This window comes from Triturus cristatus, chromosome 7 (assembly GCF_964204655.1).
Source record: "Triturus cristatus chromosome 7, aTriCri1.1, whole genome shotgun sequence".
Taxonomy (NCBI): Eukaryota; Metazoa; Chordata; class Amphibia; order Caudata; family Salamandridae; genus Triturus; species Triturus cristatus.
The window spans coordinates 342,395,280-342,539,458 of NC_140590.1; positions in this window are offsets into that span (position 1 = coordinate 342,395,280).

Sequence of the window (144,179 nt, forward strand, 5' to 3'; positions counted from 1 at the left end):
CCTCACTGAACTTTCAGGACAGTGGCAGAACAATCACTGTGTGGAGGTCGCGGGCCAGGCGGCAAATGGTCCCGGAATCACGACCTCGCCTGTGCTCAGCCTGCAGTGCTGCAGCCAGCCCTAGCAGGCCGGAGTGAGGTGCTGCCTAGAAGTGCCACCCATCTGCGGCTTCCCGGACACACAAACATTAGGACTCCTCTGTGACCGGGCAGCAGCCAAGTGAAGTAGGTATCATGTCGATATTTCTGGTCCTGGTGCTCCATTTCACTGATGCTGCATTATTGCCCTCTATGATGCCCAGTACCTGTTTATTGCCCTTGCTGGTGCCATATTATTGTCGTGTCTGGTTACCCTCACAAACTCCTCGCCATTGTTCTCTTTTAGGCCTTATCAGCCCCTTTGATGACAACGATGCTAGTATTGCCCTCTCTATTGTCTCTAATTAATGCCTCCTCTTATGTCTCATTATTGTCCCCTCTGATGCGTTGTTATTGTCAGCTCTACTCGCTATTAATGCTTCCTTTGATGCCTTCTTATTGCCCCCTCCGATGTTGTTATTGCCCTGTCTTAGGTTGTATTATTTCCTCCTCTGACGCCCTGTTATTGCCCCTCCCCTGCTCCGGTTCTCTGCCCTGTCCCTGGTATGTTTATTTTGAGGCCTCTGGGCAGGCATTTCAATGATGGGGGATGGGGGTGGGGCAAGAGAGCAGTAAGGAGTTTTTAAGGTTGTTAATGATGGTGGGGCAGTTAGTTGTTGCAATGAATGAAATACATTTTGAATGAAATGAAAAAAATTAGAGGAACCACAGTACTATGGAATAAGGGTGGGCGTAGTGGGCGTAGTGGGGCTACGTGAAGCAGCACGTAGTGTGCCCAAATCTACGCACACTACGCGCTTCGCGTAGCCCCACTACGTGCCACCCACCTCCCGCCCGCCCTCCTTTTAAATAATATCAGCAATGTAAAATAAATTAAAGTAAAGAGACTTACCTTAAGCGCGGCGTCTCCGGGGCTCCCTCTTCTTCGTTTCTAATTTCTTCTGACAAATGCGCATGCGCGGACGCCCGCGCATGCGCATTTCTCGCAAGAAATGCGCATGCGCGGGTGTCCGCGCATGCGCATTTGCCAGAAGAAATTAGAAACGAGAAAGAGGGAGCCCCGGAGACGCCGCGCTTAAGGTAAGTCGCTTTACTTTAATTTATTTTTCATTGCTGATAATATTTAAAAGGAGGGCTGGCGGGTGGTGGGTGGCGGGTGGCAGGCAGCTACGCTTCGCCCTCGGCGTGTGCGTAGCGCTGCCCTGCTTCGCCTACTTCGGAAAGTGCGAAGCAGGCAGCGCTACGTACACTACGTGGGCGAAGCGTAGTGCTACGCCCGGGGTTACTATGGAACCTGATGCACAACAGCTTTAGAAATCCAAAACTCTCCTATGGTGGAATTGGTGATCTAATCTAGGTGTTTCAATACATGGATGATGATTTGATATTTTGTCCCATACACGCTTTCTTTCTAACAACTCTTGTAAAATGTTATTAAAAGTGTCACACATGAGAAACGTAAATACCACTAATAAGTAGTAGACTAAACTTTACAAAAAGAGAGTATGTGGTGAATTGGAAATAATTGAGGTTCTTATAAAATGGGTCTCTTTTTCGAAAACTAGTCACATCTAAGCTAGACTTCAATAAATCATATTTGGTAAAGAATATATGTTGAGGTTTAACTTTTGCAGTGTGTGAACAAGTTGATTGAGGTTCACAAAAGGAGGTCTTAGGCTTGTACCCGACATAGCTCGTTATACTTTCCAGGAATGCATCCAAGCAAGACAAGCTTTCGCTTCAGATAGCACAACCTGCGGCTGTCTGTCACTTCAAAAGAGGGAGTGTGGCCCCTGTTGTTTAAACGACAGTAAGGACTCTGTAGAAATTAGGCTTAAAGTCAATTAAACTGGGCGTGGGGCGTCTCTCGATAAAATGCGCAAATTATTTTGCCTTTAGTAGCTCACAACAACTTTCACTGACCAGAAGTAGCTCCTACTACAGAAAAGGTTGGAGACCCCTGCTCTAGGATATCTGCACACTTGTTTAAAGCGCCGAGAGTGTCAGTGCCTCGTGATGTTTCATAATTCTATTGATTGAGTGTTACATTGCGTGGGAACTGACTATGGTTTTTAAATATGAGTTTTTAAGCACCTGAATTATGTGACAGGTTGGATACTCTAATACGCTTGTTAGGTGGCATGAGATACAGTGTGCTGTTGATCATGGTACACTATAGATGAAGTAGTTGATGTATGATTTCTTTCCACAGACAAAATACTACGCAACAAAAGTGCTATTTGAAGGGACAAAAAGTGTATACGATATACATCCCTACGACGTGGTGGGAGCTGGTATGTGGGCCCTTAGCTCCTACTAGGTAAATATTATGAAACGGAATACAGGACTAGTGGCTAACTTTGAGCTACTCGTCCGTGGTTTATAATTTTAACCGGTACTGAAGAGAGCCTGTAGGTGGGATATATTCCTTCTAAACAAATCTTTTTCTTTGTGTGCCTGTCAGTCACTCTTTTTTGATGTTAGTTGTCCAGGGAGGTGATCGCTGACCTCGGTTGCCCTGACGAATTTGCCACAAATGAATTGGCAATGAAACATGTTGGCCATCACTAAAGTGGTCTACAACATGCTGTGTTTTTAACCTGGTGCAGACTCACAGTTCGGAATAAAGGTGACCAGTATTTGTGAGTCTAATCCATTTTTAAATGGAGACCTCTTGAGTCTCATTTCTTCCACGGGGGACAAAAATGTCTCTTCACTTCCTCTTTTACTGGACACATCACTTTTCTTTTTCTTTGAGAAAGTTATCAATGATGATACAAATGTGGGCAAGCTGGTGAGAACCTACCAGTAGCTCTGGTGGTGGTGCGCACGTAAGATACTTTCTCTTTTCTCTACACTTTTCTAGCATATATACACTTGAAACCGGGGGTTATGTGTTGATATGAGTGTACTGACCGACCACTTCTCTCCTTTTTCTTTAGTTTTAAAAAAAATTAGTAGGCACATAGGATTGGGCTATAGTATGCTATAAAATAGTTGGCTGAGGATTTCGATAAAAATATCTTCCCTCATTTCAATCCTGTTTGGTGCTGTAGCTGCTCTGAGTAGGCCTCATCCTGGCCTCCTGTCCTCTGAGGTTGGAATGCCTGTCACACACACTGCACCATCTAAGGGGGCCAAGGGCATGTTCCGCCTCCCCTTACCCAAACCCCACCCTCCTCCAGACCCTCTGGTTCAGGACTGTGGTAGGAGCTCAGAGCACACATCTTCTTGGCCTCCTGCCCCCTGAGGTGGAAGCGTTCCTCACACAGGTGTCTGTCCCCTCTCAGTACCAGGGCAGTAGCTGGCTGGAGCTCTGAGTAGGCCCCTTCCTGGGCCCTCCTTCCCTCTGGCGGGTCCGGCCCTCACACAAAGCCGCAACGGACGAGAGCCGAAGTCAGGTGCCCACCCCCTCAGTGCACCGCGCTCCAGCCTCGAAGGCCCGTCTGCGCCACGGCTTAAAATACGCATTACTTGAGCGCCGACCAAAAGGGGGTGAGGGAGAAGGCCAGGGTGCTAGGTCGCCAGCCTCCCCTGACCATGGGGATGTCTAGGCGCGTTGGCTCCGAAGCCTTCACGCGTCCCCAAGTGCACCTGGCTGCTGTGGTACTGCTCTGCGTGGGACCGAGGCGCATTCAGAGGTGGACTCCGTCCTTTTACAATGCAACCGCCGCTTGTTCCGAGGACTCCGGTTAAAACACTCACATAGTAAGAGCAAAAAGATTCACCTAAGTGCCATTCAAGCAAAATATTTGCATATGGTATGGTGTACGGCAAAGAGTGCTGTACTGAGCATTCTATGAAGCAGGTGTGACTGCAACGTACATAGCATAACTCGGCTGTGAGAGTACCTTCTCAAAGCGGAATCCCTATATAGGTGTCCAGCGGACAGGTATTTTCATACATAAAGTGTCTGGTGTAGTGGGTGCACAAAGACCGTGCTAACGTCCATTCCGAGGCAGCACTTTGGATTAGAAAATGTCAGAAAAAGACATTCCCAACAAAAGCTATTACTTCCTTTTTAGATCGATTTCACAGGGGAACAAATGAAGAAAAGGAGTGGAAAGAGAGGGTAAGAGGCAGTTCTTGGAGACAAGTCACAGTTTTCAGCAAGTGAGGAGCTAGACAGAGACAGAAAAACAGGAGAGAGGTTATGACGTACTTCAAGCTGGGGGCGCAGGCAGGCTCGGACCTTCTCTTTTGAGCTTGCCGTTCAGCAGCAGTTTGCCGCTCATCAAGCAGGACTTGCAGACAAACACCACTGTGGGGGGCTGTCATTGACCTTACGCTCGGTTCTTTACAGCGTAAGATAGGTGGCGCAGCAGGCGTCATGATGTCATGATAGGGTTTTGGTGCTGCTGGCATAAAATATATAATGAAGAGGCCTGCTCACGAAATTAAAAGATCCATACATTCTAGTGTCACGGCAAGAGCTGGGACAGCGTTACTAAAAAGCATGGCACCCTCACCACGGCACCAGGACGGTGGGCCGGGTGATCCGGGGGGTGGGGGAGCAAGTGCCCCTCCGTGCCCCCCCCCTACGGACGCCCATGGCTGGTGTTGCTGCGCTTGTAGGTCTGTAAAGCTTTTACACACGTGCAAACTCATAAATCATGCAAAGACAGCCATACTGAAGTGACCTGAGATACTGCTGCAACCCTCGAATACGTCATGTCCTCTCTTTGTTTATAATATATCCCTTGCTAGTAACCCTATGGGACTCACACTCTAGAACATGGGTACTCACAAACGTTCTCCCGGGGGCCAAATTTACAGTGTGGTTTGTGGCCGTGGGTCGCACCGGTGGGGGCGGAGTCAGTGGGGGAGTGGGGCGGGGCTAGAGCAAAAAAAACTGTGACCATGAGGCTGAACACAGGCCCCTGCAGCCGACGCCTTCGTCCACTGAGCCACCAGACCCGGCATACACACATCTCTCTCTCTCTCTCTGTCTCTCTCTCTCTCTCTCTCTCTCTCTCTCTCTCTCTCTCTCTCTCTCTCTCTCTCTCTCTCTCTCTCTCTCTCTCTCTCTCTCTGTCTCTCTCTCTTTCTCTCTGTCTCCCTCCCTCTCTCTCTCTGTCTTTCTCTCTGACTCCCTCCCTCTCTCTCTTTCTCTCTCGCTGTCTCTCTCTATCTCACTCACTCTATCTGTCTCCCTCTCTTTCTCTTTCTCTCTCTCTGTCTCCCTCCCTCTCTCTCTTTCGCTCTCTCTCTCTCTGTCTCCCTCTCTCTCTCTGTCTCACTCCCTCTCTCTCTCTGTCTCCCTCCCTCTCTCTCCCTCTGTCTCCCTCCCTCGGTCTGTCTCTCTCCCTCTGTCTCCCTCTGTCTGTCTCCCTCTCCCTCCCTCTGTCTCTTCCTGACTCCCTCCCTCTCTGTCTCCCTCTCTCTCTGTCTCCCTCTCTGTCTCCCTCCCTCTGTCTGTCTCCCTCTCTCTGTCTCCCTCCCTGTGTCTTCCTCCCTCTGTCTCCCTCTCTCTCTGTCTCCCTCTCTCTGCCTCCCTCTGTCTCCCTCTCTCTCTGTCTCAATCCCTCTCCCTCCCTCTATCTCCCTCCCTCTACCTCCCTCTCCCTCACTCTCCCTCTCTCTCCCTCTCCATCTCCCTCTCCATCTCTCTGCCTCTATCTGTCTGTCCAAGTCTCCGCCTCTATCTTTCTCTTTCTGTCCTGGTCTGTCTGTCCCGGACTCTGTCTGTCCGGGTCTCTGTCTCCCTTCCTCTGTCTTTCTCTCCGTCTCTCTGTCTCTGTCTGTCTGCCCCTGTCCCTCTCTCTGCCTCTATCTGTCTCTGTCTGTCCCTATCTCTGTCTGTCTCTATCTCTGTCTGTCTCTGCCTCTATTTGTCTCTGTCTGTATCTGCCTCTATCTGTCTCTGCCTCTATCTGTCTCTGCCTCTATCTGTCCCTGCCTCTATCTGTCCCTGTCTCTCTATCTGTTCCTGTCTCTCTCTCTGTCTCTTTCTCTCTGTCTCTGTCTCTATCGCTGTCTGTCTCTGTCTGTCTCTACCTCTATCTGTCTCTGCCTCTATCAGTCTGTCCCTGCCTCTATCTAGCTCTGTCTGCCCCAGTCTCTATCTGCCCCTGTCTCTATCTGTCTCTGTTTCTATCTGTCTCTGCCTCTGTCTATATCTCTATCTGTCTCTGTCTGTTTCTGTCTCTATCTGTCTCTGTGCCTCGGGCAGTGCACACGTACTGTGTCTAAACGTCCCCGTCACCAGCCCAGAGACAGCCCCCCCACTCCCCCTCTCCCTGTGTAATGAATTTGCTGCTTAGTGGGGTTTGTGTCCCACCACTGGGCCTGGGGTCACATCGGTCGCTGGCTTTAATTCTGACTCTCATCCCCCCGAGCTGTCAGATCAAAGTTCCCCTTTGGCATCAGTCACCCGTCCGAGTAGGTATGCATGCATCAATTACCTATACCGCCAACCTGGCGGCGAGCATTTGTGTGCTGTGCTGCGAGAGCGGAGACCAGGCCTGAGCTCCCTGGCCTTGGCTCAACCCTCTGACTACAGGCTGGCGGGAAACATCACGTCATAGGCTCTTAACACACACCTCACTTGGCTCTCACTCCCTACTGCCCTCTGTCACCCTCTGTCACCTCACCCGGCTCTCACTACCTGCTACCCTCTGCCACCTCACGCGGTTCTTACTCCCTGCACCCCTCTGTCACCTCACCCGGCTCTCACTCCCTGCTGCCCTCTGCCACCTCCCCCAGCTCTCACTCCCTGCTGCCCTCTGTCACCTCACCCGGCTCTCACTCCCTGCTGCCCTCTGCCACCTCCCCCAGCTCTCACTCCCTGCTGCCCTCTGTCACCCATTGCCACCTCCCCCAGCTCTCACTCCCTGCTGCCCTCTGTCACCTCACCCGGCTCTCACTCCCTGCTGCCCTCTGTCACCCATTGCCACCTCACCCGGCTCTCACTCCCTGCTGCCCTCTGTCACCTCACCCGGCTCTCACTCCCTGCTGCCCTCTGTCACCCATTGCCACCTCACCCGGCTCTCACTCCCTGCTGCCCTCTGTCACCTCACCCGGCTCTCACTCCCTGCTGCCCTCTGTCACCCATTGCCACCTCACCCGGCTCTCAGTCCCTTCTGCGCTCTGTCACCTCACCCGGCTCTCACCCGGCTCCCACTCCCTGCTGCCCTCTGTCACCCATTGCCACCTCACCCGGCTCTCACTCCCTGCTGCCCTCCGTAACCTCACCCGGATCTCACACCCTGCTGTCCTCTGTCACCTCTAACCCCCACCTTCACCCCCCCCTGTGTGTGGTAGCCCGGGATGAGACAGCTTCCCGGGCACACACACAGCAGCACCCCAGTACTTCACAGGTCTTTAAAAGACCATTTACTTGTTAATGAGGTTTTGTTGTATTTCACCTCTTCTTAGCGCCCCTGCATCTCCACTCTGACTATCGCTGGAAAAATTAGCCTCCCCCCCTGAAATTGTTAGTAGCCCCTCCCGAAAAGTGGCTCCAGTTGCGCCTCTGAGGTGCTCCCAAGTGAAAACATTACAACAAACAAATTATGGACAGAATGCTGACAATGCATACATTCTCCCCCAGTCAAGAGATCTGGGTTAAATCCATCGTTCTTTTGCCCACTACACCACCCCAGTTTAGACATGGCCATATGCAAATCAGTCTTGACCCTGTGCCTCATGGGAACAGTCCAGCCCGAACTGCCAAGCCATGTCTTCCCTGGACCGGAATCAAGCATCCTAGGACCGGTTTCTGGCTATCAGCCGTCATCAGCCAGGATAGCTTGACTCCAGTGGCGTAGTGAGCACGGGTCCCACGTCTGGGAATACCCATCCCACTTAGGGCGAAAAGCGTTACAACAAACAAATGATGGACGGAATGCTGACAATGCATACATTCTCCCCCAGTCAAGAGATCTGGGTTAAATCCATCGTTCTTTTGCCCACTACACCACCCCAGTTTAGACATGGCCATATGCAAATCAGTCTTGACCCTGTGCCTCATGGGAACAGTCCAGCCCGAACTGCCAAGACATGTCTTCCCTGGACCGGAATCAAGCATCCTAGGACCGGTTTCTGGCTATCAGCCGTCATCAGCCAGGATAGCTTGACTCCAGTGGCGTAGTGAGCACGGGTCCCACGTCTGGGAATACCCATCCCACTTAGGGCGAAAAGCGTTACAACAAACAAATGATGGACGGAATGCTGACAATGCATACATTCTCCCCCAGTCAAGAGATCTGGGTTAAATCCATCGTTCTTTTGCCCACTACACCACCCCAGTTTAGACATGGCCATATGCAAATCAGTCTTGACCCTGTGCCTCATGGGAACAGTCCAGCCCGAACTGCCAAGCCATGTCTTCCCTGGACCGGAATCAAGCATCCTAGGACCGGTTTCTGGCTATCAGCCGTCATCAGCCAGGATAGCTTGACTCCAGTGGCGTAGTGAGCACGGGTCCCACGTCTGGGAATACCCATCCCACTTAGGGCAAAAAGCGTTACAACAAACAAATGATGGACGGAATGCTGACAATGCATACATTCTCCCCCAGTCAAGAGATCTGGGTTAAATCCATCGTTCTTTTGCCCACTACACCACCCCAGTTTAGACATGGCCATATGCAAATCAGTCTTGACCCTGTGCCTCATGGGAACAGTCCAGCCCGAACTGCCAAGCCATGTCTTCCCTGGACCGGAATCAAGCATCCTAGGACCGGTTTCTGGCTATCAGCCGTCATCAGCCAGGATAGCTTGACTCCAGTGGCGTAGTGAGCATGGGTCCCACGTCTGGGAATACCCATCCCACTTAGGGCAAAAAGCGTTACAACAAACAAATGATGAACGGAATGCTGACAATGCATACATTCTCCCCCAGTCAAGAGATCTGGGTTAAATCCATTGTTCTTTTGCCCACTACAACACCCCAGTTTAGACATGGCCATATGCAAATCAGTCTTGACCCTGTGCCTCATGGGAACAGTCCAGCCCGAACTGCCAAGCCATGTCTTCCCTGGACCGGAATCAAGCATCCTAGGACCGGTTTCTGGCTATCAGCCGTCATCAGCCAGGATAGCTTGACTCCAGTGGCGTAGTGAGCACGGGTCCCACGTCTGGGAATACCCATCCCACTTAGGGCAAAAAGCGTTACAACAAACAAATGATGGATGGAATGCTGACAATGCATACATTCTCCCCCAGTCAAGAGATCTGGGTTAAATCCATCGTTCTTTTGCCCACTACACCACCCCAGTTTAGACATGGCCATATGCAAATCAGTCTTGACCCTGAGATCTGTGTTAAATCCATCGTTCTTTTTCCCACTACGCCACTGGAGTCAAGCTATCCTGGCTGATGACGGCTGATAGCCAGAAACCGGTCCTAGGATGCTTGATTCCGGTCCAGGGAAGACATGGCTTGGCAGTTCGGGCTGGACTGTTCCTATGAGGCACAGGGTCAAGACTGATTTGCATATGGCCATGTCTAAACTGGGGTGGCGTAGTGGGCAAAAGAACGATGGATTTAACCCAGATCTGTTGACTGGGGGAGAATGTCTGCATTGTCAGCATTCCGTCCATCAATTGTTTGTTGTAACGCTTTTCGCCCTAAGTGGGATGGGTATTCCCAGACGTGGGACCCGTGCTCACTACGCCACTGGAGTCAAGCTATCCTGGCTGATGACGGCTGATAGCCAGAAACCGGTCCTAGGATGCTTGATTCCGGTCCAGGGAAGACATGGCTTGGCAGTTCGGGCTGGACTGTTCCCATGAGGCACAGGGTCAAGACTGATTTGCATATGGCCATGTCTAAACTGGGGTGGCGTAGTGGGCAAAAGAACGATGGATTTAACCCAGATCTGTTGACTGGGGTAGAATGTCTGCATTGTCAGCATTCCGTCCATCAATTGTTTGTTGTAACGCCCAAGTGAAAACAAGCATTGAAAATGCAATTTGTGTCGCCTTTGATTAAGTTAAAGCCATTTGCTTTGCTAATAGTATTGTATAGCAAAGCAAATGGCTTTAACTTAATGAACGGCGAGACCTATTGCATTTTTAATGCCAGCTCACTGACAGTGGACAGGCACACTTATCTAAATGCTAAAGGTGTTTACATCTAACTAATGTTCAGAGATAGTTACGTGTGTTTTCAATACTGTAAGCATCAACTCTGTAATATTACTGTAAATAATGTCTGTGACAGCGTCACATTTCGCATATGTCAGGTCCTGTTTTGCTACAAAATAAAAAAATGTATGGCTATTGCATGAATCATACACAAAATATTGTTCTGAAAAAATGTCTGTAATAGACTCTTAAACAGCACCCACAATAAAATAAATTAAAGGAAAACGGCAATTAAAACAATCTGTTCGAGGTCATTAGGGAAAGACTCTGTGTAGAACAGAGCTGGCAGTATCAACAAGCCCCTTGAAAGGCTGGGACCCTGGGTAACAGCCCACACCTTGAAACGCCTCTGCCTGTGGGACACCAACGTTAGGGTCTGGTAACAGTGTCTGAGGTTAATAGACACAACAGTAATTTAAGAACACAGCAAGCCGCAGATGAGGTACACTGAAGGTTCAAATGAGTTGCACTGCGGAGACACTAAACTCAGTCACAAGTACACGAGGGACACCAACATTGAACACATGACAAATGAGTGGCATATGAAGAACACACATGGGAAAGCACACGATTTAGTTACACTGAGCCAAAGAAGCAAGATTCACAGATGCATACAAAGGAAGGAGTTTAGAACGGGAGTAATTGTGAAACACGAGAAAGTACACATATCACGATCGTTGAATTTATTAATGGCGGGCGCCGAGGAAACCAGATAATCATCAAGGGGCAATAAGGACCACAGCGTAAAGTCAAATTGAGAAGCATGTGACAGTAAATTGAAAAATACTAAATGTATTGAGAAGTTCTGAATGCAGAAATAAGTTACATCAGACCAATGTCCTATTCAAACGTGTAAAGTGTGCTCCCTTTCAGCATTTGTAGGCCGTCACTCTACCCCCTCTTAACGTTAGCCTCTTTCCATCCCCTCTCCTCGTAAGTGCACAACTGTACCACAATGCTGCCTTCTCCTACCTTAAAGCAGCCGGGCATCCTGTGTCCTGCGCTCGAAGGGTGGCCCTAAGACAGCCCCTACAAACAAAACAGCCACAAATAAGAGTAGAGAGGATAAACAAATGCCCGAGGACTGCAGCAGACAGATGGCAAAGCCATCGAGGGCGGGCGTGTTATCTCTCTGGTTTATTAGGTCTCGTCTGAGACAGCGCTTTAGCGCTGCTCTGGCGAGACTTATAGTAAGCGAGTTTTGGAAGTGCAAACAGTGCTTTTCAGGCCTCCAAATACAGTGCATGTGCCCTGGGCGCGCGCACCATTTGGCAGCCTGAAAAGCACTGCCTGATCTCTTTCGCTTTGATGTCCTCAGTGAGCCGCGCGGCCACTGAGGACATCAAAGTGCACACCATTTGCCACCCCCTTCTTGCTTGTTTTAAATCTGATTTGAGTACAGCGAGGTGAGGCGATGTATCGTTGAGTTGAACATTTTTATAGAACATATTTGGTGAAGCACAGAAGAGTTCACGAGTACACACTCGTCCCACTTCTCTACATCTCTCTTCCTCTTTCACACACGTGCCCGTGTTCACAGATACTGCACTACTACAAAGTTTGCATGAACCCCATGGTTGGCAGTCCCTTAGAGCAGTTTAATTTGCGCATAATGTCCCACCAGAACTCTTTTACAAAGCCCGTTCTTTCCAAAAGATGTTCAAAGCCGCTTTTTTATGTAGTCTTGCTTCTGCGAAGACGCGTATTGATCCTCTTGCGTGCTTTCGAGAGTTTCCGCATGTAGGTATATGCTTGTGTGATGGTGTGACTGTGTGTGCGCGCGCCTGTGATTTGCCTGGTTGCCTTATCATAAACACGGACCGCGCAGAGCCCCGCACGCCGCTCCCACACTGACATTGCACTCCAAGATTTATGGCTTATCTAAAGTTACAATAAACACAGACCTACCGTTTCTGATTCCCTGCCGTCCTCTGTCATGCAAACGATAACACGAAAAACGTTACTCAGCCAAACATGTAAGCCACACTGCTATGCACACAACTTCCCCACAAAAGAGTTGTGAATCGATTAATGCAAGCTGGAAGAGGGCCGTTTTATACTGAAGTCGCCCAGAAGCCGAAACCGCAAGAACCCACATTTAATGGAATAAATAAATAAATAAATTCCTTAGTGGAAACCGCACAACTCAAGGACATGTGTGAAATTCACACTTTGAAAAATGTGCCGCTTTTGCTACTCATGTTTTAAGGCATCCGACTACCAGTCTCTCTCTTCCAGTCTCGGACCACAGCAATGCCAGAAACGGGTAGGTCACTAGGCAAAAGGGCGAGTTTCTCGACAGGCCCGTACCTTTGAGAGGTTGATGGGGTGGACGGAGTCAGTCATTCCAGGCACATGAGATGGGAAGGAATCTGCCAGCACTGGTCGAGGCCTGGCGGTCTGACATCAAAGCGCTCCCCATGCAGTAGCTGCTTCTAAAACAGCAGGACAGCAGATTTTAAATGCATCGGTGGGATACAAGCCAGCTCTTCCATTCCCCTACAACCACAAATCCGAAGATTCCCCATGTCACGAGTGAGTAGTTTATACAGGCCCAGGTGTTTCGTTCGATTCTGGTACCTGGAGAATGACTTATTTTTTTTACACTTACCCCTCTGTTGTAGACAGCCATTGGCTATACCGCATTAAATACAATTATGAGCAAGATGGTTCTTCGCCTTCACACGTGGCAAAAGAAGCATAGTACGCTCAGAAATACGTAGAAATAAATAAGTAAACAATAAAAAGTACCGACATCCAAACAGGATTTTCTCCCAGGAATGCCGAAAGCGAAAGAGGATCGCGCTGGAGCTTGTCTTTATGGGGCCATGTGTTTCAAACACATGGCCCCATAAAGATAAGAAACCTTTTGCGACGCACGGAAAACAGGCGAGCCCAGTGGCCCGTCTGAAAAAGCCCAAAGTACACGACATAACAAGCATTTGCAATGCAATAGGTCTCGCATTTGCTAGAGTTTGAGCTATTGGCATTATAAATGACAATGCCTTTTATTAATGTGTTTTGAAAACCTGCAAGCGTAGCGTAAGCACACACTTTGTACTTCTAGTCATTGTTTATGAGAAGCAAGGGTGGCAGTAACTGCGCCTCTTTTACTGCCAGCCTTGCTTCTCGTAAGCAAGGACTATAAGCCCAAAGTGCGCGTTAACGCACCGCTTGCAGGTTTTCAAAACAAATAAAAGGCATTGTCATTTACAATGCTAATAGCTCAAACTCTTGAAAATGCGAGACCTATTGCATTGCAAATGCTTGTGTAGAAATGTCACGGCATCCCATAGCCTGCAGCTGTGCGTTGGAGTGCCAACCGTCGCGCAAGAAATGAAAAGAGAGACTTAAGATACATAATTCTGTTGCGTCTATTTAAAAGCAAACAAAATGATGGTCCAATCCAAAAAAAGAGAGGCAGAGGCATTCCGGAGCAGGAGGTGATCGCAGTCTGCATTCTTCCCCTCATTAGCAGATGGGACGGGCCAGGCGATATCTGCGCTGGGCAGGGGATTGAGAAGCCAGGTGAATCTTGGTAGCCAGGTCTGCTGTGCCTCGCGCCACTTTGCTGGGGAATGGAGCATTGTTACGCTGAGAGGCGGAGGAAGGAGTTAGCCGCTAGAGATTAGTTAATCAAAATTGCATTTAGCGAGCGACTGATACAAATGTTTTAAAACCCAAGCCGTGTTGAAAGAAAGGCCTTTGTTAAACTGAAACATAAGAAGCTGTCAACAAGCGTTACGGGCGCCTTATGAAAAAATAAATACATTAAAAGCCACGGCGATAGCGAGTGACTGTTACATATTTATAACAAGCAGCTGTGTCTCTGAGAGAGACAGAGGAAAGGGTCTGCTCGGGGAGGGAGACAGACAGGAGGGGAAACAAATAGTGCTTATCCAGTAATTAAAGGCCGTAGTCTAACGCCGTAACAGATCAAATCCCGGTGGGCGGGGCCAAAAGTGGACAGGGCGGCAACAAGGAGGGACTAAGAAGCCTCCTTTACAATAAGAAGCCTGCGTTTAGCCTAACCTATGACGCGAGCCAATGGGAAGAGGGGGCGGGGCTTCAAGTACCCTTCCTCTACCGTATTGATTTCAAGAAGCTCTCGAATGCTGAGAGCAGCGCATGTGCGCTGCTATCGCCAGCCGACACCCAATAAGTTCAAGGAGAACTATACCAATGGCCCGATTTATGTGCAGTTACTGTGGTTCTTCTTGGACATCATTTCACAAGACTGAACCACACGAATCGTCCAATCCACGAGAAATGCCCGAAATCGGCTTGTTTCTCGTGTTCAACGCACCATTTGGGCAGATGATTTTGTAACCCAATTTAGCACAGCTCGTGAGAACAAAAGGATTTCCCCTGTTTCTTGTTTGTAAGTAGTTGGTTACTGGCATACTTTAACCAGCACCACTCATCACAGGGGAGCTCGACTGGAATCACCCGGCCCCCATAGAGCAGAGTCTCTCGGAGTCCCCGCTGCTGCAACCGGCGATGTTTGCTGACACTCTTTTAAAAAAAACAAAAAACACAGGTACGATGTCTGCAAGGTCCTCGGGCCGCCAAGAAAGGCTTGCCGGGCCTCTGGCGCCCACGGGCTTTACTATGAGTACCCGTGCTCTAGAATATAGCTACTTGCATTCCTCTGCACCATCACCAATTCTGCTATAGGTCCCCTCTCCCTCCCCCATTTCACTGTATGTTCTGTTATGAGTATTTGTAGAGCGCATAATCATTTGGAGGGTATCATGGCACTGTCCAGGTGAGAACATAGCCACGCGTGGGCTGGTGGGTGGGTGGGTGGGTGGGTGGGAGGGAGGGGGGGGGCTAGATGAACAGCCAGCTCTTCAGCTTCTTGCGGAACTCGAGCAACGAGGAAGAGGCTCTGATGGGAAGCAGAAGGTTGTTTCACGCTTTAGGAGTAATGTAGGAGAAGCCCCATCCTCCAGCTCTAGCTCTGTGTATGCCTGGGGCTTGTGCAAGTAGGTGTAGGGCCAGGTGCACAATGTCCATTGGGCTGAAAGGGCTTCAGCCCTGCCCCTCCCCCCGTTGTGTGTGTCAGCCTGGGCTGAGACAGCTTCCCAGGCACACACACAGCCGCACCAGAGTACTTCACAGGTCTTTAACACCATTTACTTTCTAACGTGGCTTTGTTGTTTTTCACCCCTTCTTAGAGCCCCTGCATCTCCACTCTGACTATCGCTGGAAGAATTAGCCCACCCCCGAAATTTTTAGTAGCCCCCCCGAAATGTGGCTCTTGTTGCGCCTCTGTGTACGGCTGTGGGGAAGTGTCTGGAAGGTTTTCAAAAGGAGATGCAGCTTTTCAGGTAGGAAGGGCCTGTGTTGTGTAGTGCTTTGAAGGTGAGGTGTACATCATGTTTTCTCTATAATATATCCTCCCCTCCCCTTTACTTTATCCCTGCTCCAGAAAACATCTACTCCTGTCTTTCTAAATTACCCGATCTAGAATAAATCCCCTCCTGTAGATCTATTACACATCCTCCTTCTCTCTCGATCATTGTAAAGTATGTACTCCCTTGTCTCTCTACATCTGCACTGCTGAAGAATATATCTCTGTAACTGATCTATACCATTCCAAGTCAAGAATATATATCCTTCTTCTGTATCTACATCACCCCTGCTCTGGAATATATCCCCTCGCGTCCCTAAAGATCATCCATGCTCTCCAAAAGGCAGCATCCCATTACTACTATCCTCTGTCACTCCACTCTGAAATATATCTACACGTGTCAACATGCACCACACCCACGATACAATACATCCCTCGTTGTTTTACAACATCCTCCTGCTCTGGAGTGTTCCCCTCTTGTAGCTCTATATCACCCCTGCTCTGGAATATATCTCCTCCTTCGCTCAGGCTCTAGGACACATCTGTCCTTCCTCTTTATATCACTTCTGTTCTAGAATATATCCCCCCTTTTGCTCCGTGTTACTTTAGTGCAAACATATATCTCCTAATTGTGCAATTTAATACCTCCGCTCTAGAATAGATCTCCCTTCACTTGTGTGTCAGCCCTTTCTAAAATGTATCCCTTTGTATCGCTACTTCGCCCTCACAGAATATATCCTTTCCTGTTGCGTGACATCACTCATGTGAGACTATATCCTCTCCTTTTAGTCTACATCACCACTGCACTGGCATATATCACTTCTTGTCGCTCATTATCGCCTCTGCTTTAGAATCTACCACTAACATGACCCCTGTGGTATATAATGCGTCTCCACCTTCTCTACAATATATCCGCTCACTATCACTCCCCACCATGCAATATACCACTGCTAGCACTTTTTTATTGTACCACCCTAGAACGGGAATATATCCTTTCTGTTCCTCAATCATACGTCACATCCCTTTAGAATATACTGCCTCCCGTTCCTCGAGAATATATAAGACGTTCCAGAAAATACCCATTAACCTCACCGTTCCACTAAAATGAATTACTCCCACTCTACAACATTCTCGCCCTATAAAATATGTATCTTATTGTCTCCATCCACCATCGCTGCCCACTGTTGGATATGTCTCCACTGCCACTCCCTGATACATCACCCTTACACCAGAAAATATCCCCTTCTGGTCGGCTGTGATAAATCATTCCACTCTAGAACACAACATGTCCTCTCCACTAACTCGATGATATATTTCCCATACTCTAGAATCTCCTGCTTGCTACACATCACTGCGCTCTCTAGAATTAAAAGTTAGATGACTTTGGTTATAACGTTGGTTATGATATTGCGGCCCAGCTCCAGATTCGTTATCTTTTATCATCCTGGGAAGCACACATTTGTCCCATGATGTCACACTGGCGTTGAGTCGCACTGATCAAATGTGAATGGTGCTGCCCTGTCCATACAAGATATTTCAAGGTACAGAAAGACTCAAATCTCCCTGGCATTTGCAGAGGGAACAGAGTATCCATCACCCCAACATTGTGAGGGAACATACATTTTGTATTCTAACACATACTGGGCCATATGTACGAAAGGATTTAGCATTTCTAAACGGACAGAATCGCAATTTTGTTCTGTTAAAATATGCTAAGTTGTCTTTCCATGCTTACAAAGGCAGATAGGGAATCGCAAATAGAGATTTCCTATTTGCAATTTCCTAAGCATGTGAACAAAGCATTTCCTAACTGCAAAATGGACATTTAGGAAATGCTATTACCACCGAATCCAATTCGATGGTAACCATGTGCAATTTTTAAAAATGCACCCAAAATGCATTTTTTAAAGTGCCATGTAGCACACACATGCCCCTAGCGCAATTGTGAGGTTTACATGTGCACCACTTTTTGGGGGGTGAATCAAAGGGTGCCTTAGGCCCATATGCACCCTTGGATTTGCATTTCAAAATTGGCAATTTCCTACAATGAAATTGCAAATTTGCAAATGCAAAACCATTCATACCTATGGGTGCAACGGAACGAATAGTTTCGCATTTCCTAATAGTGATTCATTCCTACTGTGTAGTCTGTACTATTTAGGAAATGCAAAAATGGGATTTCGGACCTATGGCCCAATGTCCCCTCCGCTGATTCTTTTTAATTTTCCAGCAATGCCTAACACAATGTATGCGGATGGACGTTACATAGCTCAGAAAAGCAAATCGTCATCACGGATCTACCAAACCAGGCCTCTGTCCTAGCATCTGTATCTAGGTAAAAACGATTGCAAATGTGAGCAGAGATGCCTTGCGCATTTCCTGTAAACGAAATCATCGTATTAAAGCATTAGTCGCAGTTCACCATCTGGTTGAAAGCGCACTGCCGCCCTCTAGAGGACATCGAATTGCTTTGTATTGCTTGACTTATAACACTGATGCAAGTGACAATCCTTTGTTTAGCGAGTTATGTCCTTGGAAGGTCATTCATAAGCCGTCTGTCCATGCAAGTATTCATCAGCATGAAGAATAGAATGACATACAGAACAACGTCCTCGCTCTTTTGAACATCTACCGTCTTGGCACATTGCCTATCATGCCAACAGTGAGAGTGACAACTGTCCCTTTTGTTGTAACCAGTGTGTTCTCTGTAGCTTCGGCACAGATCGCTTCCATAATCCTCGTTAAAATATCAGCAGAACGCAAGGGGTTGCCAGCCAAAGCAACCTTACAACTTTTGGGCCTCGTTTATTTTTAGTCAAGGCGAGACCCTTCCACCATAACAGAAATGAGGAACAGGCTGAGAGAGATGCTGAGTGTGACTAAACCAGGGCACTGGGTCACCCCTCACTGACAGGAAGACAGCATTGCACATACGGCTCCACTCTCCTACCCCCATCACATTCAGGTTTTAGGGCCCTTTAAAGCATGGAGTCGGCACTCATGGAAAAGACAGATTCCATCAAAATCACGTTGGACGCTGGCCATAATGCCGCACTAATTTTATTAGACCTCTCAGCAGCACTTGGGCCGATCTCGCACGAGATCCTTTTACACTGGCTCACCCACAGTGGGGTGGAGGAGAAGACCTTGGCCTGGCTGAGTCCCTTTCTAGAGGTCAGGGAACAGGCAGTAAGGCTAAAACCTTATTTTTCAGAAGAAAAAAAAGTATGTAGTATATATATATATATATATATATATATATATATATATATATTATATATATATATATATTTATATATTATCGACTGGCGGTCGCCAGTAGATAGTCATAGATAGGACCTAGTTTCCATAGGAAAAGCGTTTTTTCTTTTCCCAATAACTTTGGCGCCGGTTGACGAATCTTTACGAAATTTTCAAAACTCTGGTCAGCTCCTATCCGGGGTGATTCGCCAAGCGGGGGCCGAGAAAAAAGGGGGTCCAAAAACGCGTTTTCTCCATGTTATTTTTCATAGGAAACTTTAGACACGACTACAGCCCGAACTGCTCAACGGGAATACACCAAATTTGGCAAAAAGGTAGCCCTTGGTTCAGAAAGAGCCCTTTTTGTTAAATGATGTAAATCCGTTCAGTAGTTGCTGAGAAATTTAAAAAAGAAAAAGTTTTGATATCTGGACGGGGCCTAACCCCCCAAGCACGAGCTTGGCTCTAATTGGCTGCCAACACTTCAAACCAGGAAGTGTTGGCAGCCATCTTGTGCCTCGCATTGAGCAGCCCATACAATTACCACTCATCGAGTCGCCTTGCAAAGTAAGCTGTGCCTCAGTGAGGTATCTCTCTTCTTAAAAATATGCTTTACATTTTATTAATGTAGCTAGCACGCCGCAAGTGCTGCCAGTCAGTGACCTAGTTAGGGGACGGCGGTCTGCCCAGGCGGCACTATTTTGGGGGCAGCGGTGGCTGCGCAGCACTGGTAGCCCGTGGCAGCACTGCACACGTGTATGAAGTGCAAGCGCACCTGCTTTCAAATGCTGCAAGCACCGTGCGCTGAATGCCGAGAAGCCCTATGAAGAAGCCGTGGTTTCCAGGCCAGCCTGGAGAGTCCGTGCTGGAGATAGGACTGGAGCGTTGACTGCTGCTCCCTGTAACAGTCCGGTGAGAGACAAGTCGGGGCTGTCCGGTCTGCAGGCGGACGGCAGGCCTTTCCCCGCGGCCTCATGTTTAACTTTGGAGGCATTCGAGTAAGTTATAAATCCAATATATTTTCAATAAGGTCCTGTCCCCGAAGGTGTGCACTTGTTATTTGAATGCAGAGAGGTCTAATGAGTGGCACAGCAATCTCTCTTTATACCCCAGCCTTACCCTCTGATCCCACGCAATTAAACAGTCAATTTCCGCGTGCGAAGGAAGAGAACGCACATTAAAAACAGGGGATATCAAAGCTGGGAGCTCTGACGAAGGCAGCAGGGGAGCTGCCGCCACTAAACGTTTAATAAAAGATAACAAAGCGTAGGACCGTAAAATATAACTTTAATTCAGTGCTCCCATGAGAAGCTTGCAGCACCTAAGTAATATACTGGGCCTGTCACAGCAGCTGACTGCCGTGGAAAACGCTGAGTCTGAGCCATGGGCCACCATGGAAGAGTGAGGCAGCGAGGGCGAGCGATCAGTGGTCGTTAAGGGATGAGGGAGGTGAAGCGGACATAGAAGAGTGAGGTAAAGCTGCCAAGGAGGAGTGAGTTGAAGCCACCATGGAGGAGTAAGGTGAGGCTGCCATACAGGAGTGAGGTGAGGCCGCCATGGAGGAGTGAGGTGAGACCGCCATGGAAGTGTGAGGCCACAAGGGCGAGTGAGCTGTGGCTGTTATGGAGGAGTTAGGTGACAATACGGTGGAAGAGGGAGGCATGGCAGTCATGGAAGAGTGAGGTGAGGCTGTGATGACAGTGAGGGAAGACCGGCATGGAGGAGTGAGATGAGGCCTCCATAGAGAAGTGAGGTGAGGCCGCCATGGACGAGTGAGATGAGGTTGCCATGCAGGAGTAAGGTGAGACTGCCATGCAGAAGTAAGGTGAGCCTGCCATAAAATAGTAAGGTGAGGCCGCCACACAGTCTGATTTTGTCAAATGGCCAACTAGGCGCAATTCAGCCCCCAAGTTTTATATATCACTTATGCTTTCTGCCAAGGTAGCTTACAAGGGTACAGGGGTCATTAATTCCCTATACAAAAAAGATAACATACACATAACTTAAATGCTCGCTGCTAAAAGCTGTGTATAATTTGAAGGACAATGGTTTCAATACCAGCAGGGTTAACAAGCCTTTCATCTTTCCTAGGTTTATAAAATCAGTAATACTTTTAAATAGGGGACATTAACTTTAATTGTATCTAAAATGTCCTATGTGAATCATAATTACAAATTTGCATAATTTTTTACATCTAAAAGCAGCTAGATTTTTGTTCTTGTAACTTAGACAACATGCTTTTAATTTTCTTGTATTCCTGTAAAATAAAATGCGGACATTCGAGACTTCAAGTCCCATGATAACCCCAGGCCCCGCCTTACTGTTCACCACTTGTTATTGTGCTCTTCAGCGGAGTGGCAGCTGAGCAGAATGTGCTGGAAAGTTGTCAAGGAAAAGTTTACAAAGGCCGGTCAGCGGTATGATAGGGGTTCACACGCACCAATTCAACTGACATGGTTATGTAAGCCCCGCGCTGGCAATTTCTGTTTCATAGCACTATCCACATTGCATGCGCTCAAATGAGCGTTGCATTCCTGATTGCCTGCATTGGTTGAAATATTGCTTGGTGCCTTAATGGAAAAACAACAATTGATGGACAGAATGCAGAACAATGTCATACATTCACCCCAGTACAGAGATCTGGGCCTAAATCCATCGTTTTTTTGCTCACCATGCCATTCCAGTTTGGACCCAGCCATATGCAAATCAGTCTTGACCCTGTGCCCAATGGGAACAGTCCAGCCCGAACTGCCAAGCCAGGTCCTCCCTGGACTGGAACCAAGCATCTCAGGACTGGTTTCGGTGTTTCACCCCTCTTCAGGCAGGATAGCTTGATTCCAGTGGCATGGAGAGCACGGGACTCACGTCTGAGCATACCCGTCCCACTCGGGGTGACAAATGCAAAAAGAACTAGTGATGGACAGAATGCAGAACAATGTCATACATTCACCCCAGTACAGAGATCTGGGCCTAAATCCATCGTTTTTTTGCTCACATGCCATTCCAGTTTGGACCCAGCCATATGCAAATCAGTCTTGACCCTGTGCCCAATGGGAACAGTACAGCCTGAACTGCCAGGCCAGAACAATGTCATATATTCACCCCGGTCCAGGGAAGACATGGCTTGCAGTTCGGGCTGGACTGTTCCCATGAGGCACAGGGTCAGACTGATTTGCATATGGCCATGTCTGAACTGGGGTGGTGGAGTGAGCTAAAGAATGATGATGGATTAAACCCAGATCAGTTGCCTGGGGGTGAGTGTTTGATTTGCTCAAGCGCTCCGTCCATCATCCCCTTTGGTATCGCTTTGTTCGCCATAAGTTGGCAGGGTATGCCCAGACGTGGGTCCCTTGCTCACTTTACCACTGGATTCAAGATAGCCTGGCTGACGAGGGTTATGAACCCGAAACCGGTCCCAGGATGCTTGTTTCCGGTCCAGGGAAGAAATGGCTTGGCAGTTCGGGCTGGACTGTTCCCATGAGGCACAGGGTCAGACTGATTTGCATATGGCCATGTCTGAACTAGGGTGGTGGAGTGAGCTAAAGAATGATGATGGATTAAACCCAGATCAGTTGACTGGGGGTGAGTGTTTGATTTGCTCAAGCGCTCCGTCCATCATCCCCTTTGGTATCGCTTTGGTGCCTTAATGGAGCATAATACAGTCACGTGAGTGGGCTCTCCTCTGGACAATTATTGCCTATACTTGTAGTCTTTGTTCATCTGGTACAGTCATAGCGAGTGGGCTCAGCTAGTGACAGCTTTTGTTTAAGCTTGGAGATTGATATCATTGTACATGTCAGTGCGAGTGGGTTTGCCATAGGTAGGTAAATCCAGAGACTGTGCACATAAAAAATTAAGAGGCTAAACATTATGCAATGTTTCAGAAAAAAATGTGTGTTATTGAATAGATAAAAACCACGAAATCCAACAAAACTATATTGTGAACCGGTGCTTTACAGCGCGGGTGGGATGTCTGAGGAAGGGGCGCCGAAAAGACCGACACGGGACAAGGGGTGGGTGCGGGGCGCAGCTGGAGGCACGCACCTCAATGGAAACAATCAGGAATTAACCTGCAAATGTAACAACCATTGAATGGGGAGAAAAAATAATAATTTTTTTCACCAATTAAAAATGTCAGTGTGCTTTGTTTTCGCCGTAACCTGCGAAAGGGAACAGCGTTTAATGTTAACCCCTCCCCCTCCCCTCAATCTTCCGTCCGGTAATTAGTAGTCACCACTTTCACCAAAAACCTAGACTTATTACCCCAAACCACTGTAGGGGCCATGTTAGTAAAGCGCTTCGAACGCAGGCGTTCAGGCTCATGCAAATACCCCACCACAACACCTTACTTATGTGTCTGCTTGATTTATTATGCCCGCTGGATCCTTTATAGGAAACGTCCTTTTAAATAAAACCGAAAGTAAAACAATGTGCTTGTTTTGGCACGTATTAAATGCCCCAAAAGCACCAGGTCTACTTGCGGCTGTTTTTGGTGGGTATTGGGGACCCACCCGCCCATGTCCATTTGATTAGTTTCACCAACTGGAAATTACACATACAAACGTTTTTTTATGGGATACCGCACCGGGCTTCTTGTTCTTGGAGCATATTAGAGTATTTAAGTAACATTTCTCTGTTTTGTTTTTTGTGGTAGCTGTTAGGTTATATTGAATTTCCACCTGAGGTCGTTTTCCGTCGCTTTTGCACGAGTGTTAACAGAATCACACCTGCACTAACGATTTCATCCATTATTTGTCCGCTTTCACTTTACCTATAACGATAGCAACTGGAATTATGGAGCAGTATGTAAGTAAATTATTTTATAAGAAAAAACACATTTTGGCATAATACGGCCCATTTGGTTATAGTACTATTTCATTATTTTGTCATTTTTACACATAGCAACACTATCTAAGTAAATATGTCACCTTTGTAGTACCGGTTTAACACCCAAATGCGGCAATGGACAACTGAGGGATGATCAGTCAACCAATTTAAAGGGCCTATACTGTACAGGAAAACACACAAGATGATGGACGGAATGTTGCACATTGGCAAAACATTCACCCCCAGTCACAGATCTGGGTTTAATCCATCGTTATTTTGCTCACCACGCCACCCCAGTTCAGACATGGCCATAAGCAAATCAGTCTTGATCCTGTGCCTCATGGGAACAGTCCAGCCCAAACTGCCAAGCCATGGCTTCCCTGGACTGGAATCAAGCATCCTAGGACCGGTGCATTTGTCATCCCGAGTGGGACGGCTATGCCTAGACGTAGGTCCCGTGCTCTCCATGCCACTGGAATCAAGCTATCCTGGCTGAAGAGGTGTGAAACCCCGAAACTGGTCCTAGGATGCTTGTTTCCAGTCTAGGGAGGACCTGGCTTGGCAGTTCAGGCTGGACTGTTCCCATGAGGCACAGGGTCAAGACTGATTTGCATATGGCTGGGTTCAAACTGGAATGGCATGGTGAGCAAAAAACGATGGTTTTAGGCCCAGATCTCTGTACTGGGGTGAATGTATGACATTGTTCTGCATGCTGTCCATCAACTGTTGTTTTTGCACATACTGTACAGGAGCACGTTTCCATGCTTTTAGTAACTTTTGATCCGTTTTGGCTAGAAACTGAATTTTTTGGTAGCATCTTCAAATTGTGCTGCACATGATGGATTGTGTGGCAAATGCGGTAAATCTGTAACTGTGGGAAATGCAGCAGAATCACTTAATTCCAGTTTCTCTGCCTATCACTGATTTTGCAACCCAGTGTCTTTGGGATTTTTTGTATAATTGCATATCACACTAATTAAAGACCTGGCTGTGTTTATAACCGTTGCCAATATCTTATGTATTATATGGTTGTGTTATTATTGTTCTAGTAATAGTTTATAGGGTCAAAACTGAACTTGCCTTCAAAATAGCCTCCTCGTCTTTATTATTTTTTTAAATGAATTCACTTCTATGAGAATAGTTGTTTTTAACTTAAGTTTAATATGAAGGTAGCATGATGGAAAGTGACATTAGCACTGCGGATAGGCACATTGTCTTTAGGGCATGAAAGTTGCATTATATTAGCAGATGGTGCAAAGGAGAGTAAACATCCAGTGGAATGAAGCCGTGAGGGTGTTAAATATAGAGCAGCTATAAAGCGGAGTATAGTGCATGGATCTGAAGGCGCTTAGTATACAGAGGGGCAGTGCGAGTGCTGAGATCGGAGCAGGGCAGGAGGGTCTGAGACTGGACCAGGGGGCGAAGAAGGCTCATATTGAGGAGGGACAGTGAAGAATTAAGTGTGGAGCTGAGCTAAGCTGTGAGGGGCTCAGTATGCAGCCGGACAGTGAGAAGGCAGTGAGGGCTCTGCGGCTGGACCAGGAGCGAGAAATGCTCAAACTGCACAGCAGGAAAGTGGGGAGGGGGCTAAAAATGGCACAGGGCAGTGACTGGGCTGAGTATGGGGCAGGTCAGTGAGACGCAGAGCCTGGACCAGGGGAGCAAGAAGAGCTTAGACTCAAGAGGGGCAGTAGTGAGGTTCTGAATGTGGAGTTCAGTTGTAAGGGGTGAGTGTGCAGCAGGGCAGAGAGCAGTGCTTAATTTGTGCCGGTGCTTTCCGGTGCTTAGCACCGGCACTTATTTTTCAGGGCCGGGTCTATTAAGGTTTGCTCCCCTGGGCCCAGTAATTATTAAAAATAAATGCAAACGTACCCGTCCTGTTCGTCCTGTTCTCATTCGGTTCAGATTCCTGCCTGGTTTGTTTCCAGAGAACGGCCCACCCATGTCCAGGCATGATGACTGCATCACGTTAGTGATTTCAGCAGTTGACGCATGCCTTTCACCAAAAGGTGTCCTTCTGCTCATTGCATTTGAATAATTGCGGGCGGCTGAGGGCGGGCTCATGGGTGAGGTGGGGGGCAGGGCAGGCTGGGAAAGTTCGAGACATGCTGCTGAGGTCCGTTGGACGGGGAACTCCGACTTTTGTGCAACTGTCCAGAGGCCTGCACTGAGGAGGAATTTAAATGTTGCAGTTAGAACATTTTAAGAATGAAAGCATCGAATCCCTGATGCTGCACAGATTATTAATTCCTTATCCAGGAATTGAATTCGAGGAGCTGCAGGCACAAAAGATGAGTCTCCCTCCTTTCCTGCGCCTGCCTTTTTAGGTCTTGCCTGGCGAAAAGCAGCGCATGCGTTGCTCTTGTCAGAGAGACTTTTTGAAATCGATTCTCGCCGTGGGCTCATGCACGCACCTGCATGGACAAAGATGCCTGCTCTCGCCATCTGTCCATAGCAGACAGCATGCGCGAGTCCGTGGGACAGTGGACAGTCCCACGCCATTTTGTTGTCATAGCTCGGGTCTTCCCGTCGCACACGTGCGCCCGCATGGCGGTGTGCTTTTAAATAGCGTGGCCTTAGCGCGATCGCTTTCACTTTCGCACAGCAGTGCTTGTTAGTTTAACGTTTCCTTTGTATTTAACATACATTGTGTAGTTTTACTGTTTCAAATGTTTTTGATGGACTTATATTTTTTGCGACTTACGCCTGACCCCGCCACCCCCTCCAATACATGGGTGCTCTGCTTCTTTTGGTTTTCTTCATCTTTATTACTGTGCAAAGTTTAGTTTACTAAAAGGCTAGCTTTACGAAATCACAGTTTTGTTCCCCAAGTCATTTAATAGAGAAACACAAGTTTACTAATTGTATTCATAAATTATATATACTGCGAAAGTATATTACAGAGCATTTGTTAATGCAGGTGATACTATTTCACAGGATTTGCTATATATAGCCTAACAGTTTCACGCCTTTTAGCCAGTAAAACAGGATGAAAGACTGAGTCACCTGTACCGGGATACAAACTGGTGACCTAGTATTTACAAAAGAATCTCTGCAACAGGAGCTTAACCGACTTAGCTGCCGCAATTACATGCATCCCTTGGGTAATACACCTGTTGGTTGCAACCACTGTTTTTCTACGCTTTCTAAAATAAACACACTTAATTGAAGGAAACACATGCACGCATTGACACAGATCTGCAGTAAAGGAACACAGCACAATAGAATTTTATCTTTAAATGTCTTTAGAAATACCGAAATCGGTGGTGCGTTTTTAATTGCTCTCAGAAGGATAAAGGGCAAAAGACAGCCTTGCCCATCAACCCGATGATGTGAAGCCTCCACCATTATCTTTGTAGCAGGTGCACAAATCTACTGAGCTGTCCTGTTGCAGGTTTAAAAAAAAATCTGGGAAACGCAACAGGAGTCCTCGAAAAACTGGAGCTGCGGCTCTTCCAGCGGACGCCTCTTGTCTCAGTGGGCACAGACCTACAATGGAAATATAAGTGAATAAAAAACAAAAACACGGCTGAACCCCCTGTTGCTCGGCAGTGGTGGAAGGGGCTGGCATCGCAGCCTGCGTGAGCGGGTGCGTGTCATACTGTGTGTGGGCGAGCCCAATGCGGCACAGGGGAATCTTGCACCAAGGCTGCTCTGCTAACGGGCTGGCCTTGGTGACAACTTTGAGTGGCAGCTTTTGTAGGAGCGGCACGGAGAGGAGCCTGTCATTTACGCGCGTGTGTGCCACTGATGTCATCCCTGAAAGGCAGCCGGCCTTCAGAATAAAAGCCTATCTCTGTCACGTGGGGGCTTTTGATAGCAGGGAGGGTGCTTGTTCTGGCAGTCAGGCTTGGAAGGAAGGCTCATAATTAGGAAATTGCCTAGTTATCTTGAGTTTGTGTCATCCTATGCTGTTGAGTGCCTTCTTACCCCCTATGGAATAGTTATCGATTATGGAACGCTGTTCTGCAGCAATCATAATAGTAATAACGTATGTTTTGTGTGCTGCTGGTTTGCACAAAACATTGTTGTAATTTTTTATATAAATTATGTGAACAATTGCTTTATTGTTACTGGGTTCTGTTGAAAGGCGGAGCTGGCTGACTCGGGATTTGAACTACTTGATTATTGCGTACAGAAAGGTGATATTTCATCAAGCTCGCTTCGATGGCAGAGCTCCCATTGGCCAGATTTGGGGCGCGTGAAACAGTGCTTAATTTGTGCCGGTGGTTTCCGGTGCTTGGCACCGGCACTTAATTGTCCACTCTGGGATTTATGGCAGTCTGCCAAATGATGGCACTGTTTGTCAGATTTAGAGATGAGCACAACAACAACGGTTGTTTATTACTTCAAAATACATTAAAAATTCCAAATATATGCCGCCCAAGCCATTCTTATAGCTTTGGGCCCTGGAATAGTCTGAAATGTCACACTTATAGGAATGTGATGTTTAGTAGTTGTGTTGGTACTGTCGTTGGCAGCACTGGCAGGGGCAATGGGTAGTGCGATCTGCAGTAGCCTCCTAACGAGGGCCCTGGCACTTATTGTTTTACAAACTAAGCACTGGCATGAATGGGGAGTCAATGGGGGATGTGAGGTGGTCGCCAAAGGATAACTAACCAATATGGGCAATGCTAGAAGTATAGTTGAGCTGCAACTCATTGTTAAAGCATGTCAGTCTAATTAGTTCAATGAAAACAAAGACTACAACAACCAGAATGCATCTGGGGCCTAACACAGGGCCCGGCAACCCTTGGTGAGCCTGGGTGCCCCAACCCATCATGGGGTCCCTATTCACTCCAAAGCCTATGAGTATGTGTGAGATATTGATGACTCAGAGGCCCCTTATCACAATTTGCAGGGCGGCCACATCAAGTTGCGTTACGCCACTGAAATACATAAGGCTGACACACAAAAGCCAATGCCTTTTATTTATATGTTTTGAAAAGCTGCAAGCGTGCGTAAAAACACACTTTGTACTTCTAGTCCTTGTTTACGAGACGCAAGGCTGGCAGTAAAAGATGTGCAGTTATTGCCAGCCTTGCATCTGGTAAGCAAGGACTATAAGTACAAAGTGTGCCCTCGAGAAACAGAAATAAAATGCATTGTCATTTGCAAAGCCAATAGCTCAAACTCCGCAAATGCGAGACCTATTGCATTGCAAATGCTTTTTTTTCATGGTGTACTAAAGAGCAGTTATTGAAGCGTACTAGTGTCTGCCACTGCAAGTCCCAAAAACTGAAGTTTTAATCCAATTGGTTATGGAAGTCGGAACAGTTAAGAACTGGTGCGCCACAAGCATGAGTATTTCTAAATATGAGTGCGCCAAAGCGAATTTCTTTACCCATACACTTTGCTTGTATACGCAAGCCCTGCCTCGTTGAATTTCCCAGAAAAACATGTGAAAACTGGTACCTTTGCCCACAGCCTTACCTGTAAATCAGCTGTTTAGACCGTCATGTCCTCCCAGCAAAGCTATCAACTGCCCAATAATAAACTAGCGCTGCTTTTTCCAAGAGCTATCAATAGGCCCCTCCTGCTGTGTGTCCTCAAAATACGCTTTCTTCAGAAGGTGAGGGCAGCCAGAGTGCAGAAAAGACACCCTTCGATTTCGAGATGTATTCAAATCTATTTGTGCTACGGTAATCCAATCACAAAACATAGTCACAAATAAAGCAGACCTTTTATATGTTTAAAAGAAGTAATGCATGAGGAAATAAGAAGCAATTTCGAAAAAAAGCCCAAAGCCTACCTTGTTAATGCATTAACCCCCAACCCCTCAAAAAACAGCATTAATGACTGTCAAGTGCGTTTCTGAGCTAGTATGGCCGTGTGACCATTTCTGCTCTACAGTTGCAATGTGGGCCGTGAATTCACATTCTGCATGTCATCTGCTATATCTCAAGTGCTTTGAGTCCCAGACATGTTAACCCAAATTCTGATCCCAAAGCATTAGAATCATTATAGTCACAGTCTACTAATGCCTATTCTGCAGGAAACCTCTACTTAGTGGAGTGAACGGTTTTATTTATTTATTTATTTATTTGAAATCTACACGAGGGTCTAGGGAAGATTTAGCAACTTTACAATGGTTGCAACGTTTTACCTTTTTCTACATTTGCATAGAAATCATGCATACATTTGCCACTGTGCAAAAAAAATCTTGGAAAAACTTAAACCTTCAAAGATAAAGTCTCCATATATTTTGTATCTTGGATGGGTTCGATTAGTGTGGCAGTTATATCACAGTATGGTGAAAATTAGCTTGCAGTGCACAAAAAAATCTGCTCATCTACAAAGGCATAGTTAAACCAGGAACATTTGGAAACTTCACTAAGGAATAAAAGTCCAAAGCAATGCTTAAAAAAATCTTTACACATCCCTAAATCCCACCAGCCAATAGATGCATCCATGTTTGTCCAAAATGCACACCGTGAGTGTGCTGCAGCCAAACGCTTATTCATGTGTTAGCAAACCAATAACTACAATGATCATGTATATGTTGCTTGTTGATGCTTTATGAGTATTCCCACAGTTCTCAGCTATTTCGAATCTAAGGTATTTCTTTTTTCCCTATGTATACATTCTGTCCCTTTCCAAGAATCCATTGTCGCCAGGAAATAAGGTGAAGAGCTTGAGTAAGGGATTACAACAATGTTCTCTTTATAAGTGGTAGTTCTTGTGCTCCTGATCGGCTGTTCAAAAGTGTTAGCCAAAATTAATCTTTTTCAGTTTCTTCATATTTTTTTTTTTAAAGGTGGTGACATTTCTTCTGTACTACCCACAAACTGCATAATATCATTATGAATGTTGGCCCTACAGATTCACACCCTTCAATCTAGTGATTGTGTGCCTTTAGATTTTAATAGGTTTGTTGTGTCCACAGATGTTAAGTTGGAAGGAATGTAGAAGGGCAAAATTAAAAGCATAGTGAAAATCATGGTAGTTTCATACTCTTCTCATATCGTAATAGCTATCAGATCCTGGAATAAAGAGGAATTGAGCAACAACCCTATATGGGGCAAATGTCAACACACATTGCTTTTATTTTTCAGTGCTGTATTATACAAGCATGAATAGTACTCATGATTAAGATTTCAACTGGTTTAGAGCACTCAGTCTTTAAACCATAGCAGAACAGTGGGCCACTTTTACTATAATGCAGCAGAAATGCTAGTTTGGTTCTTTTGCAACTTAATCACAGGGATGGGTCCCTGGGCTACAGCATAGCATATGTGAAAAATTGGGTTGTTGTTTGAGAGATGTGAAACCCTACCCTAGAAACAGCCACAATCTTTGTTAGAGTGAACCACAAAAAGTTGTTAAACTAACCTGTAAATGTTGTTTTTAGTCACTCACACATACTTTAGATGATGAATGCATAAGGTATGTGTAAGGGACTGCAGATGGTATTTGTGCACAGTGTGGGTGTTTAGATTTATAAACAGAATGTGGTGGGGGGGGTCTATGAAACTTCAAATGATCTTTTTCATTCCAGGTGTTTGTAACTGGCACAAAAAATAAAAAAATAATTATACTCCATAATGGCCTTGTGGTTGTTATAGGTGATTTCTACTGTTTCAATGATGTGCTGAGGGCTCTGACTCAATCTAGTGGGTATCAGGAATTTTCTTCCATCTCTGATGACTGGCATGTGTTCTCCGAGGTCTTTGAATAGATTTGTATACCTATTGCTTTTGAAAGTACATTTCAGGATCGGTGGGTCCCTCAATCTCTTTTCTACTCCTATTTAGAAGGAAGGTCTTCGGGTTCAGTAGAGAGCTGTCAAAGGTGGTTGGGTATTAAACTTGGGGAAGGGTAGTGGTGGAAGAGGGCCTTTGTCTGATATCAGGGCCCCATCCTGCAAATTTTGCAGCACACAGATCACTGCCCAGCTTTCCCCAATAGCTCTCGATCAGGAAATGTGAGTCACAGTTGGAAAGAAAGATATTTCTTCTTGTAGAGAGTAGCACACTGAAATTCAGATTGGTTATTACATCTGGTTTTCAGTAGTGCTAGTTGTGGATGTGAGTGGGGCCAATAGAGGACGTGGGTGGGGCTAGTAGAGGAAGTGGGTGGAGCCAAGGAAGTGGGTGTGGCCTCCCCCAAAAAGTTGAGCACCTGCACTTAAAATTTTACAAATTAAGCATTGGCAGAGAGGGGCACAGTCTCACACATGGCAGTGAGGTGTCAGAGTATAAAACAAGGCTGTAATGGGGGAGCGTGGAGCAGGGCAGTAGTTTTGAAGCGGCATGGAAGTGAGGGGGCAAAGCTCCAATTGGTCACTAGTTGGTCATTGAGGGGCACTCGGGTTGTGTCGTACAGTGAGGGTGAACACACAGCAGGATAGTGAATAGGCGCTTGCATAGTCAACAGGGGCAGTCAGGTCGGTGGCTGGGCCCAATGTAGATATGCTTAAACCAGTTAAATCATTCGGCACAGTGTGTACGGAGGGCTTGGAGGGCAACAACGGGGGGAAGGGGCTGAAGCAGGGCAGTGAGAAAGCAAAGTGTAGAACATGGCAGTAAGGGGAGCTGGGTCAGTAGCGGGCAGTGAGGGGAGCTGGGTCAGTAGCAGGACAATGAGAGGAGCTGGGTTGGTAGCGGGACAGAGCAAGGAGCTGGGACAGTGAGGGGAGCTGAGTCAGTTGTGGGACAGTAAGAGGAGCTGGGTCGGTAGCGGGACAGTGCGGGAAACTAGGTCAGTAGCGGGACAGGGAGAGGAGCTGGGTGGGTAGCGGGATAGTGCGGGAAGCTGGGTCAGTAGTGGGACAGGGAGAGGAGTTGGGTCAGTAGCGGGACAGTGCGGGGAGCTGGCTCAGTAGCGGGACAGTGAGGGGAGCTGGGTCAGTAGCAGGACAGTGAGAGGAGCTGGGTCAGTAGCGGAACAGTGCGGGGTGCTGCGTCAATAGCGGGACAGTGAGGGGAGCTGAGTCAGTAGCTGGGCATTGCGAGGAGCTGAGTCAGTTGCGGAACAATGCAGGGAGCGGAGTCAGTTGCGGGGCAGTGCGGGGAGCTGAGTCAGTAGCGGGGCAGTGCGGGGAGCTGAGTCAGTAGCGGGGCAGTGCGGGGAGCTGAGTCAGTAGCGGGGCAGTGCGGGGAGCTGAGTCAGTAGCGGGGCAGTGCGGGGAGCTGAGTCAATAGCGTGGCAATGCGGGGAGCTGAGTCAGTTGCGGAACAATGCAGGGAGCGAAGTCAGTTGCGGGGCAGTGCGGGGAGCGGAGTCAGTAGCGGGGCAGTGCGGGGAGCTGAGTCAGTAGCGGGACAGTGAGGGGAGCTGAGTCAGTAGCCGGGCAGTGTGGGGAGCTTGGTCTCCTGCGGGTCGTTAAGTGAGGCTGACTCAGGACAGAGCAAGGCTGAGAGGGGACTGAGTCTAAAGTAGGGCAGTGAGGGGGTACGGATAGAACTGCTAGATACTGAGCTCGAAGGACGCTGGGAGTGAGAGGTCTGCTGTAGCAGGCAGGGCAGTGGTACCTTGAGTGGGCAGAGGCAGGAAAGGCCGTAGCGCCTGTCCGGAGCTCTGTGAAACTCTGCCCTTCCTCTACTGGCCATGGACATGCCCCTCCACACACTCCACATACTCACATAATACCAGTCCAAATGTGTGTCTACTGCGCTCCCCTCCGAGCACTGCACCCCACAGTTCACACCCCCCTCACGCCTTGTGAGAAGTTGGCCTGGTATATGCTGGTCACTAGTTATAGTGGCCACCTTGCACCAGTCCAATTCGACTCTTATGGTAGATAGGTTTAAGACAAACTTTTAAAGAAAGCTACCCTAGTGGTAGCTGTGGAGAGCAGCCTTCAGGCTAAGTCTCAGAGGAATGTAAATCAGCTTGTTTTACCTTATAATCTCTTGAATTACCAAATGAAAGGACACCACACAGGTATATATATCAAATATATATGTATTTATTTCTAGACTGTTGGACTTGGCCCTTCTTGCAGGGTCATCCCTAAACTTGTTGCCTTCCTCCTGCATTTTTTTCTGACCTGGTGTTGGCTGTTTTATGACTCTGGGCACCTTACCACTGCTGACCAGTGCTAAGGTGCATATGCTCTCCCTATGGTGAAATGTATTATGTGAATTGACTTCCACGTTTGGCATATTTGGTTTACTGTCAGTCCCTAGTAGAGTGCACCAGGGGTGCCAAGGGCTTGTATATCCAAATGCTGCTAGTGGGCTTGCAGCACTGATTGTGCCACCCACCGAAGCAGCGGGGTAAAATGTGTCTAGGGTCTGCCACTGCAGAACCTGCGCGCGGTCTGTTACCGTCGCGCTGACTGAGCAAGTGTCCCCACTTACCAGTCCCTAAACCTTCCCTTAACTACATGTTAGTCACCCCTCTGGTAGGCCTGAGCGCAGGGTGCATTGTAGGTATAAGGTAGGACATGCCCTGATGTGTGTGGCATGTCTTAATAGTGAATTACAGCCATTTTTCGTTTTTCACTATTGAAGGCTACCTGCTCCCCATAGGCCAGAATGGGCTGCTGGGATCGCTACACGCTGTGACCCCAGTGGACTCAGAGAGCATGGTAGAAAGTCATGTTTAGTATGCCTGAACTCAGGATAATAAAATACGTCTTTTAGTAAAGGTTATCTTAATATCCTGGGTTTGCAAATGCTACTTTTAGAAAGTTAGCCTTTGCGTGCCTAACCATCTCAGTCCGCCTCTGCTGTGGGTGTGTGTTCTGCCTAGCAACAGTACAGGAGCAGGGCTGGGGGATTCCAGGAGACAGGTTGGCGGCCAGGTGGTGGGTAGAGAGATTACACCAGGATGGGTGGGAGGAGTGCACCCTGACTCTTGAATAGACCTGTGCTCTGCCACCACAAAGCCGGCACCGCCCCCTGTGGAGCGGCTGATGTCTCTGCCCTGCTGCTAAAAGGAACAAGCCGAGTCACCACAACAGAGTGCTCCAAAACTGGACTGAGCCAGGCCCAGGCCCCCTGGCGCTAAAGAACAAAAGAATCCCTGTATAAAAGTAGGAGCCTGGCTCCTAAGAAATCAGATCCAGATTGAACCACGAAGGAACTCTGCCCGACTAGAAGGACCTGGAAGAAGCTGAAGGAGGAGTAACTTTCCCTGACCTGAGGGACTGGCCTGCAGTAGGTGCCTTGCTAAGGAAGGAGAGGAAAAAGACTGAAAGAGACTTTTGCACTTTGTTCTTCAACTATCTCCAAGGGCTTGGAAGAAGAGCTTGCCCCCTGAACTGAACCCCAGGACCAGTGGGTTCACCGTGTCTCCGCTCGTCTGAGAATTCGAGCCGTGTGCTTTCTCCCGCCGGAGTGCCCTGCGCACCTTCGCATCCCTCCTAGGGCCGTGACACCCAGAAGCCTGGCCGCCTCCACTCGCCGAGAGCCCCGCTCTACCTGAGTCGCTCTGGACCCATCGAGTCTGGCCGTCCCGCTTCCCTGTCACCTGCCTGCTACTGGAGCGCGCTTGGTGCCCTTTCGCCCTCCCGCCGGATTTCTAGTGGGGAAGTGAAATCCAGCCTCGGACAGCCGCCCGTACGTCGTAACGTATCCGGCCGCCCCGCTTCACCTCCCAGCCTGAGTCTGACCGTGCCGCCCCCCGCAGTGACCTCCCGCACAGTCCGTGTCGGAGGCCCTGGGCCGCACCTGTCTACCGAGAGCCGCCCGCTGAATTCTTGATCCGGAAGACCCACGAGGTGCAGAACCTGCATCTCTCCTGAAGACTCGTCCAAGCACATCGCACGTTCCCCGGTACAGTGAACTCTCTATCGGACTCGGGGTCCGCAACGTTCTGATTTCCCCGTATCACTGTACCCTGGGTGCACTGCGCATCTTCGTGACTGGACCGACTCAACCGAGCCCTGTGAAGCGCTCGGGATCGAATAAGTTACCAAAGACAAGAACAGTGCCTAATTATCATCTTGTGGCTTCCATTTCGCAACCGTTATTGATGGTCTTGTACATGCCTGCGTAACAAAGAATCTTTTATATAAAGCATCCGTATTTTTGATACAACTTACGCCTGGTGTCCGTTTGTGGGGGATCATTGTGGTTTACTGTGTGTGATCATAAATGCTTAACTGACTAGCGCCCTGAAGTTTAGCCCTGACTGCTCGCGCCACACTACCTATAGGGTGAGCAGGGGTTGTTCTGAAGGGGTAACTCTCTCGCCCTGAATAGAAGAAGGGACCACTGCTTGTCACAAGTACCTACCTGTGCCAACCAGGGGTTCCCCATTCTAACATTGGTGGCAGCGGTGGGATTTCGAATTTGCATTTATGATTTACATACAGTGAATTATTGATCACCACGTAGAGCAGACCTATAACGCAGCCACAGATTAATTGACAGTTGTTGCTAAAGAAGAATCTCCACCTTAAGAAACCATGCCTAGCTCAGTCAGTGGAGGCAGAGCGTCCTCTATATTCTCTGGAGTTGATGACATCGATTGGGAGCAAGAGGCACTGAGGAAGTGCACAAATGAGGTCCTGAAAGGATATCTCTCCAAGTACCGAATTAAACAAACTAAATTGAAAAACAAGGAGCAGTACACAAAGGCGCTGAGGGCCTGGTACGAATCCAAGTTCCCAGAGAATGTGCTGGAGGTGACACCCCCAGAAGGTGCTTCTAAGCCTGGCAGAGGCCTGTCGCCAGAGGAGATGGCCGACAGGAGGGCTGCAAGAGCACATGAAGTGGAGATGGCAAAACTGAGAATGGAAATGGAAAGACAAAGGCTGGCCATGGAGCATGAAGTAAGAATGAGGGAGTTGGATCTCGAGGCCAAGAGCTTAGACAACTTTCCCTCTGGTGGCAGCAATATTGAATTTTATAGTGCTGAGAGAGTAGTACGCACACCCAGAGATGTGGCGCCTGACTTGAAGGAGGGGGTTTACATACACCAGGAGGTTCAAGGGCATGAGGTAGCTCCAGTAGTGCGCAGTATCCCTGAAGGGAATAGGGTAACTGGCGCAGGGGTTCATAGTCCTAGTGGAGGGAGGGACACTCTACTGACTCTAGCTGAGAGGTGCAGGGAGAGGGGTTCCCCCAAAATTGAAGTCCTGGTGGGTGAGTGTGAAGACCGCCCGGAAGAGTGTGGGTTGTGTGACAGAGACAGTCAGGTACTGTCTTGCCAGTCTCAGGAGAGTGGTGTGGAGTACGTGTGTGAGGCACTGGATGGTAAGGTGAAGGATAGTTTGGTTAACCCTGCTAGGGGGCTGTGTGATCCAATTGTGGGAGAGCATATTGTAAGTCCCTGTTTTCCAGAGCTATGCCAACACCTGTGTGAGGGTGAGTTCTCTGACCGCAGAGAGCCCACATTGGAGGCAGACCTTTTGGTGGATTCCAGAGGGTCTGGAGAGGCATTGGGGAGTGACCCCGTGGGGAGTGGCTCAGGTATCTTCCAACCCAGAGTGGCGGAAGTGGTGCAGAGTAGCCCAGCTAGATCCCATGGTAGTGGGAGGGGTGTAGGGGCTCACGTCCTGTCTCAGTGGAGAAGGAGTGAGTGTGGGGCTGCGTGCCCCCAGGTGCCCGAAACCCAGTCTCAGAGCCTGGATGGTTCTTTAAGGGAACACCAGGCGGGGAGCCTAGGCTGTCCTGATGGTCCGCCCGTTGGGGGGGATCCCCTAGTGTCTTGTGGACGGGGAGTGTCTGTAAGCAGGCCTCCCCCGGTTCTGGTATCTGGCAGTACCGCTCCAGTTGGGAGGGTGCAGAAGTCCAGAGTGAGGGGTGAGAGGGGGAAAGAGTCCCCAGTGGAAGAACCATTGGGTCAGGGGCCAGCCAGAAGGGCTGCGTCACCAGTAAAGGACCATGGTGACATCACTTCGGTCCTGGGGGATCTTCAGGTACTGTCAGATGGACAGGGGTCAGGAGATCAGCGCCAGGCAAACTGTCACACGACACATGAGTTATGTGTCACCCTCAGGGGGGGCATGCGTGCTCCCCGGGAAGTCCTGGTGCGCCAGGCAAGCGTTCAACCGCATGGGTTGGTTCCAGGGTTGGGAAGCCAGGTTCAGGTGTTATCTGACCTGGAGGGTGGGACAACTGTAATCAGTGTCCTGACCCAGGTTGCTTCTAGGGGTACCACTCCAGTCGGGAGTGTGCAGTACTCTGGAAGGGGGTGCAGAGGGAGGGAGTCCTCGCCTCTGACCCCGGCTCAACTGAAGGGTTTAGACCCTAGGTTGGAGGGCCAGGTTCAGGGTGTCCCCCCTAACCTGGACGCCCAGTTGCAGGATAGAACCCCTGAACTGGTGGGTGAATTGCGCAAGACACCTGCCACAGGTGCCCTGGCAATTCTGGAAGGGGGTACCACTCCAGGTGGGAGGGTACGGAGCCCCAAGGAGGAGGACTGGGTGTGGGAGAGGCCACCTCAGTCTTTAGTTCAGCCGCCGGGTACAGTCCTGGGGCTGATGGGTCAGTGCCAGGATGTCATACCTGACCTGACAAGGGGGAGAATGGACAAAGGGTGCCAAGCACCTGGGGCTACTGCCCCCGCTCCCTGGCACCACAGAGGTTTGAGAGCCCTGAGAGGCATACGGCCTGGGTCTCATCCCTGACTACTGTCAGTGGCCACTGTAACATTTTGCTGTCTATCTGTTGGGGCACACCTGTGGGCCAGTTAAGGTTAGGTGTTGCACAGGTGGTGTCCACAGGTGAGGAGAAGGGTTCCCCATGGATTGGCTTGGTGGGCCCTGAGAGTATGGACAGAGGGAGTCCAATAGATTCAGATTGGCGTAGAACGGGAGTCTGCCCCTGCAGTTGTGGGCCAGGTCCTTGTTCTATCGCCCCAAGCAGGGAAGACCATCACGGTGATGATTGGTCTACCCTGCGTTTTGGCTGGAAGGGGGTTGTGTTGGACTTGGCCCTTCTTGCAGGGTCATCCCTAAACTTGTTGCCTTCCTCCTGCATTTTTTCTGACCTGGTGTTGGCTGTTTTATGACTCTGGGCACCTTACCACTGCTGACCAGTGCTAAGGTGCATATGCTCTCCCTATGGTGAAATGTATTATGTGAATTGACTTCCACGTTTGGCATATTTGGTTTACTGTCAGTCCCTAGTAGAGTGCACCAGGGGTGCCAAGGGCTTGTATATCCAAATGCTGCTAGTGGGCTTGCAGCACTGATTGTGCCACCCACCGAAGCAGCGGGGTAAAATGTGTCTAGGGTCTGCCACTGCAGAACCTGCGCGCGGTCTGGTACCGTCGCGCTGACTGAGCAAGTGTCCCCACTTACCAGTCCCTAAACCTTCCCTTAACTACATGTTAGTCACCCCTCTGGTAGGCCTGAGCGCAGGGTGCATTGTAGGTATAAGGTAGGACATGCCCTGATGTGTGTGGCATGTCTTAATAGTGAATTACAGCCATTTTTCGTTTTTCACTATTGAAGGCTACCTGCTCCCCATAGGCCAGAATGGGCTGCTGGGATCGCTACACGCTGTGACCCCAGTGGACTCAGAGAGCATGGTAGAAAGTCATGTTTAGTATGCCTGAACTCAGGATAATAAAATACGTCTTTTAGTAAAGGTTATCTTAATATCCTGGGTTTGCAAATGCTACTTTTAGAAAGTTAGCCTTTGCGTGCCTAACCATCTCAGTCCGCCTCTGCTGTGGGTGTGTGTTCTGCCTAGCAACAGTACAGGAGCAGGGCTGGGGGATTCCAGGAGACAGGTTGGCGGCCAGGTGGTGGGTAGAGAGATTACACCAGGATGGGTGGGAGGAGTGCACCCTGACTCTTGAATAGACCTGTGCTCTGCCACCACAAAGCCGGCACCGCCCCCTGTGGAGCGGCTGATGTCTCTGCCCTGCTGCTAAAAGGAACAAGCCGAGTCACCACAACAGAGTGCTCCAAAACTGGACTGAGCCAGGCCCAGGCCCCCTGGCGCTAAAGAACAAAAGAATCCCTGTATAAAAGTAGGAGCCTGGCTCCTAAGAAATCAGATCCAGATTGAACCACGAAGGAACTCTGCCCGACTAGAAGGACCTGGAAGAAGCTGAAGGAGGAGTAACTTTCCCTGACCTGAGGGACTGGCCTGCAGTAGGTGCCTTGCTAAGGAAGGAGAGGAAAAAGACTGAAAGAGACTTTTGCACTTTGTTCTTCAACTATCTCCAAGGGCTTGGAAGAAGAGCTTGCCCCCTGAACTGAACCCCAGGACCAGTGGGTTCACCGTGTCTCCGCTCGTCTGAGAATTCGAGCCGTGTGCTTTCTCCCGCCGGAGTGCCCTGCGCACCTTCGCATCCCTCCTAGGGCCGTGACACCCAGAAGCCTGGCCGCCTCCACTCGCCGAGAGCCCCGCTCTACCTGAGTCGCTCTGGACCCATCGAGTCTGGCCGTCCCGCTTCCCTGTCACCTGCCTGCTACTGGAGCGCGCTTGGTGCCCTTTCGCCCTCCCGCCGGATTTCTAGTGGGGAAGTGAAATCCAGCCTCGGACAGCCGCCCGTACGTCGTAACGTATCCGGCCGCCCCGCTTCACCTCCCAGCCTGAGTCTGACCGTGCCGCCCCCCGCAGTGACCTCCCGCACAGTCCGTGTCGGAGGCCCTGGGCCGCACCTGTCTACCGAGAGCCGCCCGCTGAATTCTTGATCCGGAAGACCCACGAGGTGCAGAACCTGCATCTCTCCTGAAGACTCGTCCAAGCACATCGCACGTTCCCCGGTACAGTGAACTCTCTATCGGACTCGGGGTCCGCAACGTTCTGATTTCCCCGTATCACTGTACCCTGGGTGCACTGCGCATCTTCGTGACTGGACCGACTCAACCGAGCCCTGTGAAGCGCTCGGGATCGAATAAGTTACCAAAGACAAGAACAGTGCCTAATTATCATCTTGTGGCTTCCATTTCGCAACCGTTATTGATGGTCTTGTACATGCCTGCGTAACAAAGAATCTTTTATATAAAGCATCCGTATTTTTGATACAACTTACGCCTGGTGTCCGTTTGTGGGGGATCATTGTGGTTTACTGTGTGTGATCATAAATGCTTAACTGACTAGCGCCCTGAAGTTTAGCCCTGACTGCTCGCGCCACACTACCTATAGGGTGAGCAGGGGTTGTTCTGAAGGGGTAACTCTCTCGCCCTGAATAGAAGAAGGGACCACTGCTTGTCACAAGTACCTACCTGTGCCAACCAGGGGTTCCCCATTCTAACATAGACATACTCTACTAATCTCTTTATGATATTAGAAGTCAGGAACACATTCAAATATCAACGTTTCACAATAAGTTAAGCACAAATATGTCTGGGGCCCTAGGGGCGTACCAGACCATATACTAAAAAAGAGGTTTAGGAAAGTCGACTTGCAGAATGACAAGGCCTAGGGCCTGTAGGATCGCTGGGGCTTTACTAATGCAGCAAAAGCAGGTAAGTAACAGACCCACAGGAGACACATGCAGTGTGAGAACACAGCAGCGGGTTCCCTATTGATTACAATGGAGCAAGTCACGGTTTGATTTTTAAAGTTTTAGGGTACTTCGAGGAAGTCTACAAGAGAGCCACTTACAAGGTAAGTAATTCGAGGGCCAACACACACTAGGGCACTGAAGTGCACGAGTTACCTCACCCAGGGGAGCCGGGTGCATAGGTGTATTTTGGTGTCGGGTCGCCTCGCTGTTTTCTATGGAGACCAAAGAAGATTTGCTGCTTGCGAAGACTGATGTAGTGTCTGGTGGAATCCAAGGCTGGATTCAAGATGCAGATGACCTGAAAATTGAAGGGACAGTGTTCACAGTCACTTGCCAGTGACCCGGGGCTAGGAAGATGGATGCCCACGGATGTCGGGTGATTTCAGGTGATCAAGGGTGTTTTGACTCTTTGCTCACGAGGTCCAGGAGGCATCGACGATGACCAGCAGCTGGATTCGGAGTGTCCCACGACGTCTGCAGCTTACTGAGGTGTCGGCAACCGGATTGGAGCCAACAAGCCTTGGCAACAGGAAATCTCATGGAAATCGAAGAAGGTCAGTGTTGCAGACCAGCAAGGTCTGAGGGACTCACCCAGCAAGGGTGAGTGAGGGCAGGCCTGGAGCAACCAGGGTAGCCCTTTGAGTTGATAAGAAAGTCTTCGGGGGACCCACAAGCCAACAGGCAAGGGATCGCAAAGATGCCTCTTGAGGAAATGCTTCACAGGAGCCCACGGTCACTCGGGACGGGGTAGGCCTCTGATTTTCACTGCAAAACCTGCTAGAGGCTTGGGCCACAAATCTTCTAATGCACAAGTTCGTAAAACGTCGTGAATTGGTTGCACTCGACAATAGTGCCCGGGACCCGGGTATTACTGTTGCTCGTCACTCGTGGGGTCCACTCACCTCAGCTCTGCTGGGGACTCACAATGGCCGTCAAGAAGTCAGGAAATCCACTTCCGGGGCTGCAGGGACTTCGGACTCCGGCGGGAGCGGGAAAGTTTGCGACCGTTGATTAGAGTTTTTGGTGCCTGCCAAGCAGGAGAGTAACTCCTTGACTCCAAGGGAGATTCTTCTGTCTTCCAAAGGTAGTGGAACGTCGAAGGGCCAGGATTCTTCTTTGTAGAGCGTCGTCCAGGGTTATCTACTTTGCAATGGCAAGGTTTCCTATCTTATACTGAAGATATGGGAGGGACTAGCCCTAGGACCACTCCTCTGGGAGGGTCAGGGTAGGGGGTGGTTACACCCACTTCCCTTTGTCCAGTTTCGTGCCAGAGCAGGGATAGGTAGCCCTTGAACCGGTGTGAGCTGGCATATGCACAGAGGAGCCTACTGCTCCCCCAGTGCAGGACTTCAAAGCACTCTAGAAGTGCACCCACCCAGCTCCAATACACTAAATCCTGTCTGGAAGGTAGTGACACCTCCCTGTGACAGGATGCCTATTGTTGGGCCTCCTCCACTGCGAGTGTCAGTCAGCAGCAGGAGGGCATCCCAGTGTCTGTGCTGGTGGTATCCATTTTGTGATGCCAGGGCTCTTTCAGATTTCTACCGTGTTACCACAGTAGGCACCTGTCGTCCCCTGTAGAAGGGTGGGATCATACTCCCACATCATGGACTGATGTGGGGGGTATGATTCCAAGTTGTTTGACGCCAAACACAACATGTTTTGATGCAGTCATTCCAAAGCTAGCATTTATAATGCACTTAAGAGTATATGGTTTAACTGCATCCACAAACAGCCACAGAGAATAGACTCTGCCAGCTGTAGAGGGGTCCTGCTCATGCAGAGGCACCCCCTCACATTGTAAACCAAGCACCCTGCCCTCAGGATTGATTGGGCCTGCCATAGGGGTGGCTGATAGGTTTATATGTGTGTGTATGGTGAGATATAGGAACCTATACCTCAGTGAGGAGTGCTAACACTACCTCACCCAGGCTGCAGTAGCAGGCCTGTGGTGTCAGATTGAGTCTGCTTCCCAGGGGTGGCATAATACATGCCTCAGCCCCTGGTAGGCCTGTGAAGTGCCTATGCCCTAGGTACCTAAGGTACCATCTACTAGGGGCTCATAAGGTACCACAGTATCCAATCACTAGTGCATCTAATATGCACACCAAGTCGTTTAGAGAGAACAGAGAGACTGGGGCCCTGATTAGCAGGGACCCAGCCAGACTATAGCCAGAAACCAGTTTATACATCAGAAAAAAAGTGGGGGCAACATAAGTGCAGAGCCTACTCTCCTACACAACCCTCCCCCCCCCAAACGCAGGGACACTAAACTAACCTTGACCAGTTGAGTATTTGTGTTCTAAGTGGAAATACCTTGAGAGTCCATCTGCATTGCCATGTTGGGTCCCAGGTCTATGTTCCACTGTATAGTCCATCCCCTGTAGGAAAATGGACCACCCGAGCAGTTTAGGATTTTCACCTTTCATCTGTTTGAGCCATCGAATGGGCTTGTGGTCAGTCTGAACTATGAAGTGAGTGCCAAACAAGTATGGCCTCAGCTTCTTCAGGGCCCACGCCACAGCAAAGGCCTCCCTCTCTATAGCTGACCAACGTTTCTCTCTAGGGGTCAGCCTTCTGCTTATGAAAGCTACTGGCGGGTCTTGACTAGGCCTGGGCCAAAATTCCGTTTCGTTTGCGGAAATTGCGATAATTTGGCATTTTCGCGTTTCGCGGAAAGCGGGAAAATTTCAAAATTTCCGCATTCCGCAGCTTAGCGATAATTTGTTTCTTGCTCGCGCTGTAAAAAAAGACATTCTTGCGTGCGCGCGATCGCCTTACCTGAATCCCCGCGTTCGCTGACTAGTTTTCCCGACCCAGTCGCGTTCTCCACGAGATATTGGATTGTTGGTAGCCATTTTGCGCTGTCTCGCAACAGTTTGCGCTCGCATTGTCGTGCGATCACGTCATTTGTCGCGCGATCACATCATTCTTCTCGCGATCATGCACCGCGCGAGTATGAGAAGATTGAGATCTCGAACACGTCATTCTACACCACTAGCGAGAGGGTGAGGACGCGGGCACGTCTGATCGAACGCAAACAGGAGAAAGAGACCCCGAACACGTCATATCCAACGCGACAGGGAGCAAGAGAACGCGATCATGTCATTTTCGACACGCTATCGACATCCGGCGGAAGTAATGTGAAGCTCGAGAACTCGAACATGTAAAAATTTCAATTTGGAGAGGAATATCAGCTCTAGCAGCATGAAACCTTCTGCAAATGCTGATTTTGGATGAAAACAACTCCTCACATTGACATTTGGCTGTCCTTTTTTGTGCAAGGAGTCCTTTTTTTAAAAGGTGGGGAGAGGGAGGAAGTGACACAGAATCTCCAACTTCCTGTTCCTGTCCAGCAGGCTCCTCCCAGTTCTTTGTCCATCTCCTGCTCATTCTCCCTTTGGATTTGGAGCTGGAAAGATTACTCTTTTTGTCTGCTGCATCATTGCAATTGGATTTGAGGATTTTGGGAATAGGATATTTTACAAGTAAGTGGTTGTTGTGTCTGTTTTATTGTGGGCATTGCAGTTGTGGTAACTACAATTTATTTTTGATAACTATCATCATTCCTTTTTTTTTAAAATGTTGTGGGTAGTAGTAGTAGGCCCGAGCTAGTCATGGGCATGGCCTCATGGGTGTGTGCATGATGAAGCAACTGTTCCTTTTGGTGTTTTTTTAATGTATTTCATTTTCAAGCATCATTTAGGGCATGGATGGCATTGGATTGAGTTGGGGAAGTGTTTTTTTTGGGGTGGCCTTTCTGATGTTGTTGTGCCTGGCCATGTGGCTGGTGGCCATTTTGAAGCCTAGGCCTGCAAGCTTGCCTGGCCTTGTCTGCCAACAGGCCTGCTTTCATCCACTAGGATCAGAGCAGGTAGCCACAGCTTTATTAATCAAGTGTTTTCTGTGTGGTCTGTTGAATTTAGACTTCATTTAGGGCATGAATGGCATTGGATTGAGTTGGGGAAGTGTGCTTTTTGGGGGTGGCCTTTCTGATGTTGTTGGGCCTGGCCATGTGGCTGGTGGCCATTTTGAAGCCTAGGCCTGCAAGCTTGCCTGGCCTTGTCTGCCAACAGGCCTGCTTTCTTCCACTAAGATCAGAGCAGGTAGCCACAGCTTTATTAATCAAGTGTTTTATGTGTGGTCTGTTGAATTTAGACTTCATTTAGGGCATGGATGGCATTGGATTGAGTTGGGGAAGTGTGCTTTTTGGGGGTGGCCTTTCTGATGTTGGTTGTCTTAAAGACATGCTTTTGTTGTATGTGTCTGGTCACTGGTGTGTTGGTGTGAAATGCATGCACCCTGCAGACCTTTTTGTTGCATTAAAAAGGCAGAGCAGTGTGCTTTAGCATGCATCCTTTGCCTGGCTTTTATAGGCCTTTTGTCAGCTCCTGGTGTTTCCCAGGCCCCCGGCTTGTTTGTGATTTGTGAGTGTCCATGTGGGTGGTGGCCTTTTTTTGTGTTTGGACTGGGAGTTATTAGTGTCCTGCTTTTCCCATAGGCCTGCATGGTTTTCCTATTGGCTATTTGGCTTACTGCTTCCATCCATCCACCCCCTTTGCCAGCAGCAGCTCCATGGATGCTGAGATGCTCAAATAATTTAATGGCAAATAGGGTCCACCCCACTTCCATTACATTTTTATTTTGGTGGTTATTATTAACTTTCCTATCCTTCCTGAGAGTGTAGTGTGTGGCTGTGCACAGTAGTATAACATAGCCCTAGTTAAAAAAAAAGTCATAAATGGCTAGACTATCTTTTGTTTGCACTAGTACAGTACTAAGTAACTGAACCACAACAACAAATGCAACATTTCACTGATGTTCTTCTCCTGGCTTATTTGCTTTTAGGTGCACAAAAGACAGAGTAGGAGGTGTCATCAGCATCACCCGGCTACCCGTTGTACTGCCAGACAGAAGTCCTGCTGCGCATCACGTCCACGTGTGACCAGAACTTGTTGTGCTTCTGCATCCTGCCTGACATCTGAAGAAGATGGCCCCAAAGAAAGGTACCAGGTCCAGTACCAAGAAAGTTGCCGGTGAGAAGAAGGAACAGAAAAAGGAAGTGCCATTAACCACGACTGGTGGTGTGCCGGCCAATGTTTTTTTTGGCACCAAAAAAGTTACGCCTGCAGCAGCGTTGTCCGGGAACCAAGCTGGGAGCAGCACAGCGGTCCAACCCCACCAACCTAGGCCCAAGGGCTTTAGTGTCGCAGAGGTAGCCAGTCTACTAACGAGCAGCGATGTTGAAGAAATGTCATTACCGCAAAGTAGTACACAATCAAGTTCAACGCAGGCGCAAACTCAGCAGATCAGTGTGCAGCCGCAACAAGAACAGCAGCAGCCGCCGCAACAAGAACAGCAACAGCCGCCGCAACAAGAACAGCAGCAGCCGCCGCAACAAGAACAGCAGCAGCCGCCGCACCAAGAACAGCAGCGGCCGCAACAGCCCACCATAGTAGTTGGTGCTCCTGACGTTGGGGCATTTCAGGAAATCGAGCTTCCTGCAGACAAAGTGGAGCAAAGTGAAACCACTGTTTCAGAATATCTATTGTCTTCCAGACCACCAGCAAGGAAAAGGAGGCTTAGTCCATCATCTTCTTCTTCAAGCCCCGCTTCTGATGATCGTGATGCCACTTGGCTCCCACCAGCTCAGTCTGAGAGTGATATACGCCACAAGACAATGCTTCTGAAAAGGAAGGTCCCAGAAAAACTTAGAGTTATGGAGGTAGATGTAGAAGAGGGGGTGATGATGTTGATGAAGACGAGCCAGTCATCACGCACATTACTCCCGCCCCAAAGGGATTGGAGACCAACATTCTCACCCTATCCAGAAAGGCTGCTACTGAGCGGGATGTAGCACGGATATCACCAATACAGGTTACACCACCACTACCTCCAGCTGCCATATTTTCCAAGGCCCGGCAGGGAACTACATCCAGCTCAACCATCTCAGTAGGTAATGGTAGTAAAAGTCACAGTCTAGGTGCACAGGGTCACATTTCAAGCACCCCCTCCAGTTCATCTGGTGTTGAAAGTGGCACATCCAGCAGTGCCAGAAAGTTCTCCTCCCCAGATTGGGACTTCTTTTCTGTTAGCGCCAAGGAGGAGAACGTTGCTATATGCTCAATTTGTCGGCAAGGTGTTCGGCGTGGTAAGCTTGGTACAAACTATGGTACTGGAGGACAAGCAAGTCATCTAAGAATACACCACACTATCGTGTGGGAGGATCACCTACTTAAGTTAAAAGAAAGTAGAAAAACTCAACCCATTGAAGTTGGTCAGGATGAATCAGGGAGCGATCTTATTGTGGTGGCAGGTGAAGAAGAGGGAGGCATTTCTAGCCCTGTCCCCAGTAGTGCAGTGGTAACGCCCACATCCTCCTCAGTAACATCAGAGTGGCACCGCAGTAAGAGCCATACTCAGAGTCAGGGTGAGACACCAAGGCGACCGAGTACCTCAATGAGACAATCTGTGTCGTTGAGCCTTAGTGGGTTAATGAAAACAGCACCACAAAGGAAAGTAATCCAGCCTACCATTGAGAGCATGTTTAGGTTGGAGGGGCAGTTCCAACGCAACCACCCAACGGCACGATTGTACAATGCGAAGCTGGCTAAAATGTTAGCGCTGGACCTTCTTCCTTTTTCAATTGTGGAAGGGGTAGGTTTCCTTGAATTTGTGTCTGCCATCTGCCCTAAATGGAAGGTTCCCAGCCGGTCCTATTTCGCAAGAACTGCTGTTCCGGCACTACATCATGATGTGCTGGAATTGGTTGGACAAGCTTTGCAGCAGAGTGCTGTGCACAATATCCACCTGACAACAGACATGTGGACCAGTTGCCAAGCCACAGATTACATGTGCATCACTGCACACTGGATCTCTTTTGTGGGGGTTAGAGATAAGCTATCTGCACGAGGTGTTGTTGACACAGCTGCGATTTTTGAAGGTACTCGGAAACATGCAACTGTAGCCATGTTCGCCATGGAGAAATCTCATACGGCTGAAAACATTTTACACGAGTTTCGCAGCAAGGTTTTGGAATGGCTGCGGCCCAGAGGGCTTGGTATTGGTTTTGTTGCCACAGACAATGGCAGTAATGTACTTAAGGCCATGGAACTTGATTCCTATTTCAGGGTTCCGTGTTTGGCGCACTGCATAAACATTATAGTTCAAGACTTTCTGAAAAAAGAACCCATAGTCAGCAATTTACTGGCCATCTGCCGAAGAATATGCACTCATTTCAGCCATTCTTTTAAAGCTCGGAAGCAGCTGAGGATCATCTAACGTGAACATAGGATGCCAGTCAAGGCACTCATCCAGGAGGTGGCAACACGTTGGAACTCAACGTATTACATGCTTGATCGTCTGTACGAACAGTACAGGTCACCCCATGAATACGTCTGGAACAGAAGCGGGGATGCTAGTGTTAAAGGCATGAACCTTGAGATGGATCTATGGACCCTAATTAAATGCCTGACTGAGATGCTGTATCCTTTTGAGGTCTTCACACGTGAAGTCAGCAAGGAGGACTGTACAATGGGCCAAGCTATCCAATTATTGCAAATGCTAGAGCATGAGCTGAATAATGTGTCTGAATCATACAAAGGTGTAGAGGACAGAAGGCAAGCCCATGACTTGGTGGAGAGCTTATCCCGGCGCTTAGCTGAAAATGTAAGGATCCAAAATAAAATGTTGTCACAAGAACATTCCATTTGTGCCACAATTCTGGATCCACGTGCAAAATTAGGACTGAAGACATTCTTTGCTTTTTCCGACATTGATGTTGCCCGCTACAAAAGTTGTATAGCTGAAGCAGCCAGTAAGTTGGAAAACAAACGGCTGCTAATTAAAAGCCCGCGAGATCAACCCACAAGAAGTACTGAAGCAGGCCATGCAGGATCAAGTGCAACTTCGTCGGCTGAGGGCAGTGCGTTTGGATCACAATCATAACACTCACCATCACTATCGACCACAGAAACAATAACTGGATCATTAGGCAGAGTACAATCATTATCATTACAGGCTTGGTATGTAAAGTTAGGCCTTAATAAGCACAGTGCTGATGCACAGAAAAAACAGCACGAAAGCTTACCAGCAGCAACCCTGAACATTGAGCGGATGGTCCAGGCCTATCTGGACGACCCAACAGAGGTGTACATTGATCAAAACCCATTGCAGTATTGGTATAGGAAAAGGTCTGAATGGCCACAGCTCAGCAGGCTGGCGATAAGCTATCTGGCTTGCCCTGTCGCAAGTGTCTCTTCCGAACGTGTTTTCAGTGCTGCTGGTTCCATTGTACCATTGAGAAGGACCAGTCAATCGCCAAAAAACGTGGAGAGGTTAACAATGATCACAATGAATCGGCACTTCATACCACCGAATTACACAATACATGAAGCAATAGAGGAAGATGAGGACAGCGGCTCAGGTGACCGAAGAATTGTGTCAGATGATTACCTACTACTGGCTGAACCCCCAGAGTTTGAGGACGAGCTATATTTCCCTGACAATTAGGCTCGCACTTACTGTCTTCCTCCCTTTTTTCCCCCTTTGTTTGTGTGTCTGTCGTTCCGGTTACAAACTTGTGAATCACAACAAATCCATTACCACCATCTTCTACTCTTCTAATTTAATATACAAGTTTCAGGTGTCTGCAATTTGACAGTACAGTCCTCTGAATCCAGCTCCTCCGCTCCATCATACTGAATCTCCTGCTCAATTCCATTTCCCTCATGAATGATGATTGGATGATGGTAAATAACAACAACAAATTCAAACTTTCCTAGTCCTTCCAAAAGAAGTGGAGCATGAATCAGATGACTACTATAGCTATCCTCCTTTCAGAGCCGAGAGAGACTGGCCATTAACTGAAAATAAGATGGAACAGGTAACGATTGATGCCATGCATTGGACGCAGAGTCGCAGACTGAATGATTTAGATTTTGTTGTGTTTGTTGTGCATGAATTTATGTAATTGTGCACTGCCACTAATCAACTTTCTACAGAACACACTAAACTTAACTCAAGGTAAATTCAATTGTCCCCTTATTGCAAATATTAAATTTGTACTTCTCCTACAGCTAGGTGATACATTGCTTTTACAGGAAGGGGACTCACTCAATCTGCGCAATGAGTATGATTGACACAACAGCACCGTCCATCATGATGATGCGAAATAGACGGCCCGTTAACTTAAGATGAGAAGGAACAGGTAATGACAATTAATGGCATGCATTGGACACCTGACTCTGAGCGATTGGTCTTTGTGTTTTCGTTGTTTGTTTGTTGTGCACAAAGTGAAGTCAAAGTGTACTAGTAATCTATCTTTCTGTACACGCTAAAGAATGACTCAAGTCAGTAATATTTATATTTCTACTCTTGTTGTGTCATAAAAATTTTACTTATACTGCAGGCCGATCTTCACAATCAGTCAGTAAAAGTATCGGAGATGATGATGATGAAGTCAGGAGGACTTTTCATGAGTGGCATAAAACGGAAAAGCCTAAAGGTAAACACGTCAACAACAACCACAGCAGACCCAAATGTCTGTGTAGAAGTGGAATAGAGTGTAGCAGTGGGATGACTGCAGTGCATTTATTTTACTAACTGAAACTGTAAAATGCTATGTTTGGAATGGATAATGTGCTTTGCGTTCGTCCAACTCTTTGAGAGAAAAAAAAAGGACTCTAAAGTGTTAACGTAGGATGTGCTACTGCTAAGCACTGTGGGCCTGCTCTCTCCTGTTACTGTTGAAGGTCAATGCTGGAAACAGACTAGAGTAGAGATGATGCATACATGCCACCTCGGAAAGTGTTCTTGTTGCACTACACCATAACTTGTGCATTTCTTTCAACTTTGTTTCTCAATATCCCCTTTGGTTTTCCATCTACAATTACAGGCCGGGCCTTGCCCTATACTTTGTAAAACATTACAATGCATACTTACCTTACCAATAAATCAACATTTTTTTTCCAGCCGGGCAGTGGCGAGTGGCGAGGCGACACACCCAAGATTGATGGATGAGAGGAGCAAGAGGAATGCCGAGATGCAAATCCAGTCCACATTTTTTACCAGGATAACACAGTAACAGTATCCACTTTAATCTTCTTTTAAATAATTTGATTAATATTTTGTATACAATCTTTACAACAATGTGTTCTTGGAGTTGTTATTATCATCATTAAGTTTGCTCTGTGTTTACGATTCTTCCCTACCAATATTTAACATTTCTATTTGTTATCTGTAAAAGTATTAAGGCCGGAAAAACAGAACAAGAACTAGAAGTGTATGTAATCCGGGTCTCTCATCATCATGCATGCATTGCCTTTTTCTCCCTTAACATATGGATATGGTAGTCTTCAATGATTGTCGTTTGTTTGTCTATGTATGCATACTGTTTTTCTATGTAAAACCTTTCCCAAAAACCCCCTTCCCATCCATTCAACAAACCCTATCCCTCTTCCCCCGGGCTGTGTGACTTATTGTCGAGGTGTAACTAAATTAAATGTACACCAATACTTAATCACACACTTGCTGGGGCAGATGTGGTGAAAGCAACACTACTTCAATTTCAAGGCAGAGCGATGATCTTCTTCTGCTTGGCCACCCATGAGTAGGATGTTTCAGAGGTTATTTTATTTAACAAAGGAACATATACCTCAGCATGAATTGCCGGCATTGATTGGATTTGTTTGTTGTCATTCCTCATATACAGCACTAACTTTTAGGCTGTAGGCCTAGTCAAGTGACTCGACACAACTATAGTTTGTAACTCTGTCTAGTAGGCTATCCCAACCACCATTATGTTTTTTTGTCAAATATTTGAGCATATTATTGTTGCTCGGTAAGTTCTGTACTGTACTTCATTCTACTACTCCTCTAACAGTCTCTCAAAGGCGATTGACTGCCTCCTTTTCTTTTTTTGAAAATGCTGCCGCCCTGCCAGTGTCTACTACTACTACTATGCTACCACCACCACCACCACCACCCCAATCATGGCAGGTATGAAAAAGGAAACCATCTTCACCATGCAGCCAGTGCTGTGCCACAGTTGGACATAAACATCAAGCACCGGTAAGAGAGAAGTTTGGGGGAGGCAGAATTAATAATGGACATGTTGTCAATGATTTCATTTTCACACACCAGTCCAAAGAATGCATAGACTAGAGGACAGACTGAAAGTACTAGAAGGACAAGTCAATGAGTGAGGTGTGTCGCATCTATCTGTTTGTGTCTTATACAGTCAGCCAATTATTTAAATCAAACACAGGCTATGGGCGGCCATGCACCAGCAAGGAAACAGTGTGATGTAAAACAGTTACCCCACCTACAAAACATTAACAACATTGCATGTAACAGAGAAAAATATATTTAATTTACCCTAACAAAAATAAACTAAACCCACAAAAGCTGACCCACCCCCCTCCCTAACCCCAACCAATGTCCGTAGGAGAAAAAAGTCTGTAACGCCCAAACAAGTTATCACCCACCCACCCAAACAAGAATTAAAAAAGGGGCAGAACAGGATGACGGGGACTAAGTGGTGGGGCGGGACTCAAGGAGGACACGCATCTGGCCCTCTAAACGGGCGACGCGGCGTCTAAGGGCGCGGCATTTGCAGCCACAGTGGGGGGGCACCAGAGATGGCACTACGGTGGCGGCGGGCAGCCGCCAGACGGTGGCGCCGTACCGCTGGAGGGCGGTGGCTGGGGCCCGGGGCACTGGAGGAGGCTTGAACAATTGCTGCCGCAGTGTCCTCCTCCTCCTCGGCTAGGACCACCAGCCGCCGGTATTCCCGCTGGATTGCCTCCAGCTTCCGGCGCCGTGCCTTGGCGGCCAACTCCTTGCGATTTTGTTTCGGAGTAGCTGTGTATCAAAAAGAAAAAAACAAGACAATTGTAAAATATACTCTTAGAAAAACAGTAAGACAAGTTAATTATTTATACACATAGTGGCATGGTAGAGTAGCACTATAAAGCACAGTAGTACATAACATTTTAAATCTCGCCCGTCCTTCTTCCTTCCACCCGTCTTTCACTTTTTAGTTGAACAGTGCACCAGGTGCTCTTCTCCATAAAACTTTCAAAGCGGAGTTGAAATCAGATAGATGAGGCCATTGGTTACTCAATACTCCCGCTCCTATGCCAATTAAAGGGAATTCTAGTCTTCTAGTTCACTCTTCAAACGTCCCCAACAACTCATACTTACTTACGACATCGGATAGCGGGCCGCCCGCCATCCTCACGCTAAAAAGGGTGGGGGTCCCGTGGGGACAATTAATTAGGATGATGCGCCCGGCACAGTGGCGGGCGCATCCTGTATTTTTTACATTCTGGTTGGCGTTGCCGAAAGCAATGCTAAAAATACATGTTGTGCTGCTTTTGACGCACGGAGCCTGTCACGTTTTGCTTTGCAAGGCGGGGGGTACCATAGCATAGGTAGGTACCCTCCATGGGGGCCCCCAAGCATACTCTGCAATGTCTGCATGCCTTTCTGTGGCGGACGGCAATGCCGCCACGCGAAGGCATTCCAAAATGCAGATTATATGGCTGGCGGTGTGTTCAGAGAGACACCACCGCCATATTGAACCCTTTTCCGCCTGGTCGACATGTGGGGGGGTCTGAATATTTTCTACATGGATGGCGGGAGGTTTGCCCCTGCGGTGTCGGCAGTGAATTCCAGCCGGCCCGGCGGGGGCAATACGCCCACCATCCTAATGGGGCCCTAAGTCACAACTGTACAATATACATATACATACAGTACACCCTTGCAGTGAGTGTACTGTCAAGTTCAACAATAGTTAAGGATTATGAATCTAACTTACCACCGCCTGCCACTGGTGCTGCCACTCTCCCTACCGCTCCGTTGCTATCTGCAGCAACTGCCGCATCCTCGCCCTCCGCGTCGCCTTCGCTGGCCCCGGCAATGGTGGTCGGTAGTGCGCCTAGAAAACATTACACATTTATTAGGCGTCGTATACTCCTCCCACCTATTGTTCAGTAGCAAGGTTGAAAAATGAGTTAATACTAACATACATCACTAGTACAAATCAGGTAGTAGTAGAGTAGACACTAATAGTTATATATGATCATTGTAGCCTTTGCTTAATTAGCCCTAGCCATGCTATCCATTTTACCTTTGTGTCTTTTATTTTTGCACATGTGACGTTACCTTGCAGCTTCTTGTATAAGACACCTTTGAGCCCACATGACCTGCCTCACACTGCTACTGTCTAGTCTACGCGCTGCGTACAAGCGGTCAACAAAAACATTAACAAGCCACTTTTTTAGGAAGTACTGATGTACTACTGTTACTGTTAGCCCATATTGCTTATCCATAAATGCTACACTTTTTGGCATGGCTGAGAAATGCTTCCAAGTTGCAATAACGCACACCATTTCATTTTTCGCATTACAGAGACGGAAGATTCCCTCCCACGAACCAGAGCTTCTGAATGATGCAACAACTACCAGTATTAGGTTCTTCTAAGGTGAGGGGTACCTTCACTCACATCTTCATTTATAAATTTATATAAACTAAATTCCTAGGGGATGGTGGTGCTGCCTTCCACCACTGTTCAGTTATCATGATTTCAACTGTATAAGTGTAACAATGTATATTGTTTTAATGTTATTGATTTTCCGGTTGGTGCTGCATTTTATAATAAAACAGTGTACAGAGCTTCTCAATTTGAAATAAACATTTTGAACTTACATAGACTTGGTGGTATTTGGTGTGGACTAACTTACACAAGTGAGCAAATTAAAGTAAGGGTGTGCATGTGCATTGCTTCCACGACTGAGAGGTTGGGTGTGTTATGTTCTGGGTTGTCTACTTGTTGGGTATCTTGGGGGGAGGGTTCCGAGACCTAATAGTTATGACAAGACAGTACTATAGTCAAGCAGTGGAATTGTGGTGGGTGCCGAATTTCTGATTGAGGTGTGCAAGGAAGGTCCGACCTACCATCACCAACATCCAATTTTCTGGTGCAAATGTCTGTGTATGTGCAAGATCCCTACAACAGTAGTAGTATGTCCTATAGGCTATCATATCAAAATAGTATTAAATCTGGTAGGGCTGTTGTTGCTGTGAATTTTCAAAGCATCAAGATTAACAAAGACTCAAGATCAATAAGAGTAAAAGTAGTACAAGACGACAACCCAAAGGATTGGACTCAATGGCTCGAGCTACTGGTGAATATGAGTTTTATATTACAACCTTTCACATAAAGAGTGGCACTGGCCAACTGGGCAAGACTAGCTACTACAGTACAGACAGACTGATAGTATGTAGTAGTAGTAGTAATGAGAGTAATCATAGCGGAGGCAGGGATAAGATTTTTGAAACCGTACAGATTGAAGGATAATTTCTGGTAAAAAAATAGCATTTGGAAACAAACAATAGTTCGTGAAAAATATGGGGCAGTAAAAGTTATGGAATAAGAAATATTATTAAAAACTAGAAGACTTACTGGGGCCAGCAGAGGAGCCCTCAGCGGTGTCCTCCTGGTGGTGTTCTGACTGTCCCGCCGACTGCCCACTCCCTGTCTGTCTGACCCTGGGTGCTGATGAACAGGAAAGATATAAGAAAGAGACAAACATTGATGGATGGTGTCAAACAAATACAATATTTTTCAACAACGGTCAAAAAACACTTATGTAAACAACAATTGCAATAACTAAATTGACCGATCTAATCTGGTCAACAAGTAATATCGGGGGATTCGCAGTTTGACTACTTAAGTTACTATTTATCAACAGTTATCCAGTCTTCCATTCTGATTCCAGAATACTAAGTTACAACTAAGCCTAAGTACAACGTACCACCCAACCTAGCCCACCTATTCCAGGCATGCCAATTGTACATTAAGTATGCATTTCCACTGTATTCCTCAACAATGCATATGGTCAAATCATGGAGGACACATGACTACATTTTTTGTATACACCAAATTTTGGTTTGATTGATTGATGCTGATCTGCTAGTGCTAACTGCTAAGCCTACCACCACTCATTGAACAAACTAGAAAAGGTTCTAATAAAGACTGCTGTACTAGCAGCACGTCACGTAACTGAGTGAGGGGGCATCACGCATACCACTAACAAATTAGAAGCTCATACAAAGTACCTAAACCTAAGTATCAATCCGCCCCTATCTATTAGTGACAGGACAAAGTAAGGAGTGGACTAGAGTCACTGTAGCATTACGTAACTTAATTTCTCTAAAATAAACTCGTAAAGAATCACGCTAAGCAAGCGCAAACGCAAAGCTGCAAACAAGTAAGATTAGTAGTAGCGCAGAAGAGCACCTGTGTCATAATCACAGAAGACTTTTAAACATTATTAACCTGGAATATATTGTAAGCAGCAACATTCTAGCTGGTTGGAAGGAAAAAAAGATATTCGCCAATATATAACTCAGAGCAGAAGAACAGACACAAAGTTGTAATAATTAAATAGGTACTCACCAAGCCCCGGGACCTCCACTCCTAGCAGGTCCAGCAGGTCCTGCTCACGGTCCAGGATGTCAGACCACCGGTGCGTCAGCTGCGCCTGGGTGTGCTGGACCCCAGAGAAGCGCGACACTGCCCGGCGCACCTTCCCCCACCGCTGCCGACGCTCCCGGAGGCCGTACCCGGACCCAGGCCTGCCACCTGCTGCCAGGGTTGAGGGGAGGTGGCGCTGCACAAAGAAAATTAGTGCAGCCAACTCCACCTCCCCAAATAAGGCCCGTGCCTGCACCCCTTGTGGGCGCCGCCTTCCGCAAGGAAGGCGGTCGCGGCTCTGGCGGCGACGGCGAACAGCCCTACCCTTAGACATGGTTCTGGGGACGGGGCAGGAAAGAAAAGGTAAAAAAAATAAAGGAGTAAAGGAAATAAATAGCAGGTAATAGAAAGAGAGAAAAAGTAGCTAAAAAACTAACAAAAGTAGACAAAAACCATTAATATAGAAGCAGGGAAATAGTTAGAGAAATAATAAGTAAGGAAGATAAAAAAAAAGTGGCTAAAAACAAAGGATTGAAAAGATTTTGGGAGGATTCAAAATCAGGCCCCAGAACCATGCAATAGAGTGAACAACAAGATGCGACCACGTGCGCAAGTTTGCGCGATATTTTCTCCCCAAGCAAGCAAAAAGCAACGCGATCAAGTAAAAGCGGTCGAGAACAGGAAATAACTACCGCGAACGGGCGCGAACATGCATTGCGCGACCCGGAACAGGAAGTAAGCATCGCGAGAGGGCGGGACAAGTGAAAACAAGATGGCCACGCCCGTGAGCAACCGCATGGGTAAGTTGGCGACCCGCGATCACGCAAAAAATACCGCGAACAGGCGGGAAAAAAACTTCCGCGTCTTCGCGATATTTCCGGCGTGTTTGCGGAGATTTTCAGCATTTTCGCGATAATTTGCGAAAGTTAATTTCGCAAATTCCGCCCACCCCTAGTCTTGACCTTCATCATTAAGTTGAGACAGTACAGCTCCCACACCCAGCTCTGAAGCATCTGTTTGAACAATTAACTTATTTTTGTAGTCTGGACTCTGCAAGATGGGGGCAGTGCACATTGCCTGCTTGAGGTCACCAAATGCCTTTTGACAGCTAGCTGTCCACTGAACCTTTTTTTGGCATTTTCTTAGAGGTCAGATCATTTAAGGGGTCACTATAGATCCATATCCCTTAACACACCCCCTATAGTACCCAGTCAAGCCTAAAAAGGCTCTAACCTGTGTCTGGGTTGTTGGAGCAACCCATTCCATTATGGTCTGGACTTTGCTCTGCAATGGTTGCACCTGGCCTCCACCTACAAGGTGGCCCAGGTACACAACCTGACTCTGCCCTATGTGGCACTTAGTGGCTTTGATAGTGAGGCCTGCTTTTTGCAGGGCCTCCAAAATATTTCTGAGGTGGACCAGGTGATCCTGCCAGGTGGAACTAAAGACAGCAATATCATCTAGATAAGCTGAGCAATAAGTGTCCATACCAGTCAGAACTTTATTCACCCACCTCTGAAAAGTGGCAGGTGCATTCTTCAAACCAAAGGGCATTACCACAAAGTGATAGTGCCCACCAGGGGTTGAAAATGCTGTTTTGGCCTTGGCATCATCAGCTAATTTGATTTGCCAGTAGCCAGCTGTTAGGTCAAATGTACTGAGGTACTTGGCTGAGGCCAAAGTATCTGTTAGTTCATCTGCCCTTGGAATTTGGTAGGCATCAGTCCTGGTGATTGCATTGCGGCCTCTGTAGTCAACACAAAACCTCATTTCTTTCTTACCACCCTGGGTATGAGGTTTAGGCACAAGAACTACTGGACTAGCCCAAGGGCTATCTGAAGGCTCAACAATACCTAGTTCCAACATTTTCTGAACTCCAGTCCTGATACAGTCCCTGACATGGTCAGGTTGCCTGTAGATTTTACTCTTACAGGCAGACTGTCTCCAGTGTCCACCTCATGGGTACACCAGGAAGTCTGACTTGGGGTCAGGCTAAACATATGTCTGAACTGGTGCAGAACTTGTCTGCATTCAGTTTGCTGATGCTCAGTGAGGCTGCTTGCCAAATCAACACCATCAACTGACCCATCATCAGGGTTCTGTGAGAGCAGGTCAGGGAGAGGTTCACTCTCCTCCTCCTGGTCCTCATCAGTTGCCATGAGCAAGCCCATGTCAGCCCTGTCCACATATGGCTTTAATCTGGTGACATTGAGCACCCTAAGGGGGCTCCTGGGAGTTCCAAGATCCACCAAGTAGGTGACTTCTCCTTTTTTTTCAACAATTGTATGGGGGCCACTCCATTTGTCCTGGAGAGCTGCTGGGGCCACAGGCTCCAACACCCATACTTTCTGGCCTGGCTGGTAAACAGCCTTTTGGACATGCTAAGCCTTTTGTAATTCTTGTCTAGCCTCAAGGTTTTTGGTTGCCTTCTTCATGTACTCTGCCATCCGGGAGCGGAGACCAAGTACATAGTCCATCACATCCTGTTTGGGAGGTTTGAGAGGTAACTCCCATCCCTCCTTCACCAAACATAATTGGCCTCTGACAGGGTGCCCAAACAGAAGTTCAAAAGGGCTGTAGCCAACCCCCTTCTGTGGGACCTCCCTGTATGCAAACAGAAGGCAGGGAAGCAAAAGGTCCCATTTTCGCCTAAGCTTTTCTGGGAGGCCTTTAATCATTCCCTTTAGGGTTTTGTTGAACCTTTCAACTAACCCATTGCATTGTGGGTGATAGGGAGTAGTGAACTTGTAGTTTACACCACACTCCTTCCACATAGCAGTTAGATACCCTGACATGAAGTTAGTACCTCTGTCAGATATAACCTCCTTAGGGAAACCCACTCTGTAGAAGACTCCAATGAGGGCTCTTGCCACTACAGGGGCTGTAGGAGGGGAATTGCTTCTGGGTACCTGGTGGCATGATCCACTACCACCAGGATAAACCTGTGCCCAGATGCTGTTGGAGGGTCAAGGGGACCAACAATGTCAATTCCTACCCTTTCAAAGGGAACCCCCACCACAGGTAGTGGTATCAGGGGGGCCTTTGTTGTGCCGCCTGACTTGCCACTGGCTTGGCAAGTGACACAGGAGCGACAAAACTCCTTGGTGTCCTCTGACATGTGTGGCCAATGAAAATGTGGAACAAGCCTGTCCCAGGTCTTGTTTTGGCCCAAGTGTCCTGCCAATGGGATGTCATGTGTTAGGGTCAAGAGGAACCCCCTAAACTTCTGAGGTATTACCAACCTCCTGGTGGCTCCAGGGGTAGGATCTCTAGCCTCAGAATATAGGAGACCCTCAAGCCAATAAACCTTACGGGACCCACTAGCACTCCCAGCAGCCTCGGCAGCAGCTTGCTGTCTGAGGGGTTCAAGAGAGGGGCAGCACTGTTGCTCCTTACTCAGATCTTCCCTGGAAGGTCCCCTACCCCCAAGAACTCAACCTGACCAGGCTCAATTTCTTTTGGGGCAGTTCCTTCTTCAGGCTCTGCTTCTCCTCCCTCAGGAGGGGAATCTGAGATCTGAGACAGAGGGGAAGGCACTGCCTTAACCCTACTGCTCCTCCTCTTGGGTAGCATCTGGTCCATAGTTTCAGGATCCAGAGCTGGTTCAGCTTTATGCATTTTGGCCTGTGACCTGGTCACAGCAAATACCTCTGCAGGTATTCCCAACATCTCAGCATGAGTCCATAACTCCACTTCAGACCAGGCTGAAGTCTCCAGATCATTGCCCAATAGACATTCGACAGGGAGGTCTGCACTGACTACTACCTTTTTGAGATCAGTTACCCCTCCCCAGGAGAAATTCACAACTGCCAGACTATGGTTGGTCCTGACATTGCTTGCATTGGTAAGCTGGTACATTTCACCCAGGATGATCTGTGCAGGGTCCACTAGATCCTCTGCCACCATGGTGACACTAGCACCTGTGACCCTGAATGCCAAAGCCTGTTTGCCATTTATTATAGGCTGCTGTTTGTACTTGCCCAGATTACTGGGGCTCACTAGGAAGGACATATCAAGGTCTCCCTCACAAACTAGCAATGCCTGTGTTGGTACTCTGACTAGGCCAGAGTCCACATCAGAACCCAGGGTCAACCCTACTACACCCTTATTCTGATTACCACCTCCACCAATGACTGCACTAGGGGGAACAGTTGCCTTAGGGGCAGGAGTGGTGGTAGTTTGGTCTTTGGACTTGGTACAATCAGAAGTCCAGTGCCCTTTCTGTTTACAGAATTTGCACCAAGGCTTCTTTTGGCCTTTCCCTTTGTAGACTGTGAATCCCCACCAGATGCAGATTTTTGGGGCCCTTGTGAAGACTTCTGGCCTTTTGCCTTATCCCCACCTTTATCTGAGCCTTTAGGATCCTGCTTCTTAGTGTCACCCCCTTGGTTCTGGGTTTTCTGCCTCACCCTGGTTCTGACCCATTTGTCTGCCTTCTTTCCCAATTCTTGGGGAGAGGTCAGATCAGAGTCCACCAGGTACTGATGCAACAACTGGTTTGGGCAATTATTAATGATCTGTTCTCTCATGATAAGATTATACAATCCCTTAAAATCAGTAACTCTACTACCAACCAGCCAACCTTCCAGAGCCTTGGTTGCACAATCAACAAAGTCAGTCCAATCCTGAGTCTGTGCTTTCTGGGTATCTCTGAACTTCAACTTGTACTGTTCAGTGGTTAAGCCAAACCCATCTATTAATGCACTCTTCAGGGCTTCATAGTCATTAGCATCCTCTTCTCTAACAGTGAGGAGCTTGTCTCTACCTTTATCAGAAAAGGAGAGCCACAAGATTGCTGTCCACTGTTTCTGGGAGACCTGTTGAACTTTACAGGCCCTCTCCATAGCAGTTATCCATTTGTGGATATCATCCCCACTCTGGTAGGGAGGAACAACCTTGGACAGGTTCCTATGGTCTGGAATGTAATCTCTGCCTCTAGGGACACTGTTGCTGCCTCCAGGGGTTTCAAACCCCTATTTTCTAGAAGCTCTCTGGAGCTCAAAGGCTTCTCTATCTAAGGCCATTTGCTTGGTTCTGAGGGCAAACCTAGCTTCCTCATACTGGAGCATCTTGTACCTTCTTTCAGAGGAGGTCTCTCTATGAAAGTATGAGTTCCTCTGATGGACAGAATCTTTGTCAGAGTGATATGAGTGGTTAGATTCCCTTGAAGGGGACCTAGGCCTCTCTTCCACTCTGTCAACTCTCTTAGGGAGAATTCCTCTGTCCTGTTCCGACCTTTCTGAGTCGGGCCCTTCAATCACAGACTCCAGGTCATCTTGATTTCCATCATCTGACCCAGAGAATATGGCTGACCCACCCCCTGATCCAGGTCCACTAGCTCCTATAGCTAGTCTAAGATCATCTGCTATAAGTAGATTTATCAGGTGTAGTGTGGAGGGACTCTGTCCTAACCCCAGGTGTCTTGCAACACACATGGCCTTCAAGTCAAAGAAGGTCATGTCCTTATACTGAGGTTGGGTGGACCCACTGGCTCCATCCCTTGAGGACATTCTAGTGTTATGCAGTGTTGCACTACCTACATTAGTTTGTGGCCTACTGATCCTAGCTTGAGCTGTAGCAAGGGTGTGCTATCCCTTCACAAACAACTCTAAGTTCAGTAGAACTTATTGATACTAAGCTTGACTTTTATATGTACCTTGAGTACCTTTACTGGTTTTCAGTTAGTAATTCAAATAGAGATTTTCTGGTAAAACAATGGCAAGCTGGAATCTCACACGCTGCCCACCAATGTGAGAAGTTGGCCTGGCATATGCTGGTCACTAGTTATAGAAGCCACCTTGCACCAGTCCAATTCGACTCTTATGGTAGATTGGTTTAAGACAACGTTTTAAAGAAAGCTATCCTAGTGGTAGCTGTGGGGAGCAGCCTTCAGGCTAAATCTCAGAGGAATGTAAAGCAGCTTGTTTTACCTTATAATCTCTTGAATTACCAAATGAAAAAGGACACCACACAGGTATATATATCAAATATATATGTATTTATTTCTAGACACACTCTACTAATCTCTTTATGAGATTAGAAGTCGGAAACACGTTCAAATATCAACGTTTCACAATAAGTTAAGCACAAATATGGCTGGGGCCCTAGGGGTGTACCAGACCATATACTAAAAAAGAGGTTTAGGAAAGTCGACTTGCAGAATGACAAGACCTAGGGCCTGTAGAATCGCTGGGGCTTCACTAATGCAGCAAAAGCAGGTAAGTAACAGACCCCCGGGAGACGCATGCAGTGTGAGAACACAGCAGCGGGTTCCCTATTGATTACAATGGAGCAAGTCGCGGTTTGATTTTTAAAGTTTTAGGGTACTTCGAGGAAGTCTACAAGCAAGCCACTTACAAGGTAAGTAATTCGAGGGCCAACACACACAAGGGCACTGGAGTGCACGAGTTACCTCACCCAGGGAAGCCGGGTGCATAGGTGTCTTTTGGTGTCGGGTCGCGTCGCTGTTTTCTATGGAGACCAAAGAAGATTTGCTGCTTGCGAAGACTGAAGAAGTGTCCGGTGGAATCCAAGGCTGGATTCAAGATGCAGATGACCTGAAAATTGAAGGGACAGTGTTCACAGTCACTTGCCAGTGACCCGGGGCCAGGAAGATGGATGTCCACGGAAGTCGGGTGATTTCAGGTGATCAAGGGTGTTTTGACTCTTCGCTCACGAGGTCCAGGAGGCATCGACGATGACCAGCAGCTGGATTCGGAGTGTCCCACGACGTCTGCAGCTTACTGAGGTGTCGGCAACCGGATTGGAGCCAACAAGCCTTGGCAACAGCAAGTCACGTGGAAATCGAAGAAGGTCAGCGTTGCAGACCAGCAAGGTCTGAGGGACTCACCCAGCAAGGGTGAGTGAGGGCAGTGGAGCAACCAGGGAAGCCCTTTGAGGTAATTAGAAAGTCTTCGGGGGACCCACAAGCCAATGGGCAAGGGATCGCGAAGACGCCTCTTGAGGAAATGCTTCACAGGAGCCCACGGTCACTCTGGAAGGGGTAGGCCTCTGATTTTCACTGCAAAACCTGCCGGAGGCTTGGGCCACAAATGGTTCAATGCACAAGCTTGTAGAACGTCGTGAAGGGGTTGCACTCGACAATAGTGCACGGTACCCATGTATTGCTGTTCCTCGTCACTCGTGGGGTCCACTCGCCTCAGCTCTGCTGGGGACTCACAATGGCCGTCGAGAAGTCAGGAAATCCACTTCCGGGGCTGCAGGGACTTCGGACTCCGGTGGGAGCAGGAAAGTTTGCGACAAGGGAGATTCTTCTGTTTTCCAAAGGTAGTGGAACGTCGAAGGGCCAGGATTCTTCTTTGTAGAGCGTCGTCCAGGGTTACCTACTTCGCAATGGCAAGGTTTCCTATCTTATACTGAAGATAGGGGAGGGACTAGCTCTAGGACCCCTTTGTCCAGTTTCGCGCCAGAGCAGGGACAGGTAGCCTCTGAACCGGTTTGAGCTGGCATATGCACAGAGGAGCCTACTGCTCCCCAGTGCAGGACTTCAAATCACTCTAGAAGTGCACCCACCCAGCTCCAATACACTAAATCCTGTCTGGAAGGTAATGACACCTCCCTGTGACAGGATGCCTATTGTTGGGCCTCCTCCACTGCGAGCTTCAGTCAGCAGCAGGAGGGCAGCCCAGTGTCTGTGCTGGTGGCATCCATTTTGTGATGCCAGGGCTCCTTCAGATTTCTACTGTGTTACCACAGTAGGCACATGTCGTCCCCTCTAGAAGGGTGGGATCATACTCCCACATCATGGACTGATGTGGGGGTATGATTCCAAGTTGTTTGACACCAAAGACAACATGTTTTGATGCAGTCATTCCAAAGTTAGCATTTATAATACACTTAAGAGTATATAGTTTAACCGCATCCACAAACAGCCACAGAGAATAGACTCTGCCAGCTGCAGAGGGGTCCTGCTCATGCAGAAGTACCCCCTCACATTGTAAACCAAGCACCCTGCCCTCAGGATTGATAGGGCCTGCCATAGGGGTGGCTCGTATGTGTGTGTGGTGAGATATAGGAACCTATACCTCAGTGAGGAGTACTAACACTACCTCACCCAGGCTGCAGTAGCAGGCCTGTGGTGTCAGATTGAGTCTGCTTCCCAGGGGTGGTATAATACATGCTTCAGCCCCTGGTAGGCCTGTGAAGTGCCTATGCCCTAGGTACCTAAGGTACCATATACTAGGGGCTCATAAGGTACCACAGTATCCAATCACTAGTGCATATAATATGCACACCAAGTCGTTTAAAGAGAACAGAGAGACGGGGGCCCTGATTAGCAGGGATCCAGCCAGACTATAGCCAGAAACCAGTGTATACATCAGAAAAAAAGTGGGGGCGACATAAGTGCAGATCCTACTCTCCTACACGCCTGCTTTGCTAAAGCCAACTTTCCCTGGTGCACCTTACCTTTTCTTTTGGGGGGAGGGTTATTAGTGTAAACGCCTCTTTCTTCTCCCTCCGCTCTTACGCGCTCTCCACTCCCACTATTGTTTCTTATCAGAGGTCATTAGCAGCTGACGTTAAAAAGATGAATACACCTCCCCCAAACACTTATAAATTCACCCAGGCACACTCCTTGCAGTATTCTAATAATTCAGTCAGTACCCAAGTACTCATGCAGTGACCCAGGTCTTAACACATGCACTGCTACAAACCCCTGTCCACTACGCTTGCAGTCCTCTAACCACCTACACACTTGTATTTCACTCCTTCAATTACCCAGGCAGTACTTATACACTCCAGCAAACACCCTGTCACTCCCCATGCACTCCTCCAGTCAGCCAACCAGCACCATGGACTAATCCAAACACTGCGCCAAAACCAAAAAACACTTATAAATTGACCCAGACATTCTCCTTGCTGTACTCTAATCATTCAGTCAGTACTCAAGCACTCATGGAATGACCCAGGTCTTAACACATGCACTGCTACAAACCCCTGTCCACTACGCATGCAGTCCTCTAACCACCTACACACATGTCTTTCACACCTTCAATTACCCAAGCAGTACCCATACACTCCAGCAATCATCCTGTGACTCCCCATGCACTCCTCCAATCAGTAATCCAGCCCCATGTACTAATCCATTCACTGCGCCAAAAACCAAACACTTATAAACTCACCCAGGCACTCTCCTTGCAGTACTCTAATCATTAAGTCAGTACCCAAGTACTCATGCAATGACCCAGGCCTTAACACATGTACTGCTACAAACCCCTGTCCACTATGCATGCAGTCCTCTAACCACCTACACACTTGTCTTTCACACCTTCAATTACCCAGGCAGCAAATATACACTCCAGCAATCACACTGTCACTCCCCATGCACTCCTCCAGTCAGCCATCCAGCACCATGTACTAATCCAAACACTGCGCCAAAACCCAAACACTTATAAATTCACACAGGCACTCTCCTTGCAGTACTCTAATCATTCAGTCAGTACCCAAGGACTCTTGCAGTGACCCAGGCTTTAACACATGCACTGTTACAAACCCCTGTCCACTACGCATGCAGTCCTCTAACCACCTACATACTTGTCTTTCCCACCTTCAATTATCCAGGCAGTACCTATACACTCTAGCAATCACCCTGTCACTCCCCATGCACTCCTCCAGTCAGCCATCCAGCACCATGTACTACTCCATTCACTGCGCCAAAACCCAAACACTTATAAATTCACCAAGGCACTCTCCTTGCAGTTCTCTAATCATTCAGTCAGTACCCAAGTACTCATGCAGTGACCCACTTGCTCCTTTCTACTCTTCTCCTGCCTCTTTCTGTACCCCTGTTGCTTCATTCTGCACTTTACATGCTTGTTTCTGCACCTCTCTTGCTTCTTTCTGCACCCCCGTTGTCTCTTTATGTATCTCTTCTGCCTCTTTCTGCACTTGTCTTGCCTTTTTCTGCACCTCTCTTCCCTCTTTCTGTTTGTCTGTTGCCTCTTTCTGCACTTTTCTTGCTTCTTTCTACACCTCTGTTGCTTCTTCCAGCAATTCTATTGCCTCCTTTTGCACCTCTTAGTTAGAGGTAGTTTTAATCCCCTTGCCCTATTATTTACTAGGGTCATACAGGGCAGGTCATGCCAATCACAGGGGAACCCCAACCCATAGTGTACCCTAGTATATGTAGGTGTTTTCACTGTATTCTAAGTGTCTTTCAGCATAGCACTGGCTCCGGACCTGGTTAGTCAGAGTCAGTTATCGCCAGTACCCGTCAGCAAAACGTTCGGGGCACAGGATGACTTTGCAACAAGGCTTCTTTCCACTCCTCTGTTGGTTCTTTGTGCACATCTTTTGCTTCTTTCTGTACCTTTCTTCGTCTTTCTGGACTTCTGTTTCCTCTTGCTGCATTTCTCTTGCTTCTTTCTGCACCTTTCTTCCTCTTTCTGCACATGTCCTACCTTTGTAGGCATAGTTTGAAATTAGCATTGAAAAAACCTTTCAAATTCACTGAAAAAACCATAGGTTTCAGAGATGTTATAGTTAGAATTTAGCATTTAAAAAACCTTAGAAATTCACAGAAATAAACATAGGTTTCAGGGGTGTTATAGTTAGCTGGCCATTTCACTCGTACAAAACCATAGAAATTCCTCTGTTATAGTTAGTTCTGCTAACTATAACTCGCACGCCCGCAATGCACTGCTGATTATGTCACATATTGCATCATTCATGTCATGGTCAATGACATCACTGATGACATCACTGATGACATCATGATGACATCATCCATGTGACAATCTGATACCTCACCATACACTAGTATAACCTTTTATCACTCACTGTAAAATAGAGTACCATATTTGAAACCATTGACACACCAATACCAGTTACTACATACCCACTCACTGATTCCTAAGTCTAGACACACAACTACCAATTCAACAACAGAATCATTTATACATGCAGTCACTAATTAATAGAACACTATCAAATGCACTTACACACATATATAGACATTGACACATCAGCAGTCATCTTAGTCGGTTATGCAGTCATCCTACTCACTCATAAAAAAATTAATCACACTTACATTTACTCACTTACACAATTATACAACAACACCTCATTTATTCAAACACATAGTAACTCATAGTTAATATGTTAAAAAATCACCATTACAATTATACACTCATTCATATAGTTACTCTCACAATCACTGACTCTTACACATACTTATTTATATACACCAACTCTCACATACAATGCCTTTTATTTTTTTACTTTGCTGAAGATGTACAACTAAAACATATATTCGCTCACCAACCCACAAATAAATACACTCAGTCACCCAAACAACTGTTTCCACATGCACTCTTAAACCTATACACCTAGTCAATCAACCATTCACACATCTATGCATAGAGTTAGACACACCCCATCCAACCATACACAAACTCAGTGTCCCATACAAATACTCACCCAACTAATCAATAAATAATATACACACTCATGTAGTTAGTGACCAACTGATGCAGCATGTTATACAACAACAGAGACAGTGCTGCACACATTCACATAGTTTAGTTACTAATTCATGTATTAAGTGAGACACTTTTAATTACTCACTTAAACAGACAGTCAGACAGCTACTAAATCCTCCATCCAGACAGTTATTTATCCACTCAATCTTCAATACAGATTGGTATATAAATAATACATATTTAAATTTCAAACTAAACCACATTCACTGGATGATGTCATCAGTGATGTCATCAGTGATGTCACTCACCATGTCATGAATGATGCAATATGTGACATCATCAGCAGTGCATTGCGGGCGCGCGAGTTATAGTTAGCAGAACTAACTATAACGGAGGAATTTCTATGGTTTTGAATGAGTGAAATGGCCAGCTAGCTATAACACCCCTGAAACCTATGTTTTTTTCTGTGAAAATATATATATATATATATATATCTTATCTACTGATGACGTCAGATATTACATCACTGATGACATATGTGTCTTTCTGAAAATAAAATATTTGTAATATATGTATAGCTAAAAATTAATGGAAGAAGACATGGGTAAATAAGTGTCTAAATACAGTGATGTAATATCTGACGTCATCAGCAGAGGATTGCGGTCGCGTGAGTTATAGTTGCCTGCACTAACTATAACGGGGGAATTTCAATGGTTTTTCACGAGTGAAATGTCCAGCTAACTATAACATGTGTGAAACCTATGGTTTTTTAAGTGAATTTGCAAGGTTTTTTAAATGCTAATTCCTAACTATAACGTGTGTGAAACCTATGTTTTTTTCAGTGAATATATATATATATATATATATATGTTCCTTCAAAATTGTACTGCCATTTACGTTGTTCCCTGCCCAAAAGCTACGAGATCGGCACCTTTCTTTTATGTCTATGAATTGTCTTAGGATTGTGTCACTACTTCTTTTCAAATTCGAAAAATGTAGATACATTTATGAAAATGTCACAATAAGTATTAACATTAGAGGACTAGAAATGACATCATAAAGCGAGCATTTTTGTAATCAAAAATAATCACTGAAAGTATTTTGTTTATTTCCACAATGATGTTGTTTAAAAATGGCGACTAGAGGGAAGTAGAGTAAACTTGACGAAGGCCGCTCGCGGTTGAAACGCGTTGTTTATAGCTTAATAAAAAGTACCAGAAAGTACGGATGGTTGTGCCGCCTTCTTCCTGAATTTGTGGAAGTCAACCTCCTTGAATATATATATATATATATATATATATATATATATATATATACATATCTAACATATTTAAACTTTACAGAAACACACATTCCCTGGATGATGTCAGCAGTGATGTCATCAGTGATGTCATTTGAGATGTCATCAGTGATGTCACTGACCTTGTCATGAATGATGTAATATGTGACGTCATCAGCAGTGCATTGCGGGGACGTGAGTTATAGTTAGCTGAACTAACTATAACAGCCGAATTTCTCTGGTTTTGTACGAGTAAAATGGTCCAGCAAGCCACGCGAGTGGATACGCCCATTGGGCCGGGGACAGTATATTTAAGTGGCGCTGCAGAAATAGCCGTGACTGGAACTCAACTTGAAAGCCCGCGGCCCTTGATGAAGTGCTCCGCACGAAACGCGTCGGGCAGAGGCTGGACTTGATTTAAGGTGAAGTTCTTCTCAACTGTTTGTGATGCAATTCTCCATTAAGGTAGTGGCAACAGCAACTTACCTGTGCGGGCTCCTCACTGCAGGCAACTCTGTTTGGTGGATTTCTGCGGCGCAGCCTGAGCCGCGAGGGAGGCCCCACTGTACCGTAGTACAGTCCTGCTGCGGCGCCGCACGACGTGGCAGCATTGGAAACATGTACGCCCAGTGGTGAATACTGATGTGCATAACAAGTGGGGGAGATGTTTCAACGCTGCCCACTGTGGATTATGGTGAAATTATGGGTCCAGTCATGACGACCCACCAGAGGAAGACAGCAGCACTACATGGTCCAGCAAGCCACACAAGTGGATACGCCCATTGGGGCGGGGACAGTATATTTAAGTGGCGCTGCAGAAATAGCCGTGACTGGAACTCAACTTGAAAGCCCGCGGCCCTTGATGAAGTGCTCCGTACGAAACGCGTCGGGCAGAGCCTGGACTTGATTTAAGGCGAAGTTCTTCTCAACTGTTTGTGATGCAATTCTCCATTAAAGTAGTGGCAACAGCAACTTACCTCTGTGCGGGTCCTCACTGCAGGCAACTCTGTTTGGTGGATATATATATATATATTATCTACTGGCGGTCGCCAGTAGATAGTTATAGTTAGGACCGTGTTTCCATAGGAAATCTCAAAATTCTATTTTGAATAACTTTGGCGCCGGTTGACGAATCTTCGCGAAAATTTCAAAACTAATGGGGCGCTTCGTTCAGCTCCTACCCTGAAAGTCTCGGGGTGATTCGTCAAGCGGGGGCCGAGAAAAAGGGGGGTCCCAAAACGCGTTTTCCCTATGCATTTTTCCATAGGACCTTTAGTCGCAGCTACAGCCCGAACGGCTGAACAGAATTACGTGAAATTTGGCAAAGAGGTAGCCATAAGGTCAAGGAAGTGCCTTTTGCAGGTCTGGCGTAAATCTGTTCAGTATTTCCTGAGAAAATAGCATTTAAAAGCATATCAATATCTATACGCGCGCACCGTGCGCGCACTGTGCAGGCACCCTGCCGTGCGCGAGCGCAATTCTGATTGGTTGTTAGATGTCGGTAAACATTCGAATCGGTCGAAACCAGGAAGTGTCGGCCGCCATTTTGTCTCTCGCAGTCTGAGGGGGTGAAAAAAAAAAGGTGGAGAACGTGAAAAGGGGGCAGAGTGGACAGTTCCTGACCCCCTAGCCTTGGTCAGGGGGTCACAGAAGGACCCCCAAGGGAGAAAAAACCATTTTTTTTTTTGTAAAAAATTACGAGGAGCACGCACCGCCGTGCGAAGCGCACGGTGCGTGCACGGTGAAAAACCTGCATTTTTTTTTATAAATACATAACTTAGCATTTAAAAAAACGTACAAATTCACTGAAAAAAAACATAGATTTCACACACGTTATAGTTAGGAATTAGCATTTAAAAAACCTTGCAAATTCACTTAAAAAACCATAGGTTTCACACAAGTTATAGTTAGCTGGACATTTCACTCGTAAAAAACCAATGAAATTCCCCCGTTATAGTTAGTGCAGGCAACTATAACTCACGCGACCGCAATCCTCTGCTGATGACGTCAGATATTACATCACTGATGACATATGTGTCTTTATGAAAAATAAAAATTTGTAATATATGTATAGCTAAAGATTAATGGAAGAAGACATGGGTAAATAAGTGTCTAAATACAGTGATGTAATATCTGACGTCATCAGCAGAGGATTGCGGTCGCGTGAGTTATAGTTGCCTGCACTAACTATAACAGGGGAATTTCATTGTTTTTTTACGAGTGAAATGTCCAGCTAACTATAAGATGTGTGAAACCTATGGGTTTTTAAGTGAATATATATATATATGTCGACGGTGAAATAAAGACCTTCTAAGCACCAGTTTGGGTCCGTGTCCGTTACTTTGGAAAGATTAAGCAGCGAATCTTCAAACGGCTACAACGTGATATATATATATATATATATATATATATATATATATATATATATTATCTACTGGCGGTCGCCAGTAGATAGTTATAGTTAGGACCAAGTTTCCATAGGAAATCTGAAAATTCTATTTTGAATAACTTTGGCGCCGGTTGACGAATCCTCGTGAAATTTTCAAAACTAATGGGGCGCTCCGCTCAGCTCCTACCCTGAAAGTCTCGGGGTGATTCGTCAAGCGGGGGCTGAGAAAAAAAGGGGGGTCCCAAAACACGTTTTCCCCATGCATTTTCCCATAGGACCTTTAGTCGAAGGTACAGCCCGAACGGCTGAACATAATTACTTGAAATTTGGCAAAGAGGTAGTCCTCAGGTCAGGCATGTGCCTTTTGCATATATGGTGTCAATCTGTTCAGTAATTCCTGAGAAAATTGCAGTTAAAAGTACATAAATATCTATAAGCAAGCACCGTGCGTGCACCATAACGTGCGCGAGCGTAATTCTGATTGGTGGTTACATGTCAGTCAACATTCGAATCGGTCGAAATCAGGAAGTGTTGGCCGCCATTTTGTGTGTGACAGTGAAAAAGAAAGGTGGAGAACGTGAAAAGGGGGTAGGGTAGAGAGTTCCTGACCCCCTAGCCTTTGTCAGGGGGTCCCTGAAGGACCCCGAAGGGTGAAAAAAACATTTCTTTTTTTTTCAAAAAATCGCGGGGTGCGCGCACGGTGAAAAACCTTTAAAAAAAAAAAACATTTTAAATGAGCCATTCCATATTACAGGATACAGTCAATCTATAACTTTTTATATAGGTAGTTTATTGTAAAATAAATATATAAAAAATATAATAATACATACATAAATTAGCATTTAAAAAACCTTACAAATTCACTTAAAAAACCATAGGTTTCACACATGTTATAGTTAGGAATTAGCATCTAAAAACCTTGCAAATTCACTTAAAAAACCATAGGTTTCACACATGTTATAGTTAGCTGGACATTTCACTCGTAAAAAACCATTGAAATTCCCCCGTTATAGTTAGTTCAGATAACTATAACTCGCGCGACCGCCACTCTATCACAAGGATGATGTCATGAGTGATGCCACTGACCATGTCATGAGTGATGTAATATGTGACGTGATCAGCAGTGGATTGCGGGCACACGAGTTATAGTTATCTGATCTAACTATAACGGGGGAATTTCAATGGTTTTTTACAAGTGAAATGTCCAGCTAACTATAACATGTGTGAAACCTATGGTTTTTTAAGTGGATATATATATATATATATATACACATACATATATATCTTCCCTGAAAAAACATAGGTTTCAGGGGCGTTATAGTTAGGAATTAGCATTTACAAAACCGTTGAAATTCAGTGAAAAAACCATAGGTTTCAGGTATGTTATAGTTAGGAATTAGCATTTAAAAAACCTTAGAAATTCACTGAAAAACCATAGGTTTCAGGGGTGTTATAGTTAGCTGGACATTTCACTCGTACAAAACCATAGAAATTCCTCCGTTACAGTTAGTTCTACTAACTATAACTCGCGCGCCTGCAATCCACTGCTGATGATGTCACATATTACATCATTCATGACATGGTCAGTGACATCACTGATGACATCACTGATGACATCTCAAATGACATCACTGATGACATCATCCAGTGAATGTGGTTTATTTTGAAATTTAAATATGTATTTTATATATAGCAATCTGCATAGAAGAATGAGTGGATATATAAATATAAATATTTGGATGGACGATTTAGTAGCAGTGTGATTGACTGTTTAGTTGACTAATTTATAGTGTCTCACTAAATATAATGGTTAGTGACTAACTGTGTGAATATCTGTATCACTTTGTCAGTTGTTGTGTAAACTGCTGCACCACTTGGTTACTAGCTACATGAAAGTCTATATTAGTTATTGATTAGTTAATTGAGTATTTGTATGGGAGAATGAATGTGTGTGTGGTTCGGTGGGGGTGTGTGACTGCCCAAAGAGGTGTGAATATTTGATTCAGTAGGTATATGAGGTTAAGACTACATGTTATAACTGTTGTTTGGGTGAGTGAATATCTTTATGGGTGTGGTGATGAGCAAATATATCTCTCAATGGTACATGTCCAACAAACAAGAAAAATAAAAAGCAGTGTATGTGACAGTTGTATATAAATAAGTATACATAAGACTCAGTGATTGTATGAGTGGCTGTATGGATAACTGTATACTTGTAATAGTGATTTTATAACACACTAAGTATGAGTTACTGAATAAATGAAGTGGTGTTTGTATAAGTGTGTAGCTGAGTAAATGTAAGCATGATCCATTGTTTCCATAAGTGAGTAGGATGACTGCATAAGTGAATAGGATGTGTGCTGGTGTGTAATGTCGATATAGGTGTATAAGTATATTTGATCGTGTTCTATTGATCATTGGCAGCATGTATGACTGAATCTATAGGTAAGTGATTAGATGTGTGTGCAGATCTAGGAATCACTGAGTGGGTTTTTAGAAAATTGTACTGGTGTGTAAATGGATTCAAATATGGTACTCTGTATATTACAGTGAGTGATGAAAGGTGATATTAGTGTATTATGAGATGTATCTGATTATCACGTGGATGATGTCATCAGTGATGTCATTTGAGATGTCATCAGTGATGTCATCAGTGATGTCACTGACCTTGTCATGAATGATGTAATATGTGACATCATCAGCAGTGGATTGCTGGCGCGCGAGTTATAGTTAGTAGAACTAACTGAAACTGAGGAATTTCTATGGTTTTGTATGAGTGAAATGTCCAGCAAACTATAACACCCCTGAAACCTATGATTTTTTCAGTGAATTTCTAAGGTTTTTTAAATCCTAATTCCTAACTATAACATACCTGAAACCTATGGTTTTTTTCAGTGAATTTCAAAGGTTTTTTAAATGATAATTCCTAACTACAACGCCCCTGAAACCTATGTTTTTTTCAGTGAATTTCAAAGGTTTTTTAAATGATAATTCCCAACTATAACTCACCCTGAAACCTATGGTTTTTTCAGTGAATTTCAAAGGCTTTTTAAATGCTAATTTCGAACTATAACATACCTGAAACCTATGCTTTTTTCAGTGAATTTCTAAGGTTTTTTAAAACCTAATTCCTATCTATAACATATCTCTAACCTATGGTTTTTTACAGAATTTCATAGGTTTTTTAAATCATAATCTTTAAGTGTATTAATTGTTTTATTTACGTTTTTTATACTGTTTTTCTTCATTTTGTAAACTTGTTTTACATATTTTTTTAATTACATTACATGTTTTTAATGTTACATTTAAAAAAAATATTTTTAAACATATTTTAACTCTATTTTTTATTTTATATTTTTTTAATTATATTGTTAATATTTTTTTATTGTTTTGTTTTTTTTCTCCATTTTTTTTAGGAAGTCGAGCACCCATTGTGTACCGTTCACGAACAATGCGCGGAACCTAGCCGCCAATTTACGACTGTTGTTCAGGATCCGTATTTTCCTGCGTGATTGCTATGCGACCCGTACGCGACTTCAAGCACATACGCGATGCATACGTTGTACGTTACGCGACGCTAGTGCGCTTCCGCGTGACGTCATATACGTATTTGGCGCGGTGGGTGCGTGAGTCCCGCAAAAAAAAATTATGTCAAAAAATATATATATATGTATTTAATATAAATATTAAGGCAAGACATAATTTGAGCTACTCATAAAAATAATGCATTTTTACTTTTAATAAACCTATATTACTTTTTAATGTGATTTCACGAAGTCGCGGTGGGTGCGTGCTGCCTATGCGCAGGCTGCGTGGACCCCATGTGACCTGAAAAAAAGAGATTTGATTGGTTCATTAGACTTCCTATTCTAACTATTGAAAGACCCCACCCATTTCAATCATTCTTCTTAGACCTTCTTTGGAGGAGCATCTCTGTTCTTTGAAGAACTTTTTTTGGCTAAGTGGACACTTAGTACTGATTTTTTGACAGAAACAATGGCTTCAGGACAGCAGTAATCACCTCAATTTTAGCATTCATCAGATGATGAATTTTTGGTTGAACCTCCATGCCCTGAGAGGTATACTCCTGTTGTGTGGAAATTTTATTCGTTACCAGAGGGACAAAATAAGACCAATGCCACCAAAGTGACATGTAAAATATGTCAAAGAGTGCTGTCACGCGGTGATCCCACAAAGAAGTACTCATGCGGTACCGCCAGCATGATGAAACATCTGAAGACTTTGCATCCTGTTAACCTGGCAAGTGAGGAGTGTCGAAGAATGCGAGTTCTTCCACCACCTGCAGCACCAAGTACTTCCAGGACGACTGCCTCTGACAAAGATCTGGACATACGTCCACAATTTGCAACCCTAAAAGTGCTCTGCATGAAGTGCAAAAAATTACTGTCCTATGGAGAGCAGTCCATTGATTTAATTTGCCGGTTGCAAGAGAATCATCGGTGTTAGAGTTTTTTTTTTTGTCCCTGAAGTTTATTGTTTTGTTCCTCCAGTTCTGTTTTTTTCCTTTTTGAAGAAAAACCAAAAAAATCCAAAAATTGTTCAGAAAATCAAAAAAAAAATATATAAAACAAAAAAGAAGAAAAAAATGTTCTTGTCAGAACTAACTTCTCTGTTTAAAAAAGCTATATTTGTATGATAGTATGTGAAAGTTGAGATGAATGTATGTGTAGTGCATATTTGACTGAAAGAATGCATTAGTAGTGTATGGTGAATGTATAAGTGCAGAACTATGAGGAAGTGCTGCATCATCACACAGTAAGTTCTTTAGCTGCAGTGTGCTGTGGTACTTCCGAAGCACAGGGATGCAACATATGTACATAAATATGTTGCAAGTCAATGCTTCCCACTGCACTGCTGCTTAAACAGCAGCCATGTGGTGACACAGGCACCCTTGCAGCATGGTGCAAGGATATCTGTGTTACGTGGAGTTTGTTTTTGTGCAGGAAGACACATCTTCCAGCACAAAAACAATCAGTAAAGGCATTTTTCTCCTTCAATGTATGCTGAGCATTGTAGCATATATTGAAAGCAAAAAAATGAGGAGAAATTAAAACAAATCTCCTTGTTGTGCCTTGCTACACCAATTGGAGGATGGTGTACCATTCACACACATGTCCAGATTTATTATTTCTGATACATCTGGAGATGTGTCTTGTTCTATGAATGTTCTGTGCAATCACGCACAGCAACACCTATAGAACACCCTTTCAACACAAAGTGGTGTGTATGATGAAGTTGTATTTATATGGAGAAGAAAAGGTACACAGAGTCCCTTTTCCTCTCTTTGTAAATATGAAACAGTGTCTTGCGCTATAAGTATGTTACAAAAAGTGACATATTTTTGGCACAGGATGCTTCTAAAATTGCCCTATAAGTGCTTAGGGATTGTCAGACTATTACAATAACAACATTTTGGAAGTACATTGTTTTAAAAATAGCACGAGAATGATAGGAGCTAAGCACAGACTATTGTCTCCAAAGATGCTCAAAGACGATTGATTGAAAAGATTGCGTTCCTTCAATAGGTAGAATGGGAAATATTATGAACCAGTCAAATCTTTTTTTTCAGGTCACATGATATCCTATGACAAGGAGATTCCAAACCTACATAGATCTAAACTTGCTGTTTTGAAGACGGTATTAATACTTTAATGCTTTTTGCAGATCTTTTTGTAAAGTATATAAAGACATTTTCTTGTACTAGGGTTAATGGCTAGGCCAATCCTTAACTATATGAGTAATAAGTAGAGTAATTTCAGTACTGCAAACAGAGAACAAGATAAATGTATAAGTACTTACGTTTTGGCAAACCATGTCCCATTTTATACCTCTCTCCAATGCAAGTCTTTGACACTTTCTGCATATATCTGGTGGGTTACTTGGCCACAGGGACACTCAGTATTCATGTTAACTTTATCCTGTAACTTAAAACGCACACTGAGCATCTTTCCAGACATATCTACTCCATCCATCTCCCCTTTCTTCACCAGTGTGGAAACACGCCCATTGTGCATATTAATACTTAGTTAAACTTACCTTCACGTTAATTGAAAAAAAAATGCGACACTTTTTTCATTTTTTTTGATAATATACATTTCAGAAAATGTCAAATGTTAGAATTAGTATCTGTGAAAGAGAAGAAAAAATACAGTTATAATATATAATAATATATTTTTTACAACACAACATAATTTTAACATTTTGTTAAATTATTTTCTTTGCCTTTTTTGCTGTTCTCAGAATAAATTGATTTTCACTACAAACAGTGATTTCAATCGTACTCATCACATAACAGCGGGCAAAAAAACCCCAATCAATTAGATTGTTAAAAAAAAACCTCTATTTAACATATTAATCACATATCCAACTTTTTTTTAATATTCCACAAAAACTACATCCTCAATAACAAACCATATAGTACAAATCACCCATATGTAAAATGCTTTCTTCTAAGAGAAATTTCTTACTTGAATATGAAAGAAATCAAATAATACGATAGACTATTACTCATACATTGTCAATAACAAACCATTTAATTCAAATCACATATATATTTAAAATGGCTCCTTCTAAGCACATTTTTTTACTTGAATCTGAAAGTACTCAAATAATGATTCAATAAAGAATTATTTTTATAATTTCTGTACACTGTAAATGAGGTTTTAAAAAATATATACTGTGAGAATGTGCAACGAAAAAGTCAATAATTCAAATGTATACCTTTCCTCAGGGCCAAATGGTATTGCTGAAACCTTTAAAGTGAAATTGTCCAATAGTAATCATATTAAGACATTTTAACATATTCCTAATACACTGAATTATGTTTCTAAAACTTTGGCTTTAAAAATATTAGGTAGGAATTTGGTAATTCGCGAGGCAAGCGTTGTTTAAAATCCAATTGGCCATCATTACAATATGTCCATCCATTATCACATTTTAAATACGCAGTGTAATGTCCAGATGTTGTAGAAGGACCATCATGGAAAATTATTGCTACTGCTACAAAAGTTCTTCCTAAAATTGATAGTTGACTTGCTACCATTTTTTTTATCAAAGTTTCCAATTTTCTTCCATCAGCTGTACAGCATTGCATCATTAAAATTATATATTGTCCATATCTTTGTATAAATAATGTTGATAACATTTCTGAGTTGCGTTGGCTACAGTCCATGTTCTGATTTGCTGCTTTAACTAGTTTATTGAAAGGCACTGATTTACAGTCTGGTACTGTCAAATATATAAACCTTTCAGTGTCTATGTCAGTGCTACATGTGAACATACAATTTTCACATTGATGTTCCCATTTATAATGAAGGCCAAAAAGATTTTCAATTTCTATGTCTTCGTTTTCCAATAAAGTAAGCATATACATTAGAAATTCCTGAGCATCTTGTTGGATATTCTGCGTAAATTGTATAGAACCAGAACATATATCCAAAAAATTACGAATATCAGAAACGCTTTGCATTTTAGTTTTATCTGTTCTCAATTTTTCATAAACAGAATGCAACAAGGAACAAAATCGTTTTTCCCGATTCTCTTCAATTTGCTGTTGCAATCTTTAAAAAAAAAAAACCATTGACCATTACATTAGCATAGCAGCTGATACCAGAAGTATTTTCAAACTGATGACCAACAATCTCTTCTACAGTATCCTTTTTCTTTTTGCTTGCAATCTGAACATTATTATGATTTTTTGCCTTCTCTATAACTTCACTACAGATATTCTCATATCTTCTTTTTTGACCTACCACACGCTTTTCAAACACAGGATATTCCCCTAAATGGGGAGCACACACTCTTCTTAACCTATTATACTCTTTTACACAGTTTGCATCTGCAGTAATCTGTGACTCATCAAAATCAATCAAAAACTAACCAGATAAACTTCTGAATCGTGACAAAGCAACATATGCCATACCCTCTTTAAACACGGTACTTCCAATGTTCAACAAAGCACTGTCTACACTTAATCCTCGCGATTTATGAATAGTCACTGCATATACCAAAGAGAGAGGAAACTGTTTTCTACGTACATACAAATCTTTAACAAGCAAAAAACGAGCAGAACAACGAGCAATTTGTTTCACTTCTTCAATCTGATCAAATTTAATTTTTAAACATTCAATTCCATCTTTTTTTGATAATTCCCAAAATCAACAACTTTGGCCATTGCTCCATTCACTAACCCTTTTTCAACATCCAAATTGCGCCGCAAAATAACCCGACAGTTTACACATACATAAAAATTATTTTCTAAACCTGCAGTTTTAGAAATAGATTTTTCTAAAGAATCCAACTTTGTTTTCAATTTGTCCGTCAAACTAATAGTGATTCCTTCATGCTCTATGTTATCAATGGCTTCCATTTTTATTATTTGTTCATTTTCTAGCTTCAAAAGTTCTTCATTGAAAATAGAGCACTCAAGCACTGTTGGCATTAAGCAGATTATGGAATTATGTTCTGCAACTTTTTATATATTTTTTCAGGAAGTATATTTTCATTTGGAAACAAGTTTGTAAGTAGTTGACTTTGCAAAGCTTGTTTGCTATGTTCTGTCAGTACTCCAATTCTTATATCTTGAAGAATACTTCCATATTTAGCATCATTTGCCTGTCGCATATTTTTCATGAGTTCTTTGTACTCAAAATATGACCAAATGTTAACATTTCCAACACTTCCCAAGGACTTTTTGGTGTCTTCATGTGCAAGTGTTTTAAATACTGGTTGCCGTAGATCTCCAAAAACTAGGACATGTTTTCCTCCAAATAACACATCATACCCTGTTTTAAGAATTTGCTGCATTCTTAAATGTACAAAAGCAAGCATTAAGTTTGAGACCATGCTTACCTCATCAATAAACAGAAGTTTCATTTTCTTTAGTGCGCTTGAAACTTCTAAACAAGCTTCTCCAGATAGCTTGTGATATTCCAATTTGTTTTCATGCTCCACAGGTAGCATGAGTAAACGATGCAATGTAATTCCTTTAATGTTGTGTGCTGCCAACCCAGTTGGAGCAGTTACAACACAAGACAAATGTGAGTCCGTTGTTTTCTGTAGATAACTGGTGATTACTTTAATTAAGAAACTTTTTCCTGTTTCAGCTTGTCCACTCACATACATCCGTGTAGGTTGAAATGAGGTGCATGTGCATTCTTTCTTTTCATGAAGAAATCCATGGTCAATCTGTTGTCTCACTTGCTGATATGTTTAATTCTGTTCAACATTTAGTTGTTCTTCCAAGTTGGCTAAGTCCATAATCTCTTCTTGAACTTGATGCATTGCTGTTTCCACCTCATTCATGGTGATTGCTGCTTCATTTTCAACAATTGGTTGTCGTAGTGGATCTTGACTCAGTGGAGCAGAGCTTTGACTGTCTTGAGAACTGTCCCTAGCAATCTCTGCTGCAATAGTAGATTCTTGATCAATTTCATCGTTCAACATTTTTACATAATTTACAAAAACAGAACATTCTATGGTATCTTTACAAGCATTGAAGGAATCTTCATAGCTGTGAAAATCTCCAAGTAATTCCAATTCTGAACGCCACGGTTTGAACAGTTGCAAAAGTGCTAAATAGTACAATTCCCTTTTATCAGGAGTGTCGCAACTCAGTTTCCTGTGATTAATTAAATTTCCTTTCCTTTGTTTCACCAAACATCCTTCGGAACCAATCACTACATATTTTCCATCATTTATGTTTTCTGTAGTATTCTGTTTAAAAGTGTAGTTTTGCAGCACTTCATAGAGACAAATGTTCTCAAGATGATGACTTCTATTTGGATAATATGTGTCCAACATATTTGTTTTCAGAATATCTGTACTTTCTGGTTCATTTAATGCTAAATATTCAATTTCTTGTACAGATTTAAGAACTCGATTTCGAGTTGCAGCAAGACGTAGACTCACCCAAATGATTCTTCTAGATTTGGCGTATAAACTTGCAGATGATAACCGATCTGAGCATTCATACGCTCCAATCACTCGATGGGATCTTCAAACTGAAATTGTATAATTTCTTACTTAGACTCTTCTCGTGAAAAATCTCTTCCCACATTTCTTTTAATTCCGTCTTTTCAGATTTTGTAATGTAGGATGTTACATACCGAGCGACAGCAATGGAATTATCTGCTACATACTGAATATCCATGTTAGCATTCCACATAGAGAGAATAACTGGATTGTAATCATTTATGTATTTTGATTCTTCACATCTTCTCAAATTGTAGGAATTTTTTGGAGACTTTCTAGTGATAGTATGTCTCACTGCTGACATAAAACTGTTTACTCTTCCTTTTGATATTACGGGACGTGGAAATCCAAAACGACATTTGGTATAAAACTTTTCCTTAGACTTGTACTTTCATCGACAGTATTTTCCACATCGATGGCTTTGGAATCGTGAGACTTGTTGTCTTAAATTGTTTTCTTGTGTGCTTTTGGGTATGGCACATGTGGCATATTCTTCAATGAACGACAAAGCAGTATCATCAGAATCAGTCCCAAATTTGGGGGCATCTTTGATCCATATGAGCATATGTATGTGAGGAGCACCTCGAGCTTGATACTCCTTTCTCCAAAAGAAATCCACAACTTCTCCAAGAGGAGGATTCTTTTTATTACAGATAAAAGACATCATAGCTTCAAATCTATGATTGAAATACCTGCATACATTAACAGGATCCAAAGAGCACAATTCTCCAGGTGTCTTGTATTCAATAGTTTTTTATATTCGAATTTGCCTCTCGAAGAAATTCAAGTAAATCATCCCAAGCATATTCAGCACAGCTTAGGGTAAGGAACCACGTAGGAGTTCCTAAGTTCCTTAGCATACATTTAAGTTCACCATGACGACGGTACCAATACTCATTAGTGCCACGCTGACATGCCATTAGATTAATCAGCTGAGATTCTAAATGATCATCTCTTTGATGTACTTTATCAATAAATTCCTTTGCAGAAACATTTTGAAAATGTACTCCCGTTTTCAATATGTGATTCACTTCATATGAAAGTCCAGACAAGTCACTCTCAAACAAAAGATGAAATATATATGGGATATGTTGGAAACCGGGCAACCGGGTTAGCAGTCACCAGGTTCCCAGCACAATGGTAGCTTGGCTCGAGCGGTTGGGGGTCAGGCACCGTGTTAAGCGTACGTCACACCCTCACAATAACCATGCGTTCATCCGTTCCAAAAACGACACTACACCGTAAAAATAATGGAAGTCAAGTTGAAAATATATATGTCTTTATCTTATTTTCTCTTAGTTGCAGGTTCCATAACATAAATACAATACAATAGGATTTTCCTTCAAAAGAGCAGGTCAAATAAACAATGCTACCTTGAAATTTCAATAAATAGGTTCAGGTCATCATTAAGCAAGGAATAAATAGATGTGCAATAAATACAGACGGCAAATAAATACAGTCAGACAATAAATACAGTGCAGGAATAAATTAGTGGAAGACAATAAATAAAGCACCTTCAATAAATAAGGTAAAACAATCAATGACAATTACAGATCAGATCATTTTCATGAGGTCACTTGGTCTTACTTTGCCCATACACAGCTTAAGGTCATTTGGATGGCATGGGGGTTTTCCACCTAGATTGGTCAAGCCTGGGGCCTAAGCTGAGGCAGAACAAGGGTAACCTAAAGATCTGGCCCTCCAAACTACACATCCCTTTATGGAGGTCACTGTACCAGTCTCAGTTCACCCCTGGCACTCCCAGGCTGGTCCTAACACCCCTTTAACCCCTAGAATGGTCTTTTAGGGCTCCACGGGGCCTCAGACGCCCCCTCTACCACTTACTGTCCTTTTCACGATGATCGGCTCCGCTCGGCGCCGTGTCGACGCCGTGAGGCGGCTCCAGATCGATGTCGCTGGGCGGCCTCGACTCGATGTCGCTGGGCGGTCTCGACTCGATGTCGCTGGGCGGTCTCGACTCGATGTTGCTGGGCGGTCTCGACTCGATGTCGCTGGGCGGTCTCGACTCGATGTCGCTGGGTGGCCTCGGATCGATGTCGCTGGGTGGCCTCGGCTCGATGTCGCTGGGCGGTCTCGACTCGATGTCGCCTTCCGGCGTCGCAGGGACTCGGTCTCCCCGCTTCTGGGTGTCTCCGGAGTGCGATCTCCACTCCCGACCTCCGGCGCGCTTCACCTTCGTTTCCGGCGTCTCCGGTGGGCGGACTTCACTCCCCCGTCGACGCCTCACCTTGACCTCAGGTGACTCCCGACTCGACCTCCGGCGCCTCTCCACGACCTCCGTTGGCGCCCTCACTCGACCTCGGGTGACTCCTTACTCGACCTCCAGTGCCTCTCCACGACCTCTGTCGGCGCCCTCACTCGACCTCGGGTGACTCCTTACTCGACCTCCAGTGCCTCTCCACGACCTCCGTCGGCGCCCTCACTCGACCTCTGGCGGCTCCGGGTACGACGTATGCTTTCTGTCAGCGCCGCTTCTCTACCTCAGGCCCCAGGTCTCCAGGCTTCTCGACGTCAGGACTCCAGGAGGACACTGCTGAACAGGTCAGGAGCTTGCTGTTCTTCTTCTTTAAGGCCTGTTCCAAATGTTCAGTTCCTTAAGATGGTTCTACTGGTCTTGGTCCCACACAGGGCTTTAGGCTGGGCTTGGTCAGTAGAGACTAGCATCAAGGGTGGGTTTCTGGACCCCACTCCAAGCACTGGTTTCCACCTCTGCTGCCTTACTCCGACCTCCTTCTATCTCTGTCCTCTCTCTTCTCCAGTCAGTTGCCAACTGCCACTCTGAGATGGCCTCCCAACATTCTAAACTGCCTCCCACTATCACAGGATTCTAGAATGTTCCAGGAGGTTCTGGAAACCTCCAGTGAGTTCTGGTGATGTCACAGGTGACAATGGGTGGCCACCATTTTGTGTCTCAGGCCCTCAGACAGAAGATCCAGGGGTAGGGAAAATGGCCCCCTGACCCTGCATCAGCACTAAAAAGTCTGGTGGTTCCAAAAAAGGAAAAATTATAATAGGGTTTGAGGCAGAAGTGGGACAAAATAAATAATGGTGAGGAGGGACCACCCAAAGGGCTGACAGGTCTAACACGCGTCCCCCCCCAGCTGAAAGTGGGGAGAGCTACCCAACCCCTTGGGAGTTCTCATCACTAAGGCGGAAATACCTTGAGAGACCGTCTGCATTGGCGTGGTCCACTCCAGGCCGATGTTCCACCTGAAAGTCCATTCCCTGTAGGGAGATAGACTACCTTAGCAACTTGGGATTCTCCCCCTTCATCTGCATCAGCCACCGAAGGGGTCTGTGGTCGGTCTGAACTAGGAAGTGCGAGCCAAACAGGTATGGCCGCAACTTCTTCAGAGCCCATACCACGGCAAAGGCTTCACGCTCTATTGCACTCCACTTCTGTTCCCTGGGAAGTAGTCTCCGGGATAGGAAGACCACGGGTTGATCCAGACCCTCTTCATTGAGTTGCGATAACACTGCCCCAATGCCATGTTCCGATGCATCTGTCTGGACAATGAACTCCTTGGACAAGTCTGGGGCCCTTAAGACCGGGGCCTCACACATGGCTTGCTTCAGTTTCACAAAGGCCTGCTGACAAGCCTCCGTCCAGACTACCCGTCGAGGTTGCTTCTTGGACGTAAGCTCCGTGAGGGGGGCCACAATGGTCCCATACCCCTTCACGAAGCGGCGGTAATATCCGGTGAGGCCCAGAAAAGCTCGGACCTCAGTCTGAGTCTTGGGGGGTTCCCAGGCCATGATAGCCTCGATTTTCGCCTGGAGGGGTTGCACCGCTCCCCTACCCACCAAGTGTCCAAGGTACACTACCGACCCCTGCCCGATCTGGCATTTACTGGCATTGATCGTTAAACCAGCGTGTTTCAGGGCCTGGAGAACAGCTTGCAGGTGACGCAAGTGATCCTCCCAGCTGTTACTGAAGACGGCAATGTCGTCCAGATAAGCAGCAGAGAAACTCTCCATTCCAGTGAGGATCTGGTTCACCAGACGCTGAAACGTGGCAGGTGCGTTCTTGAGCCCAAAGGGCATCACGCAGAACTGGTAGTGGCCCTTGGGAGTGGAGAAGACTGACCTTTCCTTAGCTCCATCAGTCAGAGAGATCTGCCAGTACCCGGAAGTAAGGTCAAAGGTACTCAGATATTGGGCAGCTCCCAGCCGGTCAATCAGTTCATCCACCCTCGGAATTGGATGAGCATCAGTTTTGGTTACTGAGTTCAGTCCCCGGTAGTCCACACAGAACCTCAGTTCCGGTTGGGCACCCGGTGGTACAGCTTTTGGTACTAATACCACCGGACTGGACCAGGGGCTGCTGGAAGGTTCAATCACTCCTAGCTCCAGCATCTTAGTGACTTCACTGTGAATGCTGGCCTTCACCTTGTCTGTCATCCGGTAGATCTTTGACTTCACAGGTGGGCTGTCTCCTGTGTCCACGTCATGGACGCTCAGGTGAGTCCTACCCGGAACAAGGGAGAACAACGAAGAGTACTGCCCCAGGACCTGGCGGCAGTCCTCCTGCTGTTCAGGAGTTAGGGACGGGGAGAGAATCACTCCCTCCACCAACCCATCCTTCTCTTGAGACGCAAATAAGTCGGGGAGAGGCTCGCTTTCCACGTCCTCTGCTCCGGCAGTCACCATCAGCAATATGACTTTGGGCCTCTCGTGGTGGGGTTTGAGGCGGTTGGCATGCAGCACCCGTAGGGGCTGGCGAGGGGTCTTCAGATCCACCAAGTAGGTAGCCTTACCCTTCTTCTCCAACACCTCAAAGGGTCCTGACCAGCGATCCTGGAGGGCGCTAAGCTCTCCTGGTTCGATCACCCACACCTTCTGGCCAAGCTCCAATTCCACCGGGTGAGCATTGTGGTCATACCACGCCTTCATCACTGCTTGGCTGGCTTCCAAGTTGTCAGAAGCTTGCTTCCACAACTTAGCCATTTGGCTCCGGAAGGCCAGCATGTAGCTCACCACGTCCTGGGGAAGCTTTCTGGGAGTTCTTTCCCATCCGTCTCTCACCAGGCCGAGAGGTCCACGCACAGGGTGCCCATACAAAAGCTCGAAGGGGCTGAAGCCCACTCCCTTCTGTGGCACTTCCCTGTAAGAAAACAATTGACAGGGTAGGAGGACGTCCCATTTCCTCCGCAGGCTTTCAGGCAGACTTCTGATCATGCCTTTCAAGGTTTTATTGAACCTCTCCACCAGACCATTGGTCTGGGGGTGGTAAGGAGTGGTGAACCGGTAGGTCACTCCACACTCCTTCCACATGGCCTGCATGTATGCTGACATGAAGTTGGTCCCCCTGTCAGACACAACTTCCTTGGGAAAACCCACTCGGGTAAAGATTCCCATCAGGGCCCTAGCCACAACAGGTGCAGTAATGGTCCTCAGAGGTATGGCCTCTGGGTACCGTGTGGCATGATCCACCAGAACCAGGATAAACCTGTGACCAGCTGTAATAGGCGGATCTAACGGACCCACAATGTCGATGCCCACCCTTTCAAAGGGGGTGCTAACGACAGGAAGTGGTTCCAGGGGAGCTTTCAGCTTCACCCCTGTTTTCCCACTGGCTTGACAAGACACACACGTCCGGCAGTAGGTGCCGGACGACACTTTCATTTGAGGCCAATAAAAGTGTGGGACAAGCCGGGCAAAGGTCTTGTCTTGCCCCAGGTGTCCTGCCAAGGGGATCTCATGAGCCAATTCCAGGAGGAAGGCTCGATAACGTTGAGGGACAACCAAGGCCCGTGACGATCCGTGCATGGGTGCCTTGGGTTCACTGTAGAGGAGGCCATCCTCCCAGTAAATATTGTAGTTCCCCTCAACGTTCCCTGCTGCCTGGGCTTCGGCCTGTCGCCTCAGTCCCTCAAGGGTAGGACACTCCCTCTGGCCCTTGCAGAATTCCTCTCTGGTCGGCCCTCCCTCCACGTGCCACTCGGCCGGGATGGGTAGGTTCTCCAGTTCGGTAACATCCCCCTCCGCGGACTCCTGGTCCACCACCTCCGGTGGCCTATCCGTCACACGGGGCGCGGATGCCGAGGCAGGCTCCTCCTGCCCTCGGTTCTTCCCTTGGTCGGCAGCCGGCGGTGCCTTTGTTCCAGGCTCCCGCCTAAACGAACTCCCCCTCCGGGTAGTCGCAGACCCTGTGCTGACACAGGCCCAGTCAGGTGTACCCAGCATCTCAGCATGAGTCCGGTATTCCACCTCCTTCCAAGCATTATGCTCCATGTCATTACCCAGCAGACAATCGACTGGCACGGCAGGGCTTACGGCAACTCGAAGCAACCCTGCAACCCCTTCCCATTCAAATGGAACCTCGGCCACCGGATAGTGGCCCATTCTGCCGTCAGCCATCGCGGCAGGGTGGAGTACATAGGGAATCACCTGCTCTGGAGACACCAGTTGGCTACGTACCATAGTCATACTGGCTCCTGTATCTCTCAGAGCCTCCCCTCTTTGGCCGTTGATGGTGACCCACTGCCCATACTTTGTGGTATTTGCGGGCACCTGGATCTTAGGAACCATCTCCCGTTCTCCCAGGGACACTAAAGTGACACCCACCCACTCCCTTCCCTTATCTAAAGGCATCTCCTCCCCGAGCACTACACTAGCTACTCCAGGGGCCTTTCCTCCGATGGGAGGGGGTGGTCTTTTCGGGCACTTCACATCTCCCTTATACTGTCCGACACCACCGCACTCGAAGCAATGGACAACCCTTGGCTGCTGACTCTGGCCAGGATTAGGGTTTCTGGGTGGGTTAGCCCTAGGGGTGAATCCCGTTCCCTTCCCTTGGAAACGATTTTGGGGGCCTTTAGAGAACTCTGTTTTCTTTTCCCCTCCCTCTTTCTTCTGGGGGGCGCCCTGTCCGGTCTTTTGAGAGTCCCCTCCGGTCCCCCATGTGGACACCTGGGTACTAGCCCAAATGTCCGCCTCCTCAGCAAGCTTCCGGGGATTGGTCAGCTTGCTATCCACCAGGTGTTGACGCAGTTCAGACATTTTTCGAGCAGGTGTTCCTTCAACATCAAATCAAACAACCCCTCGTAGTCCCTCACCTCACTGCCCTGTATCCAATCCTCTAATGCCTTCTTTGCATAGTCCAGGAAATCCACCCAATTCTGTGTGCCCAGTTTGTGGCTACCCCGGAACTTCTGTCTGTACTTCTCGGGTGTTAGTCCAAGCTTCCTCACGAGCGCCACTTTCATGGTGGGGTAGTGGGTCTGCTCATCCTGCTCCAAGGCCAATAATGTATCCCTGCCAGCTGGAGGCATATATTTATACAATCCCCCTCCCCAATATTTCTCTGGAACCCCATGGACTCTTAAAGAGGCCTCATAGGCCGCTAGCCACTTGGCGATATCATCTCCCACACCATAGCTGGCTACTATGTCTTTTGGCAAATAGGGTTTGGGTTCCCTGGTGATTTCTCTTTCTTCGCTGCCACCATTAGGAACAGTGTGTGCCCCGACCCGTAGGATCTGGAGATCTATCTCCCTGAGCCTCAACTCGTGAGCCATCCTCCATTCCTCCTTTTCTTTCTCCAGCTTCGCCAATTCCCATGTGAGCTGTCTTTTCTCCCTCCGGTCAGTGAATTCTGCTTCTAATAAGCCGTTGCTAGAGACACTGCTGCCCTTCCTTGAAAGTGTTCTGGGTCCCGCTACTAGGTTCCCCACCTCAGGTTGGTACAAACCAGCCCCCTCGCTGTCAGGCTCTCCATCCCTATCCTCCTTCTCAACCTTACTTTCTCGTCGTTCCTCCCCCCAAGCCCTTAAGCTGGTCTGGAGCTCACCCTTCTTCGCACCTTGGGGACAAAACACCCCCTCTCGCTGACAAAACTCTCTGAGTTGGGCCACAGTGTAAGTTTCCACATCCTCCAACACAAACTCCATTTTGCCCACTCAGGATAGAAGACAGTTGCTTACAGAAGCTATGCAGGGGGGTACCTTTTGTAATACCTCCTCCCACCACCAGAAGTAAATTTGGAAAAAACAAAACTCAAAATTAGGAAGTCCGCTTGGAGAAAACTCCCGGTGTAGGCCTATGGACTACCCAAAGTTATTGTCGAGTAGACGCAAGCACAGCTCTATCCCACCACTGAACACCAATTTTATGTTGGAAACCGGGCGACCGGGTTAGCAGTCACCAGGTTCCCAGCACAATGGTAGCTTGGCTCGAGCGGTTGGGGGTCAGGCACCGTGTTAAGCGTACGTCACACCCTCACAATAACCATGCGTTCATCCGTTCCAAAAACGACACTACACCGTAAAAATAATGGAAGTCAAGTTGAAAATATATATGTCTTTATCTTATTTTCTCTTAGTTGCAGGTTCCATAACATAAATACAATACAATAGGATTTTCCTTCAAAAGAGCAGGTCAAATAAACAATGCTACTTTGGAATTTCAATCAATAGGTTCAGGTCATCATTAAGCAAGGAATAAATAGATGTGCAATAAATACAGACGGCAAATAAATACAGTCAGACAATAAATACAGTGCAGGAATAAATTAGTGGAAGACAATAAATAAAGCACCTTCAATAAATAAGGTAAAGCAATCAATGACAATTACAGATCAGATCATTTTCATGAGGTCACTTGGTCTTACTTTGCCCATACACAGCTTAAGGTCATTTGGATGGCATGGGGGTGTTCCACCTAGATTGGTCAAGCGTGGGGCCTAAGCTGAGGCAGAACAAGGGTAACCTAAAGATCTGGCCCTCCAAACTACACAGCCCTTTATGGAGGTCACTGTACCAGTCTCAGTTCACCCCTGGCACTCCCAGGCTGGTCCTAACACCCCTTTAACCCCTAGGATGGTCTTTTAGGGCTCCACGGGGCCTCAGACGCCCCCTCTACCACTTACTGTCCTTTTCACGATGATCGTCTCCGCTCGGCGCCGTGTCGACGCCGTGAGGCGGCTCCGGATCGATGTCGCTGGGCGGCCTCGACTCGATGTCGCTGGGCGGTCTCGACTCGATGTCGCTGGGCGGTCTCGACTCGATGTCGCTGGGCGGTCTCGACTCGATGTCGCTGGGCGGTCTCGACTCGATGTCGCTGGGCGGTCTCGGCTCGATGTCGCTGGGCGGCCTCGGCTCGATGTCGCTGGGCGGTCTCGACTCGATGTCTCCTTCCGGCGTCGCAGGGACTCGGTCTCCCCGCTTCTGGGTGTCTCCGGAGTGCGATCTCCACTCCCGACCTCCGGCGCGCTTCACCTTCGTTTCCGGCGTCTCCGGTGGGCGGACTTCACTCCCCCGTCGACGCCTCACCTCGACCTCAGGTGACTCCCGACTCGACCTCCGGCGCCTCTCCACGACCTCCGTCGGCGCCCTCACTCGACCTCGGGTGACTCCTTACTCGACCTCCGGTGCCTCTCCACGACCTCCGTCGGCACCCTCACTCGACCTCTGGCGGCTCCGGGTATGACGTCTGCTTTCTGTCAGCGCCGCTTCTCTACCTCAGGCCCCAGGTCTCCAGGCTTCTCGACGTCAGGACTCCAGGAGGACACTGCTGAACAGGTCAGGAGCTTGCTGTTCTTCTTCTTTAAGGCCTGTTCCAAATGTTCAGTTCCTTAAGATGGTTCTTCTGGTCTTGGTCCCACACAGGGCTTTAGGCTGGGCTTGGTCAGTAGAGACTAGCATCAAGGGTGGGTTTCTGGACCCCACTCCAAGCACTGGTTTCCACCTCTGCTGCCTTACTCCGACCTCCTTCTATCTCTGTCCTCTCTCTTCTCCAGTCAGTTGCCAACTGCCACTCTGAGATGGCCTCCCAACATTCTAAACTGCCTCCCACTATCACAGGATTCTAGAATGTTCCAGGAGGTTCTGGAAACCTCCAGTGAGTTCTGGTGATGTCACAGGTGACAATGGGTGGCCACCATTTTGTGTCTCAGGCCCTCAGACAGAAGTTCCAGGGGTAGGGAAAATGGCTCCCTGACCCTGCATCAGCACTAAAAAGTCTGGTGGTTCCCAAAAAGGAAAAATTATAATAGGGTTTGAGGCAGAAGTGGGACAAAATAAATAATGGTGAGGAGGGACCACCCAAAGGGCTGACAGGTCTAACAGGATACATTGATGAAATCTTGGATCTTCTGCATACAATCTTGTTGTGTGATATTCAGATGCAGGAATCTGCACAGGTCGTTCATCATATCGTCCACCTTTTCCTGTTGGGAACAACTGTGGAAAACAACGAGCTTCCAAGCTTTTTTTCCATACACTCATGGGAGTTCCCTTTGCTTTTTTCATTTGGAATAACTCAATAGTATTCCCCATCACTTCTTTGGAATGAAGTGGAAGTACACTGTAATGTTCATAGATTTCTTCACTTCTGGACATGTCCACTTTTTCAATTTGACCAGTTGACATTTCAGTATCATCTCCTAAAAGTATTTCTTATTCTTCCATATACACATTTTCATAGTACTCATTGTTTTTAATCAGATACAATGTTGCCTTTTGCACTTTCCTAACATCCTCTAACTCTTGCCATATTTTCTTGCTCTTAGTAGGAACACCATTAACTAGAATAACCAGTGGTTCATTTTCTACATTCTTTACACCAATTGTTTCAATATTATTCTTTAAATCTAGAGGTAAATATACAACTCTTCCTTTTAATCCTCTCTGTAAATCTGAAGGAGGCCATTTACCTGTTTTAGGCTCCATACGAACAACAGCCTGAAATGGGTGCACACACTGAATGAGAATAGACTCATAAGTATTTAAATCTAACAGTTCTGGAGGAATAGTTACCAACTCTAGATTATTATGCACAGCTCTAGCAGGCATTTTATTCTCATCCAATTTATTATAACAATATTTACAAATACGCTGATCATAACCCAAATCAAAACAATTCTCTACCAACAAATAAGTTGCAAATTCCTTCTACTTATCATTATTTTCTGTTTTACTTTTTAAATATAGATCAACAGTCCTAGTCTAATTTTTATAGTGAGTTCTCCGACAACAAATACAAGAATAATTTGGCCTTTCACCTGATATCACCTTAAACTTTGTAATTTGTTCTTCAAAAGTTTTGGTAGTAGTATGTTGCACATTCTCTTCAACATTTTCTTCAATTAATGTGTCAGTTTCTGCACTCTCTTGTTGAGGTCCAAAGTAACAAAACTCAATTTAATCACAAACCTTCTTCACATCTGATACTGATCCACGCAAAAGAGCAATGTTCAACTCATTTAACATTAGTGCTGGACTTTTTGCATAATACAATCTTCTGACTAACTTCCGCATCTGAGAATGATGTACTGCTAACATCCTGAAATAGTGAAAAACACTTTGACATACTTTCATAGAAAGACAAGCCAGAGAATGACCTTGCAAACCAGTAATTTTTCTCACTCTGCAAGGGTCCAGTCCTTGCAACATCTTAATTTTTTGTTTAACCATTTTTTTTACTATATTCTCATAAGAAATTGCGTAAAATATCAATAGATTATTTTCGTACACTACAATACTACTGCAATCCAAAGTGTACACTGGGGCTTTAGGATGTCTCCCTAGAACTTCATCAGCTAACACTTCTTCTACATTTCTGGGAACCATCTTCTCTTTCTCAATTGGACAACTATGTCTAACCTCATAAGCTCGACCACAGGCATCAACTGCATGCAATAAATTATTGCTCTGTAAATAACTCTCTTCATTAAAGAAAGGCTCTGAACTTGAACTGTGTTTCCATTCACCCAAAAAAACATCACAAAAATTAGTTCTGTTAATTACTCTTTTCCTCTTGCTTTTGGCCTTCATTAAATGGATTGGTTTATCCAATGATCGAATTCTGTTTAAAACTAAAATAAATAGTGTCCTTTTTAGTTCAAAAGCCTTTTGAACAATGGATTCAATATGCTTCTTCTTTTTATAAAACAGTGCTCTTTTTCTATATTTTTTCACATATTTAAGCAAGTTAAAAACAACTCTATCATGATTTTTTTTTACGGATTTCTTTATACTGATTTTGCCTTCTTTTACCATATATCAAATTTTTAATTTAATTTTTTCTTTTTTTCCATTCCTGTAATTCGTACTCTTTTTTGTGGTCGAACCATTCTCAGTAGTTTGCACATTCCACACAGTGCTTCTAGGCTTTGTAAGTTTTTTAATGAATGCTTTTGTTGTCTTACCGAAAGACTTTTTCTTTTTAGCCACATGATGTTGGTCATCCAATACTTGTTGAATTTTCTTCGCATAAGTGTCCTTTAACTGTTCTTTTCTCTTTCGTGATTTTTCAGGCATGATAACTTTATTGTAATGATGATCAACAATATCTGTAAAAAAATAACATAAATAAATGTATTTTAATAAAATTATAATTTATACTTGTCAATTATTATACAAACACATTCTATATAAAAACCATTTAACCACTTTCTTTTCTCATCACTAATTGAAATTGTAATTCAAGGTGTATATTTAACTGTATAGGTGATTACAGGTTTGCATATGTAATAGAAAAAGGTTCCTACCAGTGTTTGTGTTAAGCCCTGTGACATCATATGAAAACTTACTCACTGACTGTATGAGTAGAGTACTGCAAGGAGAGTGCCTTGGTGAATTTATAAGTGTTTGGGTTTTTACTCAGTCAATGGATTAGTACATGTTGCTGAATGGGTCACTAGAGGAGTGCAAGAGGAGTGACAGGGTGTTTCCTGGAAGTGTATGGATACTGACTGGGGAATTGAAGGTGTGAAAGACAAGTGTGTAGGTGGTTACAGGACTGCATGCATACTGGATAGGTGTTTGAAGCAGTCCAGGGTCACTGGATGAGTTCTTGGGTACTGACTGAATGATTAGAGTACTGCAAGGAGAGTGCCTGGGTGAATTTATAAGTGGTTGGGTTTTGGCGCACTGAATGGATTAGTACATGGTGCTGAATGGGTCACTAGAGGAGTGCAAGGAGAGTGACAGGGTGTTTGCTGGAAGTGTATGGATACTGACTGAGGAATTGAAGGGGTGAAAGACAAGTGTGTAGGTCGTTAGAGGACTGCATGCATACTGGATAGGGGTTTGAAGCACTCCATGTGTTAAGGCCTGGCTCACTGCAAGACTTCTTGGGTACTGACTGAATGATTAGAGTACTGCAAGGAGAGTGCCTGGGTGAATTTATAAGTGTTTGGGTTTTTGCTCACTGAATGGATTAGTACATGGTGCTGAATAGGTCACTGGAGGAGTGGAAGGGGAGTGACAGGGTGTTTGCTGGAGTGTATAGATACTGACTAGGGAATTGAAGGTGTGAAAGACAAGTGTGTAGGTGGTTAGAGGTCTGCATGCATAGTGGATAGGGGTTTGAAGCAGTGCATGTGTTAAGGACTAGGTCAGTGCATGAGTACTTGTGTCCTGACTGATTGATTAGAGTACTGCAAACAGAGTGCCTGGGTGAATTTATAAGTGGTTGGGTTTTGGTGCAGTGAATGCATTAGTTCATGGTGCTGAATGGGTTACTGGAGTAGTGCAAGGGGAGTAGGTTTTTAAACAGTTATGTGTCAGGAAACAGATGAAGTAACCACTTGGCTCTGTTAGAATTATTTCAAAAGTGCGCAGAGACTCACAGTGTGATTCTAGACAAGCAAAACTATTCCCTGGACTTTAGCAAGAGAAACTCATTTGACTGGAAGGAGTAAGATGACTGCATACATTCTACATATTTCACTACTTCACTAATGTGAATGCCTGACTCATTCTGTGAATGCATAAGCAATGACTGGGTTCTAACATTACTGAAAGTTGACAACAGGATAGGTTTTTCAGCAGTTATGTCTCAGCAAAGACATGAGGTAACCACATGCTTCTGTCACAATGGTTGCAGAAGTGCACACAGACTCAAAGTGTGATTCTTCGCAAGCAACACTATTCCCTAGACTTTAGCAGGAGAAACTCACTAGAGTGGAAGAGGTAAGGTAACTGCACACATTCTACATATTTCACTACTGCACTCTAGCGTGAATATCTCACTCATTCTGCAAATGCATAAGCAATGACCAGCTTCTAATACTACTAAAACTTGAGAACCTATTTTTTTTAAGCAGTTTTGTTTTTGCAAAGACATGAAGTACCCAAATACTTCTCTCACAATGTTTTCCCAAATACAGACAGACTCACAGTGTGATTCTAGACAAACAACACTATCCCTTAAAATTTACCAAGACACATCCACTAGTCTGAAAGGGGTATGGTGACTGCACACCTTCTACATATTTCAATACTGCACACTGCTGTGAAAGCCTTGCCCTCTAATGCTAGTAAAACTTGACAACATGACATGTTTTAAAACAGTTATCTGCCAGAAAATACATGATGTTACCAAATGCTTTTCTCACAATAGTTGCCCAAATGCACACAGATTCACAGTATAATTCTAGACAACTAACTATCTCTTGTACTTTACCAAAACACATTCACTATTTTGGAAGGGATAAGGTAATTGCACACATTCTACATACTTCAGTAATGCACTTTAGTGTCAAAGCCCGACTCATTTTCCAAATGCATAAGCAATGACTGACTTCTAATTCTACCAAAACTTGAGAACAGGAAAGGTTTTTAAGCAGTTATGTCTATGCAAAGACATGAAGTACCCAAATGCTTCTCTCTCAGTGTTTCCCAAATGCACACAGACTCAGTGTGATTCTAGACAAGCAACACTATCCCTTGTACTTTTCCAAGACACATTCAGTAGTCTGGAAGAGGTAAGATAACTGCACACATTCTACATATTTCAATACTGCACACTACTGTAAAAGCCTGATTCATTTTGTGAATGCATAAGCAATGACTGCCTTCTAATGCTATAAAAACTTGACAACATGACAGGTTTTAAAGTAGTTATCTGTCGGCAAATACATGATGTTACCAAATGCTTCTCTCACAATCGTTCCCAAATGCACAGAGACTCGCAGTGTGATTCTAGACAAGCAACACTATCCCTTCTACTTTACCAAGACACATTTAGTACTCTGGAAGGGGTAAGGTAACTGCACACATTCTACATATTTCAATACTGCACTGATTCATTTTGTGAATGCATAAGCAATGACTGGCTTCAAATGCTACAAAAACTTGACAACATGACAGGTCTTAAAGTAGTAATCTGTCAGCAAATACACGATGTTACCAAATGCTTCTCTCACAATGGTTCCCAAATGCACACAGACTCACAGTGTGATTCTAGACAAGCAACACTATCCCTTCTACTTTACCACAACACATTTAGTACTCTGGAAGGGGTAAGGTAACTGTACACATTCTACATATTTGAATACTGCACAGTACTGTAAAAGCCTGATTCATTTTGTGAATACATAAGCAATGACTGGCTTCTATTGCTACAAAAACTTGACAACATGACATGTTTTAAAACAGTTATCTGTCAGCAAAAACATGATGTTACCAAATGCTTCTCTAACAATGGTTTTTAAATGCACACAGACTCACAGTGTGATTCTAGACAAGCAACACTATCCCTTGGACTTTACCAAAACACATTCACTACTCTGGAAGGGGTAAGGTAACTGCACACATTCTACATATTTCAGTACTGCACTCTAGTGTCAAAGCTTGACTCATTTTCCGAATGCATAAGCAACGACTGGCTGCTAATTGTACCACAACTTGAGAACAGGATAGGTTTTTAAGCAGTTATGTGTATACAAAGACATAAAATACCCAACTGCTTCTGTCACAATGGTTCCCAAATGCACACAGACTCACAATGTGATACTACACAAGCAAAACTACTCCCTGGACTTTTAGCAGGAGAAACACATTACTCTTATTAAAAAGAAAGGCACCACATACAACCCCTCACAAATTATTAACTCACCCTTCAAATTGATTTGTAGATTAAGAAGTATGTCAGTCTCACTCCAGATTTTCTTGTACAGAATATCTGTACTGCAATGCTCTTAGCAAAACCAAAAAATGGCACACTTTCCCTCTCATTCTGCACATATATACATGTAAATATCAAATCACATTGCTTCCCACATTACTTCAAAAGCTAACACACATGTCTATTGGTTACACATTTCAGCCCTTTCCAATTGACATAAGTTTGAACCCTATCCCCAACCTGCTTACTGCCTGTTACCACGGTAACAGTTCGTGGAACAGTCAACTGAGCACAAAGGTCACAAGTTCAGCACACAATGTTGCTACTCCAAACAGCAAGTGTGCTTGACTTTTCAAAATATCAGCTTATCCTATGCAATGTTTCTTTCAAATAGTTTTTGTTAACCAATAAGAAACATGCTTTTAACAAACACAAACCAAACATGCACCCTACGTTCTAGTCTAAAGTCTTCTCAAACAGCCAATCATTTATTTTCTTTTTGCATAACTGCATCTAATCCACCATTTTAGAAAAATCTTACTTTTCAAACTGCCATTTCACATACAGACACCTTCTGAGTGCATCCAGACCTCCTTCCAAGATGCTTAGAGTGTGGATTGTGAGACACGGCTATATTTTCTGGAGCCTAAGGTATGCAGAAAACACAGGTATTGCCAAAGACCTAGCTTTGCCAAATGTTGACATTAAATGGATTGGTCAGAGAGGATTAAAGTGGCACCAATTGATGCCATTGGTTGAATCCTTTTTGCATCTCCAACACCCTGGCCTCATAACTGTGCACTGTGGTGGCAATGACCTAGGCACTTTGACTGGGGTGGGTCTGGAAATGCTTATGAAGGACACCTTTGGCGAATTAACGTCACTTTTCCCCCAAACTGCCTTTGTGTATTCTAACATATGCCAAAAACAGAAATGGAACTGGTCCAATCATTTTTGTCCACAGATTAAGAAAGCTCGGAAACATGTCAATAAAGCTGTTTCTGCTTATCTCAGAGATTATAGGATGGGGTCCATTTACAACAACAATCTGCATTTTAATATGCAAGGCATCTATAGGAGAGATGGTGTACATTTTACTGATGAGGGTAACAGAGTCTTCCTCAACAACTTTAGACTCTGTATAGGTACTTACTTGTAGATACCAAAATCTCTCAATAAACACAACGGCTTTTTGGAGCCACTCAAGATCTAAACACATAAGCTTGATGTTTATCTGAAAAATATAACTTTTTTTTTTGCTTGTAGTTGCGCACCCGACGCGTTAGGAATCGCGCACCCAATGCGAGAGGAGTCGTGCACCCAACGCGTGCACACCAGTTTTCTGCGAGCGGAATCGTGCACCCAACGCGAGAGGAGTCGTGCGCCCAACGCGTGCACACCAGGGGGCCGCACTGGGTGCGCGATTCCTAATTTGCCTGTAAAAAAATTAATTTGCACCTATCACTAATTTTTATTCTTCCCGGGGACCCCATCCCCTGGGGCCTATATACAACGTTGGAGACCATGGGGGGAGCCTCAATGCCCCCATGGTCCCAGCTGGCTCCCCGCGTCCTTCGGGAGCCAGCATTGCTTTTCCACACGGGGAGCTGCTAACATGCAGCTCCCCGTGTGGAAAAGCAATATGGTTTGCATTTTGAAAGAGAGAGCAGGTTTCCTGCTCTCTCTTTCAAAATCCAAACCAAGTTTGCTATGACAGGGCTGGAGCCTCGGCTCACGCACTGCCATAGCAAACAGTGGTGTCCCGGGGGTGGGCACACCGAGACACTGCAGGAGCCGGCCCTGGGGGGTGGCGGTCCCCAGGGCCATTGACGGCTCCAGGAGGTGTGCCATGCGGCCCCCTCCTACAATATTAAAAGCCCCGGGGGGTGGTTGTCCCCGGGCTGGGGGGCCCGTGGGCCCCCATCAAATTTTATAGTTTTTGCCCCTGGGATTTGGCATTTTGGTCAGGCCAGCCAGTTGCACTGCACCTATCCCCGGGCTGAAGTGGCAAGAATCCTAGGGGTTCTTGTTGACATGAATCCATCCCTTAAATCCCGCACCTCAGCTGTGATAAAAATCGCATGCTGGATTCTAAGGATGTTAAGGAAATTTCTTGAATTCCTGCCATGGGAAGCACAGAAAACAGTAGTACAGGCATTGAGCCTATCTAGGTTTGACTATGTCAGTGTCTTGTACCTAGGAATTCCAGATTACCATATTCAGAGTACAAAAGGTACAACACATGGCAGTCTGCCTTCTGTTCAATCTTCCAAGCAAGGTGTATTGTGGCTTACCAACAACACAGAGGAGCTTGGAGCCCACCCATTGAATACTATTGGTGTCTTTCCTTGCCACTCTCATGTTCCTGCTTCTTATTGGAGTCCCACCTTGTCAATCTTGGGTTTGTCCTCTCATAGAGCATTGCCTCTTTGTCGTCACTTTGATTGGCTGCTGTTGGAAGGCGTTCCCCGGGGAGGCTACGGAATGCGTTCCTGACCACCCGGAGGCCCACCTTTCCCAGAGTTAGGCCGAGCAAGAGCAGGGAGGCCCTTCCTGGAAGGGTCTTGTACCTAGGATCGCACACGCTGCGCTTACTCTCTCCGGATAGAGGGACACCACACAGTAATTAGTTGCAAGACAATAGGCTTTTATCGTTAGTTGTCAGGGATCTTTATGATCCGGAAGGCAGGTGCAGAATTGATGCCACAAGCGGCAGCGATCTCGTGATGAGGGGAAAGGGGTAGCGGGACAGTCTTTGAATCAGTGTCTCTGCGTAGTATCCGGCGCACAGCTCTCAATCCTCGAGCTGAGGGGATGTCACTTCTCTCGGCAATCTCTGCCGTTTCTCTTGGAGGAGCGGGCCGCGAGCCACTCAGCAGGCACCGGAGATTCGTAGTTCGGGGAGCCGCGACAGCGTCAGCAGGGCTCAGATGGCTCAGAGTTCGGGGAGCCGCGACAGCGTCAGCAGGGCTCAGATGGTTCAGAGTTCGGGGAGCCGCGACAGCGTCAGCAGGGCTCAGACGGTTCAGAGTTCGGGGAGCCGCGACAGCGTCAGCAGGGCTCAGATGGTTCAGAGTTTGGGGAGCCGCGACAGCGTCAGCAGGTTCAGATGGTTCAGAGTTCGGGGAGCCGCGACAGCGTCAGCAGGTTCAGATGGTTCAGAGTTCGGGGAGCCGCGACAGCGTCAGCAGGGCTCAGATGGTTCAGAGTTCTTCGGTTCGGGGAGCGATCGAGCCACGACCAAGTCAGCAGGCTCTCGTCAGTCCAGGTCTTCTCTCTTCTCGTCCCTTCAGCACCCCTTGTTATACTCTTCCTCCTCTTTGAAGTCCGGAGTCCTCGCGGAGAGGGGTCTGGTGCCTGGGGGGTGGTGTGTCGGGGTTCCCTGTCGCTCGGCCCTTTGATCTGTTCAGGTGGGTCCGGGAGGGACTCCAGACACCCAGCGGGCGAGGCGCCTGCTCCCCGGGAGCCTGGTGGTCGATCGAAACCTCCCTTGGGGAAGAGACCAGAGGTGTGACAGGATCGGCGCCTCTCGGTCTGGTTTGGGGGGGTTTCGCTCTCTCTCGGCCGGGCATGCATGTTGGGGATCTGGCCGGCCCTCGAGATGTTGGCCCACGGGGGCCGGGAGGCTGTATCATCAAGGTTCGGCGTGGTTGCAGGGTAGCTTGCTGGTCGGGAGGGCCCACGCCACGAGGCCGGTCTCACACGTGCCCCCCCCAGCTGAAAGGCGGGGAGAACTACCCATCCACTTGGGGGTTCTCCTCGCTGAAGCGGAAGAATCGGGACAGACCGTCCGCGTTGGCGTGGTCCGTCCCGGGGCGATGTTCCACCGTGTGTGGTAAATATTTAAATTACCTGTACTATTTTTTATGCGGTAAAGTCTAGTAAGAATAACTCAGTAAAAATAAGAGGCAGAATCCGTGGTATTAGAGGTTCTGAAAAGGACTTTATTCCTTACAAAGGAATTATGGTTCGAACCAGGCAATCGTATTCCATCACCACGAAGGTTCAGGAAGGGATAGGCAATACATTATTGACAAGTAATGATATATATATGAAATGCATTACATTAAGACAGATGCAGGAGGCGTAACAGCTGATAATACAGATAAGAATACACATACGTAATGAAATAGGCGTTATAATAGGCGTATACTAGAAACGTCATTTAAAATGATGTCACAAGTGGGTGGATCCATAAGAGAATCCTGCAGTGTCAGCAGAAATATTTGGCAGAGATGCGCGCGCAGCCGCATGACGTGTGATTGACGTGCAACTAGAGGGTGAAGGGGAATTGACATTTAGCTCTACATGTGGAGACAGAAGTCTGGGGGGTCAGGTCATCCTAATCCCAAATCGTATCTAATATCTTTGTTTAAGGAACTGTTTTATCCAAAAGGAAAGGTCTCTCGGACGGAATCTATTCCATACTGACTGTTTAGTGCATGTACAAGCGTCTAAGTGTCTACATGAGATGCGAGGGGGCAGGAATCTTCCATGGTAACAGGGGCTATGAATTACTTGCATGAAGACAGTGAGGCCGGGCCCTTTGCTCGGTAGCTGGAAGGATGTTTACCTAAACCACTAGACAGGAATGCATTGGATGAGGAGCGGAGCAGATAACTTGAAGGTGAAATACAGTTTTTGGCAGGCAACAGGCCGCGTCAAGCACCGTTAGCCGCGCAGGGAGTAGGACAAAGTTCATGGATACAGATGCAGGTCCAGGCTGGAGCATTTCAGAGGCAGAAGCAAGGAAAAGCTCGATGGCAGGATTCAGGGCCTACCTTGCCAGAGCTGGAAAACGTGAAAAGTATACCATATGAAGACGGTGGCAAGGCATACTTAGGAACGGAATATTTGGTCCATTCATGGCAGATCTGAAAGAGGACATGTTAACGTTGGACACAATTGTATTTGCGTCTTCATAGCTTGAAGTGGAGGGAACATACATGTACTTGTAGCATGTACATGGAGCCGTTGGGGTCTAAGATAGGGGACATAACTGATCATAAAATTCATATTTCCTCATTCCCTCCTTGTCCCCTACGGACCCTTCATGAAATATCCATCTTCATCAATCCATCAATCTGTTCATATAGCATCATTTGTTCTTCTTTCTTCTTCCGGGATCTTGAATGAAAATTTGAAGGCGGGATACACGATGTGGCACACAGACCACAAATCGCTGACCCACATTGTAGACACAAGCAGCAACTGAATAGTATGAGAAAGCTAATACCTAGGAAGGATAGGATCCTCCATCCCCAGGCTGACAACACGCTCCAGAACCAACCGGACCAAGTCCAGGTGCCTGGATTCTGGTGTATCTGGCTTACAATCTTATGAAGGCGAGTTATGGCTTTATATACTGACGGCGCGTTTTCTGGTATGAAAACACAGCAACTTGATCCGATGACCCTACAAGCTCCGCCCCTATCGGCCAGGATGACGTCAAGGACAAGACGATTTTGAAGAACAACAATCCGCATCGCAGACTGCTCCTCTGTTAAGTTGCCTAAGGCGGAAGTAGTTTCATTCACTACTGCTTCAAGGGTTCTAGTTAATCTACGTATCAGCTTACTATTAGTGACTGTACCTATGTAGGGAAAGAAACCTTTATTGAAATCTGTGTATTGCTCCCATGCTGTTTCAGTGTAGTCGACAATCGGGAGATCTCTCTGCTGTCTATTGTGTACTAAATGGGTATTTCTGTGATAATCAGGAGGGGCTAGGAAAACAGGTGGCAGAAGGAATGCAATGTAACAGGTACCATCCCAATCTAGAGGTAAACGTATATATGCGGTCTGGCCACATATGAAGTAGGAATGACGAGAAGCTCTAAATGTAGACTTGCCTTGATCACTGAATTCTATTACAGTGGTACATTTACTATGGCCCATGTGTATTGAACCATTCTTTCTTACACATAATTCACCTTTAACTGGAAATACTGACATAGCGGGCAAGATTGGTACAGCTTCGGATTCAACATTCAGAATCATGAGGTTAAGTGTAAAGTTACCTAATCCATATACTTCATTTTCTAGATCAGTTCCTGTTCTTTTGGGAAGTCCCTCCTTGTTAGGGTGGCAGACTTTAAGTAAAACTAGGTTCAGGTTTCCCCATACCCAGTTATCTTGATAAACTACTGAATTTGAATCTAGGGAATTAATCAAACTAAACCATGCTCCACAGGAGCCATTGTGTGTGAATGGATACGGAAAGAGAGGCAGAACTCCCTTGTAGTTCTGATAGGGAGGGAGTCGGCCACATATCCAACAATTTGTAGCATTGCTGGTCTGATGGGAATGATGTAACATACTAATGAATGTGTTGTTGCGCAGCGCAAATCTATAGGACAACTCATGCGGAGGTAATTCGCTAAAAGAATGTTCGGCAGTAGCATTGAAAGCACGCTTGGAAATAGGGTAATACATGTGTAATAGTATACTTGCAGCGATGATCAGAAGACTTAGGAAAAACATAATTAATAATGTCACTATACAGTGACTACGAAGTGATTTACAGTACGCATGTTTCTTGAGCTGTTTCTGTCTATTTCTCTCTCTATTTTGGTCTAGAGGATACATGTCAGAGACAAATTCAACCGATTCACCTTGGAGAGGACTTAAACAATCAAATTGTCTGACTTGCTAGACCTTAGTTTCAGTTTATAATTCTCGCTCTCAGTCTTTTCAACCAGGGGAAGTTTTGAGTCAGTCTGTGAGGGAATGCAGGGCTGAAAGTTCAAGTCTGACGGTAGTCCATGAAATTTTTTTATATGGCTCGAGTGCAACCACCCTTTGCGTCCCTCAATCTTCACGGCTGTCCTTGTGGTCAGTAAAACGAGCTTGGGCGACTGCCAACGAGGTTCCAGCGGGCTCCTCCTGTCGAAGTTCCTTACAAGCACAAGGTCGCCCGGAACCACGTCATGGGGCTTCACCTCAGTGTTATCGGGAAAAGCTGCAGCTACCTGTGAACGACAAGATTGTAGTGCAGACATCAAGGAAGCCAGGTAATCTGTCAGCATATTACAATCAACATCAGTGATTTTACGAGGTATAGGCGTCCCCCACATATTTGGTGGTCTACCGAAGATCACCTCATACGGGGATAGCCCTGTTCGAGAGTGTGCTACCATTCTCATGTAAAAGAGCGCAACTGGTAAAGCTACTATCCAGTCGACACCTTTTTCTCTACATACTTTGGACAGTCTAATTGTCAGAGTTTGATTATGCCGCTCCACGAGACCTGCTGCCTCGGGATGTCGGACACAGTGGAATTTCCATTGATAGCCTAACAGAAGTGAAACGTGTTTCATTAGCTCGGATGAGAATGGCTGGCCGTTATCTGAGTACACGACTCGGGGCATACCATACCGTGGGAAGAATTCTCGAACTAACTGTTTGGCAGTAGTCGGGGCAGTGTAATCTGAAACCGGGTAGGCTTCTGTCCAACGAGAAAGAGCACATACAACTACGAGAACATATTTGAATCCTCGACATCGTTCCATCTGGATATAATCCATCTGGAGGACTTCAAAAGGGTGATCGGGAGGTTGAAATCCACCTTGCTCTACAGGAATGCTCTTACCGGGATTGAACTGACAACAAATCATGCAGGTACGTACTTTCTGTTTAGCTGCTGCTCGCAAGTGTTTATTGAACCAAATGTGTTGAATACTGTCTAGCATAGCTTTCTCTCCTAGGTGCGCTGGACTATGTATTGTGTTAATGATGACTTGAACCATTGAGTCGGGGAGAAACCATATAGATTTTCCCTTCGTCATCCATCCCTGATCTGTCTGGATCCCTCCTAATTCGGTCCATTTCTTTATTTCCTCTGGTGTAGCATGTGTCTGTATGTCAATTACATCAAGGGCGGGATCCTTAACTGTCATGCAGTGTGTTGCTGTCGGAACTATTGTCTTTGTCGTGTCAGTTGTATGAGTCTGATTCTGAGCAGTCTGTTTAGCTGTTCTGTCAGCTAGGTCGTTACCCTGAGAAATGATATCGGTAACTTTTGTATGGGCTTTGCATTTCATAATAGATATTGCAGTAGGTAGATGAATTGCGTCTAATAAAGCTTGAATGAGGGGTCCGTGTTGGATGTGGGCACCGTGAGAAGTTAAATAACCTCTCTCTCGCCAAAGCACGCCGAAGTCATGGACGACTCCGAATGCATAACGTGAATCTGTGTATATGTTGACTTTCTTATTTTTGGCTTGAATACAGGCTTGTGTCAGAGCGATGAGCTCTGCTGCTTGAGCTGACAAGGTATCGATACAATTCGTTTCAATAACTTCAGTGTCTGTTGTGACTGCATAAGCGGCCACTAACTCTCCTGTACTTGTTCTCTTCTTTTCTGAGCTCTTTCTCTGTGCGTCTATGCGATTCTTTACGCCATAACTCAATGGCGTCTTTCTGTGACTGTCTGGCTTTCTTTTTCCATAATTCTTCTTCTACTCTCATGATGCAATCTGCATCCCATGTCCCAGCTGCGGGCCACCTCTGACTTTCTGCTAGATCCTTGGTGTAGTCTACCCATAAATCAAGATATAATACGGGATCTAGGCCATGTTTATGGTACATAAAGTACCCTGGAGTGTCCCTAGGTGGAATGGGAACAGCTTCTTCGAGTACTCCTTTTCTAGTTTTGATCTGTCTTAATTTTGAAAAGAGTGGCATCTTTAAACCTTGCTACTTGATTCTTACTCAAACTGGACTTGAACACAATTAATACAATAAACACAATAATGAACACTCATTCATACCACAATTTTTAAACATATTAAAACATTTAATATTTAACATTTAACGAACAATGATAATTAGAAGAAAACTAGTTACTGACATAATACTAATACTAGATAATACTGGATTATATACAAGACATACTAGATATACTGCTAAACAGTACAGATACACTGCTGAAACAGTGCAGACCGGATCTGTGTACCCAAACCCGTCTTGACCGGCACAAACTAATGCGCACGTCTAAATGCCTCCCCAGCAACGGTACTCACCGGGTAGCACGGAACGGAAGGCCTCGGAACTGAACTGGACTGGACCGGACTGGACTCGACTCGACTCGGAACTTCGGAACCTGGTGGGCCTCTGTATACCTCGGATCTTGCTCTCTCAGCTAGGCTCTGGTCGGGATACTTCGCACTTCTCACCGCCTCGTCTGGGTGTTGATCGCAGCCTCAGTCACCCTCGCTTGGCCGGAGGGAGATACAGGAAATCCTGCGGGTACGCGTAGTTGTCCGTCCAGCTGTGGCAGGAGACCGGGCCTGCAACGCACCTCCGGCGCGTGAGATGGGAAAGTGTCCCTATTCGGGCGCCAATTTATGTGGTAAATATTTAAATTACCTGTACTATTTTTTATGCGGTAAAGTCTAGTAAGAATAACTCAGTAAAAATAAGAGGCAGAATCCGTGGTATTAGAGGTTCTGAAAAGGACTTTATTCCTTACAAAGGAATTATGGTTCGAACCAGGCAATCGTATTCCATCACCACGAAGGTTCAGGAAGGGATAGGCAATACATTATTGACAAGTAATGATATATATATGAAATGCATTACATTAAGACAGATGCAGGAGGCGTAACAGCTGATAATACAGATAAGAATACACATACGTAATGAAATAGGCGTTATAATAGGCGTATACTAGAAACGTCATTTAAAATGATGTCACAAGTGGGTGGATCCATAAGAGAATCCTGCAGTGTCAGCAGAAATATTTGGCAGAGATGCGCGCGCAGCCGCATGACGTGTGATTGACGTGCAACTAGAGGGTGAAGGGGAATTGACATTTAGCTCTACATGTGGAGACAGAAGTCTGGGGGGTCAGGTCATCCTAATCCCAAATCGTATCTAATATCTTTGTTTAAGGAACTGTTTTATCCAAAAGGAAAGGTCTCTCGGACGGAATCTATTCTATACTGACTGTTTAGTGCATGTACAAGCGTATAAGTGTCTACATGAGATGCGAGGGGGCAGGAATCTTCCATGGTAACAGGGGCTATGAATTACTTGCATGAAGACAGTGAGGCCGGGCCCTTTGCTCGGTAGCTGGAAGGATGTTTACCTAAACCACTAGACAGGAATGCATTGGATGAGGAGCGGAGCAGATAACTTGAAGGTGAAATACAGTTTTTGGCAGGCAACAGGCCGCGTCAAGCACCGTTAGCCGCGCAGGGAGTAGGACAAAGTTCATGGATACAGATGCAGGTCCAGGCTGGAGCATTTCAGAGGCAGAAGCAAGGAAAAGCTCGATGGCAGGATTCAGGGCCTACCTTGCCAGAGCTGGAAAACGTGAAAATTATACCATATGAAGACGGTGGCAAGGCATACTTAGGAACGGAATATCTGGTCCATTCATGGCAGATCTGAAAGAGGACATGTTAACGTTGGACACAATTGTATTTGCGTCTTCATAGCTTGAAGTGGAGGGAACATACATGTACTTGTAGCATGTACATGGAGCCGTTGGGGTCTAAGATAGGGGACATAACTGATCATAAAATTCATATTTCCTCACGTGAAATCCATCACCTGGAGGGAGATGGACCAGCGTAGCAGCTTGGGGTTTTCCCCTTGCATCTGCATCAACCACCGCAAGGGTCGGTGATCCGTTTGTACTCGGAAGTGTGTTCCGAACAGGTAGGGCCGTAGCTTTTTGAGGGCCCAGACTACTGCGAAGGTCTCTCTTTCAATTGTGCTCCACCGCTGTTCTCGGGGCAGCAACCTTCGGCTGATGAAGGCTATGGGCCGATCTATGCCTTTGTCGTCGAACTGGGAGAGGACTGCCCCGATGCCGTGTTCCGAGGCATCTGTCTGGACCACAAACTCCTGGGCGTAGTCGGGTGCTTTGAGCACCGGAGCCGCACACATGGCGGCTTTTAGGGTATTGAACACCTTCTGGCAGGAGGGAGTCCAGTGTACTTTCTTGGGGTGTTTCTTGGAGGTTAGTTCTGTGAGGGGGCCTGCGATGCTGCCATAGTTCTTAATAAACCTCCGGTAGTAACCGGTGAGGCCCAGGAAGGCCCGGACTTCCGTTTGGGTCGTGGGGGGTTCCCAGGACAAGATGGCGTCGATCTTCGGCTGGAGGGGGGCGACCTGCCCGCTTCCCACCTGGTGCCCCAGATAGGTTACGGAGCCGTGCCCAATTTGACATTTGCTGGCTTTGATGGTGAGGCCGGCCTGGCGCAGAGCCAGCAGGACTTGTCGGAGGTGCTGGAGGTGCTCGGTCCATTGGGAGCTGAATGCCGCTATATCGTCGAGGTATGCTGCGCTGAACCCCTCTAGTCAGGACAGGACCCTGTTCACCAGCCGCTGGAAGGTGGCCGGGGCATTCTTCATTCCAAACGGCATCACCCTAAAGCGGTAGTGCCCATCCGGGGTGGAGAAGGCGGAGCGCTCCTTGGCTCCCTCGGTGAGGGCAATCTGCCAGTATCCACTAGTTAGGTCGAAGGTGCTGAGGTAGCGAGCGGCCCGAGGCGGTCAATGAGCTCGTCGGCACGGGGGATAGGGTGAGCGTCCGCTCGGGTGACCGCATTGAGTCCTCGGTAGTCCACGCAAAACCTCAGCTCGGGGGCGACGCCCGGGGTAGCCGCTTTCGGAACCAGGACTACCAGGCTGGCCCAGGGGCTGTCGGAGGGTTCAATCACCCCGAGGTCCAGCATCTTCGCTACCTCGGTCTGGATGCAGGTTCGGACCCGATCAGGGACCCGGTAGGCCCGGTGTCTCACTGGCGGGCTGTCGCCGGTGTTCACGTCGTGGACACACCAGTTGGTGACCCCAGGGGTTAGGGAGAAGAGGTCCGCGAACTGCCGTAGTAGCTGGCGGCAGTCGTCGGACTGTTGGGCTGTGAGGGTGGCTGATAGCCTCACCCCCTCCACGGAACCATCGGTCTCTTTCGCCCCCAGGTGGTCTGGAAGGGGCTCGGTGTCTTCTTCGGCCCCATCGTCGGTGGCCAGGAGTAAACTCAATTCCGTCCTTACAAAGTGGGGTTTGAGGCGGTTCACGTGGAGAACCCGGAGGGGGTTCCGCGGGGACTGCAAATCGACGAGATAGGTGACTTGGCTCTTCCGCTCGACCACCTTGAATGGTCCAGTCCATTTATCTTGGAGGGCGCAGGGTTTCACCGGGGCCATGACCCAGACTTGTTGGCCCGGCTGAAACTCGACCAGCGTAGCATTCTGGTCATACCAGCGCTTCATCTCTTCTTGGCTAGCCTCGATGTTCGCCTCTGCGGGTTCTCGGAATTTCCGGGTCTGGTTGCGGAACGCCAAGATGTTCGTAACACATCCAGAGGGGTCCCCCGGGGAGTCGTTTCCCAACCCTCCTTGACTAGGCTCAGGGGTTCCCGGACGGGGTGTCCATATAGCAGTTCGAATGGGCTGAACCCCAGGGATTTTTGTGGAACCTCCCGGTAGGCGAACAGGAGGCATGGGAGGAGGACGTCCCACCTCCGGCGTAGGGGTTCCTCGAGGCCCATGATCATCCCCTTCAGTGTTTTGTTAAAGCGCTCGACTAGGCCGTTCCCTTGGGGGTGGTACGGGGTGGTGAACTTGTACGATACTCCGCACTGCTGCCAGAGGGACCTCATGTATCTGGAGATAAAGTTCGTACCCCGGTCAATCACGACTTCGCGGGGGAACCCCACGCGGGAGAAGATCCCCATCAAGGCCCAGCCTACCACGGGGGCCGTCACGGTGCGGAGAGGGATGGCTTCGGGGTAACGGGTGGCATGATCCACCAGGGCGAGGATGAACCGGTGGCCCTGGGCGGTCTTGGGGTCCAGTGGTCCCACGATGTCGATTCCTACCCGCTCAAAAGGGGTACTGACGACTGGGAAGGGTTGTAGCGGAGCCTTGCGCTTCCCCCCACTCTTTCCGCTGGCCTGGCACGTGGGGCAGGACTTGCAGTGGGCCTCCACATTTGCTCGCATCTTGGGCCAATAGAAGTGGGTGACGAGTCGTTGGTAGGTCTTATCTTGGCCTAAGTATCCGGCCAGGGGTACATCATGGGCCAGGCCCAGGAGGAGACTTCGGAAGCGCAGGGGTACTAGTACTCGGGCCGATCCCAACTCGGCCGACTTCTGTTCGCTGTACAGGAGGCCGTTTTCCCAGTATACCCAGTGGGTGCCGGTCCGGTCGCCTGCTGCTTGGGCCTCGGCCTGTTGTCGGGGTCCAATGAGGGACGGGCAGGTGGATTGTTCTTGGCAGAATTCGTCACGGGAGGGGCCCCCTTCGCAGTGCCACTGGGCCATTTCCGGCAGGTCCCCGAGTTCGGTCAGGGGTTTGGGGTCGGAAGGCACGGACCCCTCGTCGGGAACGGTCGTTTCGTCCAGAAGGGGGTCGTTGGCCCCTGGTGGCGCATTCTGGACCTCGGGGATGGTGGCGGTGCTTAGCGGCATGGCCTCTCCCCCTCGGAGGAAGGCGCTCTGAGAGTCATCCAGCGCGTGGTGGCGCATACCCATTCGGGTAGGCCCATCATCTCGAGATGGGCTCTTCGTTCCACTTGTCCCCACGGGGAATTCTCAAGGTCGTTGCCCAGGAGGCAGTCCACGGGCTGGGAGGTTCGGACCGCCACCTTTAACTTGCCGGTGACTCCCCCCCATTCGAAGGGGACTAGGGCCATCTGGCAGAGGATCTCGGAATTGTCTGATGATATGACGGGACAAAAGGCGCCGGGCAGGATCTGATCTTCGGAGACCAGGTGACAATGAACCGCCGTGACACTCGCCCCCGTGTCCCGGAGGCCCTCGACGCGGTGACCGTTGACCGTTACCTGCTGTCGGTACTTCTTCGTGTTGGCGGGCAGGGACGTTCCGGGGACCATCTCCCGGTCCCCGAGGGAGACCAAGGCCATGGCGGCTGGTTCCCATTCTTCGGAGTCTTCCATCTCTTCCCCAAGGGCTACGGAGGCCATTTGTCGAGCCGGCGGGGTTGTTGTGGCAGTTCGCTGGTACATGGGACATTGAGGGTCGCTGGCATAGTGTCCGGTCTGTTGGCAGCGGAAACAGGTGATCCTCACTCGGGGCCCCGGCCTCCCCGGTGGCCCGGTGCTGGCCGGAGGTGGAGCTGGAAAGGGCGGAGGTTGTCCTCTGGGGGGGCTGAGCGGGGATCCCCCCGGGAGTTTCCTTGGCCGGCCTTGATTCCCTCCGCCCCTCTGGCGGGGGGGTCCCTGACTGTGGCGACCGTAGTCTCCCACGGGACCCCGGGAGGCCCGGGTGTTTACCCACCGGTCAGCCTCGACGGCCAGTTTTCGAGGGTCTGTGAGTTTGCTGTCCAGGAGGTGCTGGCGCAGTTCTACAAAGCAATTAGCGGACAAGTGTTCCCATGCGATTAGGTCGAACAGCTCCTCAAAGGTGGAGACCTTGCTGCCCTTGATCCACCCGTCCAAGGCCCGGCTGTAAAAGTTCACGTACTCCACCCAGGTGGTACCGGGTATCTTCTTGCAGTCTCTAAACCGTTGCCGGTACATTTCAGGGGTGAGCCCATATCTGGCTACTAGGGCCTCTTTCATGTGACTGTAGGAGTTCATCACCGTGGAGGGCAGGTCCAGCAGGGTATCTCTCCCCTCGCTCAGGAACCGGCCCCACAGCCCAGCCCCCCAGTCTTTCTGCGGGACTCGGTGGGAGGTCATGGCGACTTCGTATGCTTTGAACCATTGCTGGATGTCGTCGTTCTTATAGTATTCTTTCACCACATCTTTGGGGATGTGGACCTTTGGTTCCACGGTGGAGGAGAGGGGTTGGGTTTCCGAGGGTCTGGCCTCCGCATTCTTAGCCTTGAGCTCGATCTCTTTCAGGCTATGTTCGTGCTCCAGTTGGAGTTTTCTTTCTTCGTGTTCTCTTTGTCGTTTCTTTTCCTCGAGTTCTCCTTGTAGGCGTAACTGTTCCACCGCCAGCTTTTTTTCGGCCAGCTTTAGCTCTCCTTCTTTTTTTAATTTTGCTAGTTCTAGTTCGTGGTTGCGACCTCTTTCTCGGTCCGCTAGTTCCTCTGGGGATAGGCCCCCCTCGGGGGCGCCGTTCCTCCCCGGGGTGCTTCGTGGTTCGTTAGGGGGCTCTACTTCTGTTTGTGTCCGGGGAGTTCCCGCCTCGACCCAGGTTTTTAATGCTCCCTGGAAGTCCTCTTTCGTGCTTAGTCCGGGGGTAGCGATTCCAAGGTCTTTGCAAAATTGTTTCAGTTCTCGGTGCGTATAAGATTCTAACTGGTCCTCTTGGAATGTCGTGCTCGGGTTAGTGCCTGCGGCACCTAGGGAAGTTTCTCCTTCCATTTCTTCTTGGTAGTGCGTCAGCCGTCTACTGCACGATCTCTAGGTGTTGGCTCGGATCCCGTCGCCTGCCACCAAATGTTGGAAGGTGTTCCCCTGGGAGGCTACGGAATGCGTTCCTGACCACCCGGAGGCCCACCTTTCCCAGAGTTAGGCCGAGCAAGAGCGGGGAGGCCCTTCCTGGAAGGGTCTCGTACCTAGGATCACACACGCTGCGCTTACTCTCTCCGGATAGAGGGACACCACACCGGAAGGCAGGTGCAGAATTGATGCCACAAGCGGCAGCGATCTCGTGATGAGGGCAAAGGGGTAGCGGGACAGTCTTTGAATCAGTGTCTCTGCGTAGTATCCGGCGCACAGCTCTCAATCCTCGAGCTGAGGGCATGTCACTTCTCTCGGCAATCTCTGCCGTTTCTCTTGGAGGAGCGGGCCGCGAGTCACTCAGCAGGCACCGGAGATTCGTAGTTCGGGGAGCCGCGACAGCGTCAGCAGGGCTCAGATCGGTCAGAGTTCGGGGAGCCGCGACAGCGTCAGCAGGGCTCAGATGGTTCAGAGTTTGGGGAGCCGCGACAGCGTCAGCAGGGCTCAGATGGTTCAGAGTTCGGGGAGCCGCGACAGCGTCAGCAGGGCTCAGATGGTTCAGAGTTCGGGGAGCCACGACAGCGTCAGAAGGTTCAGATGGTTCAGAGTTCGGGGAGCCGCGACAGCGTCAGCAGGGCTCATATGGTTCAGAGTTCTTCGGTTCGGGGAGCGATCGAGCGGCGATCAAGTCAGCAGGCTCTCGTCAGTCCAGGTCTTCTCTCTTCTCGTCCCTTCAGCACCCCTTGTTATACTCCCCCTCCTCTTTGAAGTCCGGAGTCCTCGCGGAGAGGGGTCTGGTGCCTGGGGGGCGGTGTGTCGGGGTTCCCTGTCACTCGGCCCTTTGATCTGTTCAGGTGGGTCCGGGAGGGACTCCAGACACCCAGCGGGCGAGGCGCCTGCTCCCCGGGAGCCTGGTGGTCGATCGAAACCTCCCTCGGGGAAGAGACCAGAGGTGTGACAGGATCGGCGCCTCTCGGTCTGGTTTGGGGGGGTTTCGCTCTCTCTCGGCCGGGCATGCGTGTTGGGGATCTGGCCGGCCCTCGGGATGTTGGCCCACGGGGGCCGGGAGGCTGCATCATCAAGGTTCGGCGTGGTTGCAGGGTAGCTTGCTGGTCGGGAGGGCCCATGCCACGAGGCCGGTCTCACAGCTGCCCTCACTGCTTCCACTGCATGCTTTTCAAGCACTACTCTCTCTTTTGTGTGAGATAGTCCATGAGAGTGCATGTGTTTATGAGCTGTCACCCTTGTGTACTTATCTCTCCTGTTCTTGTCTGACGCCCACCTCTTCCTCCACATTGCCTCCCAGAATCCAATGAGTTGCTTTCCCCTACCGGAGAGATCCGTGTTGCTCACCCGTTCATACCGCCATGCCCATGTTGCTTTACCCTCCGACCCCCACTTCCCTCGCCTGTGTTGCACAGCACCAGGGATGATGTGCAGCTTGGCTAAAAGTCATTGGCAAAGTCAGTAAGTCACAAAGGTGAGACCTGTTGACTTTGTCAATGCTTGCTTCAGGTTGTACCATGAAAAATACAGGCGCCTTCCTCTGATATCCGCAGAATTCCCACCTGAAGATTCCACCACAGGCACAGGATGGTCTGAAGTATGAAAGGGGCATCTCTTTGGTGCTGTGCTAGAGGCTGCTGGCACTCAGGTGAATGCTTCCCTTTCCAAAGATACTTGGCCCGCCCAGCTCAGGTTCCTTGCTTGAGATTTCAGGCAGACTGGCAAAAGGAGTGGGGATTCGGGACTAGCTTTTCACATGTTAAGTCCTGTAGGAACTTTTGAAACTCTCGGCTTCAGAAACAACTGCTGAATGAAATTACACCAAACCGGACGCAAAGACAGATCTTTAGTCAGAAAAAGATGTCTGCAGGATTCAAAGGGTCAATGTTTCAACCCATAGGTACACAAACTCGTTACCAACTGGACAATCCACAGGTAAATATAAAATCTAACTGGTATAAAGAGCAGTTATTTTTCAACAATTTATGCTCCATGGATGACCCTCAAAGTCCAGTTGCATCAGCAGCCTGAACAAAAAAACTGCAGTGGTTAGCGAGGCTGATGGAGGGCATTCTGATTCCAAAGAGGATAAGAAGAGGCTAGAGAGAAAATGCAGTCGCAAAATGTAAAAGTCCAACAGTGGTGCTCACAGCCAGCAAAGCTAGGGCCAAGGACCCCGCTGGGCCCTTTCATGACCATCTTTGCATGGCCACGTACCATTTCAACACATAATGGGTCACGGGCCCTGAAAGGATGAGTAAATTGTTCCTGTTGGACTTGGCCCTTCTGGCAGGTTCACCCCTGAACTTTTTGCTTTTACTGGTGACCTGGTGGTAGTGATTTTTGGTTTCTGCGCACTTTCCCTGTGTCCCAGAGTAAAGTGCGTGCGCACTCTGAGTGCATGTGGTGAGATAGGCCTGCCCTCCCATAGGAATGCATGGGGAATGTATATGTCCCTGGTAGTTCCTGATGCGTGGGGTGTGCAGGCTCGAGTTTGGTATGTGCGGACTCGTGTGACCGAATGCTTCGCAATGATGTATAATGCGTGATTATGTCATGTGCGGAAGTGCCACTTCTAGGAGTTGGCATATTAGTGTAAAATGTGTCTGGCGTGTGATTGGCTGGAGCTGGCTGGTGAGCCTGGCTCCAGGAGTCTGGGTGGGTCTTCCCCAGTGGTGAGTGTGAGATTAGCATGCTGATGGCTGGGGAGGAGTGCACCTTGGACCTGAATAGGGCAGGGCTTTCCCTACACAATGCTGGCTCCGCCCCCTGTGGTGCGACTGATGAGCCTAGCCCTGCCAGTGAATAGAGTGAGGGGCTGAGCACATCAAGGGTGCTCCCCAACCAGCTGCGACTGGTTTTCCCCCTCACCCTGAACCAAGAACAAAGGGAAAAGGTGTATAAGAAGGGGCTGTGTCCCCTTACAATGGGTTCTCTTCAAGGATCCTGCCTGAGGGGGGCTGCTGCTGTTGCTGGACCAGAGGACCGCCACTTGGACTACCTCCCTGCCTGGAGGCCCAGTGAGCTGGCTCTGTGTCCAGCCTTGCCCCCCCCTGCCTTGCTGCATACAGGGGAGAACTTTGCTGGACTTCTGTATTCTCCCCTAAAGCACCTGGAAGTGCTTTTATTTGACTTATAGCGCTAGGAGCGCTTTATTTGGGACCCCAGCGTCGAGGAGCGCTGTACTTGGTGCTTTGCTGAAGCCTCCAGCGCCTGGAAGCGCTGGACTCGCCTTTAGCGCAGAGAGCGCTTTCACCGTTGCCCTTAGTGCCAGGAGCGCTTTATTTCTGGTACCGAGTGCCCACCTCGATTTATTGTCTTCTCGAAATAGCGGGTGCCCACCCCGCTTAATTGAGTATTTCTATAGCGGGTGGCCACCCTGCTTATTGCCTCCTAGTTATCCTTTAATACGAAGGCAGGAGCCCACCCCGCGCTTCGGAGAAAGCCGAGAAAATCACTGCCGCAGCCGGGCTTCAGCCGGAAGTCAGGCAGCCTCGGAAGGGACGTGGGCGTGGCCAAGTACAGGAAGCGGACGGGAGCCTACCCCGCGCTCCTGCCATGAAGCGGAAGAAGCCAGCCGAGTCCAGCGGAGCTCCCCTGAGTGAGGAGAGCCCCGCGCTGAAGGAACCACCCGGAAGAAGCCGCGGAATCCGGTGAGTGGTGTCGGGGGTGTTCCTGGGTCCCAGAGGGGGACTCCAACGTAGCGCTACCGGTGAGTGGGGCTCAGCCACTGGGTGGTTGGGGGTGTGTCGGGGGCACGCTTCTCGGTGCCCGCCCCCCCCTAGCGAAGTCCGGGCCTGGCGAGCGCCGTGCTCGTCCCTCCTTCCCGCTGCCCCGCCTGACAGTGGGCAGCGGCAGCCTGTGTGGGAAGAGGCATCGTCTTAGAGTCCAAAGGGACTCCAACATACGGGGGCATTTGTTTGGCGGATAAGAGCGGCCCCGAAAGGCAGCGGGCCGCTCCAACGGTGGCCCCCTTGTTTGTTTAGAGCCTAGACAGGCTCCAACGTGGGGCACATCATTTAAGAGCGCTAGGTCGCTCCAAGGAAGGGGCGATTATTGTTGTTCTGAGTCCCAGAGGGGACTCCAACGCCGGCCAATCTTGATATTTAGAGCCTAGGTGGCTCCTGGCCTGCATATTGGATTTAAAGGCACAGTGGTGCCCCAGTATTTCTCCAGCTGCCCAGCACTTAGTGGGCCGCTGCAACGTGTAGGCTGTGCCCTTTACGCTTTGGCTTGTGCGGCCTGCGCAGCCTTGCCCTGACTCTGCTGGACACAGGGCGTCCTAGCCCCAACCAGGCCAGTTGGCCTAGGGACTGCCACAAGTGGTGGCTAATGTGAGCTTTGCGCTATTGTTCCTAACCTGCACCTCTGAATGTGTTTTATGCGTCATGTGCCTTGTGTTTACACCTCTGAATGTGTTGTGATGCATCATGTGTAATGAGCTTATACCCCTACAGGTATTGTGATACTTAGGTGGTTGTTTTTCTCCTAGTACAGGTGGGGCTAGTGAGGTCCTGGTTCCCTGTGTGACATTTTCCTAAGGTGGTTAGGGTTGCGTAGGTGGTACTCACCTGTTACCAGTAGTTACTGGTTGTGTGCTACATGTGTTATTTTGTGCTACGGTAATTTTATATCCTATGTTCTAAGTGCTAAGTTCTAAAAGTGCTAATTCCTGACAGTGGTCCATGTGGCCCTGTCCCCTGTACATATAATCCCTTGTAAAATTCTGCCCGTGCCAGTTGGCACAGTGTAAATTGTGTGAATATTATCTAATGTGTTTTGGTATAATACAAAGGCTATTTTTATATATAACCTTGTGTGGAGTTTCCTTTGTGGTGGGCCTTGGGTGTTGTGGCTGGGTGCGCGCACAAACGCTTTACACATTGCCTCCGAGATAAGCCTGACTGCTCGTGCCAAGCTACCAAGGGGTGAGCAGGGGTTATCTATGGCGTGTAACTTCCTTGCCCTGACTAGAGTGGTGGTTTCTGCCTGGCTTTGGCGCAAGCCTTAGCCAACCAGAAATCCCATTTCTAACAGTTCCATGAACTAGGCACATAACATTAAATTGGCATAAGTTTTAATTGACAGTCAGTGACATTGTTTCAGCTGTTTGGGGGCATGTTCAGATTCGACTGGGTCGCTCACTAAGACTGGAACCCATTGTTGGAAGGCGTTCCCCGGGGAGGCTGCGGAATGTGTTCCCACCACCCGGAGGCCCACCTTACCCAGAGTTAGGCCGAGCAAGAGCAGGGAGGCCCTTCCTGGAAGGGTCTCGCACCTAGGATCGCACACGCTGTGCTTACTCTCCCTTCGGATAGAGGGACACCACACAGTGAGTCGTTATAAGACAATATGCTTTTATCGGTAGTTGTCAGGGATCTTTATGATCCGGCAGGCAGGTGCAGAATTAATGCCACAAGCGGCAGCGATCTCGTGAGGAGGGAAAGGGGTAGCGGGACAGTCTTTGAATTAGTGTCCCTGCGAGGTATCCGGCGCACAGCTCTCAATCCTCGAGCTGAGGGGATGTTGCTTCTCTCGGCAATCCCTGCCGATTCTCTTGGAGGAGCGGGCCGCGAGTCACTCAGCAGGCACCGGAGGGTCGTAGTTCAGGGAGCCGCGACGGCGTCAGCAGGGCTCAGATGGTTCAGAATTCGGGGAGCCGCCACGGCGTCAGCAGGGCTCAGATAGTTCAGAATTCGGGGAGCCGCGATGGCGTCAGCAGGGCTCAGATGGTTCAGAATTCAGGGAGCCGCGACGGCGTCAGCAGGGCTCAGATGGTTCAGAGTTCGGGGAGCCGCGACAGCGTCAGCAGGGCTCGGATGGTTCAGAGTTCGGGGAGCCGCGACAGCGTCCGCAGGGCTCAGGTGGTTCAGAGTTCGGGTAGCGTTCTTCTGTTCGGTGAGCGATCGAGCCGCGACCAGGTCAACAGGCTCTCGTCAGTCCAGGTCTTCTCTGCTCCCGTCCTTTCCGCACCCCTTGTTATACTCCCCCTCCTCTTTGAAGTCCGGAGTCCTCGCTGGGAGTGGTCTTGGTGCCTAGGGGCGGTGTGTCGGGGTTTCCTGTCGCTCGGCCCTTTGATCTGTTCAGGTGGGTCTGGGAGGGACTCCAGACAACCAGCAGGTGAGGCGCCCGCTCACCGGGGGCCTGGTGGTCGATCGAAACCTCCCTCGGGGGAGAGACCAGAGGTGTGACAGGGTCGGCGCCTCTCGGTCTGGTTTGGGGTGGGGGTTTCGTTCTCCCTCGGCCGGGCATGTGTCTTGGGGATCTGGACGGCCCTCGGGATGTTGGCCCACGGGAGCCGGAAGGCCGTGACCACGAGGTTCGGCGTGGTTGTAGGGTAACTTGCTGGTCGGGAGGGCCCACGCCACGAGGCCGGTCTCACACCCATGTTTTGGACACTGCCAATTTTTGGCCTTCAGTGGCTCGTTTGACAAAGTACCTTTAACTGGGTGAACAATGGGATGGAACTGTATTCATGTCTGGGAATCCAAAATCCGTGCTCTGTCCAAAAGAAACAGCAGGCTACATCTGCATGCAGCAACAGCCCATGTTAGGAAGCCGGAAGGTGCTGCCCCATAGACCTGCCTTTGAACACAATGCCAGAACGGGGGTGAGTTTCTGTGGACTGCTGTAAGCCAAGATAATGGAATACCCCAGCCATGCTGAGTCGCACAACCATAAGTGTTAATGACCTCACGTATTACGTAACTAATGGTATGTGATGTCTTCAATGACATATTCAAAGACATCATTGGCGCCCAGGAACTTCGGGCGCAGGCTCTATGCTCTGCAGCCATTTCCTAGGTCCCCTTTGAATGACTTTCAGATGTGCCCGATGGGCTCCGGTGCAATGTGCTGTGTGCTACCATTGAAGGTGCACACTGGTTGGGGGTGTTGGGCTTGACCTTTTGAAAAGCCACTATCTCAGCATCCGTCTGCCAGAGTCCACTGATCTAGTCTTTTGGCTACTTACAGCAGCCTTCAGTCACAGGGTCAGGCGGTGCACTTTGTAACCCGGGAGCAGCCTAAACAAGCATTAAATATGCAACAGGTCTCTTCTTTGTAAAAGTTAAAGCAATTTTTTTTGCAAATGGTGTTGCTTTGTAGAACTGATTTTGTTATTGTGCTAGCATTTTCCAATGTACATAAAATGGATAGATGTGTTTTTATTTAGATATACAGATGTATTTTATATGTGTACATATTCCTCGTTTTTGTGGTTTGTGGCTCGCTCTGCCGCGGGGAGCCCCGACTCTGGATGGCGGATCCTGAGGGCTGGGAGACACCAGCACTCTTTGGACTGACAGCCTCACTCGTGGAGACATTGGCGGTGTTCAGCGACGGTGCGCTTACAGCCTTCCTACTTACAAGGATTTTTATCATATTGAGTGGCAGGACAGGGCCCACTTGGCGAGAGAACACAGGAGTCTTTGGCAACATTTTGGACTACTATGACCAGCATGCCTTTCTGATACGCCCACTGGGGCGGGACTCCAATTATTTAAATAAAGTGAATGTTCTGTGTAACCTGTTTCCTGCCTCTCACATGCCAGTGAACAAGAGCTTCAAATAGCTCGAAATGCATATGGCGATTGGAACGCGTGGTGCCTGCTGCTATCACTGCCGTCTGCGATAGTGGTGTGATTCTGGAAGTGTGTGCCTCCCCACTTGGGCAAAGCCTCGTTTTTAGGTCTCGCCTGGCTATCGCGTAAGCGATCGCACAGCGAGACTTATGTAGGGGCTTCCGAAAATGCTCCCAAAGGCTTCCCAGGCGGATCGGGTGGCGGTTACGTGCACAACCACGCGCATTCCATTTGCCACCAGCTACTTCCTGCGCGTGCGCCGCCTCACACATTCAGAGAGATTTAGTAAGGGGCACAAGAAATTAGGAATGCGGTTTATGGCCAGTGCATGTGAGGCATTCAAGCGGAAAGCTGGCATCTGACATCGGACTTGAAAGCAGCAGACTGCTTTCGCCAGAACTTTCGTTATGACTCACACCCCATATGCTCGTTCCCTCCCACCCTTCCTTTGATATCCGCTTTTCTTGTTGTTTACAAACCACGCCACACACTGCTGCACGCCACACACTGCTGCACGCAACACACTGCTGCACGCCACACACTGCTGCACGCTGCACACTACCGCACGCCACACACTGCTGCATTACACACTGCTGCACGCCGCACACTGCTGCACGCCTCACACTGCTACACGAAACACTGCTGCACGCCTCACACTGCTGCACGCCACACACTGCTCAATGCCACACACTGCTGCACGCCTCACACTGCTGCACGCCTCACACTGCTGCACGCCGCACACTGCTGCACGCCTCACACTGCTGCACGCCGCACACTGCTGCACACCACACACTGCTGCACGCCACACACTGCTGCACGCCGCACACTGCTACACGCCGCACACTGCTACACGCCGCACACTGCTACACAAAACACTGCTGCAAGGCACACACTGCTGCACGGCACACACTGCTGCACGGCACACACTGCTGCACACCGCACACTGCTGCACACCGCACACTGCTGCACACTGCTGCTTTACTCACTGCTGCATGCTGCATGACACTGCTGCACGCAGCACACTGCTGCACGCCGCACACTGCTGCACGCCGCTGCACGCCACACAGTGCTGCATGCCTCATACTGCTACACGAAACACTGCTACATGCCACACACTGCTGCACGCCGCACACTGCTGCACGCCACACACTGCTGCACGGCACACACTGCTGCACGCCACACACTGCTGCACGCCGCACACTGCTGCACGCCTCACACTGCTGCACGCCGCACACCACATTACACACTGCTGCATTGCACACTGCTGCATTACACACGGCTGCATGCCGCACACTGCTGCATGCCGCACACGGCTGCACGCCTCACACTGCTACACGAAACACTGCTGCACGCCTCACACTGCTGCACGCCACACACTGCTGCACGCCACACACTGCTGCACGCCACACACTGCTGCACGCCGCACACTGCTGCACGCCTCACACTGCTGCACGCCGCACACTGCTGCACGCCGCACACTGCTACACACCACACATTGCTGCACGCCACACAGTGCTGCATGCCACTGCACGCCACACACTGCTGCACGGCACACACTGCTGCACGCCGCACACTGCTGCACGCCGCACACTGCTGCACGCCGCACACTGCTGCATGCCGCACACTGCTGCATGCCACAAACTGCTGCACACCGCACACTGCTACACGCCGCACACTGCTATACGAAACACTGTTGCACGTCACACACTGCTGCACGGCACACACTACTGCACGTCGCAAACTGCTGCACGCCACACACTACTGCACACTGCTGCATTACTCACTGCTGCATGCTGCACAACACTGCTGCACGAAGAACACTGCTGCACACCGCACACTGCTGCACGCCGCTGCATGCCACACAGTGCTGCATGCCTCACACTGCTACACGAAACACTGCTGCACACCGCACACTGCTGCACGCCACACACTACTGCACACTGATGCATTACTCACTGCTGCATGCTGCACAACACTGCTGCACGCAGCACACTGCTGCACACTGCACACTGCTGCACGCCGCTGCACGCCACACAGTACTGCATGGCTTACACTGCTACACGAAACACTGCTGCACGCCAGACACTGCTGCACGCCACACACTGCTGCACGTCACACACTGCTGCACGCCACACACTGCTGCACGCCTCACACTGCTTCACGCCGCACACTTCCGCACGCCACACACTGCTGCATTACACACTGCTGCATTGCACACTGCTGCATTACACACGGCTGCATGCCGCACACTGCTGCACGCCGCACACTGCTGCACGCCTCACACTGCTACACGAAACACTGCTGCACGCCTCACACTGCTGCATGCCTCACACTGCTGCACGCCACACACTGCTGCACGCCACACACTGCTGCACGCCACACACTGCTGCACGCTGCTGCATGCCGCACACTGCTGCATGCCACACACTGCTGCACGCCACACACTGCTGCACACCACACACTGCTGCACGCCGCACACTGCTGCATGCTGCACACTACCGCACGCCACGCACTGCTGTGCACACTGCTGCATTACACACTGCTGCACGCCGCACACTGCTGCATGCCGCACACTGCTGCATGCCTCACACTGCTACACGAAACACTGCTGCACGCCTCACACTGCTGCAAGCCACACACTGCTGCACGCCACACACTGCTGCACGCCGCACACTGCTGCACGCCACACACTGCTGCACGCCGCACACTGCTGCATGCTGCACACTACCGCACGCCACGCACTGCTGTGCACACTGCTGCATTACACACTGCTGCATGCCGCACACTGCTACACGCCGCACACTGCTGCATGCCTCACACTGCTACATGAAACACTGCTGCACGCCTCACACTGCTGCACGCCACACACTGCTGCATGCCACACACTGCTGCACGCCACACACTGCTGCACGCCACACACTGCGGCACGCCTCACACTGCTGCACGCCGCACACTGCTGCATGCCGCACACTGCTGCACACCGCACACTGCTGCACACCGCACACTGCTGCACGCCACACACTGCTGCACGCCACACACTGCTGCATGCCGCTGCACGCCACACACTGCTGCACGGCGCACACTGCTGCATGCCGCACACTGCTGCACACCGCACACTGAGCACGCCGCACACTGCTACATGAAACACTGTTGCATGCCACACACTGCTGCACGGCACACACTGCTGCACGCCGCAAACTGCTGCACGCCACACACTGCTGCACACTGCTGCATTACTCACTGCTGCATTACTCACTGCTGCATGCTGCACAACACTGCTGCATGCAGCACACTGCTGCACGCCGCACACTGCTGCACGCCGCTGCACGCCACACAGTGCTGCATGCCTCACACTGCTACACGAAACACTGCTGCACGCCGCACACTGCTGCACGCCACACACTGCTGCACACTGCTGCATTACTCACTGCTGCATGCTGCACAACACAGCTGCACGCAGCACACTGCTGCACAACGCACACTGCTGCACGCCGCTGCACGCCACACTGTGCTGCATGCCTCACACTGCTACACGAAACACTGCTGCACGCCACACACTGCTGCACGTCACACACTGCTGCACGCCTCACACTGCTGCACGCCTCACACTGCTGCACGCCTCACACTGCTGCACGCCACACACTACCGCACGCCACACACTGCTGCGCACACTGCTGCATTACACACTGCTGCATTACACACTGCTGCACGCCGCACACTGCTGCATGCCTCACCTTGCTACACAAAACACTGCTGCATGCCTCACACTGCTGCATGCCTCACACTGCTGCACGCCACACACTGCTGCACGCCACACTGCTGCACGCCACACTGCTGCATGCCACACTGCTGCACGCCACACTGCTGCACGCCGCACACTGCTGCACGCCTCACACTGCTGCATGCTGCACACTGCTGCACGCCACACACTGCTGCACGCCACACACTGCTGCACGCCACACACTGCTGCACGCCACACACTGCTGCACGCAGCACACTGCTGCACGCCGCACACTGCTGCACGCCGCACACTGCTACATGAAACACTGCTGCACGCCACACACTGCTGCATGCCACACACTGCTGCACGCCACACACTGCTGCACGCTACACACTGCTGCACACTGCTGCATTACTCACTGTTGCATGCTGCATGACACTGCTGCACGCAGCACACTGCTGCACGCCGCACACTGCTGCACGCCGCTGCACGCCACAGTGCTGCATGCCTCACACTGTTACACGAAACACTGCTGCACGCCAGACACTGCTGCACGCCACACACTGCTGCATGCCTCACACTGCTGCACGCCTCACACTGCTGCACGCTGCACCCTACCGCACGCCACACACTGCTGCGCACACTGCTGCATTACACACGGCTGCATGCCGCACACTGCTGCACGCCTCACACTGCTACACAAAACACTGCTGCACGCCTCACATTGCTGCACGCCTCACACTGCTGCACACCACACTGCTGCACGCCACACTGCTGCACGCCTCACACTGCTGCACGCCGCACACTGCTGCACGCCGCACACTGCTACATGCCACACACTGCTGCACGCCGCACACTGCTACCCGCCACACACTACTGCATGCCACACACTGCTGCACGCAGCACACTGCTGCACGCCGCACACTGCTGCACACCGCACACTGCTGCACGCCACACACTGCTGCACGCCACACACTGCTGCACGCCACACACTGCTGCACGCCACATACTGCTGCACGCCACACACTGCTGCACGCCGCACAATGCTACACGAAACACTGCTGCACGTCACACACTGCTGCACGGCGCACACTGCTGCACGCCACACACTGCTGCACGCCACACACTGCTGCACACTGCTGCATTACTCACTGTTGCATGCTGCACGACACTGCTGCACGCAGCTCACTGCTGCACGCAGCACACTGCTGCACGCCGCACACTGCTGCACGCCACTGCACGCCACAGTGCTGCATGCCTCACACTGCTACACGAAACACTGCTGCAAGCCACACACTGCTGCACGCCACACACTGCTGCACGCCGCACACTACCGCACGCCACACACTGCTGCGCACACTGCTGCATTACACACTGCTGCATTACACACTGCTGCACGCCGCACACTGCTGCACGCCTCACACTGCTACACGAAACACTGCTGCACGTCACACACTGCTGCACGCCACACACTGCTGCATGCCACACACTGCTGCACGCCTCACACTGCTGCAGGCCTCACACAGCTGCAGCCTCACACTGCTGCACGCCGCTCACTGCTGCACGCCACACACTGCTGCACGCCACACACTGCTGCATGCCGCTGCACGCCACACACTGCTGCACGCCACACACTGCTGCATGCAACACACTGCTGCACGCCACACACTGCTGCACGCCGCACACTGCTGCACGCCGCACACTGCTGCACGCCACACACTGCTGCACGCCACACACTGCTGCACACCACACACTGCTGCACACCGCACAATGCTACACAAAACACTGCTGCACGGCAGACACTGCTGCACACTGCTGCATTACTCACTGCTGCACGACACTGCTGCACACAGCACACTGCTGCACACCGCACACTGCTGCACGCCGCTGCACGCCACACAGTGCTGCATGCCTCACAATGCTACACGAAACACTGCTGCATGCCACACACTGCTACACGCCGCACACTGCTGCACGCCACACACTGCTGCACGCCACATACTGCTGCACACCACACACTGCTGCACGCCACACACTGCTGCATGCCTCACACTGCTGCACGCCGCACACTGCTGCACGCCACACACTGCTGCACGCCGCACACTGCTGCACTCCACACACTGCTTTTATGCGAGTTTATGCTACTGACATTGTAAATGACAATGCCTTTTATTTGTTTTAAAACCAAAACATAAATAAAAGGCATTGTAATTTTACAATGCCAATAGCTCAAACTCTTATAAATGCGAGACCTATTGCATTGCAAATGCTTGTTGTGTTTTGCGGCTTGCTCGGCCGCGGGGAGCCCGGATGGCGGATCCTGAGGGCTGGGAGACACCAGCACTCTTTGGACTGACAGAGCCTCACTTGTGGAGACATTGGCGGTGTTCAGCGACGGTGCGCTTACAGCCTTCCTACTTACAAGGTTTTTTATCACATTGAGTGGCAGGGCGGGAGCCACTTGGCGAGAGAACACAGGAGTCTTTGGCAACATTTTGGACTACTATGACCAGCATGCCTTTCTGATACGCCCACTGGGGCGGGACTCCAATTATTTAAATAAAGTGAATGTTCTGTGTAACCTGTTTCCTGCCTCTCACATGCCAGTGAACAAGAGCTTCAAATAGCTCGAAATGCGTATGGCGATTGGAACGCGTGGTGCCTGCTGCTATCACTGCCGTCTGCGATAGTGGTGGGATTCTGGAAGTGTGTGCCTCCCCCACTTGGGCAATTCCTCATTTTTGTGTTTTGCGGCTCGCTCGGCCGCGGGGAGCCCCGACGCCGGATGGCGGATCCTGAGGGCTGGGAGACACCAGCACTCTTTGGAATGACAGAGCCTCACTCGTGGAGACATTGGCGGTGTTCAGCGACGGTGCGCTTACAGCCTTCCTACTTACAAGGATTTTTATCATATTGAGTGGCAGGACGGGGGCCATTTGGCGAGAGAACACAGGAGTCTTTGGAAACATTTTGGACTACTATGACCAGCATGCCTTTCTGATACGCCCACTGGGGCGGGACTCCAATTATTTAAATAAAGTGAATGTTCTGTGTAACCTGTTTCCTGCCTCTCACATGCCAGTGAACAAGAGCTTCAAATAGCTCGAAAGCGTATGGCGATTGGAACGTGTGGTGCCTGCTGCTATCACTGCCGTCTGCGACAGTGGTGTGATTCTGGAAGTGTGTGGCTCCCTGATGTTTACACTGGTTTCTGGCTATAGTCTGGCTGGGGCCCTGCTAACCAGGGCCCCAGTCTCTCTGTTCTCTCTAAACAACTTGGAGTGCATATTAGGTGCACTAGTGATTGGATACTGTGGTACCTTATGAGCCCCTAGTATATGGTACCTTAGGTACCAAGGGCATAGGTACTTCACAGGCCTACCAGGGGCTGAAGCATGTATTATGCCACCCCTGGGAAGCAGACTAAATCTGACACCATAGGCCTGCTACTGCAGCCTGGGTGAGGTAGTGTTAGCACTCCTCACTGAGATATAGGTTCACTATATCTCTCCCTGCACACACATTTAAACCTATCAGTCACCCCTAAAGCAGGCCCTATCAATCCTGAGGGCAGGGTGCTTGTTTTCCATGTGAGGGGTGCCTCAGCCTGAGCAGGGCCCCTCTGCAGCTCTCAGAGTCCATTCTCTGGGGCTGTTTGTGAATGTGGTCAAACCATATACTCTTAAGTGCATTACAACCTCGCGGTAAATGCTAACTTTGGAATGCCTGCATCAAAACATGTTGTGTTTGGTGTCAAACGCTTTGGAATCATACCCCCACACCAGTAACTGGTGTGGGAGTATGATCCCACCCTTCTAGAGGGATAGACATGTACCCACTGTGGAAACACGTTAGAATCCTGAAGAGCCCTGGCATCACAAAATGGATACCACCAGTCACAGACACTGGGCTGCCTTCCTTCTGATGACCGAAACTCGCAGTGGAGGAGGCCCAACAATAGGCATCCTGTCACAGGGAGGTGAGGCCACCTCCCAGACAGGGTTTAGTGTATTGGGGCTGGGTGGGTGCACTCCTAGAGTGCTTTGAAGTCCTGCACTGGGGGAGCAGTAGGCTCCTCTGTGCATACACCAGTTCAAACCGGCTCAGGGGCTACCTGCCCCTGCTCTGGCGCGAAACTGGTCAAAGGGAAGTGGGTGTAGCCACCCACTGCCCTGACCCTCCCATAGGTGGGGTCATAGAGCTAGTCCCTCCCTTCCTTCTAGTATAAGTTAGGATACCCTTGCCATTGCAAACTAGATATCCCTGGACGGCATTCTGAAGAAGAATCCTGGACCTTCGACGTTCCATTACCTCTGGAAGACAGAAGAATCTCCCTTGGAGTCAAGGAGTGACTCCCCTGCTTGGCAGGCACCAAATCTTGCAATCAACGTTCGCAAACTTTCCCACTCCCGCCGGAGTCCAAAGTCCCTGCAGCCCAGGAAGAGGACTTCCTGACTTCATCAAGGCCATCGTGAGTCCCCAGCGATGCTGAGTGTGAGACCGGCCTCGTGGCGTGGGCCCTCCCGACCAGCAAGTTACCTTACAACCACGCCGAACCTCGTGGTCACGGCCTTCCGGCTCCCGTGGGCCAACATCCCGAGGGCCGTCCAGATCCCCAACACGCATGCCCGGCCGAGGGAGAACGAAACCCCCACCCCAAACCAGACCGAGCGGCGCCGACCCTGTCACACCTCTGGTCTCTCCCCCGAGGGAGGTTTCGATCGACCACCAGGCCCCCGGTGAGCGGGCGCCTCGCCTGCTGGTTGTCTGGAGTCCCTCCCAGACCCACCTTGTTAGACGGACCGGGGGGGTCGGCCGAGGACAAGGGGAGAGGTCTCCGGGGAGAGCCGTCTCCAGCGATCGTACAGATGAGTAACTTCCCCCCCACAGATACACACCACACAAGGATAAGATTTAACGTTCTTTATAGGTGATTTCTTAAGGTACGATGAAATGGTACAAGGAGGTCTGGACTCAGGGGTCCCCTCGATTCTAGTCTCTTGGTTTGGGAAAAGGGGGTAGCGGGACAGTCTGGTTACCAATCTGGTAGCTGAGGTGGTATGGTGGATAGCTCACAATCCTCGAGCTCGGTGTTCTAGCTTGGACCGGCCGCGGCAGCGCCAGCAGGTCCCGGTGAAGGTGGTCGTTACACGGTCCGCGGCAGCGCCAGCAGGTCCCGATGAAGGTGGTCGTTACATGGTCCGCGGCAGCGCCAGCAGGTCCCGATGAAGGTGGTCGTTACAACGGTCCGCGGCAGCGCCAGCAGGTCCCGACGAGGATGGATGATGCAGAAGGCCGCGGCAGCGCCAGCAGGCTGGACGATGTTTCACAAGGCAGAGCTACGGCTGCGCCAGTAGTCCGTCAAGGCTGAGTTCTTCTCGGTGTCTCTCGACTCCAGGATACAACTGCCTTCCTGCTCTGGAGCTGCCCTAGTTATAGGTCTGGCGCCCTTTGATGTCCGGACCCTCGCACTTGGAGGTCGGGGGTCCGGGATGAGGGAGTCCAGACACCCAGCAGGGGGTGGAGCCAGCGCCTGGGGGAGCTGGAGGGCGATCGGCACCTGGCGGGGGAGAGCCATCGACACTTCTTTCTCCCATTGACCTGCCAAGTGGTCCGTTCACCTCCTGGGTGGATGGTGGTGCCGGGATGTCGGGGCCGGCCAGGCCCAGGGTTAGGGTCGAGCTGAGGCCACGCGGCCTCGTGGCGCAGTGTCCAAGACGGCGGCTGATCCGGCCGGGGGAGCCGGTAGTGGTTCGGCCCCATGATACATGGATGTCCGGGGGCAGGAGTTCCGTTGGGAGACGGGGTGCGGGTTGCCTTTGCGGGTAACACCTGGGAGTCCGGGGCTTGGGCCTTGTCATGCGGGGAGGGAGCAAGCCCTTCATGTGGCCTGTCCAACATGCGTCCCCCCCAGCTGAAGGCGGGGAGAGTCACCCATCCTCTTGGGGACTCTCCTCGTCGAGGCGGAAAAAGCCATCTGAGCCACATAAAGGGCTTGCTCCCTCCCCGCATGACAGGGCCCGAGCCCCGGCCCTCCAGGTGTTACCCACAGAAGCAACCCGCACCCCGTCTCATACGGGACTCCTGCCCCCGGACATCTCTGTATCATGGGGCCAAACCACTACCGGCTCCCTCGCCCGGCCCGGCCGCCATCTTGGACACTGCACCACGAGGCCGCGTGGCCTCAGCTCGACCCTAACCCTGGGCCTGGCCAGGCCCCGACATCCCGGCACCACCATCCACCCAGGAGGTGAACGGACCACTTGGCAAGTCAATGGGAGAAAGAAGTGTCGATGGCTCTCCCCCGCCAGGTACCGATCGCCCCCCAGCTCCCCCGGGCGCTGGCTCCACCCCCCTGCTGGGTGTCTGGACTCCCTCATCCCGGACCTCCCGGCCTCCAAGTGCGAGGGTCCGGACATCAAAGGGCGCCAGACCTATAACTGGGGCAGCTCCAGAGCAGGAAGGCAGTTGTATCCTGGAGTCGAGAGACACCGTGAAGAACTCATCCTTGACGGACTACTGGCGCTGCCGTAGCCCTGCCTTGCGAACTATCGTCCTGCCTGCTGGCGCTGCCGCAACCTTCTGCATCCTTCATCCTCGTCGGGACCTGCTGGCGCTGCCGCGGACCGTTGTAACTACCACCTTCACCGGGACCTGCTGGCGCCGCCGCGGACCGTCACTACCTACGATCGTCTCGGGACCTGCCGGCGCTGCCGCGGCCCGTCCATCTAGAACGCCGAGCTCGAGGATTGTGAGCTATCCATCATATCATCGCCTCTACCAGATTGGTAACAAGACTGTCCCGCTACCCCCTTTCCCAACCAAGAGGCTAGAATCGAGGGGACCCCTGAGTCCTGGCCTCCTTGTACCATTCTATCGTACCTAAAGGTTGCTTATAAAGAACGTTAAACCTTATCTTCGTGTGGTGTACATCTGTGGGGGGGAAGTTACTCGTCTGTACGATCGCTGGAGACGGCTCTCCCCGGAGACCTCTCCCCTTGTCCTCGGCCGACCCTCCCGGTCCGTCTAACATTGGTGGCCAGCGGCGCGATCCGAATCAACGCGTAATCGTACAGAGAGTAGCTCACCCCATGACGAAACCACAATGACAACCAAAGAGAGCGGATCCACCGAGAAATTCCAGATGGAGAAATTGGAAGAGTACAGCCATCGTGAGTTGAAACAATTCTGCATTGAACTAGGCATTGCTACCACCGGTCTGAGTACCAAAGACGATTTCAAGCACGCCATTGAGTCGTGGGCAGAAACCGGGGCCGCCAGACCCCCGGACCAAAACATTGCAGCATCAGAGAGGAACACCACGGCTCCCGAGGAGCAGAGAATGGGTCTCTCGCAGGAAGAGATCCAAGAGAGAGAAAAAAGCAGACTACATGAGTTAGAAATGGCACGGCTCAAAATGGACGGTGAACTAAAATTAGCCGAACAAAAACTGAACCTAGAACATCTGCGGCTCCGAGAAGTACGGGAAGAAAAACAGAGGCAGAGAGAGCTCGAAGAAAAGAGATTAGCGTACGAACACGAGCGCAAACTGGCAGAAATAGACCTACGGAAGCAGAACAAAGAACTGGGGGTGCCCGAGCAACCGCGCACCCCAGGAGCGACAGAAAAGAAAGTCCACATCCCCAAGGATGTCGTTCGAGAGTATTTCCGAGATGACGACATACAACAGTGGTTCAAGGCCTACGAGATCGCCATGACCTCCCACCGGATCGATCGAAGTGACTGGGGAGCCGGTCTATGGGGGAGGTTCGTCAATGAAGGCCGCGATGCCCTGTTACAGCTCCCAGACCATCTGATGACATCCTACGACCACATGAAGGCTGCCCTCCTCACCCGATATGGGCTCACACCCGAAATGTACCGCCAGAGGTTCCGAGACTGCACCCGGATCCCGGGTACAACTTGGGTGGAATATGTAAACTATTTCAGCCGAGCCTTCGAGGGTTGGATCAAGGGAAGCCACGTAACGACCTACGAGCAACTTTTTAATCTCATGGTGTGGGAGCACCTCTCTAACAACTGCTTCGTCGAGCTCCGGCAGCACCTCCTCGACAGTAAATTGACTGACCCACGGCAGCTCGCCGCCGAAGCTGACCGATGGGAAAGCACCCGAGGAGGCCGGAGGGGGCCGCACGAACAGAACCGGAACAACCAAGGTCAGCACCGGCCCCGAGGAGGAGGAGGAGGCCAGGGACGAGGAAGAGACACCGTCCCGGCCGCCCCCGCTGCCAGCACCCCGCCCCCGGCCAGCCGGGGCAACCCCCCGATGCGCCCGGGGTTCCGAGCCAATGTCACGTGTCACCGATGCCAGCGAGTCGGCCACTACGCCAATGACCCGAACTGTCCACAGAACCAAACTCCGAGACCCCGCCAGGTAGCTGCCGCCGCCCTGGGGGGAGAACAAATCTCCGAAGAACAGGAAGAATGCGAACAAGAACAACAAGAGTGGGAACCGGCCGCCATGATTCTAGCGTGCCTAGGGGGAAGAGACATGGTCCCGCGGGCTCCCCTACCCGCCAACACCAGAAAATATAGTCAGTGGGTGAACATTAATGGACGCAGGGCCGAAGCACTACGTGACACGGGGGCCAGTGTGACGGCCGTCCGCTGTCACCTGGTGACCGCAGAACAGATCTTGCCGAACATTCTCTGCCCCGTCCGTTCAGCCGACAATTCGGAGAGTCTATGTCGGATGGCCTGCGTCCCCTTCGAATGGGGAGGAGTCTCCGGCATGTTGAAGGTGACGGTCCGAGATGATGCCCCCGTGGACTGTCTCCTGGGGAATGATCTTGAGAGTTCCCCGTGGGCCGCCGTAGAAAGAAGAGAGCACCTGGGGATGTTGGGCCTCCCGGACTGGGCGTGCGTAACCACCCGGTCCATGGCCGCCCGTGCCATCCCCCGACCAGAAGAACCAGAATGGCCAGCACCTCCTCCCCCGATCGCTCCAGTAGAGGACACCGACCATACCGGCCCCCCAGAGCAAACCCCCGAAGGGCTCGCTCAGCCCCAGGACCTTCCCGACCTAGCTCAGGGGCGTCAAGAAGGGGGGCCCACCCAGGAACAGTTCCGTCAAGAGCAGAAGACCTGTCCCTCCCTCGAGGGACTCCGCCAGCAAGCCCTCGCCCAGAGCGCAGGGGACACCACCGGAGCCCATTGGATCTATTGGGACAACGACCTGTTGTACAGTGAACAGAGAATCGCGGAGTTAGGGGCCAGTCGAGTGCTGGTGGTGCCCCTCCGTTTTAGAGACTTCTTGTTAAATTTGGCCCACGATGTCCCTCTGGCTGGACACCTGGGCCAGGACAAAACCTACAGTCGCCTGGTGACCCACTTTTTCTGGCCAAAGATGAGAAATGACGTCCTCAACCACTGCCGGTCCTGCCCCACGTGCCAGGCCAGCGGGAAGAGCGGCCGCAAACTTAAAGCACCTCTGCAACCCTTCCCAGTTGTCACCACCCCATTCGAGAGGGTGGGAATAGACATTGTGGGGCCCCTGGACCCCCGTACAGCACAAGGACATCGGTTCATCCTGGTACTGGTGGACCACGCCACCCGCTACCCCGAGGCTGTTCCCCTGCGAACTGTAACAGCCCCGGTGGTCGGCCGGGCCTTAATGGGGATCTTCTCCCGGGTGGGCTTCCCCCGAGAAGTCGTCAGCGACAGAGGCACAAACTTTATTTCAAAATATATGAAGTCCCTCTGGCAACAGTGCGGGGTCACCTACCGATTCACGACCCCCTATCACCCTCAAGGAAACGGACTAGTCGAGCGGTTCAACCGCACACTCAAGGGAATGATTGGGGGGTTGGAAGAGCCCCTCCGTCGCCAGTGGGATGTGCTACTTCCGTGCCTCCTCTTCGCATATCGAGAAGTCCCCCAGAAGTCCCTCGGCTTCAGCCCTTTCGAACTCTTGTACGGACACTCTGTGCGAGGGCCCCTCAGCCTAGTCAAAGAAGGTTGGGAGATGGCCCCCCTAAAGACCCCTCCAGACGTCTTCAAGTACCTCCTGACCCTGCGCAATCAGACCAGGCGATTCAGAGAAATGGCGAAAGCAAACCTTGAGGCCAGTCAGGAGGACATGAAAAAATGGTACGATCAAAATGCCTCCTCCATCGAATTCGAACCTGGCCAACAAGTGTGGGTGATGTCCCCCACCGAACCATGTGCCTTGCAGGACAAGTGGACGGGGCCCTTCAAAGTGGTCGAGCGCAAGAGCCCCGTCACCTATCTCATCGATATGGAATCTCCACGGAACCCCCTCCGGGTCCTCCACGCCAACAGACTCAAACCCCACTTTGTGCGCTCGGAGCTCAGCCTCCTGATGGCTACAGACAGTGGAGCGGAAGAAGACTCCGAGCCTCTCCCTGATCTCCTAAAGACTCGTGAGAAAGATGGTTCCGTGGACGGGGTCCGACTCTCAGATGCCCTCACCACGGAACAGCGCCAAGGCTGCCGGGACCTCCTGCTGCAATTTGCGACCCTGTTTTCCCTCACCCCAGGGGTCACCCCTGGTGCTTGCACGACGTGGACACTGGGGACAGTCCCCCTATCAGACATCGGGTGTATCGCGTACCAGATCGGGTACGGGCCTGCATCCAGGAGGAGGTGTCAAAGATGCTCACGCTCGGGGTCATCGAGCCCTCGGACAGCCCCTGGGCCAGCCCGGTCGTGCTGGTCCCCAAAGCTGCTGCCCCCGGCACCACTCCTGAGCTCCGATTCTGCGTCGACTATCGGGGCTTGAATGCTGTCACCAGAACCGACGCTCATCCCATCCCCCGAGCGGATGAATTGATCGACCGCATGGGGGCTGCCCGCTACCTCAGCATCTTCGACCTGACAGCGGGCTACTGGCAGATCGGTCTCACACCCCGGGCTCAAGAACGATCCGCCTTTTCCACCCCCGATGGCCACTACCACTTCAAAGTCATGCCATTCGGCATAAAGAATGCCCCAGCTACTTTTCAGCGACTGGTGAACCAGGTCTTGGCGGGACTCGAGGAGTTCAGCGCCGCCTACCTGGACGATATCGCTGTGTACAGCCGCCACTGGTCCGACCACCTCCACCACCTCCGAGAGGTCCTGCAGGCCCTCCAACGTGCCGGCCTCACAATCAAGGCCAGCAAGTGCCAAATTGGTCAGGGGTCCGTGACCTATCTCGGACACCAGGTGGGAAGTGGTCTGGTGGCCCCTCTACAACTCAAGATCGCTGCCATCCAGTCCTGGCAGCCTCCAGTCACGCAGACCGAGGTCCGAGCCTTCTTGGGGCTCACCGGCTACTACCGGCGGTTCGTGAGGGACTATGGCAGCATTGTGGGGCCCCTCACGGAACTCACATCCAAAAACCACCCGAAGAAGGTCAACTGGACCCCAGACTGTCAAGCGGCCTTCGAGAAGCTGAAGGCTGCCATGTGCACTGCCCCTGTACTCCAGGCCCCCGACTACAGTCGGGAATTCATCGTACAAACAGATGCCTCCGACCATGGCATCGGGGCGGTCCTCTCCCAGTTGAACTCCGAGGGACTTGACCAACCAGTGGCCTTCATCAGCAGACGCCTCCTGGCCCGAGAACAGCGCTGGAGCACCATCGAGAGGGAGGCCTTCGCAGTGGTGGGGGCCCTCAAAAAGCTCCGGCCCTATCTCTTCGGTACCCACTTCCGGGTGCAAACCGATCATTGGCCCCTGCAGTGGCTAATGCAGATGCGGGGGGAAAACCCCAAACTATTGCGTTGGTCCATCTCCCTGCAGGGGATGGACTTCACTGTGGAACATCGACCTGGCCAAGACCACGCCAACGCGGATGGCCTGTCACGCTTTTTCCGCCTCGACGAGGAGAGTCCCCAAGAGGATGGGTGACTCTCCCCGCCTTCAGCTGGGGGGGACGCATGTTGGACAGGCCACATAAAGGGCTTGCTCCCTCCCCGCATGACAGGGCCCGAGCCCCGGCCCTCCAGGTGTTACCCACAGAAGCAACCCGCACCCCGTCTCATACGGGACTCCTGCCCCCGGACATCTCTGTATCATGGGGCCGAACCACTACCGGCTCCCTCGCCCGGCCCGGCCGCCATCTTGGACACTGCACCACGAGGCCGCGTGGCCTCAGCTCGACCCTAACCCTGGGCCTGGCCAGGCCCCGACATCCCGGCACCACCATCCACCCAGGAGGTGAACGGACCACTTGGCAAGTCAATGGGAGAAAGAAGTGTCGATGGCTCTCCCCCGCCAGGTACCGATCGCCCCCCAGCTCCCCCGGGCGCTGGCTCCACCCCCCTGCTGGGTGTCTGGACTCCCTCATCCCGGACCTCCCGGCCTCCAAGTGCGAGGGTCCGGACATCAAAGGGCGCCAGACCTATAACTGGGGCAGCTCCAGAGCAGGAAGGCAGTTGTATCCTGGAGTCGAGAGACACCGTGAAGAACTCATCCTTGACGGACTACTGGCGCTGCCGTAGCCCTGCCTTGCGAACTATCGTCCTGCCTGCTGGCGCTGCCGCAACCTTCTGCATCCTTCATCCTCGTCGGGACCTGCTGGCGCTGCCGCGGACCGTTGTAACTACCACCTTCACCGGGACCTGCTGGCGCCGCCGCGAACCGTCACTACCTACGATCGTCTCGGGACCTGCCGGCGCTGCCGCGGCCCGTCCATCTAGAACGCCGAGCTCGAGGATTGTGAGCTATCCATCATATCATCGCCTCTACCAGATTGGTAACAAGACTGTCCCGCTACCCCCTTTCCCAACCAAGAGACTAGAATCGAGGGGACCCCTGAGTCCTGGCCTCCTTGTACCATTCTATCGTACCTAAAGGTTGCTTATAAAGAACGTTAAACCTTATCTTCGTGTGGTGTACATCTGTGGGGGGGAAGTTACTCGTCTGTACGATCGCTGGAGACGGCTCTCCCCGAAGACCTCTCCCCTTGTCCTCGGCCGACCCTCCCGGTCCGTCTAACAGGGAGTATAACAAGGGGTGCGGAAAGGACGGGAGCAGAGAAGACCTGGACTGACGAGAGCCTGCTGACCTGGTCGCGGCTCGATCGCTCACCGAACAGAAGAATGCTACCCGAACTCTGAACCACCCGAGCCCTGCGGACGCTGTCGCGGCTCCCCGAACTCTGAACCATCCGAGCCCTGCTGACGCTGTCGCGGCTCCCCGAACTCTGAACCATCTGAGCCCTGCTGACGCCGTCGTGGCTCCCCGAATTCCGAACCATCTGAGCCCTGCTGACGCCGTCGCGGCTCCCCGAATTCTGAACGATCTGAGCCCTGCTGACGCTGTCGCGGCCCCCTGAACTACGACCCTCCGGTGCCTGCTGAGTGACTCGCGGCCCGCTCCTCCAAGAGAATCGGCAGAGATTGCCGAGAGAAGCAACATCCCCTCAGCTCGAGGATTGAGAGCTGTGCGCCGGATACCTCGCAGAGACACTAATTCAAAGACTGTCCCGCTACCCCTTTCCCTCCTCACGAGATCGCTGCCGCTTGTGGCATTAATTCTGCACCTGCCTGCCGGATCATAAAGATCCCTGACAACTACCGATAAAAGCATATTGTCTTATAACGACTTACTGTGTGGTGTCCCTCTATCTGAAGAGAGAGTAAGCGCAGCGTGTGCGATCCTAGGTGCGAGACCCTTCCAGGAAGGGCCTCCCTGCTCTTGCTCGGCCTAACTCTGGGTAAGGTGGGCCTCCGGGTGGTCGGGAACACATTCCGCAGCCTCCCCGGGGAACGCCTTCCAACATTTGGTGGCAGGCGACGGGATACGAGCCAACACCTAGAGATCGTGCAGTAGACGGCTTACGCACTACCAAGAAGAAATGGAAGGAGAAACTTCCCTAGGTGCCGCAGGCACCAACCCGAGCACGGCATTTCAAAAGGACCAGTTAGAATCTTATACGCACCGAGAACTGAAACAATTTTGCAAAGACTTTGGAATCGCTACCACCGGACTAAGCACGAAAGAGGACTTCCAGGGGGCATTAAAAACCTGGATCGAGGCGGGAACTCCCCGGACACAAACAGAAGGAGAGCCTCCCAACGAACCACGAAGCACCCCGGGGAGGAACGGCGCCCCCGAGGGGGGCCTATCCCCAGAGGAACTAGCGGACCGAGAAAGAGGTCGCAACCACGAACTGGAACTAGCAAAATTAAAAATCGAAGGAGAGATAAAACTGGCTGAAAAAAAACTGGCGGTGGAACAGTTACGCCTACAAGGAGAACTAGAGGAAAAGAAACAACAGAGAGAACACGAAGAAAGAAAACTCCAACTAGAGCACGAACGTAGCCTAAAAGAAATCGAGCTCAAGGCTAAGAAAGCGGAGGCCCGACCCTCGGAAACCCAACCCATTTCCTCCACCGCGGAACCAAAGGTCCACATCCCCAAAGATTTGGTGAAAGAATACTATAAGAACGACGACATTCAGCAATGGTTCAAGGCCTACGAAGTCGCCATGACCTCCCACCGAGTCCCGCAGAAAGACTGGGGGGCTGGGCTGTGGGGCCGGTTCCTGAGCGAGGGGAGAGATACCCTGCTGGACCTGCCCTCCACGGTGATGAACTCCTACAGTCACATGAAAGAGGCCCTGGTAGCCAGATATGGGCTCACCCCTGAAATGTACCGGCAACGGTTTAGAGACTGCAAAAAGATACCCGGTACCACCTGGGTGGAGTACGTGAACTTTTACAGCCGGGCCTTGGAAGGATGGATCAAGGGCAGCAAGGTCTCCAACTTTGAGGAGCTGTTCGACCTAATCGCATGGGAACACTTGTCCGCTAATTGCTTCGTAGAGCTGTGCCAGCACCTCCTGGACAGCAAACTCACAGACCCTCGAAAACTGGCCGTCGAGGCTGACCGGTGGGTGAACACCCGGGCCCCGTGGGAGACTACGGTCGCCACAGTCAGGGACCCCCCCGCCAGAGGGGTGGAGGGAATCAAGGCCGGCAAAGGGAGCTCCCGGGGGGATCCCCGCTCAGCCCTCCCAGAGGACAATCTCCGCCCTTTCCAGCTCCACCTCCGGCCAGCACCGGGCCACCAGGGAGGCCGGGGCCCCGAGTGAGGATCACCTGTTTCCGCTGCCAACAGACCGGACACTATGCCAGTGACCCTCAATGTCCCCTGTACCAGCGGACCGCCACAACAACCCCACCGGCTCGACAGATGGCCTCCGTAGCCCTGGGGGAAGAGATGGAAGACTCCAAAGAATGGGAACCAGCCGCCATGGCCTTGGTCTCCCTAGGGGACCGGGAAATGGTCCCCGGAACGTCCCTGCCCGCCAACACGAAGAAGTACCGACAGCAGGTAACGGTCAACGGTCACCGCATCGAGGGCCTCCGGGACACGGGGGCGAGTGTCACGGCGGTTCATTGTCACCTGATTTCCGCAGATAAGATCCTGCCTGGCGCCTTTTGCCCCGTCATATCATCAGACAATTCCGAGAGCCTCTGCCAGATGGCCCTAGTCCCCTTCGAATGGGGGGGAGTCACCGGCAAGTTAAAGGTGGCGGTCCGAACCTCCCAGCCCGTGGACTGCCTCCTGGGCAACGACCTTGAGAACTCCCCGTGGGGACAAGTGGAACGAAGAGCCCACCTCGAGATGATGGGCCTACCCGAGTGGGTATGCGCTACCACGCGCTCGATGACTCTCAGGGCGCCTTCCTCCGAGGGGGGAGAGGCCATGCCGCTGAGCACCGCCACCATCCCCGAGATCCAGAATACACCACCAGAGGCCAACGACCCCCTTCTGGACAAACCAACCGCTCCCGACGAAGGATCAGTGCCTTCCGACCCCGAAACCCTGACCAAACTCGGGGACTTGCCAGAACTGGCCCCGTGGCCCTGCGAAGGGGGCCCCTCCCGTGAAGAGTTCTGCCACGAACAATCCACCTGCCCGTCCCTCATTGGACCCCGACAACAGGCCGAGGCCCAAGCAGCAGGCGACCGGACTGGCACCCACTGGGTATACTGGGAGAACAGACTGCTGTACAGCGAACAGAAGTCGGCCCGAGTACTAGTGGTACCCCTACGCTTCCGAAGTCTTCTCCTGGGCCTGGCCCATGATGTACCCCTGGCCGGACACTTAGGCCAAAATAAGACCTACCAACGACTCGTCACCCACTTCTATTGGCCCAAGATGCGAGCAAATGTGGAGGCCCACTGCAAGTCCTGCCCCACGTGCCAGGCCAGCGGAAAGAGTGGGGGCAAGCGCAAGGCTCCGCTACAACCCTTCCCCGTCGTCAGTACCCCTTTTGAGCGGGTAGGAATCGACATTGTAGGACCGCTGGACCCCAAGACCGCCCAGGGCCACCGGTTCAGCCTCGTCCTGGTGGATCATGCCACCCGTTACCCCAAAGCCATCCCTCTCCGCACCGTGACGGCCCCCGTGGTGGGCCGGGCCTTGATGGGGATCTTCTCCAGCATGGGGTTCCCCCGCGAAGTCGTGAGTGACCGGGGTACGAACTTTATCTCCCGATATATGAAGTCCCTCTGGCAGCAGTGCGGAGTATCGTACAAATTCACCACCCTGTTCCACCCCCAAGGAAACGGCCTAGTCGAGCGCTTTAACAAAACACTGAAAGGGATGATCATGGGCCTCGAGGAACCCCTACGCCGGAGGTGGGACGTCCTCCTCCCCTGCCTCCTGTTCGCCTACCGGGAGGTTCCCCAAAAATCCCTGGGATTCAGCCCATTTGAACTACTATATGGACACCCTGTCCGGGGACCCCTGAGCCTGGTCAAGGAGGGGTGGGAAACAACCCCCCGGGGGACCCCTCCGGATGTGTTCCGATACATCTTGGCGCTCCGCAACCAGACCCGGAAATTCAGAGAACTTGCAGTAGCGAACCTCGACACTAGTCAGGAAGAAATGAAGCGCTGGTATGACCAGAATGCTACGCTGGTCGAGTTTCAGCCGGGCCAACAAGTCTGGGTCATGGCCCCGGTGAGACCCTGCGCCCTCCAAGATAAATGGACTGGACCCTTCAAGGTGGTCGAGCGGAAGAGCTAAGTCACCTATCTCGTCGATGTACAGTCCCCGCGGAACCCCCTCCGGGTCCTCCACGTGAACCGCCTCAAACCTCACTTTGTACGGACAGAATTGAGTTTACTCCTGGCCACCGACGATGGGGCCGAAGAAGACACCGAGCCCCTCCCAGACACCCTGGGGGCGAAAGAGACCGATGGGTCCGTGGAGGTAGTGAAACTGCCAACCGTCCTCACAGCCCAACAGTCCGACGACTGCCGCCAGCTACTAGGGCAGTTCGCGGACCTCTTCTCCCTGACCCCTGGGGTCACCAACTGGTGTGTCCACGACGTGAACACCGGCGACAGCCCGCCAGTGAGACATCGGGCCTACCGGGTCCCTGATCGGGTCCGAACCTGCATCCAGACCGAGGTGGCGAAGATGCTAGCCCTCGGGGTGATTGAACCCTCCGACAGCCCCTGGGCAAGCCCGGTAGTCCTGGTTCCGAAAGCAACTACCCTGGGTGTTGCCCCCGAGCTGAGGTTTTGCGTGGACTACCGAGGACTCAATGCGGTCACCCGAGCGGACGCTCACCCTATCCCCCGTGCCGACGAGCTCATTGACCGCCTTGGGGCCGCTCGCTACCTCAGCACCTTCGACCTGACTAGTGGATACTGGCAGATTGCCCTCACCGAGGGAGCCAAGGAGCGCTCCGCCTTCTCCACCCCAGATGGGCACTACCGCTTTAGGGTGATGCCGTTTGGAATGAAGAATGCCTCGGCCACCTTCCAGCGGCTGGTGAACAGGGTCCTGTCCGGACTAGAGGGGTTCAGCGCAGCATACCTCGACGACATAGCAGTCTTCAGCTCCCAATGGACCGAGCACCTCCAGCACCTCCGTCAAGTCCTGCTGGCTCTGCGCCGGGCCGGCCTCACCATCAAAGCCAGCAAATGTCAAATTGGGCACGGCTCCGTAACCTATCTGGGGCACCAGGTGGGAAGTGGGCAGGTCGCCCCCCTCCAGCCGAAGATCGACGCCATCCTGTCCTGGGAACCCCCCGCAACCCAAACGGAAGTCCGGGCCTTCCTGGGCCTCACCGGCTACTACCGAAGGTTTATCAAGAACTATGGCAGCATCGCAGGCCCCCTCACAGAACTAACCTCCAAAAAACACCCCAAGAAAGTACACTGGACTCCCTCCTGCCAGAAGGCGTTCGACACCCTCAAGGCCGCCATGCGCGCAGCTCCAGTGCTCAAAGCACCCGACTACGCCCAGGAGTTTGTGGTCCAGACGGACGCCTCGGAACACGGCATCGGGGCAGTCCTCTCCCAGTTCGACGACAAGGGCATAGATCGGCCCATAGCCTTCATCAGCCGAAGGTTGCTGCCCCGGGAACAGCGGTGGAGCACCATTGAGAGAGAGACCTTCGCAGTAGTCTGGGCCCTCAAAAAGCTACGACCCTACCTGTTCGGAACCCACTTCCGAGTACAAACGGATCACCGCCCCTTGCGGTGGCTGATGCAGATGCGAGGGGAAAACCCCAAGTTGCTACGCTGGTCCATCTCCCTCCAAGGGATGGATTTCACGGTGGAACAAAGCCCCGGGACAGACCACGCCAACGCGGACGGCCTGTCCCGATTCTTCCGCTTCAGCGAGGAGAACCCCCAAGTGGATGGGTAGTTCTCCCCGCCTTTCAGCTGGGGGGGCACGTGTGAGACCGGCCTCGTGGCGTGGGCCCTCCCGACCAGCAAGTTATCCTACAACCACGCCGAACCTCGTGGTCACGGCCTTCCGGCTCCCGTGGGCCAACATCCCGAGGGCCGTCCAGATCCCCAACACGCATGCCCGGCCGAGTGAGAACGAAACCCCCACCCCAAACCAGACCGAGAGGCGCCGACCCTGTCACACCTCTGGTCTCTCCCCCGAGGGAGGTTTCGATCGACCACCAGGCCCCCGGTGAGCGGGCGCCTCGCCTGCTGGTTGTCTGGAGTCCCTCCCAGACCCACCTGAACAGATCAAAGGGCCGAGCGACAGGAAACCCCGACACACCGCCCCCCAGGCACCAGACCCCTCTCCGCGAGGACTCCGGACTTCAAAGAGGAGGGGGAGTATAACAAGGGGTGCGGAAAGGACGGGAGCAGAGAAGACCTGGACTGACGAGAGCCTGCTGACCTGGTCGCGGCTCGATCGCTCACCGAACAGAAGAACGCTACCCGAACTCTGAACCACCCGAGCCCTGCGGACGCTGTCGCGGCTCCCCGAACTCTGAACCATCCGAGCCCTGCTGACGCTGTCGCGGCTCCCCGAACTCTGAACCATCTGAGCCCTGCTGACGCCGTCGCGGCTCCCCGAATTCCGAACCATCTGAGCCCTGCTGATGCTGTCGCGGCTCCCCGAATTCTGAACGATCTGAGCCCTGCTGATACCGTCGCGGCCCCCTGAACTACGACCCTCCGGTGCCTGCTGAGTGACTCGCGGCCCGCTCCTCCAAGAGAATCGGCAGAGATTGCCGAGAGAAGCAACATCCCCTCAGCTCGAGGATTGAGAGCTGTGCGCCGGATACCTCGCAGAGACACTAATTCAAAGACTGTCCCGCTACCCCTTTCCCTCCTCACGAGATCGCTGCCGCTTGTGGCATTAATTCTGCACCTGCCTGCCGGATCATAAAGATCCCTGACAACTACCGATAAAAGCATATTGTCTTATAACGACTTACTGTGTGGTGTCCCTCTATCCGAAGAGAGAGTAAGCGCAGCGTGTGCGATCCTAGGTGCGAGACCCTTCCAGGAAGGGCCTCCCTGCTCTTGCTTGGCCTAACTCTGTTTAAGGTGGGCCTCCGGGTGGTCGGGAACACATTCCGCAGCCTCCCCGGGGAACGCCTTCCAACACTGAGGCAAGTGGACCCGGGCACTGTTTTCAAGTGCAGCCCCTTCACGACATTCTACGAACTTATGCATTGGACCACATGTGGTCCAAGCCTCCAGCAGGATCACCTCTGAAGATCAGAGGCCTACCCCATCCCGAGTGGCCGTGGGCCCCTGGTGAGTAAATCCTCCCGAGGCGTCTTCGCGATCCCTTGCCGGTTGGCTTGTGGGTCCCCTGAAGACC